Here is a 142,370-nt window from a genome sequence, read left to right as displayed (position 1 = left end):
ATGACAGGTTTGCCACAAATGTGCTGAATGTTCACTTTCCTGGAACTAGGTTCAATTGGATGAATGATTAAAACGTCAGAGTGCAGGTATTTGGGGAACTGATGATTTTTACTTGACTTTTGACCCTTTTAGAAGTTTATACATTGAGTAATTTTCAGGGTATTGAGAAAAAGTATAATTTCAGTATCAAATGGTAAAATAGCATTATCTAAACCTGGCCTTTGACCTTTGACCTCACAGTTCCAAAGAGAATCACTGTCAGGTAGAACATGCATAAATATGTAAGTTTCATGATGATACCTTGAGTTACTTTCGAGATATGGAGGAAAAAGTGCAATTAAGCACTTTCACTTGACCTTTGACCTTTTGACTTTTGACCCTTTGGCGAAAACTTCCCACAGAATATATATTTGGTAATACATGCATACATCAAGTTAAAAATCAAACCTTCAGGCATTGCATAAATATAAGTAGTGACATTTTGAGGAGTTGCCCTTGACCTTTGACCCCCCACCTGACCTTTGACCCATGACCCCCAACTTTCCTAGATAATCACTGCCCATCGGTACAAGCATATATATACTAAGTTCCATGAAGATACCTTTAGCCATTTGCGAGATATGGAGAAACACATGAAATTTCAACCTTTTTTTCACAAAATAACCTGTGACCTTTGACCTTTGACCCCATGACCCTAAAATCCAAATAAAGTATTATCCCCCAGGATATACCCTCATACCAAGTTTGATGTAAAACCACCACACGGTTCTTGAGATATCGACAAAAACAAAACGGGACGGACGTCCGGACGTACGTACGGACGGACGGACGGACGACCCGAAAACATAATGCCTCCGGCCACTTCGTTGGCGGAGGCATAAAAACATATCAGAACAATCTACTTTGAAATAATAACGATCAGCGTCACCTGAGCTACCACTTGCTATGAAAAGTTAGTTTGCAGGCACAAACTCTTGTTTGTCAAAAAAAGTCTGCGCTCACCAAGACTACTACACGCACCACTGGCACTGCTGCAGTGGTGCGTGTAGTAGTCTTGGCGCGTGCAGACTCTTTTTACGACCAACAAGGTCTTGTCACAGCTAAAGTGGAAATTTTTACATAGTAAGTTTTCAAGTTTGAGACATTATAACTCCTGAACCGCAAATGGTACTGACCCCTAATTTCCTCCAAATATTAATTATATGTTAAGCAAAATTCTTAAAAACGTTTCAAGATAATCCTTCAGTCTTTTTCTGATTTATGCTGAATCAAGCATTTTCATGATTTTCCTTTTTTCAGAAAAATATCAAAAAATGAGTGTTTTTCCTTTATATCACCATTCAGTTATCACAATTGCCCACAAAAATGGTATCAACTTGTAGGAAATTTTATTTTCTTTCATATGACATCACATTTGTTGAAATCTGATGTTTCTATCAAATTCTATCTTTCAAATAGCAAATTCAGTAAATATGGCGGCCATCTTGGACGCCATTTTGGATTTGGAGGCTTTCGCAACAAATTTTTTGAGGTAGACCAGTGGAATGTTGTTTGTTACAATAAAAATTTGAAAATATGCATGGTCTACTTAGTTTGTAGAGAGAGTGGAACTCACTTGTTAAGTAAGCAAGTTTTTAGGGTTTGGCCCTCCGGTTATTATGACATTTATCAATTTTGGGAGCTGCGTCTGGCGGCCATGTTGGATTTTCGCAATAAAAAAGAAACTGATTTTAATTTTAATTCACTGAATCTTATTCCTCTTACCATTTATCATCAAATAGAGTAAAAAAAACCCATCCCCAGACAAATCTTAACCACAGAAGGCACTTTTTTGGTCCTCTGGCGGCCATTTTGGATTTTTGGCGGCCATCTTGGATTCGGGACAGATTTCAAGATGGCGCAGAAGCTTATTTTGTTAAGTATGGTCTAAAGTACCAGAATCAAGTGAGAAAACCTTGACAGGAAAAAAAGGCAGTTTTTGCCTGGCTCTGCCCTGTCTATAAATAGGGGGCCTATGTCAGAATCGCGTTCCTTTCATATCGTGTGTGTTGTTTTTTCAGACTATCATAATTCTCTTCGTGACATTGTCTCTTGCGTTAAAAAAAAGAAGAGAATGATGGAAAAAGTGGAGAAATGACGGATGAAACCCTTTCCCCGTTTAAGGGAAAACGAAATCAGCAAATTAAAACACTGGGTGCAAATGAAAAAGGAGTATAGAGTGAAGATGGATAAACACGCAGAAGCATATACATGGAGGAAGAAAGGAATTTGAAATGAAAAGAGAAGTTGCAAACACAAAAGGAAAACGAAACACATAAAAAAATGGGTCAAACAAGAAGTTATGGACTTTGATTGTTGTAGAAATGGTCTGTTCAATTCCTCAGTAATATTATGAACAAAACTGAGGATCGACAAAGGGGTGAGGGTGGGGTTTTCGCTTTCATTCTTTGGCTGAATAATTTGCATAAGTATATTTTGTTTATTTTACACCGCTTAGGGGAATGTTCATATCTGCACCTTCCGCAAATATCATGGTCACTTCTAACCTTGTCGATGTTTATTACGGTGTTTGGTTAGGTAAGCGACAGTTTCTGCCCCAGCTTTCTATCAGCTCATCAGATGAAAATTTGTTTAATGAATCCAAGTGTTTAAAGGCAGGGGATACCTTTTACAGAACTCCCAAAATGCAGCAAAACATTAAATATGAACCTCAGGGGACTTGTTTAGGCCACTGCTTAGAAATTTGGAAGTCAACAGTTATCTACAATTTGAATAATGCACAAAACTCAACTACTCAGTAGTTTTGTGTGTCAGCCACACTTAAGCCTTTTTGTTGCAGTCTTCTGTATTTTTTATCTATAAACACAAATCTAAAAGTATAAGAGCTGATGTAATAATATATAGAGTGTGTGGCAAGAATGTATATAGAAATGTTTGTAAGTTTTGATGAACTTTATTCACAAAATATACATGATGGGCACACATGCAGTGCATGGGTCTGCAAAGATAGCCTAGAAATGTACTGGAATTTACGGTGAGCCCCGAAAAAAATTCAGTTCAAAATCTAACGGTCAATAAAAATGTACTAAATGTTACCTTCCACTTTCAATACTTTATGGGAGTTTCTAAAATGATACTCACTTCAACATACCACTGTGTTTATACAACTCTTCATTTAAGGCATGCAAATGGGACTCCCTACCTTTAAGGTGTTTTAAAATCTTTCGCAATGACGATTGCCAATAAATGAATGCAACAATATAACAATTAACAATTGACATGACGTCAAACTCCTTGAGCTCATTGACATAGTAAAGTGATTGTATTTGAAAACAGAAAACAAAATAAGGTAAGCGCCATTTTTTAAACATTTCAAAGTAAGTCCATCAACAGATAGAGCAAAATATTAAACCTTTTCAATACCTCACTTGTAACATACCAAGGAATATTCTAAAAGTTTTGATTAACAATATCCTGTATTTTCTTATTATTTTTGCTTTTTAAGCAGCTTTAATCACAAATATCTCAACTTAACCAAAATGGAGTAAGCTCGTTTTGCAATATAGCAGAATTACTCTTCAGTTATTACTTCAACTCTCTGGTATAGGCCCTATTGGTTAGCCTTTGCCACATTCCATCCGCGCGTCCGAGACTAATCCTGATACTGATGTCTTGATGTGTTTTATCTCTCTGTAGCACGTATCATATGAAAATGTTTAAATGCAAAAGAAAACAAAAAAAACCCCCCGGATTTTAATGCACCATGGTATCAATTCCAGATATTTGGGATTAAAGCTGTTGAGAAACAAAAAATATAAAAGTATGCGTGATAACTTAATGTCTTCACAATATTCTTTGTGGGATATGTAACGAGTGCTTTAGGCCCTATCATTAAAAAACATTATATTTTCTTTAATGATGATGCCCCATAAAACCAAACTTTGAAAATGGCGTTTATCTGTTTCTGCATTTATATACGAAGGGTTTGTTTGCAAAAACCGATAAGTCCATTTTTGAAGATTTTCAAGTACGATCTCTGTCATAAAGTACAAAATAATACCTTTTAAATTATATATTGGTCACTACATATACAGGTATATTTTTTAAGTTATCGTCAAAAGAAGCAAAAATTGTCTTATTATTCTCTTTATTTTTCTTGACCTTTAATCGCAAATATCTCCATTTGGCAAATATGGACTTATCGGTTTTTGCAAACAGACTCTTCATACTGTTCATATTATGAAAAAGAGCTGGAAGGTTGAACAAAACGTTATTTTCCCAGATTTTCATCCATTTCTCTTTTGTCCATCCATCTATCCATCAATATCATTAGTTTGAATGCAAAAACAGATAAACGCCGCAGTTCAAAGTTTTTAAAATGTGGTCATTGTCAAATGAAGAAAATGATGAAATCTTTTGAATGATACTGAAATGAAACTTTTGAATGATACTGCATGCACTCGTTACATAACAAGAAATATTTGCGAAGATGATATCAAGATTGCCACATTGCATATTGATAATATAGGAGTTTTAATCTCAGATATTATCTCGATAAACATGGATGTATGTCCGGGGTTTTATACATGAAAATTCCTCAGTTTATATCTCGGCAAAGACCATCTGTGTGATATATATGCACAGTCACTGCAAGAACGATCTCACATACACAATAGAAAGCACGGACGATAACAATCCGGCCGTCAGATGGTAAAACGGTCTATCTCGAAAATTGCTGTTCTGAGAAAAATGACTTTAAAGTTTAGGGGTTTGAGCTTTTTTAGGAGATGGGTATAATGCATTTTAGCAATGGGACAAGAAGAAGCATATTAAACAGTGATGGGTTTTAATTATAAAATAAATGAGATTTTTGTGCAGACTGTTTAACCACAGCACATGTATACACTCCCGCTACACATCATAAGATGGTATACATTGGTCTATCTTCTAGATAGACCACAAACACTATGTAAACTGGTCTAACTCGAAGATAGACCATTTTACCATCTGACAGCGATGATTTAAAAAATCTCAGTTAAGAAGGTTATATGGTTTATGTAAAAGATAGCTCGTTTTACCTCCAAACGATATTACCGACAATGGGCTAACTCAAAATCGGAACAATTAATTATTTTCTTTCCTTCCTTCCCTCCTGTCCTTCCCAGACAAGCGGTATCCGTATGGCTGTGGATGAACTGATGCTCCTCCTTTGGTGTAAAAATAACGGGTAAATATGAGAGAAAATAAATTTGACATATTTTGTGACTTCTCATCACACTGTATGTGTTTTGAATAACTCTCACTTCCATAGAGAACGCACATCCACACCCACATCCACTGCAACCGGCCCATAATGACCTAGTGTTGTACTGTATGTCGTGCACATTACCCATTATGAGCGACCGACAGTGTATTGTTAGCACTTGTGGTATTTGCACTCGCTCTTACATCTTTGCCTTTTCACTTCGTTGCTGCACAAAAACCAACAGAAATTGCGCTTCCCATCTGCAACACACACAACGTGCACACACGTACACTGAGTGCACTACCGCATTATTGCATACATTTTATCAAACACGTACGTGTGTGTATAGTACGTACAATTATGTACACGCAAAATTCATTCAACTGAAATCATGGCGAGCTCCACAGGAAATACCCCAGGAGCCCCTGCTGCTCCCGCCTCGGAACCTCCAACTGCCCAGCAATGGCCGAATACTAGGGAAAGCTACGAAATCAAAACAGTTTTAGGTAATGATCTGGATATTTACAGTTCTGTTTATGACTCGATTTTGCCGTTAACAATCAAAACATTGCTGCCTTGTCTCATAGCACACAGTGCGATTATTGAGCGATCACTGCTGCATGCAGCAGCAAGCCGGCTGTAGCTGTGCTACACTGCGCCACCCAGGCACGCGCTGGGTAACGTACGGCGATGACTTTTGTGTTTGGAGTGTTGAGTGCCGTTGTTGGATGTTGGTGTACACTCATGCTGGTCAGGTGGAAAGCATGTGTAGTCAAGAGCACGACTCGATGCGATGCGACGGCTGCTGCATATGCCCATATGCACACTGCACTGGTCGTGGCCGGTCATGGCCAGGGTGGTTCGGTCTGCCGTTATATGCAAAGTCGCTGTTTACTTTTCTTTGCCCCACTAAACATTAGTTTGTCATGTGTGCATCCAGTCTGGTGGTGGTAGATAATGGGGAATTGTTCTATGCGTTAAAGTAATGAAAAGTTAACATATTTCCACAGCATGTGATGAGTGTAGTGCCACGCAGCAGTGCAGTGGTACCAGCATCGCCATCGCCGGCATCGGCATCACATAAACTGCGACCGCAGCTCAAACGCGAATGGAGCACTAGGCCACTAGAAATGCATTCTACTGCTACTTAGTGCAACGCCCAACGGGGTTAGATTTAACGTTAGATCCTGTTTCATAAAGCTGTTCATAAAGTTACGTAGTTCGTAGGTCTATCATACTTATCAGAATTTCCATTTAAGTCAGCATAAGAACCGATCATCAGTAACGTTGCTTGTTCGTCGTTCGTATAACGTTACGAACAGCTTTATGATTATAAACTTCCCCCCCCCCCCCCCCCCCGGTGCCATTGCCCATGATGATACCAATCTGACACTCGCGTATATAGAATCTAGACCCTATTTCAAGTGAAAATAAAAAGAGAAAAGAAATTGTATTGAACCTGTGAGTGCTGTAGGCTTTCTAGATACATTTCTGGTATCAAACAAGAAACTGCAACATGGTCACTTTTTCCTCCGCCAAGGAAGGAGGAGGTTAGTGTATAAGCTGTTATTTTCGCGTGCAGATATTTTCGCGAATTAGAAGGTCACAGACATTTTCGTGAGATGTTGGTTTTCACGAATTGACACCAACGATATCTTACATGCATTGTTACTCTAAACCAGTGTGTGGTGACATTTTCGCGTGTTGTTAAATTCACGATCCAACCATAATTCGCGAAATTTGCGAAAATTAAACCCTCGCGAAAATAACCACTTATAATACAGTGATTGATCATCGGCATTGCTTATTCATGGTGTGTCTTTTTTTTTTTAAAGGACTGTACAGTACTGGTGATGAAGTGAGGATTCAGGTTTATAACATTCCTAAGTGAGATAATGAGAAACCTCTTATGAAATGTGAAAGAGCACGTAATTTTGAGAAGGATTCAACGTTTATTTGATGAAAAATTGGTTTTCAAATGGCTGAGAGTGAGATATCCAAAAAGGTGATAATAATAAAAGGCAACAGGCCACGCCTTTTATTAGGATCTCATTGTTTCATTTTGTTTTTGGATATCTCAGCCATTTCAGAACCGATTTTCATCAAATAAGCTTTTGATTCCCTTTAGAATTGCATGCTCTGTGACATCTCATAGAGTGGTTTCTGAATATCTCGCACAACGTTTAAAAGCTTAATCGTCACCTCAACCAGAACTTTTTGCTTTCAAGCACATTTTAATGAAACTTGCAGGAAAAGTCAATAATGACACAAGAAACAAATGATTAAATTTTAATAGTAGTGATATGGGAATTTTTATGGATTTTGAAGGATTTTTAAAAATCTTTTGGTATTTAAGGTCAATAAACTTGGGAGTTTTTATTTTTAGCTGCATGTACATGTACTGGAGGTTTACACATGCGCACTATTAAGCACATGCTCTGCTTGGTTTAGGCTGGAAGCTGATGGTGTAACAAAAGGCTTCTAAATTCATAAATTGCATTCTTGTACTGGTGGTATTCAAGGAGTTTGCTGGCTTGGCAGAGGTCTGCACTCTCCAAGTTCTTGTCTAGTTTTTATCAGCACCTAGCTTTTCTTAGCTCAAGCTTCTATTACAGAAAGAGAAAATGTTTGCGTTTAGTATTTTATGGCAGTCCAAGGCATTTGACCATAATCAGCAATTTTGATTGTGCTATTGGGACAAGATATAATCTAGAGTGCTCTAGATCATGTAGTACTAGGCACAGGTCTATGGTCTGTTTATTTTGTATTCTGTTGCAGTGTGCCTGATTGACGTGACTCTTTATAGATGGCATTGACTCAAGCACTACACGTTATATATGCTGACTTGAAATCAGTAATAATGCATGTTACACAATTGGTCGCTGTAGATGGATGCTATGTTGTGACAAAATTTTGAGAGCATTGATTACAGAATTTATACTGCAGTCTGAATGATGGTCAGCTATAATTGCATGGATGTGCAGAGATTACAAGTTGCAAAAATTTTTATGCGTGAGATTTTCATGACTCGGCGTCCTCAGCGCGGGCGCATGCGCGCGAGCAAGGGAGCGAAGCGTCCGAGCGGCAGGATCAGGAGCCAGTACGGAGCTTTTTCAATTTTTAGCTCTTAACCCTAACTACAGTGTAGGCCGGGCTATTTAGGTAGTTGATAGAGCCGGGGGGGGGGGGGGGGGGGGGGGGGGGGGAGGCCCCCCCTTCAAATCTCGGCCGTCGACTGCGCGATCGCGATGAAGATTGGCACACACATTGCCTATGATGTAATCTAAAATACCTTGCAGTTAATTTTTCACAAAATTATCATTTATACTAAATTATGCTAATTTATGCATAATGATGCATGAAATCGGACTATTTGGTATAAATCACAAAATAAAGCTCAAAACAGGCACATTTTTTTTGTAAATATTCTTTTTAGTGTCCTTAGCAAATGTAATAAAAAAATTGTGACATCAGAAAAAATTCTTAAGTATTTTATTGTTTTTTTGAATTTCATATGTATTTCCTTGTTTTTTCGACTTTATGTTTTTCATTGTTTTTTCTATGAAATTTGTCCGCAACATCGCTCCGAACAAGAAAATATGTTTTTCATTGATTTCAATCAATAAAACACCAAAATAATCATGCTTTTATGAAATTTGCCTGTGAGCACAGTTTGCATTGAAATTGTACACGAATTCACGTTTTTGAGCAACTTACATTTTTGTATGTATGCTCCTTATGCGTGAGAAAAATGGGTGCCATACGTGAGATCGTGACACGAACCCTAAATGCGTGGGTCTCACGCAGAATGCATGAGACTTGGTAGCTCTGGATGTGCATAAACTGTCATGGGACAAACTTGTATATATAAAAATTGGCAAAAGATTTTTTAAAAAGTTTAACATGTACCCCCACTAAAATTGCACCCCCTCCTTAACAAATACCTTCGATATATTATGTGGAAAACTTCATCCAGGCTTAGGATTGTGAATCCTACTCCTACTCCCAGGCTATGGTGATAAGTTTAGAGTTGGACAATAGGATAATACAGTCAGGGGAGATAGGGAGGAGGGATGTATAGAAATCTTGCCAAGATTAATTGAATCATATGCAATGTCTATTTCATCTTGCTTTGAGCATGCATTGTGTTTCAAAAGTTTGAAATGTGCATTTCTTTTACAACAGGCATTATCACTTATTTTTACATAACTATAGTTGGAGTGAGATTTAACAAGCGGAGTAACTGGTAGCAGCCACTAAAAAAATCACTTTGTTTCTTAATTTGATTTTTTTTTTTACAAAAAAGATTCAATGCCATTGCTTGATTTCCACTAGTGGTAAATTATGCTCTTCATGATCTTTCTTCAAGGTGGTGGAAATAATCAATATTGTCAGATAACTCCTTGATTGATTTCAGGCCTTTCAAGATTAAAGAGATGACATGATTAAAATAAACTGATGATATTCAGATTCATTGCACATCGTTGAATTGATGACAGATGTCATTTGGCTAAAATGTAAGTTGCAATACTTGGCATGTGATAAGAAAATCCTTTAACCTTCCATATTGATCCTTTGTATTGTAAATAATATTCAGTGAAAAGTGTTAAAACTCTACTTTACATTTTTGTCATTTCATTTGAAATCTTTAATAAACAAATTCCTGCATACTGTACATGTACCTGTGTTTTCCTATTGATTAATGCACCTGCTATTAAAAGTGACAATGAAGTTAAATACTACAAGCAAACAAATTTCACATTTTATGATTTTTATCGAAGTCATGGGAGTTGATTGCTACATTTTAGACCAAAGGAAATGCTGATCACTTTACATGCACTTGAAACAACCGTACTTGAGCGCATGCTTTCTTCATGAACCAATATAAAAACGCAGGGCTGTCCAATAGTTTTGAGAATTTTTTTTTTTTTTAATGACATAAAGCAACCTACAAACAGGGGTCAAAGTGCAATAGATCTTCAATGACTACAACATTTGCCTTGTGTTTGTTACTATATTCATCTTCTATCTGATCAAACTTTCCGTGAAATAGTTACTGTTATTTTTAGTATCCTATACTTCAGTAGCATTTAAGTGCAAACAGATTATAATTATTACAAACATTGTTGGTGTTTCTCCACTAGTGTGATCATGAAAAGTAGGATGGAGTGCATGTACATTGTACATTGTACATTGTATGTACAGCCTATACAGTAAGATCTTGGTCTGTAAAATATAGGGGCATTTCCAAGGTAATGGGACCCCCCAACGTAACATTTGGTGTTTCGGACATATCCACAGTGCTTTACATTCTAAATGAAATGCAATGGCTTTAAGTGATTCCTGAATAATATATTTTTCTTTAAATGAGTCACTTTTACATTTTTTATTTCTGCAAATTGAAGATGAAAATTTCATGTGAACGTATGTAACAGGTGGACGGACATTGGTGTACTAATGTATGACAGTCAAATTAAGTACACTGTATCTTCCATGGAAAATGATCCTTTCTTTACTAAATGAACTGATATGGATGATAAGAGATAACATCATCCAAAGAAATCAAATTACCTGTGCATTAAGGTACAAAAGTTTAGGCTGAACGTATGTAACATGGACGGACAAAAATGTAACATCCACGTCTGTCCACATGTTACATACGTTCGATTTTTCTACAAGTGTACTATAGTGCACAGTTAATTTAAATTTTGGGGGTGATATTGTATAGAATTCTTATCCATATCAGTTGTTTTAGTAAAGAAAAGCTCATTTACACAGTTGTACCATAGAAGGTATTTAATTTGACTGTCATGCATTAGTACACAAATGTCTGTCCACCTGTTAAATACGTTTTTGTGTTTTTTTTAATAAATTTTTATAGATAGCCTGCTTGGAGCAAAATCTGAACAAAGTTAGTGTATCTCTCTTAGGTGAGCTTTATACAGTGCTGAAGCGTTCGGTGGGTTATTCACATTGGAAACATAAGATTACCTTGTGTCTTTGAAATGGACCCCATTACTGTGGAAATGCCCATAGAATAAAAGTCTAGCATCTCTTCTACTTAACTGTAGTGTGCATGGGCACACCTGCAGTAGTATGGACTGATCATGGCCTTTTGCACTTGCCTAGTCATTGAGCTACATGTATGTGCTTGAAGTCACTGAGTTTGAATATTAAATACTTGAACTCTGCACAAAATGTTGCTCTAAAGTTACCAATGTACAACGTGTATTGAACAAGTGTGAGTACTGTATATGAAAACATTGTGTAGTTATGACAAGACGCAATGAAATTTGAGATGGCAATATACAATGTAAGCCTGATGTGACTTGAAAATGAGTGATTATGTGTAGTAGTGAGTGTGTTTGTGTGTGTGTGTGTGTGTGTGTGAAGCATGTAAAAGCAGCAAGTGGTGGACTTGTGGTGGGCTTGTGGTGGGTGTAGGTTGTGTGTTGTGGTGAGCTGTGTTGGGAAGGAAAGAGTGCATGCTTGCTATCCTCTGGAATGACTCACTTAGCCGGCGCTTCTCCCTTGCCTCTCTTCCTTCCTAGCTCCTTTTCACACATCCCCAGTCTTCTTCCCAGGCTGAGCTGGCTTATTGACATTCTTAAAGGACTCGTTCACCTTCATTACATGTCAGTTGAGTGAATGCAGCAATATTAATAGTAGAACACATCAGTGAAAGTTTGAGGAAAATCAGACAATTTGTTCAAAAGTCATAAAAAGTACATTATTAAAGTTTCATTGCCGCCATCGCTAGATGAGAAGACTATTTTAAAGCTTGTGGGTCACATGCGTAGAATATAGAAAATATATTTTCACTTTAATATCTTGAATGATAAAGGGCACTTGAGTTGCCTCTTTCAGGAGGCAGGGGAAATAATTTTACCCTTACAATATGCTAGTAACAAGTTGAGGGAATGTGTGTGCTTGTTTTAAAAAAAATAAAAGAATTAAAAAAATAGAAATAATTCTCTTTTAATTTTCTGTACATCATTCTATGCGTGCGACACCACAAACTGTAATACACTATAGCTTTCTCATCCAGCAGTTACTGCACAGAAACTTTAAAATTCATAACTTTTCAACAGATTGTCTGATTTTCCTCACACTTTCACTGATGTATTCTACTGATACTGCTGCATTCACTCAATCAACCTTTATATGAAGGTGAACTTGTGCTTTAATTCATTTTTTCATGTGCAGAAGCCCCATGGTGTGTTTGGTCAGTGATAACAAACCATAAGTATAATCTCTGTCATCACTCTGTTGTCACTCATTGGCTATCCATTTGCATACAAAGTCAATGATAGACTTCTACATGGAGTCCCTGAAAGACTGTTCAGACCAATATATGTATGTCTTGTTTGTTCTTGTGTTGTTTTTTCCATATTTTCTTGTTATACTCATCAAATTCCATGGCTAAAAGAAAATGCGTTGGTTTTCTAAATGAAATTGAAAAAAAAAAATCATGGAGAATGTAAAGTTAGGTAAGACAACCAAATTCCCTCAAAGGAATGACATGTTCACAATAATCAATTTAATGACAATTTCATTCAAATATAATACATGTCATTGTTTATTTATTTTTGTTTCCTTGTCATGATTTAAACTTTAAACCCTGAGTAGTAAAATTATAAGAAAGTGACTACAAAAAAAGTATACATTGGCATGTCTGTAGTTTTAGCGCCTGATGTTGTAGGCTTACCATGTGTGCAATCTGAGTTGCCGATGTGACTGATCGCACTAATCTATTCCTGCCTCTCGAGAGATTTTCATTGCTAATGCCACCTTCTCTCGATATCTGAGAACTGTTTGCTACTTCCCCGCTGAAAGTCGAAAGCAATCAGTGCACAGCAAATGTGCAGGTGTGAGACGGAATTTCAAATGAGGGTGGTGTGTTCAGATTCAGCGTCGTCGTCGAGCATCGTGGGTAAGGGTGAAAAGAGGGCAGTTTTGCACCAAGCAGATGGATATAGTATTTTAGAGAGCTTTCAGTTTTCTGCTTTCTGTTCAGGTATAGCGGAGAGTCCGCTAAATTCATTTAAAAGCTGTTGTGGTATTGCTGTGTTCAAGCATTAATGTGTGGGAAACTTTAATAGGTACTTGTGGTATTTAGTTCACTTTCCCCTCCTTAATTTGATATCGATATGGCTTTTTAGTACAATTTTTGCCCAAAGATTCTTCCATTGGTTTGGAAATTACAACAGCAGGACCAAACAATATGAGTGCTTCTAAGGAGGGTGCAGGAACATTTGATGAATTCAGCAGAGAGAATCATTTTACACTTAGTTGAATCTAGCATTTTGATTTCATGATATCACTTCTTTGCTTCAGTTGTCAGTAGGGATGAAGAGTTTATTTGCAAAAGGGGTTAGATCCACTTTTAGTACTTTAGAGAAAAATAGGTTTATTTGTGAGAATTTGTTCACAAGTGTATGGAAAATCTAAATCTAATTTTGCAATAATTTCTATTCAAATGGTTGTGTGGAGTTGAAATTTTCACTGTAGCTAACTCAACTGGAGTTCTGTGCAGTGATGCTAATAACTCAATTTTCATCAAAAATGGATCTAACCCCTTTTGCAAATGAGCTCTTCATATGTAAAATTATTAATGTATACTGCATTTGATATATTTTATTTTGATGAAGTTGTGTTTTGTGACTGCAACTCAGTGCAAGTCAAACTAATTTTTTTTTTTAAACAGTCCATATTAACATATTAATGGCATTCACAAATATGTTGAAATTTTGCATCTTGTACACTTTGCAAATATCAAGTTTAGTAAATATCAACTGAAGTAACCAGAAACAGAATTTATGGAAACAATTATCATGTTTTCCAAGGAACTACGTGGTACTTTAACCTGTTGAGGACGAGTCCCGAGTATACTCAGGCAGGTGTCTATGGGAAATGTGTGTTGTAGCAAAATCAGCCCTTCCTCAATGGGTTAATTGTGACGTTCATGTATGCCCCCTCCCCACCCCCCTCCCACCCCCATGATGTCCCCCTGAACTGAGGATTCACAGTGTTAGACTGTCATTCTGACATGGTTATGCCTTCTGGGTAGGATTGACACAGAAAGAATGTTGCAACCAAGAAATACTGCACTTCTGATACAGCAGGAGTAGATTCTACATTATTAGGACATGTGCAGTTGTAGGTCTGAATCTTATTCCTCTGCATTTTTTGTTGTTGTTGTTGTAATGTGCAGTGGTTATAGGGTATGTGAGAATGAATGCATATGATTGTGCAATGTATGGTGAGTGTGAACTGCATATCGATAATGTATCCAGTTTGTGGGTGTGTGTGCCTGTGAGAGTATGAATCAATATTTTGCCCAATCGTGCAGACTCTCTGTGTACACAACAAATCTTTGCTTGTATGTGTTGAAACATGCAGCGGCTGTAACCTTCATGCCATTGCCACTATTTTCTCTTCACAAACACAAGACAATAGTAAGATGGGGATTGAAAAAAAAAAGGACTAGATGGGGGGGGGGGATCCCCCCCTCCACCTGATACACCTCTCTCAAACATGGGCAGCCAAGGGCTCATCCTTGACCTTTAGGAGTAGTTGGAGCTGAAGTATTCCAGGGGTATTTTGAGTCAGGGTGACATGAATTGTGTGCCATTTTGCCATTTGGTGGGACATAACTCATCGCCACATTAAGAAGGGGGTGGATATATGAAATGGTTCAGTGATTCCACATTGAGGAGATTGAAATTGACGGCTTCCATTACTGCTCTGTAAAACACTGCACTTTTTGCTGTGACAGATACATGTTGTAGATTGAAGGAGCATGATGTTTATCGGCAGAAGAGGTAGATATGTAAACTGATTGAGTGATACATACTGCAATGAAGTAATTTGAATTAATGACTTTCAAGGCTTTACAGTGTATATTACAGAGGCCCTTTTTCCTTGACAGGTAGGGTTATGTACTGTAACCATGCCTGTGCATTGTTTGTCCTGCTAGGAAAAAAAAAATCTGAAAGTAAAAAGCTCCCTGACTTCCCACAACCTGAAAGTCCTTTTGCATTAGGCATACTCAACGGTTGTATGTACAAGGCTGAGTTCCCCAGTTGCTTTTATGGAGTCCTTGATATATATATTTCAGACTATTATTGGTCATAAAATAAACTGTGCATATTAAACATATTGCAGGTGAATGCTGTTTTGTGAGGGCTGTGAATAAATTGTTGACAAGTGATGTGTAAACACTACAAGGCATCTATGTTGGCAAAAACTAGCTCATATGTTGTATACATGTATAATGGGCATTTCCATAGTTTAAAGGGTACTTTTCAGGGATGTCGCTTTATTTTCTGTTTCCAATGTGCATTACCCCCTCAAAATGCTTCAAACAAGCAATCTATTAGAGTTTATGCCAGAATGAAAATATTTTGGTGAACATACCTAACATTGGACGGAAATCTACAATGTGTTGTACTAACATGTGAAGGTCAAATTATGATTGCTCATTGAACTTTGTTGTTTTTCATTTGTGACCCGCGACAACGGTTTCAGGCAAAAGTCGCAATAGCAAATTTCCTCCTAGGCGGGGTACAAAGATCTTTACCATTATTTTTTTCGATTTGGGTTTTTTGCAGAAATCGAATGTTTGATATGTTTTCTACATCTACACTAAATTTCGTAGCATAAGACTACGTTTTTCCTATCGAAAATGGAATTTTAAGCACCCTATGTTGGATCGCACTCGTCAGTTTCGAGCGTCTTTCGAACGCCGCGCCAATATCCACAGCGTTGCTACGGCGCAAGGTCTCGCATTCGATTGGCTGGTGCGTCGCGCACATTTACATAATTCGGCTTTCGGAGACACCAGTTGCAGTGTTTGGGGAATGCTTTGTCCACGCGTGCATGTGATTACATGCTCCATTGTTCTTGCTATAGTGGTTTATACGCTGTAGTGCGTGCTCTTCGTTTGGCTTTCTATCCAAACTATTCTACCGCAATGTTCGACAACGGAAGTGAAACAAATATCATGTACGTAGCACGACATAATCGTGTGAAAAGAAAAAAAAAAACCAATAGTCTACTTGTACATGTAGTAAAAATTATGACAGCAGACTGACTCAAGGGAAGGTAGATGAGAGGAAAGGAGAGGTCACATGAAACCAGTTATATTCAAATACTACACATCAAGATCGCACGAAACTAACGAGTCGTGTTTGTTTGTTTGTTTTAATAATTTGTAATTAACACCACCAAACAAGGCAACATATGCACGGCTTGTAAAAGCAAAACAAACATGAAGCGTGACCTTTGCCAGCACTGTCATTTATCTGCCTTCAAAAGGGTCGGCAATGATAAAGTCAAATCAACAACAATGAAAACGCGATTTGTAAATGTGTGGATTCGCCACCCGCTCCTGTTACATGCACATGGTCATGGCGTGTGGATGCCATTGCGTAATGCGTGCACCATACAAATGTACACCATACGTGCAATTATCGTATCCGCCATCTTGAAAGACGTAATGGTAAAACAAACCCAAGCGAACCGCATTGTTTTTCGGCTCTATACGCTGACCTGCTAGGAAGGGTGCCCGGGAAATTTGACTCTCTCAGTGAGCCAATCAGAAGGCGATGTGGTTGCTAGAGGCGGAGCTTAACATCGATTGGCACCATCGTACGGATGGGTGATTCTCACCTCGCATCGCCGCTCGGACATTGTCTTTGAGAAAGAGGTGAATCTTCAAAGCCCGTTTTCTCGCAGTTTTGTCAGGCTAACAACTTAAAAAGTGCATTTTATTTCGCTTTCCATGCCCACTTATGGTGCCGAAGAATGCAAGTGTTTTATATCAATGCAAAGCTTAGGAAATGGGCAATGTGATTCAGTGAAAAAATGAATTTTCAAAATGCCCGACTTTTGCCTGAAACCGTTGTCGCCGGTCACATTTGAATGGCCTAATTTTGATGAGAAAAGATAATAACAGAGCTCTCTAAAATTCTGTTGAACATTGTGTCTTATACCATTTGGACAGTCCATAAAATCCAGCCAAGATGGCAAGATCACTTTGAAGTCAAAACCTTGAGTGAAACAGGATGCATATTAACTGCAGCACCTGTATAGGCCTACACACTGTATTCCTTAGGTGACGAAGAAATGCCAGCTCATGGTACTGCCCTGATGAAATAATTTCATGGCACGTCAAACATGTATTTGCTGGTAGTGGTTGTACTTGTAGGGTGCCAAACTTATATTTGCTCTACTCAATGGCAGTGCTTAAAGGGATAGTATTTGAGATTGGGATTCATGTTTTAACCTTTTGTGAGATAATTAGAAACCACTGATATGAGTATATTAAAGAGCGTACAATTCAAAGAGGAATTAAAAGTTTGTTTGATAAATATTAGTTGTGAAATGGCTGAGATATCCAGAAACAAAGTGGTCCAAATGAAAAAATATATTTTACTTTGTTTTTGGATATTGGCCATTTCAAAACCAATTTTGATTTAACAAACCTTTAATTCCTCTCTGAATTGTTTCCCCTTAATATTTCTTATGTACTCTGTAAGTGGTTTCTAATTATCTCACAGAAAGCAGAAACCTGAATCCCCATCTCAGCGAGAACTATACCATCCCTTTAAATGGCTAAGTGGGTGATCTACATTTGTATATTTGCAGGCCATTCTATCTACGGTGTACCAGGTACTTGGTGAAGCCTTTGAGAGCTTATCTGCACTCATGCAAGCAATAGATACTCTGTTGAGTGCTTTGGTGCATTCAATAGTGCTTTTACCAAGGATCGTACAGTGTAATTAGTAATTTAATGGTTAACGTTATTTGTGTTTGACGTTTATTGTATTATATGTACATTGTATATTGATGGGATCACAATCTCACTGGGTGTGAACTCAATGATTATTCTTATTTTCTTATATATATCTCGAAGTCATCATGCAGGTCTTTTGTTTTTTGTATGAATACTGTGAAATTTTGTACTAGGGCTTCTAGTAAAAGCGATCTCAAATAGCTTGCTCATGGAATTGCTGTATTTCAGCTACGTGTTGCCTTTCTTAGGAAGACAAAAGGTAACAACTTCATAATATGCAACTTGTTTAAAAGCAGTGAAATGTATACAACCGCTCAGTCAGAGCATTGCTGCAAAGATCTGAAAAATAAAAAAACAAAAAAGTCCTGATGGTGTATAAAATGCACTAAAATCATGAAATAGTCATGGGGTTTTATGGTAATGACTCAGCTAAATGCTGTTATTGGAACATGCAACCCTATACTGCCTTAACTTACTATAGAGGGCAGGATCAGGACGCAGTATCACGGAGTGGAGATTTAACCCATGACATTTAAACCCATGAAAGACACACTGCAAAGCAAATTATTTCAAAATGTATCCTGACAGGGTGCCACAAATTCACTTACCAACCCCTCCTCCCCCTCCCCCCACCACCGCCTACCTGCAGCAAACATGTAGACCCATCGTGGGTGAGTAAAACCAGAATGAGCACTTGCCTGTTCTACATGTTAGTGTGGGGGATTTGCCCAAGTGGTCATGTGGAAGAATTGTTTTTTGGCAACCTGTCAAATGAGAGATATCAGTACCTAACCTATCAGGGCCTGGGAGAATTTTGCCACTGTAATCACCATCCCATCCTCGTTAACTTGGTAACTCTGGATCTTATATCATATCTTACATTGGAAAAAAGATTACATGAAACTAGTTCAATTTATTTGATCTACACAAAATAGAAATCTGACAAAAGTTTGTTAATTTGACGCAAGAACATTTACTTTGATCTCATAAGATGTTGCAGAATATAGAATAACTTTTGAATTTAGCAATTTAAAGGGTATTTATTTATGAAGAATATTCATACAACATGGTAACAAATGAGCACTTGCTTTCTTTTGAAATGCAATATTACAGACTCTGGAGTCGAAGTGAATATTACATACCCCACAGAATAGCCATTCAGTCACAAAAACAAATAATCTTCAATGAAATTCCTACAAAGTTTTTTATCATTCAATACTGCTGGAATAAAAGCTTTCAATTAAGCCCAATTTGGGTCATAGGCTATTGTCAATTTCAGATGAAGAATTATAAATACAGGGCCTGTCTCATGGTCATGAGTAATGTAAAAGGGAAAAAAAAATTGTCGGCTTGGATCTGTACTGAGTAATCTTTACTGCATCAATTGTGTATGCAGTGCAAGCCTTAGCACAACAGTTTTGAAGGAAATTGGAGAGTTGCATACTGAGGAAATAGATTGTATCTGTGCTTGTATTTTTTTTTCTTCTTTTTCCTGCTTCCTGAAGTATTGACTGAGAATGCACAAGCTATGCTAATGACTATGGGAACATTCATGTCACACACACACACACATCACTCTGATGCAGGATGTGCATTGTAATGGAAGCGACACAGCAGAACCTACGTATGTCCAATAGGACAGGAGTGTGGAGAAAATATGGTTATGCAAACGCAGGGGGAAAAGCAAATAGGTGTGAAGAAAGAGAGGTGCACCTTGAGTCCCCACTCGACAGGCAGTGTCTGGGAGTCCATGTTGAAATTCTTGCCGCTTTGGGATGCTTGACTTATTTGAGTGTGTGTTCCAGATGAGTTGGGACCCCTTGATAATCTCGATTATGCGCCCATGCAGGAGGCAGATGCTCCCAAGCAATCTGGAGTGATTGGGAACAGGGGTGAGGGTTACCGGGAAACGTGATCTTTAAAGAAAGAGGAGAAGAGGGAGGGAGGGAGGGAAGGAGGATGATGGATGGGCTAAGGAGAAAGCAAGGACTGAGGGAGGTGAAGAAAAAGAGAAGGAGAAATAGGAGAGGGACAGAGAGGATGAAAGGAATAAGGTACAGTATGTGCTGTATGTGAGAGAAAGGAAAGAGGAACGAGAAAGGACTGTGCTAGAATCGAGCCAGGCTGTATTTAACTCGGAGAGAGAGAATCAGGTTTCAAAGTGCATTTTGAATGCCATTTACAAACGTGGTTTGAGGGATATGCGATTCTCAGGGTTATTGATTAGAGAATGAAGATGTCTTCTTCAGAAAGATACCACAGTCCCATATTAATACATTAATGTTTAACTGTGAATTTCCCAAGGGGACACGCAGTGTTAACTGTAATTGAAAAGGCAGTGAGATAAATCAAGCTTTCTCCTTACAGTTTAGATCACACTGAAGGAACAAAAAAAATCTTTTGATAACAGTTGCGAGATGGCACTCATTTGAAGTTCTGTTTGAGATTTTTTTTTAAAAATGTCTTGCATGAGGAATAACTTTAAAAATTGCTCTTTTGAAGGGTTACCTGCAAAGATGCCCACTCAAAAAACACATTGGATATGATCCGTGTACTGTAAAATGGAAATTTTCCCAGAGTGGAAATTGTTGTGCATTTCGCACTACCAGAAATCATCTTACAAGTACAGGCACACAAATACATTTTCTTGTTATACAATGTGTTACTGTAACACTATTTAATGGTTTGATTTTGCAGAATTATAGACATGTGAAATTCATCACAATACCTTCCTGTCTCATATGTATTGCAGGGCATGGAGCCACAGCGACAGTTCACAAGGCGGTGTGCATCCCTCGCAATGAAGACTGCGCCATCAAGAGGATCAACCTGGAGAAGTGTAATACCACCATGGAGGAACTCACGGTGAGCGACTTGGGGACTGAACTTTGACCTCTCACCCCTCTGTAGAGGTCAAATGTTTTGGGATTCATGTAGGAGGAGATGCAAGTAGTGAAGAGGAAGAATTAAAGGGTTGAAGAAAAGATGTTAGCTATTTATAGACTAATACCTGTACGTGCAGGTTGAATAGTCTCATTGACCGTCAAATGCCTTATCACAGGCATTTTTTATTTGGCATAAATTTCTTACCATAATGCGACAAGAACACAAATCTCATGCTGGTCTACAGGAAACGTATTTTTTGTCTGTTCTTTAAACGATTTTATGTGTGCTTCTGTGTCTGTGTGTCTCATTAGTTTGTTTGCTAAAGTGATTCTGCTGAATCTGCAGTCAGTTTTTCATTTGCAAGCCATACTTGTAGAGACTGGAGGGCAAATGGCAGTATTTGACAGATTAAATATCGCACATTCTTCATATTTGGATGCAGGCAGCAATTTATCTTATTGGACCTTGACCTTTGCAAAGTTGATATTTTGTGTATGTACACAATGTAGCTATCATCCAGTTAGTAAGGTAAGGCATAGCATCCACCCACCTTACAATGAAATAATACCGTAATGAACAATTAACTGATGCAGGACTGTATGGTAGACAAATGATGCACAGGTCTAAGTGCATCCAAGTAGGAATTGCATGCACAAGGTAACTATGGATTTGTTTAACCCATGTGAAGAGCATCTGAGTGGTTTGAGGCCACACTGTAGTTTCAATAGTTGGGATCCTACAACATGCAGAATATTCCTGCTTGAGGCACAAGAATCATGTGCATCATCCATTTTCTAGAACTATTCGCAAATTTTTGCTGAAAAGTCAATTTTTTCTTTTCATCTATGAATCCGGTAATTGCCAATGCATTGCAAATTTACTGTATTTGCTAGCCCTCTCTTCTTAGTGAAACTGCTTGAACTCTTTCTACCATTGTGTCATATAGCATGTCTACAATGGTTTTCATCAGTAATTGTCATAATTATTTGATATTGAATGTCTGGCCAGTAAAAATCGACACACAATTATCAACAAATGAGATTGCCAAGTTTTCTCAACCAGTTCTATTAATGTGTATTCCTTGTGGCCCTGATGAGCGTTTGATCTACCCTCCCCCCTCCCACTTCCTCCACCACAGAAAGAGATCCAGGCGATGTGTCTTTGTAAGCACACCAACGTGGTGCAGTACTTCACCTCCTTTGTTGTCAAGGATGAGATCTGGCTGGTCATGAGGCTCCTGGAAGCTGGTAAGAGGGTTTATAGCGCTGACATCTTTCTTAAGCCACTTATTCCTGTAGTGACATTTATGCCAGTTTAGAACCAAAGGAAGGGTACATGTAGTACCATTTAGAATAGAATGTGGAGATGATGTCCTCTTGCTCACAAGAGACAATAATGCTGGCTGAAAACTTTAAAGAATATGATAGTCGTGATGAATCTCATATGGCAGTGATGTTCGTTGAGAAACTGGATAGAATTAAAGGCTGCTTGAGTTAAAGCCCTCTGCTTCTTAATTCTAACTAGGCCGGGCTATTTAGGTAGATCATAGAGAGCCGGGGGGGGGGGGGGGGGGGGGGGGGGGGGGGGCGTCGACCGCGCGATTGCGACAAAAATTGGCACACACATTGCCTATGATGTAATCTAGAGTACCACAAAGTTGATTTAAAAAAAAATAATAATTTATGCTAAATTATGCTAATTTATGCATAATGATGCATGAAATCAGACAATTTGGTATAAATCACTAAATCAAGCTCAAAATGGACACATTTTTTGTGTAAATATTCTTTTTAGTGTCCTGAGCAAATATAAGAGAAAGAAATTGTGCCGTCAGAAAAAATTTCTTAAGTATTTTAATGTTTTTTGAATTATGTATTTCTTTGTTTTTTCGACTTTATGTTTTTCATTGTTTTTTCAATGAAACTTGTCCGTGACATTGTTCCGAACGAGAAAATATGTTATTAATTAATTTTAATCAATAGAACCCCAAAATAATCATGCTTTTCTGAAATTTGCCTGTAAACACAGTTTGCATTGAAATTGTACACGAATTCACGTTTTTTAACAATTTTTGGTCTGACATGCACGTACATATTTATGTGCAACTTCAGAACCGGGCGCCCGGACATCGCAAATTTGGTGTCAAAAGATGCGTGAGACTTGAAAGAAAAAAGTCATGAAACATCACGGCGATAGCTTTTCGCGTTAGTGTCCTGAGCAGGCCTAGTTAGGGTTAAGTAATTTAATGTCATAGTGAGAACGAAGAAGATGTGCCCACTGTACTGAGTAGGTAGAATTTACCTAACATCCTTCTGCCTCTCAAGGGACAATGATATAAAAGTGATTACCAACAGGATGGGCACAATGTGTTGACTATACAAAATTAAGGTCCTTTTGCTTGTGAAGTTTTGATGCATGTTGTACTTTTTTGTGAGATAATTTGCCATCCTTATCTTCAACACTGTACCATGGAGGAAGAGATATATATAGTGTTGGAATTTGAAGGGATCAGGTTAGTGCTACTGCTGAAGTTGGCTATTTAGATTAAAAGAAAAAAATATAATTTTGAAAGAGAAATGGACAGAATTCTTTAGTCAACATGTCCAATGTGCCATATATCCAGTATTGTTTTACTGTGGAATATATAAGTGGAAATTTTCATGGCGTTGAAATTTTCATGCAGAAATAAGCATGAAAATAAAAGCACGCAAATATTCTTGCTTGCCTGAAAACAGAGTGTTTCACCAAACCTCATGCATTATGATCTCAGAATGATGTGGCACAAGGGGGGGGGGGGGGAGGGAGGGGGAAGGGAGGGGTTACAGTGTGGCACACAAAGAGTTAATTTGTTGTTTAAAGATTAAAAGATATTAAATATGAAGAGGTTGTGATTTTTTCTTGTGATTTTTTTCCCTTGCATCTCTTCCCAGGGTCCTGCCTTGATCTGATCAAGCACATGCTGAAGAGAGGGAAGGGCAAAGGTGGTCTGTTTGAGGAGGCAATCATAGCAACCATTCTGAAGGAGACACTGCAGGGGCTGGAGTATCTCCACGGACACGGCCAGATCCACAGGTCAGTTAAAGGACAAGTCCACCTTCGTATGTACATGTGGATTGAGTGAATGCAGCAATATTAGTAGATCACATGAGTGAAAGTGTGGGGAAAATCAGACAATCCATTTAAAAGTTATGAATTTTTGAAGTTACTCCAAAGTCACCGCTGGATGAGAAGACTACTACAATGTGTGATGTCACATGTGTGGAACGATATAAGGAAAATATGGAGATAATTTCACAAAATTGTGTCTTTTGAAAAAAGTGCACATTTCATTTCCTTGCCTTGTCACTGACGTATGTTACGGGTAATATTATTCTTCCCCTGCCTTCTGAAAAAGGCAAGTCAAGCATTCTTTTATTATGCTAAAAGACGTAAAAATATGTTGAATTTTCTTTATATTTTCTTATATCATTCTACAAATGTGACATCACAGTCTATGACGGTGAACTTGTCCTTTAAGCAGATGTCTATGAGCAAAGTTTATGCCTGGTCGGACTTACGAAGTAGTAGAGCATCCCTGTCAGCAAAACTCCTCTTTTTTTTTATCACAGTATATAACTGATTTAAAGCAGGAATTGACACTGTATATGCTCTGCCATGCCATGATACATCAAAAGCACAACAAAGAATTAAGAAAAGAATGGATACTAGTATTTTTTTTCCACTTACTTTCCCCACAGACTGTAATGCAAGATATTGAAGCGGCATGAAATTTTGCATGAATTGGAGCTGTCAGCCTTTTTTTTTTTTGTGGCATGAAATTTTCTCATAAACAATATAGCCATCCATCCAAATGAAACTTAGTTCAAGGAAAGTAAACACTCAGCACATTTCTGACAAACATGTCATTTAGATTTTTGCCACTTATGTGAAACTGTCGTCCCACATTATCAAAACATACTGTAAACCTATTTTGAGAATTATGCATTATGGCAGAGGCATACCAGTTGCCATGACAACATTGGTAGTTTTGTTTTTTTTTTAAACAAACTGTACACAATTTGTCATGAAGAGAGAAATGTACACCCATGTATATTGACACCCTGAATGAGATATACACCAAGTCATTGTAATGGTGACATATGAAGCCCATTCATTGTAATAATGACTTTGTCAAACCCTTTGGCCTGAATTCATGAAGGTGGTACAAATAAAACCATGGTTTAAACCATGGACAAAAACCATGGAGCGCCAAGTGTCCCATGGAATATTTTGTAACGAAATCAGTCATTTCGTCGAAGAAATGATTACTTTGTAACGAAATGACAACATTTTGTAACTAAATGAACATTTCGTCCAGGAAATGATAATTTCGTTAACGAAACGGACATCTTGTCGACGAAATGACCAATTTCGTAACGAAATATTCTGTGCGACACTTGGCGCTCCATGGTTTTTGTCCATGGTTTAAACCATGGTTTCATTTGTACCACCTTCGTGAATTCAGGTCAATAGTGTAATGACTTTATCAAATCCATTCAATGTAATGACTTTATCAAACCCATTCAATGTAATGACTTTATCAAACCTATTCAATGTAATGACTTTATCAAACACATTCAACGTAATGACTTTATCAAATCCTTTCAGTGTAGTGCATTCTTTTGAAACCCATCCAGTGTGATGATGATGTAATAAACATTGTAGTAATGACTCATTAGACCTATTCAGTGTTTAGATAATGTATGACACCCATTCAATGTAATGATGACCTGTCACACCCATTCAATGTAATGATGACCTGTCACACCCATTCTATGTATGCCATGCAGGGATGTCAAGGCAGGTAACATTCTCCTTGGCTCTGACGGAACGGTCCAGTTGGCTGACTTTGGGGTAAGCTCGTGGATTGCCACAGGTGGCGACCTCTCGCGAGACAAGGTCAGGACGACATTTGTCGGAACCCCATGCTGGATGGCGCCGGAAGTTATGGAACAGGTGACAGAGCCGAAGGGTTAAAGTTGGTTGAATTTTGATGTGACCTCTTATGGCCTTAAGGTCCTTCATTTCCTGTAAAAGTGTCGATGATTTGATTTTGAATGACAATCATAAGTGGGAAATTTAAATGCATCATTGAAGCCTTGAAAGCGCTGAAAGGTGTGGAGATGTTAGTGCGTAAGTTTTTGCCTGGGGAATTTGATATTTTCTGTCGTAGTTTTTGTTCCTTTGAGAATTACTTCATTGCTCAGGTGTGTGAGGAGCTCTGAATGATGAGAAAAGTCATTATTTTTCTGTTGAGTCTTCTCTTAATTCCAATCAGGCCAGGCTTCTGCCCTGGCCTTATTTAAGGTTAGAGAAAAGTTTTGGTTTATTTTTTTTTTTTATTACTCTTAACAGGTTGCTGGGTATAATGCCAAGGCAGACATCTGGAGCTTTGGGATCCTGGCCATTGAGCTGGCCACAGGTGCAGCACCCTACGCCAAGTTTCCTGCAATGAAGGTTCGTTGCAAGCAAACCTGCAGATTCAGAGAGAATCATGGTCATTTGTTTGTGATGTTGATCCAGGCGGCAGTGCCAAAATTTAATCAGCTTTGTTGCTGTGTCAAACATTAGCAATGCTGTTAAGACTCTCAATTTTGTTGTTTTTGAAAAAAAAGTGTCTTGTCCAACTTGGCTACGACCCATACTTTGAAGTCCTGCCTTACAGTTGTTTTAATGTGAGAATGCAAATAAAAGTGCAACTTTAACAGTACAGATCAGTTGATGTACAGCTCTTTATCCCATAGATTACTCAGATGTAATGTTGTTCAAACAAACTGCTCATTTTTTTTTCTTCTTCAGGGAATATTTCTAGACTCTGGGTAATAGAATAATTATGATTATCATGAAGGTAAAGTGTATCCAAGAGCTATTTAATAACTTGGATAGTAAGGAGTTTTTATGTTTAATGAGTAGCTGAAGATTATAACACATAAAATACTCATTAATTTGTTCACCCTCAGGCCATGATTATGTCATTAACCCGTTGAGGATGAGTCCCAAGTATACTTGGGCAAGCGTCTATGGGAAATGCGTGTTATAGCAAAATCAAATGTCAGGGAATAATTTTCCTGGTAGCGCATCACAATTTGCTATGCATTTTTACACCACTGCTACACAAACTATCTTTTGTGTAGCAGTTTTTTTCCATAGAAGTGTACAGGATATCATTTGAAATATTGTTCATCCGCTGAAATTGCTAATCAAATTTGAGTTGGAAAATTATTCCCTGAACGTCCTTAATGGGTTAAGCGTAAAAAGATGTGCACGCATATACTGTATACGCCATATATTTCACGAGTCTGAATTTTCGCGAATAGGGAATTCCTGACGATTTCGCAAGTGGTTAAATTCGTGATCGTGGAGTCCTGTAGGCACCTACTGAATGGAGAAATGTACCATACGTCACATCCACATCGCGGTCAGAGTCAATATTTTTGCGTGTCTTTAGTTTTGCGAAAAGCACCTGACTCGCGAAAAAATTAAAACCACGTGAAATATTCGGCGTATACAGTAAACTACCTTGATTACTTTATTCCTTTGCCTCTCATGCACAAAGACGTTAGGAAAGCGTTAGTCCATGTATCACAAACTTGCTGCATTTGTGAACCGTGGGCAGGACACCCTTGAAATTTATGATGGTTAAATCCTTGTGTTTCATCAAAGTTTAAACTTCTGCTATCATTTTTTTTTTTGTTAGCATCTCTTCATGTATATGACATTTTCAAACTATTGAATGATTCTTATGTTGTGGCAATGTCACTTCATTGGTCAGCTGTCATTTTTGTTGCAGAAAATTTGATAAGAAAAACCGGCTGTCCCAAACTTTTACACATGATGGTTTAATCACAAAACCCATCTGTAGACATGTGAGCTTGGAGGACTCCCATAGAGCATGAGGGCTTCTACCTTCTGCCAAAATTAATTAACTTGAAGTTTCCAGCCAGTTCATCATTAGGGGCCATGGTATTGAGATGATTTTATCAAGAGATGCCATCAAACCTCTCTCCGAGAATGTAGAGACCCTCCGTGACGGCTGAAATGCCAGCAGCCCTGCTGTGCCGTCGTGCTCGGTGGTGCCTGTCACAGCAGTAATTAGAAACTGTGACCTTCCCCCTGCCAAAGCACGGCAGGCCCATAGTGTGTGGCCGTCTGCCATAATAGCACGCATCATAGCGTTTTGTTTTCGGGTCCTTTGCTACCTTGATGTAAGACGGAACATTCAGTGACTTTTCCCAGATATGCTGCATAAGATATGGTGTAGATGGGCTGACTAGGTATTGGGAAAAATCCCAGAAGGTCAAAGGTCACTTTTCTTTTGCTAAATATCTGTTTGTTTGTTTTTTATATAGCTGTAACTTTTTCTAGAGTTTCACGAAATGAATAAAATCTGGTCAGAAGACTGGATGTAAATGAACAATGTATGAAATGATATTGGTGAGAAATCGTAAAGTTCACATCTGGATATACCATTTTCTGAGAAAAAAAAAACCTTGCCACAAGCATATATGTCTAAATTCCATCATGCCCCTATTTTTCCAATGTGAACGGGTTCAGTGCTGAGAATCAATGGAATTATGCCTTCTCACGTTGCACTTATTGCTTTACCCCACCCCTTTTTCTACCAGGTTCTGATGCTGACGCTGCAGAACGAGCCGCCAAACCTGGATTCCTGTTCAGAGAACAAGGACGAGTACAAGAAGTACAGCAAGGAATTCCGCAAGATGATCTCCAAGTGTCTGCAGAAGGACCCCACCAAAAGGTGGGTTGCCAGGAAAATGCTGCCCCTTGTGGGCGGACTTGAGATGGCAAAACAACGTATGTCGAAAATTCATGAAAAGTGACTTAGTCACATATTTCAGTTTGTTTCAGTGTAATCTACAACAGTGTAACTCTGAAACAAATCTCGAAATCAGAGTGAATCCGTTACTGAGATATGACACCCCCTCCCAGTAGAATTTTTTATAATTTTGTTGGCAAAATGACTTAAACGGCGATACGCTTGCCCCTTCTCAACAGGCGTTGTACATGAGTTTGGCAAAACAGTGTATCTACAGGTGATCTACATGTTTTTCCATACGTGTTGACACAGTAATAGCCTGCGCACAGCGCATGGACTACAGAAACACGCACAGAATGGCATTGTGTTACATGTACGCATGGCACGCACAAGACCTACATTGTTTTACTGTAGCAATAGCTTGGTTAGGTTGATGCATTAAAACAATGTATGTTTTGATTTATGCAAATTATCCTTGAAAGTAAGGGGTCTAGTGAAATCAATTTGCATGCAATGTATTGTTGATACTTTTGTTCCCTTTAGGGTAAGATGTGAAGTATTAAACAAAAACAGAAATAGTTGTACTTTTGAAGAACTGTAAATTTGATTGACTGGAATAGAGGTTGCATGTAGATACATTATTTTTGCCATCTCACGACTATGGGTTTGTTGCCCTCTGTCTCAGCAGTAATGTTGTCTTGGCAGGCCTGTCCAGACATACATGAGGAGGGGGGCACATTAACCTTTGACCCAACTTACTACAAGAACCCACCTCACCCAACACTTCTAAAAGTTTGTAGTCCTTGGAAATAATGTTCATGGAGTCAATGTATATGAAGTATGAGAGAATGCTGACTGGAAGCTAGTGCTACTTCAGTCATGAGAGCTGACTCGACCAACCACCAGAAGTCACTCCACCCTACTCTATTTAAATGGTTAGCCTCTGTAAATGTATTAATCATGTCAATGTATTCAAGTATGGGAGAGTGCTGACTAGAATCCATTGATAGTAACTAGTTCAGTAAAGGGAGCTGAATGGTGCTTCCTCATGTGTTGCTGCCCTGTATTGCTTTCTTGGGGGGAAAAATACACACACAAAAAAACAACAACGACTTGTGATGAATAACACACAAAGTTGACACACTGTGAGTCATTGTGACATCATCGCCACAGTCATGTCACCCTTCATTAGTAGGATGTGTGTTGTATGGGCTGCAACAGAAATGGTCACGCTCATAGTAGTCTATGAAACTAGACCCTCCTCAGATAGTGGGGCAGCAGTGTTTATTGAGGAGTACGGATTGCTGACATCAGACATAATTTGTTTATATTACTGGTGTGGACCCTGTAGCAGAATAAAAATTTCTATGAATGATCTGATAATGGTGAACATGCTGTGGTGAACATAGAACTTGCCTTCTGTAGCCTTTCTTCCTAACCATTTACCTAAGGGGGGTTGAGACTCAATTATGAGACTAGCAGCAGGCTAGGAAGGAAATGAGAAAAGGACCTATGCTTCCTTCCAGGCTGGGACAGAATCCTGGCAAAGTGGTCTGAGGAGCCATGATTAATGCTTTTAATGTCCGCGTTGAATGACAGGTGATAGAAAAGACAGCTCCATATCCTGCCAATCTCTTCAAACCTAGTGAATGAAAGAAACGGTTGCAGGAGTGTAGGTCATTTGTGAAGACTTTTTTTTTACAGCAAAAGACCAGGAATCATCACGTAGAGTAAACTTACTAATGTGTCTACAGTGCAGTCACTTTGTGATAGCAGCACTTGTAGACTTTTATCAAATTCTGTGTGACATTAGCGTGGTATGGTTCGTGGGTTCGAGCCCACGCCAAGCCCAACACGTTTGCCCTTCAGCAAGGCACTTTATCCGCATTGCTGCTCTCCAGCCAGGAGTATAAATGGGTATTTGGTAGGATGAGAAAGTTTATGTTGGTTGATAAGCGTGTGCGCGCCTTTAAAATGGCTGTGACTGGCTGGAATGCTCCCCAGGGAGTGGAGAGTGAGCACTGTCAATGCTGGTTGGAAATAATGTATCCAGTGACTGGGGTAATAATGGTATGTGAAGCGCATTGGGACACTTAAGAAGTATTAAATGCACTGTATAAAAACCAGCTGTTGTTATTATTATTATCATTTTTTTTTTAAGTGCAAGAAAACAATCTCTATGTTCTCTTTTCATCATCAAGGCAAGAGATGACCCAGTCATGAAGTTTTGTTGTAATGCCTTTCTGATGCCAACCACCCTCTACAGATAGAGACGTGTTAAATTGCATACTGTAAAACCAGAAATGTCTGCATACATTTTAATTTTGCGAATTTCACAAGAGTCAAGATTCGCAAAATTAAAATGCAAGTGAAAGTTCTATGCGCGTTGAATGCCAGTGGCAATTTGCATAAATTTCATGCCACGACAAAGGCTGTCGGCTCCAATTCGCAAAAAATTTAATGCCGCCAAAATATCTTGCTTTACAGTAATTTTCAAACAAAGACACTTTACAATTGTGAACTTGTTTCGTTTGATTTTCCTCTACCCCTGACTTCCTCTGCAGGCCAACTGCCGCTGATCTTCTGAAAAGCCCGTTCTTTAAGAAGGCCAAGGACAAGAAGTACCTTGTTGAAGGTCTCATCGAGGAAGGTCTCAAGATCAGGAGTGCCTCACAGCAGACGGTAAACTCTCTTTGTTGTTGGTCAGAACTCACCCAAGAATGTACACCGATATTCCTTTTTTTTAAGGACTTTTACTTGTCATCAAGACAAAACATCTATTAATCCTTCTGCCCACCAAAGTAATCAACCTTGAAACAACACATTTTGCAAGATAGTCATTAAAAAAATAAAATAAATCTGCCAAAAGCTCCTCTTGTTAGACAGATTATGTGCCAGATTCTATCATTCTGTGCAGGGTATGCATTAACACTCCAGGGCCCCGTTGCTAGAAACTTTGCGTTTAAACGCAACTTGCAACTGATTGTCACTGGCCAATCAAAATCATTGTTGCATGCATGTCTTCTTAATAGGGCAGACCCTGAGCCAATCAGAATGGTTGTTTCAAAATTAGCAATTATTTGCAATTGATTGCAACTTTCTTGCAACGGGGCCCAGATCCGCAAAACAGCTTTCAACATATGCAATCCAGCATTACAGGCTGTCGTGACATTCCAGGATTCTGGATTGATACTCCTGTCACAGGAAAACCTTGTTCTAAAGAGATTGCCAACTTAAATTTGAACAGAGTTGACAAAATTTAACTTCGTTATTACTGGTATCAAGTCGTAAACATACTGTAAAAATGGACCAGCTAAATACAGTAATGAAAAATCAGGACGACTGCATTCACCTCATTCAAAGTGGGGTCTCGTTGTAAGCCAGCTCGTTATGAAGAGGTAGGCCTGTACTGTCCCTTTGTACAGGTGAAGCGGGTACCCGGGTCCAGCGGGCGTCTCCACCGCACGGTGGACGGGGGCTGGGAGTGGTCCGACGAGGAGCTGGATGAGAACAGTGAGGAGGGTAAGGCGGCCAGCATCGGCCGCTCCCCCAGGGTTGGGGCCAACTACAAGGAGGCCCTGGATCAGGAGATGGGAAAGAAGAAAGAAGAATCAGAGGTGAGAATTAATCTCCCTGTCTTCAGTCTCCATGCTGCGGGAGTTTGTTTAAAGGGATAATTTACCATTTGCAGATGAAACAAAAACTCAGCATTAGTGCTTCAAAATGGTTCTAAGATGTGAGTTAGGGTCAGAAACAACCAGTGTGAAAATTTGAACCAGTATAATCGATATTAAGTATTGTTAAATATAGACAAATGTGAACAGTAGTTATGATAAAAATGTTTCCAGCCTAAACCATCTACAGTTATAGCTAAATGAGAAAAATAGTGATATCTCCTTTTATTTTAGGCTTTATTGCAAAAATTTTATATGGTAGGATGTTTTGTGATACAACTGACCTACACATATGCATCAAAAGTGATATCTTGAACATTTTTAAATCACTGCTCCCAAAGGTAAACAGGACCTCTAATTGTAACAGAAGGTGTTATCTCCTGTTGAGGATTTGAATTGAAATGCAAGGTGTAGAATTTCAAGTGTGTTCATATTTATGACTACTGAGCTCAAAACCCACATAAAGTGGGCCAAAATGAATGTCAACTTTTCTATATAGTTTAGAAGAGTAGGTCCAAAGCTTTATAATGATATATAACTTGTTGAAATTGGATCATCCTAATGCATTAGAAAAATGATTGAAATAAGAGAGAGTTAGGAGATATGCAGTTTCATAGAAAAGGGAGAAAAGAGGAATAAAAGATGAGGGTCCCTCAGGCGTGTTGTGCAGAAGTATCAATTTCCCATTGAAAGCAGCACCTATCGAAAAAAAAAAAAAAAAATGTGTTGCAGATAAACTACTGATATCTCATTTTCGGTTTTGTTTTTTCACCCTCAAATTTTGACAGAAGGTAGAGAAAAGATTACTCTCCCAGTTAAGAAAAACTTAAAAATGTTGAGTTGGTCAACACAAATGACATACTTTTTGGTCCATTTACAGAATATAAACGGAAGATAAACTGCTGAAAGGTATAGAAGCATACTTCAAGGCTTGATGTTAACATTTTCTCCGATGGCCTGTTCTTGCCACTAAAGTTTTTACATTTGAAATTTTGGTGGCCCAAAAAAAGAATGTAGTGGGCCAAAATAAAAGGAGACATAGAATTTCATTTTGAATTTTAGCTGCCCGATCGACCCACCAAAAGATAACCTTTTTGGAAATTTGGTGGTTCGACATCAATTTTTAGTGGCCCCAAGCCACTGGGCATGCAGGCACCATCACCCTAGCCTTTTGTTTTATTGTCTGTCTTCAGTGTTTTGTCCTTCTTGGGTTTAATTTTATACGACATAGCTGTGCCGGCAGCTTCATGCACCAGCAGTTAGATAGTCACTGCATATTTGTGATGAATGCATTCCAAGTAAATCTCTATATTTGTATATAATGGATGGATCGTGTTGACATAAACTTGTTCCTCTGTCAATCCGGAGCAGAAAATTGAAGAAGCAGCTGTGAAATCTATCGATGCGACCAGCCCAGAGCCAAACAGCAGTGGCGATGGGACTGAGGTCCCGCTTCACCTTGTTCTACGTCTGAGGTGAGATCAGGTTGTTGTAATGATTTTAATTGAAAGCTGCCCTGACCTCTATGGGGTAAAATCTGTAAATCTTAGATTGTATTGTTTTATTTATTTTTTTAGTGATTTTCTTATTTGAATGCTTGTCTGTGACTGTGTTTGCAATGAATGTAACATGTGTTGCAACCTTGAATTCCTTAAATGTGATTACCAATATGAGTTGGAGGTTGTTCTTTTCAGATCTATTTATCATGCCGTGCTATAATTGCATGTACACTACAGTTGAAACTCATTTTAGCAACATTGGGTGTAGCAGGATACCTGATATAATGCAGCATTGTCGCAGATCCCATTCCTTTCACATTCTTTTGTTTTATCCCTGGTGTAATGAGGTACCTGACATAGCGAGGAAATTTGAGTGGTCCCAAGCAGTTCGTTATAAAGAGGTTCCCTTGTAGTGCTCAGCAGTGCATGTGCCTATCCATGTAACTCCAGGAGTAAGTAGGTATTTTGTCTATTTGTCTGTCAAATGACAGGAATGCCACCAAGGAGCTGCACGACATCAGGTTCGACTTCCGCATTGACCAGGACACGCCCAACGGTCTCTCCCAAGAACTGGTCAAGGAGGGGCTGGTGGATGGCAGGGACGTCATCGTAGGTCAGTCTCAAGTCTGTCATGCCTCAGTGAAGACTAGAGCTGCAATCAACCCTGCAATTAAATCTGATTGTAGCCTTTGGTCAAGACTGGTCTCCGTATATTTTCTGTACTTTGCTTCCCCCTTCCTATTTCAAAATGTGTTGACTCATTGATTGTTGTTGTTGAGGTTTTTTTGTAAATTTTGTAAGTATGTATCAAGTAAGTAATGGCGAATATCATTTTTACAGGTAAGTCTTTTGCTTGTTTATTGAAGAGCGTTTAAACTTCAGGCTAGTCTGTGACATCCTGTCCATGAATGGATTTGTTTTTGAGACTTTTTTTTTTTGCAATTATTCACTCTTAATAGATTTGAGAAGATGTCTACATTTTGTCACTGGAATGCTTAGCATGTAACTGTGTTCAGTTATCAGCATTGTCTCCAGGGTTTATTTCATATTTGATTTACCTCATGTTTAAACAATATGTTTGTTGAAACTTGACATTTGCATAAGTTTTTTCTGAAGATAATCACCAATTGAAACTGCAAAACATCTTCCAGCAAACTGTGAATGAATTCAGAAATATTTGGCAGATTTGCCACTTCTTTGAAGTCTTATTCTGTCTTCATATTTCCTTCTTCCATCCAGTGGCAGCAAACTTGGAGAAGGTGATTCAGAACAGGGAATGCAAGTCTCTGACTTTTAGACTGGTGAGTATTCAGCTCTATGGAGGAGTTGGCTTATACAACCCTACTCCCCTCCTTCCCCGCCCCACCCCACAACAAAACAACATGACTTAACAAAAACAAAACAAAGCAAAACACTCATAACACCATACTCAAAATGATGAATGAATGAATGAATGAATGAATGAATGAATGAATGAATGAATGAGTGAGTGAGTGAGAGTGAATGAATGAATGAATGAATGAATGAACAAATGGATGGATTGATAAGTATATAGATAGATAGATACATAAATGAATAAATAAATTCATATATACATACATACATATGCACAGACATACATACGGACATACATACATACATACGTACATACATACATCCATACATACATACATTAATGCCACATTTACCTTAGTGGTTAAACCAACAGATCACTCCTTGTAACTTGTGAAATGGGGACTGAGTCCTTCTGTGGTTACTTGCTTGCAAGCACTCATTACTCCCTTTGGAACCAGGTTGAACAAATCAATTCCATCCAAGACCAGACATTCCAACTGTGAGTGAATATGCAATCTGATGGAAAAGCTCAAAGCATGTCAAGGTCACATGATTTTGATGTCACTTTATACACTTCTCTTCGTGTCCTTTGTGCCCAGACAGAGCAAAGACCCAAAGTCCCAAAGTCCCGAATTCACGAAGGTGGTACAAATGAAACCATGGTTTAAACCATGGACAAACACCGTGGAGCGCCAAGTGTCGCACGGAATATTTCATTACAAAATTGGTCATTTCGTGTACAAAATGACCATTTCGTTATCATTTCATGGACAAAATGTTCATTTTGTTACAAAATATTGTCATTTAGTTACAAAATAATCATTTTATCGACGAAATGACTGATTTCGTAACGAAATATTCCATGCGACACTTGGCGCTCCATGGTTTTTGTCCATGGTTTAAACCATGGTTTCATTTGTACCACCTTCGTGAATTCAGGCCATAATGTTACATATTCTTGAACCATGTTTGGATGGATATATACAAATTCTTTCTTGCTTACAGAATGTAAAAGACGATATATCCCTGATATATTTCCATAAAAGGTATCTCTCATAATTACAATTACCTTCCCTCCATACATCCATTGCACCATTATACACCTTATACCACTTTCTTCTGGATAGATATGATTACCATTTGAGCAAATCATATGTGGTTTGTTTGTTTGTTTGTTAGTTAGTTAGTTTGTTTGTTTGATTGTTTTGTTTGTTTGTTTGTTTGTTTGTTTGTTTGTTTGTCAAGTGAGCCAGAGATATTGTTCATTAGTCAGTTTGTTTGTTAGCTGGTCAATCATTTGGTGTTTTTGTTTGTTTCTTTGCTGTGCCAAAAGTCTTGAAGACATTGGCATCCCAGGCAAACAGTAGAGAACTTGGCTATCACCCCTCCTCTCCTAGATTATCTCTTGTCTCACTTTCTAAAGCAAAGGGGTTTGAAAATACAAGATAATTTCCTTTTTCTTTTAATGTCATTTTTCAAACATTTTTCCCCTCTCTGTCGCACATTTTTGACAGCAGCAACCAAGTTCCCACATACTCTTTATCACTGTGTGCTCTTCACCATTTCTCTGGCTGTCTTCCCCCAGAACTCTGGCTGTGGAGTGAACGAAGTGCCAGACGACAAGGCCCTCATAGGCTTCGCCAACCTTTCTGTCAGCTAGTCTCCCTTCAAGTCACTCCCAAACACCGGCCACCTGAATGTGTTGATGTACAGAGAGCTCTATAGAATCAGGAGGAGGCAGTGTGTAGCTAGTGGTGAGATATTCCTCATCTGCACTGTACCTTCAAGGACTAAAATGGTAATGGAAAGTGAAAAATAAAAAGCATTTAGGATGAAAATTACTCTTCAAAAGATAGGTATGTGTAGAAAGAGAGGATTCATACTGCATCTTTACATGCGAGAGAAGAGCACGACTTTTGACCTGTAATATAGTGGTTTGTTGTTTCTTCTTTTTTCAATACATTGATCATGAATCCGTGAAACCTGTGTGGATTATTTGCTATCCATGCACCATACTATTGTGAAAGTGCCACTATCTTATCATTTGATACCAAAAATGTTGCAGTTTGTTTAGAGGATTTCTCACATAGCTAGTGCCTAGTATTGTGGAAATTAAATGGGAGTGAAAGTCGAGTTTGCATGGCCAAGGACCGAAGCAAGTGAGGTTTATGTCCGTAAATCTAATGTCCAGTAGTATTTTGTCCCCGAGTGTGATGTCTCATACAGTCAGTGGGTGTGCTCATTTGAAACCAAACCCTACCTCACGTCAGATTCAAATCGGCACCGTTATCGAAGGAATTTTGTCACTGCAACTCATGAGGTCCTCTGTGAGGTAGAATATGTTATTACTTTGAGTTTACACACTTGTAGTCACTCTACCAAATGCAGCGAAAATTGACTGTTTGTCATCCAACTGCAGTTTCTGCTGGTTGCATCTGTCATCACTTGGCCATATTTTATCCACGTTACATGGTGATCGTCAAAGTAGATACGCTCTCGTGTAATAAGAAAGACCTGCTTTATGTTTCATACAGGGGGTTTAGGCAAGCTCATTCCCCATAGTACTTACATCAGTTACATGCATGTGTATGACTTCTACTCGATGCTAGCAATTTCAATTTCCTTTGTCATAATCAGTGAAAGAGACTAAACTCAAACGTAGACTGAGCACTTTAGCAATCACCCCAAGCACTCTTCAAATGAAGCTACTACAGCAGCTAAATTCAATATTTTGTCACTATATTATGAAAGGACATTCTGACGTTGTCCTGCAGCATTTTTCCTTACAGCCTTCTTGTAATATCATCCCATGAAGGTTAAGAAAACACAAAAACGAAAAAAAAAAAAAAATAGCCTCTGTTTGATATGATAATCCCACATCGAGCAAGGACTCTCTCGTACTCTCCCGTGGTTCGAGGTAGGCCGTGTCTAGTATCAGATTGAAATCTGATTTTAAAGTTGTAGAACGTTAAGCTACCGATTCTGGTGAGTGTACTGTGATTATGATAAAGAGACACAGCGCTAATGGCAAACATGATGTATGAAATCATATGTGTGGTAGCATAAAGAGATGTTCAAGTTCAGGCAGTCATCGATGTTATCTTGCTGTTGCTATGGAAACTGTCAATCTGCTATGCACTTGTGATTTTTATAGGCTCGTTAAGATAACAGTGGCATTATTCCCCCTTGTATACAGACCATATCTTATTCCATGCATTAAAAGGGTGTATAATCTGAACAAGTACCGGTAGTCTTTCTAATGCTAGAGCTATTGATGTTTTAACAGAGGAATGTGAAATTGGAAAGATTGTTCGTAGGGACAAATAATGGCTTAATTTTCGAGGTTTTATAGGATTGTTATAGAGCATTTTGACATGATTCTTGATCAAATTGACAATGTGATGTCAGAACACAGCAAACAAACTTTATTGAATGTTGATTTGATGAACGAAAGATTATAGTTCAGCATGTACAAATTGTATTCCTTATCAGCTCTTGAGTAAACAGTAATTGTTTAGAGTGTTAACAGGAGCACAGAAGTAAGCCAGGGGCGGATCCAGGGAGGACCGCAACTGGTGCACGCCCCTCTTTATTTTTTTTTTAAACAAAAGAAATAAAAAGAAAAAAATGGGGGGAGGGGTGCGTGCGCCCCCCCCCCCCCCCTTTAATTTTGTAAACGCGCCCCCTCTTTACGGAATTCCTGGATCCGCCCCTGGTAAGCAGTGTGCAATCAAAGAAAGATTTAGTCGTAGGTCTTTGATACAATTCATGGGCTTCAATCTATACTTCATTAGCACTATTCATTATGGCTAGTGAGGCTGTGATAAGAGTTAATTCCTAAAGCCAAAGATTTGTTGCTGGCAGGTTATGTCTGTCATGTGAAAACATGCACACGATATGCAGCAGAATTTACTTGTTTTCATTAAAATGATGATTTCTTTTTTTCAGATAGTCATAAAAAAAACTTGTTTTCATTTCGAAATACGATGATCGAACATCAGTCCTTTGCCATTCTAGCTTGATAATGTATTGCTAAACAGTGGGATGAAGAACTGTATATCATATAATTTGCAATACCATATCTTGTGCATAGACAGTTTAAGAGGACAACAATAATTAAGGTTGGGTCAGTGAATAAATAGAAAAAAATATCCCATCATCTCTATCACAATCTCTAATGTATTCTTAAGTATCCATTTATCTAATTGTGACTTGGATCATGTTGCACAGGGCTTGACATATCTATATGCTACCTGTACCTTACTCATTAATTCCCACTTTCGGATGTGCTAGTCTAAAGAGGAAGGATTTTGGGCAGAAATAAGTGAGACAAAATGTTTGCAAAATGGTAAAATTGTGACATGGATGAAGAGGCTGCTCTGCTTGTTACAATGTGTGACTGTACAGTGATTGCCGTGTCTTTGTTCTGTGCCGTGCTCGATCAATGTTGATGATCGTCTTTTACAATAATCGTCGCGTCGTGTGATTGTGGAGTGGTGTCAGTGACGTTGCCAAATTGATATAGTAACACAAGACTGATTGCTGCATTATAATAGTATGCAAAATGACTCAACAGTTGTTTTGGTGAGATTGACAGTGTACATTAGGTTTTGTTTTTGCACAAGTCGTCTTTACAAGTAGCCAGTGTACGCTGAGGCTATTATCTGATATTCAGTTTGATAAAGATATCTAGCTACTAGGGGGATTTTCATTCCCTTGCCAACTTCTCAACTTGTTAGAGTGTCATCTATTACAGCTTTTAAATATTCTTCTCTTTTTTTTTTCAACTATAAGATCGCAAACTGGCTACTTGCTCATCTGTTATTTCCACCATGTCTTGTATAATGCAGTTATCATTGTAACCTATTAACTCTTTATGTGCCAGGTTTGCACGCTCGACTCAGTCGACGGCGTGCCAAGTTCGCACATTTTGCTTGAACGCACAAACCCGCCCAAACCGATCGACAGATAGCCACATGCCACAGTGCAATGAAAGCGTTTATCGCAATTCCATTCCTGTAACTTCAGCTTGCATTTAATGCGGTGATTGACTATCAAGCCGAGTTTCCTACTGGATTTGCTTGGAAATTCTAAGTTATGGTCACTGTTTTGTATGCAAATGTCATGCCTTTACAATAATGTACATGTAGCTACTGGTCATTGGAAAGAAAAGCAATCAGATTTATCATGCAATTTATGTCGAAGCAAAGTATGGCATTTTCTCTCCATCGTCACTCATTACGTGTTGTGGGTAACAAAAATATATAGATGTTACACAGATTTTATCAACAGAATGTTTTCCAAAAGCATGATTATGCTGAAGTCTCGGAATAATGTGGCACACTGGGGGTTTACACCGTGGCACATGAAGAGTTAAACAGGGGAATAAAAGAAACTCCCTAGGTTCTGTGATATACTGTACATGTATGTATGTTTGTAATTTCTGTTAAACTGTAGTTTCATACTCTCCTTTAAATACTTTACTCAAACACAAACACGCGGGCACACACAAAACAAAAAAACAAACAAACACATACGCATACACACACACACACACACACACACACACACACACATATGCATGTATATGCACCCAAAAGCCATACCATAAGAGATTCCTGTGATCTATATACCCCAAACCTTTGTATATCATCACGTATAGAATTGTGAGATATCAAGATACAGCTGTACAACTTTGCTTTAGCGAGTACATGATGTATGAGGGGTGTCCTATATATGTCTCTATTTCTTTCCCTCTTTGTGATCTGTATGCATTATTTATCCTCTTTTTTTTTCTTTGTTAACTTCGTATATCTCCTTTAGAAAGAGCAAGATTTGTGTTCAACGATGTATTCAAACTCATTTTTGTCGGCTCCTTCTGACCACATAGTTATCCAGTAATTTCCATGTGATGATCCATCAGAAAGGTTTGCATTGTGTTCAACACACATTTGTTTCGTGAAAGGATGTGAGGGAAAGTTGTCTTTTCTTGTGATCCATTGCCATGTACAGTTATTTGTGGATATATTGTATCCATTTTGAGCAGTTCTCTCTATACATATTACATGCAAGACTCTAGGACATGAGCAGAGAGCGCAGATTCCAAACTTACACTGTATGAAGTCTCACGATTTCTAAAACAATTGTGTTTGTATTGCTGTTGGCCATATGAAAGTAATAAAGTGAAAGCAAAGCTGGGAATAAGTTCAGTGTGGTCTTGACGTGTATGGTTCTTTGTGGTGTTAGTTTTAAGGAGGTTTAAAGAGGTGGAGTCGCAACATATTCCCTTGGAGCCAGCCTTGAAGCCGCCACTTAAAAATGTTGGAAGTACAGTATGTGCCAAACTAGATTTGCCCCACAGATAGCAAGACAATTGATTCATGTTTCATTGCATAATGACCAGTCACTCTCTTAAGAAAGATATTTTTGACTCTATGATGGTAAATAGCCTACTTTCACCATCTCTGCTTCTAAAACATTAGCGATAGGCCCATGGCCGGCGGAGCCGTGGGGGCTGTGGGGGCTCGGGCCCCCACACTTTTTGTGTATCATACAAAGGAATACAAAAGGTGTCATCACTGTGGGCTCCCACACTTTTTTTAACCCGGAAGTACGTAATTGGCACTAAATAGAAATAGATGGAAATCTTGAAGTGTGAGTGCGATAAGGTTATGTTTTTCCACTGCAGACTTTTTTTTTTTTTGTCAGCTGAAAAAAGAATGGAAATGGAAAGGGAGAGATGAGCTGAGGACCTTTTTTTTTTTTTTTTTTTTTTTGCTTGTCAGCACACGAAACCCGGAAGTGGGCCCCCACACTTTTGAAAACGCTCCGCCGGCCCTGAGGCCTACATAATGGCACAGACACAGGGATATACAAACCAAAGTTTGCATAAAGGTTGATGAAATAAAGATCAAAATTACTCGACGGACAAGTCCGGACGCTATGACACATTCATTTTTAAAGAACTATGTAAGATTATATCATCAGTTTATTTGTGGAAATTAATCTGAGAAGTGCCCCAATCAGCTTTCCAGGAGGGTCTAGTTTCAAACACTTTCACAACCTACAGCTCTGATGAACACTTTAACACATATTTGTGGACGGGATTTACTTTCATTTATATGTTTTATCGTAAGGTGAATAAACGAGCAAAATATTCCTGACAGCGTGGTAGGAGTTCAAAATGAATCTTCAGATTGCTCAGAAAGATGGCGGCATCAAGCCCCTATCAAAGGCGCAAATGCACCTGTGGTATTTTGTTTAATTTTATTGATATATATATAATATATAATATATATATATATATATACATCCCTAGAAAACTGACGTCTGTTTAAATCATTAGATCCCGCTAGCTCTCGAACCTCCTTGGCTTCACTATATGGACGTAATATATAGGTGGGGTGACAACTGTAGACTTCATAATCCATGCAAACACAGGTTTGGATTCTAAAGCGTTACAATCGGATGTCTAACATTATCTTCACTTTGAAGCCATACTTGGCGCCGCTCTACTTCCAAGGTGAATTTTGGAGATCAAGAAAAAGTTTAACATTTCACTAAATTACAAGCTGTATTTTCACGTAAATTTTGAATATAATTCTAGAATTTATTTACAAAAGTTAGGGGGAGAATTCTAAGTTATTTCTGTACTCCTCGTGATATGCACATTGATATAAAATAGAAAGTAAGTCTTCTTATCATATTTCTTCACGATGCGCACATTTTCAGAAGTTAGTTTTCTATCTCTTTATCTAGCTATTCTCTCTTTCCAATAAATAATTGCACTAAAGCGTGTTCCAGCGTGTTTTTCTCATTTTTTGCTGTTTTTTTAATTGTGCGCTTTGATGTGCTGCTCTAATGCAAAGAACCGACATTGATGGTGCCAGCACATTGAAAGAGAGAGCAAACTGCAACAGGGGGAAGTCTTTCGTCGTGATTACTGAATGCCCTCTTTTGTCAAAGCACCAAAGCACCAGCTGGTGCTGTACCACATGTAAGTAAAAGAAACGAAAGCCCAAATATAGATGTGGATTGAGTGAAAACAACAATTTTAGTAAAACACATCAGTGAAAGTTTGAGGAAAATCGGACATTAGATTCAAAAGTTATGGGTTTTTAAAGTTTCGGTGCCGTTATTGCTGGATAAGGAGACTAGTACGCTTTGTGACGTCATATTAGAGAAAAATATAAAGACAATATAAAAAAATCAACATATTTCACTTTTCTAGCAAAATGAAAGAGCACTTGACTTACCTCTTTCATAAAGTAGGGGTAAAAAGAAATGTCAGTATCAACAAGTCGATGAAATGTGTACTTTTCATGTTAAATCAAATTTTGCGGAATTCTCCTAATATTTTCTTTTTATTGTTATCCTTAATTACGTCATGAAGTGTAGGAGTCCTCTTGTCCAGCAATGACGACACAGAAACTTAAAAAAAAAATCATGACTTTTGAATCGATTGTCTGATTTTCCTAAATCTTTCACTTGTGCTGACATGTGTTCTACTAACTTTGCTGCTTTCAATCAATCCACATTTGTATCTGGGTTTTGGCTTCCATCCTCGACGGTGCCTAGCGTGACTTCTAGGGAAACCAGTAGATTTCTTCATCTGTAACACCTCCACGGTTAGTTCACTCTATCTTGACAGAGATGTTAGTAGAGAAGAGGAAGAGGGGGGGGGGGGGGAAACAACCAGAGGCATACCTACCAAGTCTCACGCATCAAAGGCTGAGACTTTCTCACGCTCAAGCTCTTTCTCACGCCACACAACATAGATAAATAAGCAAAACAAACAAATAAACAAACAAACAAACAGATTTCTAAAGTAACAGCACATTTGGAACAACTTTTTTTTTTTTTAATCAGAAAAACTCAAAGAAATATCCTATTTCACATGAATCAGATCAATGCTAAAGGCTGGGGACACCTTCCCCTCCCGCACCTCGTCTATGAAAGCCACCTGAAGGGACATTGCAAGATACTTTTGCTCGTCTCGAAATTTGAGTCGAAATTCACAATTATTTCACAAGTATTCGTGAAATATTTGTGAATTCGTCGAAAAGTCACAAATAGAATTGTTAACATGCAGATAATAGTCTTGTAATTCAAGAACTACAGGCGAACAACTACAGCGAGGCAATGAAACAATAAAACACGGGGAAGGGACAGAGAAAGGGATATCAAGATCAAGAAATGGGAAAGATGGGGAAATTTTCTAAAGAGGACCTGATCACTTATAGGGGAAGTGTGGGAGAGTTGAGCCACTTTTTACATTTAGTGATATTGTTCAATAACTATACACAATTTATGGATTATTCGTTCGCTGGTATATACTACAACTATTCAGGCATGATATGATAGCCCAATAAGACACCTAGCACAAACAACTTGGGGGTGACACTTCAACAAAAATATTTTGCAAAATGGCTCAAGTCTCCCTTGATGTGGTGAGAGTTGAGCCACGGGGTTGGGAGAGTTGAGCCACTATGCTATCTATAGGCCCTACATATCATATTAAGAAGTTCAGGCTTATAAAAGAAAATGACTATGGAAACCTATCTAAGGAAAGATGGTGTAATGATAACAGAGGGGGCGGGGCATCTGTTTGACTTACGGGTCATCGGATGGATAATGTGGATGTTGTTGGGGTCCACCTACGATCACATGATCAGGATTTCTAGATGCACCCTGATTGGATTTGCGTAATAAGTTAACTGTTGGTGTTAGGAAGAAGAAACCGCCCGTAGGGCGTCACCCCTGGCGAGAACACCACATACCTTTCCAATATTCCTCACCTCATCCAATTGCAGACCCGTTTCTTTGACCAAAAAATGACACTCATTGAGCCACTTGAAGGGAGGGTTGAGCCACTTGAGGGCTGAGCCATTGGAATACAGGGTTTAGCCACGGCACAACTCTCCCTCGACACGTTGGCACAACTCTCCCCACAGTCGCCATTTAAACTAACCCTCAAAACCTATGAAAGTGACCACACCAAACATGTTGAAATTTGCTGAAAGAAACAAATGATATACAGACTATCTGCTACTCCAACTAATTCGCACTTATCCTCTACCATAGGTGTGAGAGAAAACCACATATCTGACAAGTGGACATTCACTTTTGGTGACCAAAAATGGTTTTTCTTTGACTATTTTGTCATGCTTCATCCAACGTCGCTGCCTCATACACTGGAATATAGTTAATCATAGGCATGAACAAGAAATGGCAGCAGCTGACTGCTGTCAGTCACTATGAAGATGTGAGGTGGCCTGGATCAACTCTCCCAGTGGCTCAACTCTCCCACACTTCCCCTACATTTCATTTTCATTTTCATTTATTGTTTCTGCGTGGTACAATTTATAAACGAATCACTTTCGAAAACATACACATTGATTCATCATTAATCATGGCTGACTTTGCACATGAGAGGTAAGGAAATCATTGTGATAGAAAACAGAGATATAAATTGGGGGGGGGGGGGGAGGGGGGGATCAAAGTACCCCATACCGGAAGATCCCCAGTCAGCCGGGCCTCATTAAACACACAAAGAAATCTGAACGTCTAATTCATTTAGGGAAAATGTTGAAAGAAGTCACAAAATCGAAGGAATATTTTTGGCTGTTTTTGATTATCTTTTTATAGCTTTGAAAGTTGAAACGCGAGAATGACAATGAACAGACCGGTGCGCATGTGATCAAAATATCGTACGAATCGTACACAGATCGCACATCTTTGCGTCGGCTGCATGATACGTAATGAGGGCGCCCTGTCGGACTGTCTATCCACAGGGTGGATTTGTGGCGCATTATGAACTGAGGAACTGATGATTCATACAGGTCATCGTAATTGTATACCTTGTATCTACTTTGTGCATACATTGTACATTATTTTCATATCTTCATCTCATTGCTATAGCGCCATCTGTCGGCAAACGCATTAGGCCACCTTTACAAGTCCAGCACAATCCATTCTCTCAAAACATTGCAGCCTGCAGAAAATAGTACACCTAGATCATTCAACACTTGGACTAGCTTATATGACTTTAAACAGATTTGAAATATTGATAGAGCCAGGTAAGAACAATGAAATGATGAGAGTTTCTGCATGACATTTAATCTTTCCTGAGTCTACCCTGAAGTTATAATGGTGGGATACTTCAGAGCGATCACCTGTATAATTCTGGACACTGGTCAGATATTTAAACAACAATAAAAGTTCAGGCATTTTCCTTCTGCAGTGCTACACAGGAACCATTTGTTTTGTGTTTTGTTTGTTTATTTGTTTGTTGTTTTTTTCACTTACACAAAACTCGTTAGAAGGTGGCAAAGTATAGATGCACATACTAAAAGGTTAATAAATAAAATGTTTATTTTCGATCGATTTGATTATAATTGAAAAAGTAACAACGCTGAAAATTCAAGCTCAATAATAATGACTGGGATAACTTCTGTCAAAAATTCGCAAGTTAGATGTTATAGATCAAGGGAATGCTGAAGAAAAACCTTAAAAAAACCAACAACATCACATTCTGAAATAAACACGGTGACAAATCGATCACTCCTGCAATTTCAGAAGTTGAAGACCCAAGTCCGTTGTCCCGGCGTGACGCGTCGGGCAGTCGTCTGGTCCCAGCCTCTGTCGTCCGGTGGCTTTGATGTTAAAGGGGAAATCCAGTTCAAGTTAGTCTGATAAGAAAGAGCAAAATATTACAAGTTCAACTGTAAAATTTTGATTGAAATTGGGTAAAAGATAAGGAAGTTATATGATATTTTGAAGTTTCACTAATTTTTCAGGAATCAGTTCTTGAACGGTCAATATGAACATGCAAATGGCAAAGTGAGCATGTCATCCCATCACAACTTGCCATATAGTTTGTACATAAAATTGTGAAATTTCCCGTTTTTCATTCAAACACAATTATGCCCGAGGCTCAAATCCTGGTATATCTAACTGATCACTATTCTGAAGTTATTCAACCAGGAATAAGATCATGTTTCACACTTCAATGATAGAAACATTGAATTGTTGTCATTTTTTTTATACGATCAGTGGAAAATTGGGAGGGTATACAATGACATTTTAGCTCACTTATTTGCATATTCATATCCACTGTACAAAAACTGTTTTGCAGAAATTAGCAAAACTTCAAAATGTCACAAATTCCTTATTTTTCCACGTATTTTTTCATCCGATTTCAGTCAAATTTTTACCTTCGAACACAAAAGATTTTACTCTTTTTTATCGGACAAACTTAATACATTTGGACCGGATTTCCCTTTTAAAAGGATTGTGGACAGTCAGTTGTGTATGAACGCTTTGCGTTTCCCTGTGCAGTCGGCACTCCAGGCATATAAAGGGTTGACAGCTTATATTTTATTTCCCTCGCTCTACTTTTTACATTCTTCTTCCTCTTCCAACACTCCCTCTATTTCTCTCACTTCTCTACCCCAAAAGGAACTCTCAAAGAAAGAGAGAGGAACAAAACAACAACTACAGAACGCTCCAAAAATGGCAAAATCGGATAAGAAGTAAGGAAAATATGAGATTTTGAAATTTCACATTTCTTTTAAAGACATTTCTTGACCACTTGTTATGAATATTCAAATGAGCGTGTTAATGTCATGCCCTCACAATTTTTAATGTACATTTTTAAAGAAATTCGGAAAAAATGTTATTTTTAGCTAATACAGGTAAAAGCAAATTTCCCATGCCAAAATGTATAAGAGTTAACATTTGTTCTTTTGGATGTTGGGTGGTTTTAAAGCAAGTTTTATATCAATATAGAGTTGGAATGTGAGTCTCATGGCCGGCGCAGCCGTGGGGGCCGTGGGGGCTCGGGCCCCCACACTTTTTTTTTGCACCATACAAAGGAATACATAAGGTGTCATCACTTTGGGCCCCCACACTTTTTTCAACCCGGAAGTACGTTAGTGGCACTAAAATAGAAATAGATAGAGATTCTGAAGTATGGCGGCGGAAAGGTTATGTTTTTTTCTCTGAAGACCCTTTTTTTTTTTAACACCCGGGGAGAGAATGAGCTGAGGACCCCCCCCTTTTTTTTCGCTTGTCAGCTGAAGAAACCCGGAAGTGGACGGGTAGAGATGAGCTGAGGACCCTTTTTTTCTTTGCTTGTCAGCTGAAGAAACCCGGAAGTGGACGGAGAGAGAGCTGAGGACCTTTTTTTCTTTTCTTTTTTTTTTTGCTTGTCAGGGAAGTGGAGAAGAGATGAGCCGACGTGTTTTTTTTTCTTCTTTTTTTTTGCTTGTTAGCTCATGAACCCCGGAAGTGGGCCCCCACACTTTTGAAAACGCTGCCCCGGCCCTGAGTCTTTTGCCATTTCTGTATGTATACAAAATGAATAAGAAGTTGTGAGAACATGACATCATCAACTTGCTGATTTGTTCGTAAAGACTATAGTCAAGAAGTGTTTTCCGAAAAAATGAAATTTAAGAATATCATAGTTCCCTTATTTCTTATCCGATTTTGATCATTTTTGCAGTGTTCTGCAGGATTTTTTCCTCTTTCTTGAGAAATTTAAAACATTTTCGAGTCGATCGCTTCTTTAGCAGCGTGACCTTTCACCCCCTACCACACGTACAGGTATAGTTCTTTTCACAGTTTGATCACCGAAGTTCAGTGGCGTTCGCCCTTGAAGAATTTGTCTTACATTGATCAGAGCAATATAAAATCTGAAAATGAGCTAAAACTCATGTAACATAAGAAGGGTTGGCTGACTAACGTACAAGATGAATCAAGAAAATGCAAACCATTTTCTTAAAAAAAAAAATCCTCACATATTTGGGACGTACACAGGCGGGCGTACGGACAACCGGATATCCGTTTTGTGCTGATGGCATAGGCCTAAACAAATATTTTTGGTCGATGCTATACAGTTGTATCTTCGATTTTACTCAGTTCACTAGAGTCACCATGTCCACATATTGTCACGGCGCATTCAGATGCTAACCCCTCCACTGAGGCCGATTCAAAACATAGTGCCATCTTTTTTTTTATTGTTATTTTTAGGGGGGAATTTTTATTTTTTGTCTATTTTTGTGTTTTATTAAGATGCCACTGGAAAACAAAATCACATCCGAGGAATCAAATAACAAATATTTTTGAGTCAAATATTTTGAGAGTAATCAGCTAACTGATAAATACAAATTGTACTCGTGAAGTATAGATCCTTGCATGTTTCTTCAACCGCATATTTTCTCACCTGCATTTTTATTTTTATTTTTTTTCGTAGAGCTTTGAAAAGTGCGCATAAGCTGGGGCGTATTGGGGAAAAGCACGCAGAGTTGTGCCTCATATTCTGCGGCAAGAGACGATAGAGTCCGTCAATAATATGTAAGCGCACACTTCCTTCAATCTCCAAATCCCGAGATAAAATGGTTTTAGTTTAAGAAATATGTTGAATCAATGAATGCGGTTGCCCTGTAAATATCACAATTCACATAGCAAACTTGAGTAGATTTAGAACAATTCAAGTAGTTCCAGACAATTGCTTCCTCTTATAGAACCAATGAAATTGAGGCTTCATGACGTCATAATAGTTTCTACCAGGAATTTAACGTTGTAGCCCGCTATGCGGATGAATCACAAAGGGGTTAAAAGCAGTGAACAGGCTCGTTGTTGTTTGCTTGCTGTGACGCCGAACGTGTAGTTTGACGTGGTGCTACGTAGACAATAAGGTGTCCATTCCCATCGCTTCTACGCTGTGACGAGAAATACGTAACCGGTAAGTACTTGCCAAAAACCAAAACACAAAAGCATGACATTCGCGACATGTCGAAGGGTGCATATCGTACCCCTTGTTGGGCTGCTCGATAATGTGATATTACGGACGATTGAATGATATTTGGTGTTGCATTTATGGTTGATATGTTATGTGTGAATGTTCTCAACCGTGTTGTGCATGGTGTAGTAGTTGTCGTTGTGCGTACATGTTGGAAGGACAATGGCTTCGTCATTTCTGAGGTGTTCATTTAGCGTGTAACGAGAGGGGACGGTAGTAGACGACGCATACGCGTTCATTTAGTGTGTGGCTTTGAGGCGATGCTGCTGTGAGGCCAGTGCGGCGCTTCCTGTTGTTCCTGCAACCTCTGCCCTGCCCTGGGTCGTGGATAGTGACCCCTGGGCTTACCCCATCCTCAAACCCGTTATAATTGCAGCTATCACAACTTCACTGCCTGTGTTCAGTGATGTTTAGCTCGTAAAATTAGTTATTATGCTTTCAAGCGGTAGTTGTTGTACATGACGTACACAACAACACCTACGAGTGTATGTAGAGAAACAAAAGTAAGCCCTACATAGCATTGTGTGTGTAGTAACATTTGTCATTACATTCATTGAGTGCATTCAATGAGGAACGTACACACGTTGACACAGTGAAGGTCCTACAGGACTTGGGGGGGGGGGGGGTATACCGCCTACACAGGTCATCAGAGCAAAGACGTGGTGCTGGCTCAAAGTGGCTGTCGATCAATTGTGCATCATAGACAAAAGACGGCATAGAAAAAAGTTTAAATAAAGTCTGTAAATAACCTAAAAAAAAAAATTAAAGACATTTCTGTATACTGAAAGGAGGAACTTTTTGGCAAGGGCACAGGGCTGGCTGCATGCGGGCACTTGGTCCGATGGTCCCAGGCTAGTAAAAATCACTGTCGTACCAATAACTTTTTCAGGAATTCAACGGTAAAAAATGGAAAGAATGTGTATCAACACTGGACTGATGGACAGGTTGGACCAGTAGACGAAATGGGTTAGTGTGCAGCCATGTCTTTGGTTAAAATATTTGTACAAGAGCATTTCCAAAATTGTATAATTCTGTACATTTATTGGTGGTAACTATGTGGCAATGAATGCTTGTTAGCTAGCAAGCAGACCAGCAGCTTTAAGTCCTCTCATAACTTGCATAATATATGAAGGACTAGCATTGTGATGCTGGTATTAAAATCCCTTCCCTTCCGGCACAACCAATACCATTTCCTATGGCCAGGGGATTTGGACTAGGGACCTTGTCTTACATTGTATTTGGCTATTAAAGCGGCAACAGTTCACTATAAAGAAGCCTCCTCCCTTTGGCAATCTTTGCTTGTGACCTATGAATTTTGTCAAAACAGTCCAAACACATATCACAGTGGGTAATTTCATACCATGAATTAAAGGGAATATCATGAATTAAAAGGAATGCCAGGAATTATAGGGAAATATCCACGTTGATATGTTGCTTTGTATGAAAACAGAAAATTAAGATCAAATACCTGGTACTGTTGATGGGTTACAATTTGGGGAAAATCAGCAATGCATAAAAAAGTTATTAACTTTACAAGTTTTTACATAAAGAGCAAGCCATATTGACAACTCTGTGTCGTATATGCTCTCCACTGGGTTTGTAGGCCTACACAAATTCACCATTTTTTTTTTTTTTTTCAAGAGAAAATTTTATCAGGCCTGTTCTTGGTTTACAATAAGATTATACTTTATGTGTTTGCATATCCCCTTCAGCTGATGGGTTCTGTCTGTGCTTTTGCATTTAGCGAAAACCATAAAATTGGTGAAATTTTGTGCACAAAGCTAATGGAGAGCTGCTCAGCACCTACTGTACATTTTGTAGATTGTAGAGAGTTGCCAATTTGTCTTACTCTATTAACTTTTACAAGAATTCATACCTTTTTATGTGTCAGATTTTTCTCTCAAATTTTTACTGATTTATAACTCTGATTTTTGTTTTTATACAAAATAACTTTAATATCAGGATAGAATGTCAAAAAGAGGTTCAAAAACAGTGTCATCTATTATGAATGCTGTCCCAGAAGTGTCTGTACAGCTCCAGGGCTCTGTTGCATAAAAGTTTAGATCAAACATATACAGTCAGATTGGCTGATACCTGACTTTATAAACGTTTGATTTTCTGGCTTATGTTTGATTGCATCTGTTATGCAATAGGGCCCAGGTCTGTGTCAAAATATTGCTGTCTTTACCTCCTGATATACACGCATACAATTATAATATCTCACTTTTTCTGTTAGGCCTATATTAGGGGATTAAACCCAATTTTTATAAAGTACTCTACCGGTACCGGTATACATGATTGAATGAATGCAGCATTACTTATAGTAGAACACATCAGCGAAGTTTACGGAAACTCGGACAACAATCCATTCAAAAGTTCTGAATTGGTAAAGTTTCGGTTAAATCCATGAACCATCTGGACAAGAACAGAAGATTACAAGTGTATCTGTGATTGCACATTAGGGAAATGATACAGAGAAAATGATAAAATTCCACTTATTTTGATTTTTCCAGCATATACAACGTATGTACCGATTAATTCCCCATTATAGCAGATGAAAGACATTAAAAATATAGACCCAGTCTTTTAGATTACTGTTGTGTGTGTGTGTGTGTGTGTGTGTGTGTGTGTGTGTGTGTGTGTGTGTGTGTGTGTGTTGGAGCATTTACCTTACAGTATGTTCCAGGTTAAAAGAATAATGTATTATTTTTTTTCAATTTTGTTGTCACAAAAATCCAGTTACAAATTCATCTCACGAATAGCAAGCATACAGACTTGAGCAGGGATGATATCAAAAGACACACTTGAACAGACAGGAGAAAATAGCTCTACTATGCATTGGTGATTTTTACAGAGATGTGATTGGCCAAACATATCTGCACAATTTGTACACCCATTTACTAACCATTAAGTTGAGGCAAAGTGGAACAAGGCAGAAGAATTAAAGTTTGGCCATCCCTTTTGCATTCCTTCCCAAATACGTAGCACAGAACATGATATATTCCACCAGAATGACAAGACTATTGTCAAGCTATAACATTTCTGTGATACTTGAAAGTTGTTAGCCGTTAAAATTCAAATAATGCACCAAACGCTCACCGTAACGTATTCTGAGTACTAAGCACAGCTGTATACATTAATCCTCCTGTGGTTGTAATATGATACTTATACTTAGAACAAAAGATTATTATTTATTATTATTATTTCGTTTTATTTATACAGGGTGGCCCCATCAGTAATCAAGTACTGTTTTCCAGGGGCCCCTGTAAACACATACATGCAAAGTAACAATCACAACAAATGACATTTACATAACTCAATAGGTACTACATGAAAAAAGAAAAAGAAAAAGAAAAGATAGGAAAATATAATAAAATAAATGCAAAACCTGTCACCACGGCAACTCATACCATCCTACAACTACAAAAGATATGCCTGTTAAAGCTGTCAGAAAAGAGGAATTCAGTAGCTTCTCTGACGTTATCGCTGGCAAATAACAACAGGACACTTACATGAACTACAAAAGTGCATCACACAGGTCTGTAAAACTAGCCTAGTAGTTTTTTTCGTTGTGCGAAAAAATTATTCAAATCTTAATGGTCAATTTGACTAAAAAAAATAGAGACCCTCATGAGTTCAAAATTTACAGGAGGTTTCCAAATAGTGTTTTCGTCAATACCTAAGTGTTCTCACCAATTTTTCAAAAAATTGCACGCAAAAGGGATGGCCCATCTTTAAAGGGAGGAAAAAGACAAAAATGAAGAGATTAGATGATGTTTAATTTTCTTTTGTAATTTTATTTTTCAGACTTTTTTTTTCAAATGCTAGCCGCTGCAGTGTGACAAACAACCTCTATATATTAAGACATTTCTAAGACTAAATGCACTAAACTGTACTAATACTTCGTAGCCAAGTATGCAGTTGTCACTGAGAGCACATGGGGTCTATCTGAAAATTGTGTGTATGGACTTAAAAATATGGTCATTGTGGGAAGTATTTCATTGACTGTGACTATTATGAAAAGGGAGAATGGAATTTGGACTTGATCGCGATGTTGAATATACATCAGTGAATTTTTGTTTATTTATTGGGATTGTTTTCCAATAGACCCATAACTTTGCTAATTGATATCACTGATTGCTTGATGAGGCAACCATTAGTGATATCAGAATAGAATGATAGCAGTTTAGAAAAGAGTTTCTATTGGTTTTCAGTTTTGCTTTGTGTTATAAATGTTCCACTGAAGTGCTGCTCTCAAAAGTATTAATACTTTTAACCATACACATGTACTTTACTTGTATGAACATTGTGTGCAATTCCTTCTCTATCCACTATGAATTATCATAAATTGTATGATACTGGTGTCTAAATATGGTGAACATCTGTTATATTGATTTGAGGGTCAAAATTAGAAAAAGAACAATTGAGAAAAATTTTCATTGAGAAGACCAATCACTCTAGAGTTAACTCAATTCACCATCAGAATCGACTTCAATATTTCTGTAGCTCCATTGATTTTGCAAAGATCGAAATGGAAAACCTGTTGTGGTGCATATCATACACTTGCACAACTAAAAGATTAAACTAGCCACAATAAATGTGATATACAGTAGCAGTCTAGTGAGTTTGAAATTGATACAGGGGGAGAGTTTTAGGAGACGAATGAGTAATCCCCGGTTTCTAGAAATAACCGTGGCTCAAAGGAAACCATTCATTACAAGGAAGGGAAGAGGCGCACAGGAAAACACTGGCATGGAAGTCGAACTTACTCACGCTGGTCTGCGCAACCAGTGGTATGTGGTGTGTGTTCAGACAGTATGGGCCATGAAGTTGCAGTGCACCTTAGCGAACAGCAGGCCTCCCTAGCTCAGAAATAGTACTCAATGTTCAACATTTAAAAGGTTTGTTTTAAGATGAGTAATCAAAGAGGAGCACACCTTACGCGTTAAACCAGTCTTCCATGTTAATGTAATATGCCCTTCTCCTCTTTTATGTGAATCTTAGTGTTTTATTTGAAACCCTTCTGCTCCAGCATGCAGCAATTATTTTCTGTATTGTATATCCCCATGAAACAAACTTCAGTGCAGTTCTTCATCTTGCCTGGACTAACAGATGATTTGTTAACTACTGGAGATTCTTTGAGAAGAGCAGTGTGCAGTAATGTCTGCATCACTTGTCAAATGTCAAATCTTGGAATTATCTGAAGAAAACCTACAGGTACCGAGAATTCTTATAGAGAGATGGACAGATACACGTTATGTATTTCCAGGCCAAGCACATATGTTGGCAAAATGTGAAGCATGAAAATGGAGAAGAGAGTTCTCTCCCCTCCCTCTCCCGGGGCTCCCTGCCTCTATCCTCCTGTGAACAGTATCCCAAGCTATACCTAGGACCATTCAGGGCCTGTGTGGTGACAGGAGCACTGAGTGATGTCACCGCTTTTAGAACAGACGGGCTGAGCCCGCCCAGGGTCCCAATTACGCCAGCGAGGGAGTCATTTCCAGAGCTCCATGCTGACTGGTCGGAAAAAGTGGGATTTTTTTCCCTCTCTCTCTCTCTCTCTCTCTTTTTATGTGTTCACGAAGTCAGAGTGAAGTCAAACTCCACAGCTACTTACTTTGTAATTTAGGCACTGGCGTCTTTCCAAGCAATTCCGTTCTTTTACTGCTCAGGGGTGTTGTCTCTCAGTCTGATCACAGCAGTGTTGTTCCCTTAACCCTTTTAATGTCACAGCCAGGAAATGGTTTGCCATCCTTTGTTATTTCTACCAAAAGATCTGTTTGTATTTGAAAAATAGACAAAAAACGGTGAAGAGGTCACTGACATTTATGTGTCTTTTTGTTTCATCTTCAAAAATGAGTGTTGAAACTTGGGATTATTGTGAGATAGATAGCGACTTATCAATTTTATTTCTTAAAATGCACATTCTATTTTATGGGGAAATCAGGCATAAGAAGGGTAACCATGTGTTTTAATCTATCGCATGAAATCTGTTTGAATATCGTGAAGAATTTGGCTTTGCATAAAATAGTTAATACTGTAAAGCTGGGTAAGAACCCAGCATGTTCCACCCACCTGAAGTTTTGATATGGCGTTAGTAATGCAAAGTACATATAAAATATTCACTGCATTCTGAGAAACGGAAAATCAGAGCTCCGCAGTCACTTGGTGACGAGCAATTAAAAAAAAATTGCTGTCATTTATTTTCCACATCATCGATATAGCCCCCAAGCTTTTCTAATTGGATTAAAAAGTTTTTGCTGTCATTGCTACCCTTTCCCCTTCATCGTCCCGCTGGTGTAGCTACAATGTAGTATTCTGACGTCACGAGAAGAGTAAATTGGTGTCAACTATTCCAGTATAGCCTCAGACTAGTCTTAGAATCAGACATGAAGCTAAGTGTACAGAGTATGCTTTCTGCTTTACTGCATCATTCATGCATTGAAACCAAATTCAACATTTTGTGTTGGACAGACTTTTAATGCTGATAGTCTGAGCATAAAGTACTTTAATAATCTTTTGTTTTATCATGGGATGAGATAAATTGCAAGCTTCCTTTTCATAGCACTGTACATCGGGCTTCCGGATAGCCTGACCTACAATGCATCAATGTACTTTAGAGGCTGCGCAATGTAGACTAGCCATTGTAGGTTATTCGGCAGCTGGCGTCCGATGGTGACGTCACTGCTACGTCGATTTGCTGGAGAGCCAGCCGAGGGCCGCTGCCTCATTCATGGAGAGCATCAGAGCCTTGGGGAGGGAGTTAATTTAATGGCATCATGTCTGAGAAAATGATGAAAGTAATTAATAATGCCAACTAGGGATGCTACGTGGATGTGATCATGCATTTTTGGTCGATATTACTTAAATTGATCATACTATTAAGACCAATGTGGAAAAAGATAAAGGAAAAGACATTCTGACTTCAAATGATGCTATCTCACAAAGTCTTTTATTTTTATGTTTTAATGTCTTCAATTTTAGTACTGGTCAGTTCATTTGGAATGGAAAGCACATTTTGTAATCACTCTATAAAAGATAGCCATTAAAGGTGTTATAATCATGAACATTTGTTTTGTTTGTTTGTTTTTCAAACAACACAATAGACTGATCTGTGAAGTGGCTTGAAAGACAGACAATGAGAGGAAAAATTTTGCAGGGAAACGCCAACCTAATTGGAGATAATATACAGTAGTTGTACAAAATATCGATCCTGAGTTGGACATAGTGACGTTTAGGTAGAATTTAATCTTTGCTCTTTTGAGTTATGACCTTCAATTTGTGATACTGTAAAACATGATATATTTGTGGCATGAAATTTTTGCGAATTGGAGCTGATGGCCTTTTCCGCGGCATGAAACCACCGGCATTCTGTGCATTTAGTGTAGACAAGAACTTTCGCGCTCATTTTAATTCTGTGAATCTTGGCTCTCCTGAAATTCACAAAATTAGAATGCACACAAACATTCCTTGTTTTGCAGTTTTTAGTTCTTTAAAAGAAGAGCCTAACCCTTAAATTCTCGCATCAACATAGGTAACTTGCTTACAAGTATACAATGTTTATGACGTTTGTTCAGGTGATGATCCTACATACATGTACATGAGTGAGTTGATGTCAGAGCCTCAATATGAAAGTATCTGAGGGCTTTGACTGCAGTTTTGTGACCTGCAGTTTGCCGAACAATGCTCAAGCATTCTTGTCAGCGAAGAAAATTTCAGGGCATCATGTGCAGTGACATTTACAATGGGCTTTCTCTTGAAATTGTGTGTCACATTGAATTTTCTGCCTGCGAGGGAAGCTCAGGGGGAGGTTGAGGGGAGGGGGATGGGGATGGGGATGTATCTGGGCAAGTAAAAGGAAACACATTGTCTGGTTATGTATTCTTTGTTTTTCCCCTCTACTCCTTGATGCCAAAATATGCCCTGTAACTTTTTAAAGAAGAAATCCACTCGAAAAACTGATAAACTTCAAAAGAAAGAGAAAAATATTCCAAACAGAATGATATAAAAATAACAAAAATCGGATAAGAAATAAGGAAGATTTTCAGACATTTTTTGAAATTTCACATTTTTTTTTTTGAAAACATTTCTTGACCAGTCCTTATGGATATTCAAATTTAAGCAAGTTGATGATGTCATACCCTCACAATTTTTCATGTACAATGTATGTTATAGTAATAAAGTATATAAAATGTATAAGAATTGTTATTTTTAGCTAATACTTTAAGTAAAAGTATGTTCCTTTACCAAGATATATCAGAGTTAACTTTTGCTCATTTTTATTTTGGGTGGTTTTAAGACAAATTTTATATTTATACAGCTGAAATATGAGATTTTTGTCATTCCTGTGCATGAAATAAATGGGACATTGTGAGAGCATGACATCGTCAACTTGCTGATTTGAATATTCATAAGGACTGGTCACGAAATGTTTTCCAAAAAAATGTGAAATTTCAAAATGTCATATCTTCCTTATTACTGATCCGATTTTTGTCTTTTCTGTATCGTTCTATAGGGAATATTTTTCTTTTCCTTTTTAAGTTTTATTTATTTTCGGGTTTGATTTCCTCTTTAAACTTAGATAGTCTTCTCTTTTATCCCCCATCCCATGAAATGCAGTGAGATTATTCTTCTTTGTCTACCACCTCATTCTCTTTCTCTTCTTCTTTCTTCTTCCTTCTTCATCTTGTTCTTTTTCTCATTATTTTCCTGTTTTCAATTTTTTTATAGAATTATTATTATTATTATTATTATTATTATTATTATTATTGTTATTATTATTATTATCATCATTATTATCATTGTTATCAATACTACTACTACTACTACTACTACTACTAATGTCGCTATTGTTATTGATATTATTATTGTAATCACATGCTTGTGGATGGATTGTCTTTTTTTTAATTGATTATATACTTACTGTAAGCTTAGATTGCATTAGCTGTCATCATGCTCTTTAACAATGTACATAATTACCCACTTCATCTCCAAAGTCTATGTTAAAGCGCATAATATAGACTATGACACAGTTGACATGTAGTCAATGTGTCACTACTGTTGTATCAATGATTTTCCTGGAATTGGTTGTCCACTGGAAATTAAACAAGATAAAATTTGATATGACAAAAACTTTGAACTTGATTTTCAAAAAGAAAATAGATTTGGTCCATTCATCATACCTTTGTACAGAAAGCTTGTTCATCTCCTCTGTATCAACAGCTGATATACTTAAAGTAATACAGTTGAATGCTGTAATAAAAATGCCCTCTAGGATACTGATCTATGAATATATGCATATCTCATGGGAATGTCTGTTACTAGCCATTTAAACAGAAACGCAGTGTGAAAGGGTCAGTGTGAAAGGGGTTGTGGAAATGGTGCTTTTCAGTACAACACGTACTCAGCACCAACGCATGCTGACACACGTGACTCAACAACACAGTTTGACTGCAGGGATAAAGCTTGATGTCAAATTCACAATCAAGACGGAATGCTGAGTAGCCTCTCTGCTTTGGAAACTCACAACAGAGAGTAACCCTTGGAAGTTTTGAATCATTTCGAATGAAAGCCGTTAAGATTTGGGGATGGAGACTAATAATAGCTGGCCCACAAATGGCTAAAGAAAGTTGGTCTTTGTCAGTACTGAAGATTAATGCTGTGCAAGTTAGGGAAGTCAAACACAAAATATACAGCAGTTTGAGTCATGTTTCAACTGCTGTGAGGTAAGATGATTATTTATAACAAAAAGGTTTTCTGTGACATGGACATTTTTGACATGTTGTGAAAATTGAGATCACTGTGTTTCGCCAAATTTAGGTCTACAGGCCACATGTTAAATTTCTGCTGAAAAATCTGTCTGAATAAAAAAAAAGATGAATGCATCGTAATCTTGGTTTTCCCCCAATTCTTTGATGACTTGTTACTGTGTAGTGGAACTCTCTATAATGTTAAATTTGCCTCCATTTCATGTGAGGTTTGTAATATGATACACTGAATAAGCAATAACAGCATATAAAATACTGTATTATATATTTCCAACTATAAAGCAAGGCCTTTTAAAAGCTGCATTTCACAACAGGGTGGTGACGAAAAACTGGATGAAAGATACTGCCACTGTTAGTTTAGTGACTTTTTGAAATTTAATGATATGAAGTGTGTGTCTTGCGGTCTATTATTCTTTATCATGTGGAAACCTGCGTCTTTCTGTCCTGTTGCATCAGTTTGTGGCATTTTGAGGAAATAAATTTCTTGAGATGTCTCAGCAGATATGAAGTATATTTTTCGCTTTTCTAGAAGCTCTCAATTACAACTTCCATCACATTTTTCCACCATTGTAATCTTGTTCTCAAAGATTTTTAGTGTTTAGCAAAAAGGCAAGAATTGCCTTTACACTGATACATTTTATTCACTTTTTTTTTTTTTTTTAAAGCTGACGAAGTCTAATTGAGTGGAATAGAGATGTAGGGCATCATGAAGGGAAAGAAAAACACCCTCTAAAATCGATTTGAGTATTTAAGATAAATTGTGTGTCATACCACTGTAAAGGCAAAGAGTTGTTTTTTTTTTTTTTTTGGTGACACATATTCAAAGGAAACATGTCAACTTTCAAGGTGTAGGCGTACATCATCTCATTTTCTGTTTTTGACTCATTGCTGACTAAGATATTTTAATGTCCTTTTTTCAAATACCAGGTTGAAATTGATATATGCAATTGATACCCATTTTCTTTTCTTGTAGATAGGTATAAAACAACAATCAGTACTCCTGCAATATCTTTTTTTCCCCTTCTTTTTAAAGTCTGCACAAGGAGGCACACTGTAAATATAACAGAAATACCCCTAATGACATTGAAGTGGACCACTGAAAACTATAATTGTACCTTGACATACAGCGTAAGTACCAGAGGTAATTGACAGGTATCTTACTAATCTGTACTTTGCTGTAAAAGGTAATTTATAGACTACAAGAGGGGCTGATAATTGAGATTTCATCCTTCAATGGAGGAGATAATGCATGGGTCAGAGCTCAAATGTGAGATTACTGTGGCCTAATCAGTGTGACAGTTGATATCCGCGCAGTGTACATTGTACTTTATGCCTGTGTCTCCCCTGGCCGAGCAGTCCTTGGAGGTCGGGCCACCTAACTAGCCTGACGTCACGGGACGGCGATGGTGGCCGACAGACCCCTGGCTACCGTTGCTCCCGTCACGGCTCCATTTAACGGCAGTGATGTCATCACTGACGTAGACTGTTGAATTTGATGAAGTGGATTGTCCAGTCAGCCAGAAGGGGTTAATTCATCCTCTTTTTGAGTTAATCTTCTTGCGATATTGTGACCCTCCATGGATGTTTGTCTTGGAGATAGTTGCATCTCCTGTGGCAATTCCTGGAACAAAAATTGTTTTTACCGGAGATAATCCTATCTTGTTTGATTTTAAAAAAAATTCTTTTCTAAAGACACTTGTTGCATGTATACATAATGAAGTGAAAAAAACCAACCAAACTTCCAGATACACTTTTCATAACTCTGACTGTCCATGAAAGAATATTCATAATGCTTTGATAGTTAATTAGTTTCGCCTTCTAACCATCATTACAGTATTTACCATTTTTGCAGACCTGTGTGTTATATGACCACTGCTCTGAATATCTTTTTGTCATTCATCATCACTTCTTTTTCCTCCTTAAAAACTATTGTATTAAAATCACATTTGTTGTTGTTGACATAAATCAGAATTTATTTTGTGTTCATATAATACACAGCAAATGCAATGTAGACAATATGGTTTGCAGAGTGCTGTGATGGTTTGGTGATTTATGTTCAATTTTATTTATTTTTTTTTGAAGGAGGGGGGGGGGATAACTTTTTTGAATTGCTATAGGTGAAGGAACACTGTAGGTTGTTAACATGCCTGGAATAAATACCTAGGCCCTACTGGATATTCCATCTAGATTGTGATCTCTAGAATTTCATAGGCTCTCTCGAGTGTGATAATATTTTCATTCAAATGTTGTAGCCTACAGTCTCATCCTTTTGTGCGATGAAAAAAATCTCCCCAGAATGGACGGGCAGCGAAAAAGGCAGAAACGAAGGAAGAAGAGCGCGGTGGAGAAGCTCTTGTGTGTGGCAAGGCACGATCAACATCTTGTTCGTCTTTGCGCAAATGTCATAAGGCGAAGTTAAAGGTCATTCCTGCTGGTTGATGCATTCCTCATATTGCCCCCTTCTCACTCTCTGGCAGATTTCCCCCCTCCTTTATTATTATTCTGACAAAGGAATTGGCACAGTTTTCTGATATTTAATGCTCCAGCAATTGTGAGAAATGTCGACAAAGTGTTAATCTGTTTAATGGCTTTGTTATATCTGTCTTTCTAATTTGATCACCTCCCCCAGTCTTCACATGAACCCCAAATACATTGTAGCTTCATACATTGTACGTATATAACAGTCTATGTCTCGCTGCATTTCAACATACATTGTGTTTATGTGGGCCAATGAAAGTTATAAGCAAAATATCAATTTGATGTAGGTTGAACTTTCTATGAAGTGAAATTGCCTATGAAAGGTCATGCAGACACAAAGTCATGGTTACTGCCCACTCGTGTTATAGCTTTAGCATCATCAGCAATTTGGGTATATTTGGTACTACTTTGTACATGTAGATTTAAACACAGGAAGTGTACATAAGGTCTCCATCAACCTCATTTGCAGTAAATGGTACTTTATCTCTCAGTATTTCACTTAATGCCTCTCCCGTTTTTGTTTTTTGTTTTTGTTTCACTTTAATTTCATTGCATTTGTCACCATTCAGTTGCACTGCTGTTCAGGGTCATGTGCCACCATATGCAGCTAGATGAATGGAACTGAAGATAGGAATAACAGTGGTTGAGCCCTGTAAAAGTTACGAGCACATTAGATTGTATGCACACTACGTGTACAATTCATGTCCCTTCATATCTGCTCTCTGCACTTAAAAAAAGGTACCCTGAAATACTAATTTATGCATGTTGGTTTGTGTTTATTTATGATACCCATAACATCACTTTTGCGGTGAAACAAATATCTAGAAACATTCCATATATTTTTAACTATTTTTCTTCAGATTACTTGGATATGCCCACAAAAAATCCTTCCAAACCAGTACTCCTGTTGTGACCTCATCTGTCAATCATTGCGAAAGTACTGATCTGTTTCACAAAAGACAATGGAATGCACCTTCCCCTCAACTCAGCATAACTTGCATGTTCCCTCGCCATATCTTTTGTTAGTCACATTAATATCACAGAAATCAGTACTTTTTTAGCAATGATTGACAGATGAGGTCGCAACAGGAATATTGGTTTGGAAGAATTTTTGTGGGCATATCCAAGTAATCTGAAGAAAATAGAAGAAAAATTAGTTAAAAATATATGGTATGTTTCTAGATATTCGTTTCACCGCACAAGTGATGTTGAGGGTATCATAAATCAAAACAAATCAACATGCATTAACTGTATTTCAGAGAACCTTTAACTACAGTACAATGCATTGTAGTCTTGCCATAGTGAGGTGAAACATAAGGAGAATGTGCTTTTAAAGGGGCATAGTCCCGGTAGTGTAGAGGGCGCTGTTGATGATACTGCTGATCACCGTTAGCATTGATATGAAGATAACCGAAGTTGAGCTGTCATCAAGAGCAAAGTGCATAGCTGTTGCTAAATAACGTTGCCTTCGTTGTCTTCTCTGCACATCGCGCAGTCTGTAGTAATACCAGGATGCGTGCATATATGTGCTTGTTATTATGACATCACAAAAGAAGTTTGCTAAAGCTGTCATCCCCCTCAGCCGAATGATGAGCCAAACTGTGGTCCGACCACTGACTACAGTGAATCGGACTTCTTCGGACTCAGGGAAGTGGGCCAAAGCGTAAGCGCTTAGGAGGAGTCGATAGCGTAGGTCTCTATAGGAAACTTGCGCCGTGCGCCCGTGTATGCATTTGACTAAAACACGGGGACCATGCACCTTTAATGTGGTAAAGTGTTCAGTCCTGATTTTATTCTATGTCTTAACCTTGATGGAAATTCAGAATTTCTTTCATTGTAAGAAAATTTTGAGCACAAAAAAAAGAGGAAAAAAATGATTTGTGTGGATATAAAGGGCAAAATTTACCATCACAAACCAAACAGTGGGCAAAGTTGTGTGCTGTGTCAAAACCTGCAAATTACCACTGTCTTTGTAAAAGTCTATGTGCTTGCAGTAATAAAGTGATTAAAAAAAAGTTTAACATTGTGTTTTGTGGAAAGTTCTACCATTCAGATTTCAGTAAATTTGTTAAGGTCAAGTTGATCACGATGTTGCGTTATGCTTTGATGAAGACTATAAAATGGTCGAATAGAACCGCATCAAATGAAGGTATTATGGGTTGATCATTCTTTTTTTTGGGGGGGGGGGTGGGAATGGAGGAAATGAACTTTATTGAGCATTTCTTCTTTCTTCTGTCAAACTCGTGGGAAGGATTCTTGGCAGTCGCCAACTCCATAATTTCCTGAATCGGTGTCTCAGCATCCTAAATTTAGTCGTTTCCCCGCGCTCTGCTTGTGCAGGACTCTGGGAATTTTTCTTCTTGCTTATCTCAGTCTCCTTTTGTCTGCCGCAGTTTATTTCGGTACAGCATGGGCTGGAGGTGGACTTGCACTTGTAGGTGGCAAATTGAAAAAAAGGGGATGGGATGGGGTGTGTATGAACATGGGGCTGTTTGGATTAAAAAACAAAAACAAAAACGGTTTCTCCACTCATGCCTCATTGCAGTTAATATACTTGGAAGGAAGTACAATGTATCATGGTGGCCAGATCTGAAGTAATTGCAAAATTAATAGTCAGGAGTTACAGTGCTCTGTGGCACTAATGCAGTCTGGTTGATGATTATTTGACATTTTCTCTCTTTTTTTTTTTGAGGCTGGTAGAGTTGAATTTTTCTGATTTTGTTTTTCTTTCTTCAGGTTGCTGTATAAACAGAAAATACAATGTACACACACATTGTACATCATAGACACACTCACACACGTACATTGTACACACAGACCAACATAAGCAAGCCTGTTGAGAATGGATAGAAATAATTCAATTTGTAGTTTCATGTTTGGAGCTTTCAAACAGGCAAAAATGTTCAGGATGTGTGGCATTGCTGCTAATATTGTAATGCTATTAGGTTCAATTCAGGCAAGCTGAACTGTAGATTGTTACATACCGACTGTTAAATACAGATCAAACTTCCAATAACTGCATCAGTGCAGTGTTAACATAGTACTGTACTGAGACATTTTTCTTTTTTTTTCCCCCTGTGTGTCAGGTAAATGTCCTTTCTTGAAGAAAAATGAAGATTTGATCACTACCCGTACTCAAATTTATGAAGTTTTCCGTCGAGATGTTTTCATTGCAACTGATTGACAAATTGCCCTACATCGACGTAAATAAGCGCTTAATTGATCAGTGTTTTAGTAGTAGCCATGATAAAGAAAATCATGGGCGTACATACTTGAGCAGGATTCGAACCCACGACCTCCTGATCACCGGACAGGCGTCATCTCCACTAGACCACCGAGCTTTCGCCCGACAGCAAGTGTTGGTTCTAATCCTTATAGCATGCAGCGGGTAGAGAGTATGTACGCCCATGATTTTTTATCATGGCTACTACTAAAACACTGATCAATTCAGTGCTTATTTACGTCGATGTAGGGCAATTTGTCAATCAGTTGCAATGAAAACATCTCGACGGAAAACTTTATAAATTTGAATAACAAAGCAGTACCCGCTGCATGCTATAAGGATTAGAACCAACACTTGCTGTCGGGCGAAAGCTCGGTGGTCTAGTGGAGATGACGCCTGTCCGGTGATCAGGAGGTCGTGGGTTCGAATCCTGCTCGAGTATGTACGCCCATGATTTTTTTTTTTTTATCATTGCTACTACTAAAACACTGATCAATTCAGTGCTTATTTACGTCGATGTAGGGCAATTTGTCAATCAGTTACCCTTACTCCATGAAAATAATGACTTGCAAGTGCTTGTCAAGCACCAATTCTACCTCGAGTATGATGCTATATAGAAGAGCAGCTTGAAATCATTAGCTTGTAAACAGCTCAAAAACAAATGAAAACGACTCAGGAAGAGGAGATAAATGTGTAAAAATGAGATTGATTGAATGAGCTTTCCTGAAATAAAATCTTTTAAGATTCAACAGATATGTATTTGATAAGTGTGACTTTCTAATATAGGCCCTACACACTGTACAAATTTGTTACATGCCTAATATGATAGCCATAATCTGAGAAAGAATTATTTTGATCATTTTGATTGATATGACCAACGTGTAGAGAGTGAATGTATACTGTAATGAGACAGGTTTTTTTTTCTTTTTATTCCTTTTTTTAGCAGAGACCATGACAAGAGACCATTCTTGTTTATGATCATAATTTTCCATACTTTTTGTTACATTTTGTGTTTTTATGGATTCTATTGAAGTTATTTCTTTCCTATCTTACATGTCACAAATTGTGAGTGATCGCCATTGAGACAGGAGGATTCGTTTGTCTCTCTCAAGTTCGAGAAAACTTGAACTTCTCGTTGCCTAGCATTGCCTTCCACTGGAATTGTCAGAAATCTAATATCAGGATAGCGGGTCTTGAAATTCAGTGGTACCTTCACGTTCTAGAAAGAGAACACACTGAAATTGTAGGTATACAGTTTAAAGAAAAAAAAAAGGATGAGGGAAAGAGAGAAAGAAATAGAAGACACAGCCACAAATAATTTTCCTGCTGGCATACGATTCCAGAGTAGAATCCCTGAAGTCAAACAGGGAAGATTAGAAGTGGCGATGGGATGCATTGTAATTGTGATGTTTATCACGTCACATGGACCGTGAACTAGAAACACCAACACCCTATGAACCCGGGAAAGTGGTATTCCACCGCACGTGGACTGACACCACGGCCGATCGGCACTGTTTTGACTCAGACGACGTGTCGTGCACGTGATATCTCTCTCCGGCGCACTCCACTCCCATCCCCGATCCCCCTTCATCCCGCTATAACCTGTTGTCATATTGACATCATCAGTGAGGGAGATGGAGTGTCGGGGAATTGGCATTTATGAGTGAAAGAGAGAGTGGGCTGGGAAAGGGAGAGGGAGATTGTGGATGGAGAAAGAGGGGGAGGGGGAGAGATGGATTGATAGATGGATGAAGACAGTGATGCAGTGATGACACGAGCCAGAGACTTTGATTACATTGCAGCACGTCAGCATCCAATGAGGTAGGCAGACTTTGGCTTTTTTGTGATTTGCAGTTCTGCATGTGGTATAGGGACTCGCTCTTGGGGGCTAGCTAGGTGAGCCGGTGGTCGTTCACTGCGTCCATCTCTTGCTCGGCTACATGTATCTTGACAGTGCAGTTAGGGGGTCATTTGCTGCACATCACTAAAAAATCTCATATTTTTGTCAGTTCTCATCATTTGTTACTATTTCAACGTCGTAAGCCATTTTGATTGAGTTGTAAATGCCGGATCATTGGTTCTAATCATCTACAATGATTGGTAGGCGTGTATTTAATTTCTGTTTTCTTTTCTCTGGAGTTCTGGCTTTACAGTGCTTTTTCTTTGTGTGTCTTTGTTGTGTGCACATATGTACAGATGTTTGTACATGCATTGTATGTGTGTGTGTGTGTGGTGTGTGTGTGTGTGATGTGTTGGCGTATAACACAAACTCCCACACACTAAAACTTGCTTGTACTGTATAGACCTATTTACTTGAGCAAATAATCCGTTGACTGAATTGCATTAATTAGTCATTGAATGCTCAAGAAAAATCCTTCTTCACTGTATTGGGTGAGTATAGATCATATATGTTTTGATGCTCCCTGAATATTTTTGAATTTACAGAATTGTGCTATGGAGTTTTGATGTAGTAATGTAAAAGAACATTTTAAAGAAAAAAAGTTGCTGTCTTTTTCAACACAAAATACTTGTATGTAAAAGTGAATTTGTCCATTTTTCAAACAACAGTTTACAAGATTCTTATGTGAATGAAATGTGTGCTGAGCTATGTCAAAATGATATTGTGATGTCCATTTTAAGAGGTCTGGGCATAACATTGTACATGTTGTACTAATTTGTGAAGGGATTTAATTAAGAGTACAGGTAAGTATAGAAGCTATGGCGATGGTCTTTTACACATGTGTGTATGCTGATTGTCACTTTAGGATTTTACATGTAAGGATGTGAAACAGAAGGGCATTTCCACAGTAAAAGGGCACATTCCCCCCCCCCCCCCCCCCCCGCATATAATACCAAATTAGAACACTTTATGAGTGATCATTTTGCCCCCAAATTGCTTCATAGAAGCAATCTACTGAAATGAAAAAAAAAAATGGGAGTAATTACACTGGACAGACATCTGATGCATTAACATATGGAGGTCAAATAATGAATGCTCATTGAAACTTTGTTTTTCAATTGAATGGCCTAATATTGATTAGAAAAGATAATAACAGTTCTAAAATTCTATTGGACATTGTGTTTTCTACCATGTCGTAGTGTGTAACGTACAGCTGTACGTAACGTGGACAGTCAAAACTGATTGCATTTCTGTCTGTCCATGTTACAGTACAAATACGTACTGTACCTTATACACTAATTACACAATTTTAGGCAAAGTTACCTCTCAAAACGTGTTATAAAAGATTGTATTGTATTGTATGGGGGGGGGGGGGGGTAATTGCTTATTGGAAACAGAAGATAAAGCAACATCCCTGAAATGTACCCTTTTACTGTGGAAATGCCCAGATCTTATTATGCATTATTCAAAACCACGTTGTATGGAGGATGGGGAGCTCACAAAATACAAAAGTTAATCGATTGAAAATAAGGATATGAGTTCATATTTGCTTGTTTGGAATCTGTGAAGTTTCTTGAAGGGTACGGTTAGATTTTGGTGAAAAATATAAAAGTGTGTATGAGTTGGCGCTGGCTTTTGGCAAATTTTTTGGCTGAGCTGCTTAGCACAATATTGAGGTCTCATGATTTATTCTGAACTGGAAATTTAGGAGTTTCAGACAACCCTTTATCAGTGATTCTTAGGACAGGTGTTACATAATTTTGTAATTTCACATTGATCAGAATTTCCTGTGGTCTAGGGGGCATTTACACACTGTACAAGGGTGTAGTAATCAATTTGATCATCAACCCACCTTTGTGCCCCAGCCATGCCCATATGTTGTTTAATTTTGTTGCTCCAGTATACATGTATCATGAAATATGATTGAATAATTAATTGATTCAATCTATCTGAAAAAGTAAGATATTTGTTTAAACTTAAAGGGATCGTATAGTTTTGGTTGAGACCTAATTTCAGGTTTCTAACATTTTTTGGTGAGATAATGGGAAACCTATTATGAAATATGAAAGAGCATGTAATTCTATGAGGAATTCAACGTTTATTTGATGAAAATTGGTTTTGAAATGGCTGAGATATCCAAAAATGAGCGATTCTAATAAAGTGTGGGACCCACACTTTATTACGATCACTTTGTTTTACTTTGTTTTTGGATGATTCAGTCATTCCAAACCCAATTTTCATCAAATAAACTTTGAATTCCTCTTAAAATGGTATGCTCTGTACTATATCATAAGTGTTTTCTTTGTATCTCGCAAAAAGTTAAAAGCCCAATTCTCATCTCCACCAATACTGTACCATCCCTTTAACATCAAGGTCTGAAATACATGTTATTGAAACTTGTCAAAATTGTTCAGATCAAGACTTCCAAGAAGTAAAATAAGGCATCAGTCCTCTGACTTTAAAAAGGTTTTTGAGATAGTAATACAAAGTACATAATTTGTATGCACAGTTTGATAATAACATTTAGAGCTGTTGGCACACATTTGTGCTCTTGCAAATTTATGAATTTGCTTACAAAGTTGTACCGACCTTTTAAAACCTACATCTTCAGGGAGAGCTAGTCAGTTCTTCATCATATATATATAGAATTTTAAGGTTGGAAAGTTTCATTAAAGAATGAACTTGACGTTTCCTGCGTGAAACAGGGTGTGTTTGATAGAGTGTGGGCTTCAGCATCAAAATGAGCTTTATGTGAATTGCTCTTTGATGTATTCATTGTGTAGAAACCAGAAATTAAGTTCACTGTGCTTGTACTACATGGAGCAAAATGTTGACAAAGATTTTTTTTTGTTTTCATTGTGATGTGTAATATGTCATGAAAAATCTACTCATTCCACAAGCCACCAGTTACACATTAATTAATAAACAGTGGTTACAGAAATGCATTTAGCCTGTATCTTGCCTTTTTTTTTTTGCCACAAAAGGGAAGAAAAAATAAATTGAAGGATAATCCGTTTTAACAAGCTATCCATAATTTTGAGCATTAATAATAGACAAAGAAATTTGGTATGGATTTATCAACATTTTGCAAATTTTGTGTAATCTTAGCAGTGAGCAGTCAGCTCTGTAAAAGAGTTGAAAACTTTCCCAGACCCCTTCTATTGTCTTTAACAAGGTTGGATATCTGTGAGTATAGGAAACTCCTTCCTTTGGCGAGAGATGTAGCACTGATCTATTTGTAGAAGGCACTTTTACATCAACCTGAAAACCAAAACAACATCACGAGCACCAGCCAAATAAGTTGTTGTGGAGCGCGGGTAAGGTGGCAGTGATTTGAAGAAAAAGAAAATCATTGTTACTATTTCCTTCTTTTTTTTCTCTCTCTCTCTGAGGGGGTAATTCTTTGGGCGTGACCGTCATTCACAAGCGAGTATTTCACATTGAAATTTCATTCTTTGTGTATGTGTCTTGTCTGCCTACCCCCTTCCAGGTATATCCCCCGACAGCAGCTTGGCGTCTAACATGGACGGAGTGGAGGAAGGCAAGGTAGCCGCACAGGAAGAGAATGGTGCTCAGGTAAGAGGGAGAGATCCGCTCCAGCGGGGACGGGAAGTGGGGAATGAGGAGGAATGGAGAGGGAAACCAGATTTGGATTGGGTTGAGGAGAGATAATAAAAGGTTTAGGATGAATCCACTGACACCCCCCTCTCCCACTCCACCCCTACCCCCAAACAAAACAATTTCAGGAGGTTCAAAGTGTCATTTTGTGGAGTTAACAGGAGATGCTAGATTAATGTGTCTTGAAGCACCTAGAATTACGACAACTAGAGTCAAAATTCGTTCCCATTGGGGGCTGTGTGGAGGATATCATCTGTATTTGCATGCTGTCTGGTCTTGTCCTGTCTGGAGAAAATATTCATGGTTGTCTGCCTATATTGGGCAGTTGATAACTTATTTTTAGTCTATGCCTAACCCCTTGAATAACTTAAAATGTATACATACACTCTTTCAGATATGGGATTTAAACTTTGCTATTTCTCATTTCTTTCATGTGTGTGTGGGATAAAACCAGTCACAGGTGGCACATCTCTACCAAATTAAAAAGAAGACATATGCACACAATGTCACTTTGTGAACATATGGATGCACTTCAATGCAATATCTTAAGCAGTATTAGAAATTAAACAATAACTAGTCAAGTGTTAACAGAGCAGTACTTAGTGCTATTTGGAATTTATGAACATACTATAAAAGCTGTTGATTTGGGGCTCTGTGACGGCAGAGAGTAGTATTCAACACTTACTGTTAATGTACTGAAATAATAAAACATTTGAATGGCTCATATGAAATTTCATGGAAAAATAAACTTCACAAAAAAACTTTGTAAAAGTAGGTTGTAGGTGGACTTACATCGCAAACCCAAATATTTGTCAAAATTTCTGTGTAGTACTGTGTCTGCGTTTCTCCCCATTCAAAGTAAGATACTGCTGTGTATCTGTGTTTTCACTCTTCAACTCCCCTTTTCTGGCTGTGTTTACATACGTGTGCCCACGATGCGGTTTACACTTAAAGTTGTTTTCTACCCGTGCACTTGTCTGTCTGTGTGTACCACCTACATTGATATAGCCTCGCTGTATTCAACAATGAGTTGAATCTGATCAATGACTCCATTCAAATATTTTATCTGCTTTCATCGAGGAGTTGTTTTCTCTGTACAATCCCATTTCAGTATCATATTTCATCTATGTATCTGTTATGTCCGCAGTCCATGTTCTGTTTTGATTACCTCTTCCCTAGTACTGTGCCTACAAACCAGTTGTTTTCAGTGGAAGAGTGAACCTGTTTATGTTTTTGAAGTGGTACATTCTAGATTTGCATGGACTAATAGAAGAGATTATTTCAAAACAGCTCTCTGATATTATTTTACTGTTAACAACATCGACAATCGATAACTGACCAGTAATCAACAAAGAAGCATGTTGCTTGGGACCTTAATGAATCTTAATGTTGTATTCGACCAACATGATATCATCTCCCTTTTTGCTTACGTTGACAACTACATTGGATAACATGTTTGTTTGCGGAAAGATGTTATTCAACATACAATACACAGTGAAGGGTTCATACAAATGCACACTCTGCAAAGATGAGCACACAGTGTGGTTCTAGGAAAGACACTTGTCCCAACGTTCATGCTGTATTGAAATGGCTGCCGTCTAATGTTTCCTTCTTGTTGCCATTTAGATCTAAGCATACAAACGTGTATATTCACAATGACCAACCAACAAAAACAAGTGTGATGCTCAATATTCAGATAAACAGGGCATAGCATAAATGCAATTGTGCACATGTTGTCAGTTTTCAGGCAGCCACATACACGTATGCAGTGGTCGAAATGAAGAGAAGAAAACAGTCACAATAAATTTTAAATACACTTCAAGCAGAGAAGGGTGAACTAAACCAGAATGGACTTGCCAGTGAAAGGGGATTTGCATAGCACACTGCTCTATCTCTTTAAAAGGTAGTCACATGATATGACATTGATAATGGAGTCAAAAGGACAATTTCATAGTTAAAAGTAAAATTGAAATTTAAGAATGTCACTGCATTCTGTGCAATGTCATTGAAGTTCAGCTTGAATATTATATACTTTGTGTTGATATAAATCAAATACATTCTTTAATGATTAGCACTTTTTAGACTAAAACCTTAGAGGGTTTGTATGAAAACTATAATCTGTGCATCTTCCCAAAAGGTTCTTAAATTCTTTAATCATTTGAATAATAATGGAAAATGTTTGGAAACTCTGAATGCGCGCTGTACAAATTACCGTACGTTAGAAAATGGGAATATGAGTGACAGTAAGAAAAATATTACGGAATAACAAGGCAGACTGTTTGCAAGATTATCTAAATCTGGAAGTGAAGAAATGGAGAGAAAAATCTTGCTTATTTACCATGTACTGATTGACTTTGCATCTTTAGTAAAAATGTGTGTCCTGTTGTGTGGAAATTTGATGATATATAAAATGAAAAATGTCATGCTGAAATACTGTACTTTCAGTTGCATACATTACTGTGCTTCTTGTGTTTGTAATGAATTGTTGAACATGATGGTATACATTATTATGTGCATGGTACGGTTGATGTGTGGTATCATTCCTTTTCTAACCTCCTAACAACTTTATTTACATTTATGTATGCTTCTTGTGTATACTTCTTTGATATCATATGCATCTACTAATTATTGCTAACATCCATCTCATTATGCTACACTAATACTCTGTACCCGTTCTCACCTTTTGTTTCCTTATAATCACAAATCTACTCTATGATTATGGTTGTGTGCAGTGCGGTGCATGTTCCTAACCCTACATTTTGGTGATTGACAAAACCAAACGTGCCATGCTTAGGTGGGACCCCTTAACTTATAGCTGTTATGCCAGCATCAACTTCATCAACACCTGGCAACCTCAAGCTATTGTACCACAACTGAGGCAACTTCAGCAACAGATCTAATCAAGAAACACGCCCTGCACAGCTGTAAATTTGGCATCAGAGCATAGTAAGGGAAGCGGGGATGCATCGAGACTATGATAGTGGATACAGGATAGCGTATCATGCAGATAAGTGCTTTAGCAGTCAGTCCCTTCTTGGGTGTGCAGAAATAGCTCATTCACTTCAAATTCTTGCTCGAGTGTGGAAGATGATTTTAAATGAAATGCATCAAACAGATGATATTGCACTGCCATTGTCAGTAATAGAAAGGGGGGGGGGGTGATGGTGGTGTCAAACCATTACACTGATATCTAGTAAATCATCTTACAAAACGGTGGGAAAAACTTTGGAGGAAACCTGCGAAGTGGGAGGAGGAAACGTTTGACATGACCCCATCTAGGAAGGTCGATGCTCTCCCTCAGCCAGACGCTGCAGAGTTTTGAGATCCATCCAAAATTCTGTTTGGTTTCACTCTTTGTTCCCCCTTCCCAACAGGTGAACGCCTCGTCACCTGTGCCGGTTACCGTGGTGATGGCGGCGTCGACGCCTCTCAGTCAGGCGGTGCCTGTCCAGTCTGTCATTCAAACAAACCACCAGCAGTCTGTCATTCAACCCACACCCATAGTCCAAGTTCAGGTTGGGACTGATTAAAGATAGAAAATGCCATGCAAACTATCATGCCTTTGAGCTCATTGTCATTGCGTGGGATAATTTGCCAATAGTAGATGTCACTGCAAAAGTCAGAAAAGAAAAAACCAAAACAAAAAGCAACTGCAACAAAACATGGCTAACAAAAGCTTCAGATAGAAAGGGATTTTTGTCTTTTTTGTGGAAAATTATTGTCGCTGTTCCAGTTTTAGGGAAGCCTGTACTGTGAAGTGTGATGTACATTGCACATGTAGGTGCTTCAGTTAGTCTCGTCCCCAGCCTTGAACGATGCTTCATATTGCTAAAAAGAGCTACACGTGCTGATTGCCCATACGTACCACCTTCATAGCAAGTGCTTACATCTTTATTTTTTTTTTCACACCTTGCAAGCGAGAATGGGTATGATTAGTGGATGTAGAATGTAGACTATAGCTGCTTAGTTTGCAATGATACCCGCCAACCAACCCCCCCTTTCCCATCTTTCCCCAGCCCCCCCCCCCCCATCAAATGTGTGTGATGTACTGTAGCTGCTGTGAATTGGACAGTAGACTTGTGTAGACCCGTGCACTCCCACGATATGGCAGTCCTGCTTGCATGCTGTTGCTTTGAGCAAGGAATATTACCGTGGGTAGGCGCTTTGAATCACCTAATAATGTGGTTCCATAGGTTGTAGTTTGAACCACGCACAAAGCATAATATCACCAGATAGTCGTACTGAAAGATGTGCTCTATTGTAGAACTGTCAGTGTTCATTTTCTTTACAAGCAAGAGTATGCGTATTAGTATTTTTTAAACAAGCAGAACGACCTCCCCAAAGAAAAACAGGAGAAAAACTAAAACAAAACAGAAAGATAAAATAATTGAAATGGATTTAGACCAAATATTTGATTATCTAGTAGCTAACACATATCTTTTCTGTCAAAACTGCAAATATTTCATGTTTGGAATTTATGATTATGTATTTTGTATATATGATAATAATACAAAATACTACTACTACTACTAATAATAATAATAATAATAATAACAACAGCAAGAATATTATAATAATGATAATAATAATAATTTTGTAATTCCCAGTGTTTGTATGCAGTCAGAAAATAATGAAGTGGGCATTCATTTCTAACATAAAACTAGCCATTCTTACTTGTACGTGATCTTTAGTTTTTGTACAATTGGGCTTTTGCTTTTAAATTTGTCCTTAGCCCAAACTTACCTGTATACACTGCAAGAACCACAGTAGTTTTCCGGTCATTGTAAACTCCTGCAGTGGATCTAGTGACTATTCTGTTGGTCTTGGCATTGTATAATAGAAAAAAAGACACATTTTTTTTTTTTTTTTGGGGGGGGGGGTGATAACCATGTTTATTACATCAGTGCTTTTGAACAATCCAAACCTGCTTCACATGATATGAAAATAGCTACATGAAGGGATCAGTGCACACACATTTAATGTGAAGACACTATGCTACAGACGCTTTTATCTGCTCCAGTACTTTTGCTTAAAATTCAAGTACTAAAGGGAGTAATTGTTGGACTCTTTGCTTTTTGAAAACATAATCTCATTTATATTATTCCCTCTTTTATAATTTGTATTAGAAGAAACTTAACAGTGTGTAATTGCAGTTATTGAGTGACTGAGTTTGAGAGGGTCGTTAACCTGCTCTACCTTGTATCTGGAGAACCTGGGTTGTGAATTGAAGGCACTTAAATAGGAACATTGCAAGTCTTACGCATGCATTTGTGTGCAATAGGCTGGGAGAGTTGGATTTTCCTCTTACACTTAATAGGATTATGAAATACTGTTACTGAACTGAGTCTAATGCAGTAAAAGGGTCGGTGGCCTGCAACCCACACATCTTGGATGTCACTGTGCGACACTGATGTAACATTTCTGGGAGGGTAATGCCACTCTTTAACATGGTGCATATGTACATTGTATGTAGAGTACAATGTAGGTGGCTGGTAAACTGTGCTGGTGTAATACTGTATATGCCTAATATTTCGGGAGGTTTTCATTTTCACGAATTTTGCGAGTCAGGTGCTTTTCGCGAAATTAAAGACACGCGAAAATAATGACTCTGATTCCGATATGAATGTGACGCATGTGTATCACACATTTCTCAGTTCAGTGCAGTACTCCAAGATGGCGAATTCAACCACTTGCGAAATCATCGGGAAGTCCCTGTTCACGAAAATTTAGACTCGCTAAATATAATATACAGTAGCTGTACCTGCCACAAGTTTGCATCAGTTTTCAATTTTCCCTCCTGGATAATATATCCTGTAAATAGTCATCTCAGCATATTCATGGCTGATAGCTCAAACCACAAAGGATGAAGGTGATAGTATAGTTGTACTTCTGATTAATCACCCAAATGAGTAGGGGGTATAAGTCACTTTTGATGAGGCGTCTCTTCCCCCCACTTGCTTTTTCGCCTCCCCAACTGTGAATCAGAGTTTTGGCTGGTGTTACGGTCAGTGTTTCGGATTACATATCATGTCTGGGACACTCAAGATGTGGAAAAAATGTGCAATTTTACACACACACATACAAATGTGCTACTGTATGTGTGTACTTATACAACATTCATGTCGACAGCTGAGAAGCAGAAGGGTGCTATCACATTTTTAGATTTGAGCGTAAACTTAAACGAAACAATAAATTTTTGTGAAGTAAAAAGTTTGCATATAAAAATCAAAAGTAGATTTATAGGCATTGTTTCGAATATCGGGTAAAATAGTGCCCTAGAAAATAACGTAAATTGACATAATAATGTGTTGTAGAGGAGAGCAAGCTCTACAACATGATATCAATAACTCAGTACTCCCCCAACTTGCGATAATGCCCTTATTGTTCTCAACTGACGATATATTCACACACATACATACAGTGCACTTCCCTTTAATTTATATACATTATTGTAGTGAACATGGTTTGATGAAATTGCATTGCTACATGTAGTACAAGTCCCAAAATGAAAATCAATAATATTTTGTGTACTGTATTTTCTAAAGAAATTTTGATAGAGCAAAAGAAAACTGCTGGTCCCAAGAACTACATTATAATGGTAGTTTCCTGTACATACACACATGCACACACATACACACTCACATACAGCCAGGACTGGTGTGTACACGTATGTGGTGTCAGCATGCTTGGTTCATATCTCCAGTAGATAAGACAGCACTGAGTAGAAATGTATAGCTGCAATGTGTAATGCACAGTGATGTCTAGAATGGATAAAACTCTTGGTTTTAGTCAAAGACATAATCACTGTACAAATGCCCACATGTGTTTATGCCTTAGTGATCAAGGCTTACATAATACATGTCAAAGCATATTGGGTATCCAGGAAAAAAACAACCAACAACCCTGAATAATAGTGCCACGTTGTTAAGAGGGACCTACAATAAGTTGATATCTTCACCTGTTATATTTGTCTACTTTCAATGTATTTGCAGAAGGGTAATTGTTGTTGTTTTTTTTGGCACTTTATTTACATGTATATACTGGGATAGGAAAGGTAGATAACTGTGTAAAATGGACTCTTCAAAGAACAGTACCATTTTACAAGTATGAAATGAAGACATTACGCAAATTAAGTATTACAGTTGAAACGTCTTTTATAGCTAATAGACAAATGTTTCAGTCCCGCTTGTAAGCTTGAAATCCATGCTGTGTAAAATTATGTAATTTCAGAGAGCAAATGTTTGTGCTGCATAGCCTTTTATTTGCTACTTGTTGAAGCTATGTAACCTGCACTTGCCCAGACAGATGTCGCACGCTGCATTCCTGGCACTTCTCTCAACAGAAGTGTGTGATAGAGTGGTGTGTGAAACTTATCACTCTACATTGTATTATCTGTACTGCGTATCAAGCTACTATTTAATAGGTGAGTCTTGTTTGGATAGTGGATATTCTGTAAGCGTTATGCTTTAATACAAGTACTTCATGTTCAGTACCGGTACCATAGAGTTTCTGTCATGTTTGTTCTGCATGGTAGGAAAATGCAGCCTTCTTCGGACATTTAGTAAGCCTGAAATGTTTTATGTGATGCCTAACTTTGCGAATTGTGATAAAAATGCTTACCTACAGGTGTGCAACATGTGTCTTTTGAGAGCTTAGGGGTTCATTCTGTGTTGAAGCCATGCAAGTAGTTTGGCAGTTTAGCTTGGTAGTATTTTTATCAGCTACATGTACCATGTATGTAAAGTATCCAAGGAAGTTGACAAGCTTTGAGAATAACAGGCACAGTACTCACATGTTTTCCACAAAACAAATGCTTCGAAAACAGCAGCCATATTGAGCAGAGAGGTCCATTGTAGCCATAGTTTAGTAGGTCTTTATCAAAAGTCTTAGTACTCTCAAAACAACCCTTTTATACTGTGAGCATACGCTTCTTGTACACATGTAGGTAGTTGGTATTCTAGGACATTCAGTCTGTTGAAATATGATGATTAACATCTTTAATGAGTCCTGTTCATCTTTATATACGAAGAAGGTGCAGTTGTATAAGCAACATTAAAGAATACAGGGGCATTCAGCCAAGTTTTATTTGTAATTGATACACACTTTTCATATTTTCTTTTTTTTTAAGCTGAAGTTTAGTACAATTCAACATGATATTAAGTAAGAATGTAGAGTGAATTATTAGAAGGAGATAGACCCTGTGACTTTGAAATTGAAGATTTATTAGGGAAAAAATCCACATTTTCCAGAATGTGAATACATGTGCTTTGACTGAAAAAGTTATTTCTGTCTTCAGATTTGTTTCGACAGTTATTAGCTTTGAACTCACAGTATGGGCTACATGTACATGACACTTTCCATCTATCGGTGTACTTGTCAGATTATATGAAGTAAGCATGCATGATTACAATTCTAGGAAAAGATGGATTAGATGAATAAATTCCTATTTTAAGTACAATTTGTTAGTACACATACCAAATTGAAAATTCAGATTAAGGAAGTATATTTTTCTAATTTTACTTGTAACAGTTGTCTGTTAAGATTGACTGTAGCAATGATTAAATTCAAATATTAAACTTTTTTTCAAGCATGGTTAGCAAAAAGAAAAAATCCTGAAAGGAAGGTCATTAAATTAAAGGACATTTGCAAAGACAAGCCTTGTACCCTGATCCATTTTATTGTCCTCTTAGTCTAGTCTTTGTGAAGGACACACATACACTACCCTACAGAGTTCTGGTTCAAGAAGGACAGCTCTGGGTGACTGTCTGATGTGCAATGCGGATGACTGCTCACGCATCTTTGACTTGATATTTGGACATTACTTTGTCAATGTGATAAGGCTTGTGTGTTTTATAGAACATGCCTGTGATGTTCCACTAAACTTTTTGTTTTCTAGATGTGCTGCATGAAGTCATACTGTATCCCATACTCTGCAGGAATGCCATGGACTGTGACTTGCATAAAAGCTGTTTTCTTTAATTATCTAAAGATTTGTGCTCCATTTTGCTTCATACTTATGTATACATTTGTGTGTGTGTTTTTTTTTTTCATGTTCATGTTCATGTGTTTCTTGTGTCTTGGTGGACATAGCTAACCTAGAAATTTACAGGGGCGGATCCAGGAATTCCGTAAAGGGGAGGCACCTTTGCAAAATAAGAGGAAAGGTGCGCGCACCCCACCCCTTTTTTTTTTTGGTTATTTCTTTTGTTTTTACCAAAAATAAAGAGGGGGCGCACGCCAAGTGAGCCCCCCTCTGGATCCGCCACTGATATAGAATGAATGTGCAGTATTTGATATAAATATGTGTTTGCTCTACAGAGAGCTTTTACAGTGTCTGCATGAGGAATTACATGTACACTTCTTTGATACTAGTAGCACTGATTACCAATGCAGACTTTTACTCATGGTTCCTACATGTTTTGACTGACCAAATAAAAACGATTAGGAATGCTGAAAGACTTACAGTATGTCACAGTATCTGTCAGTTGCATTGACTAAACCTTCTGTATATGATGTCAATGGCGTTCTAAGATGGCAGTCCTGAATAGGTTAAACTGTATTTTATCGTCTTCTCTACATTGATCCCTGCTTTTCTCCATCTGTTTCTATACCTACCCTGTCTCTTTCTCTCACCCTCTTTGTGTCATCCTTTCTCGCTTTCTTTCTCTCTCTCTCACTCACCTCTCACCCTGTCTCTCCTTTCTTCTCCCTCTCTCTCTCTTCCTTCTCCTCCCCCTCCCCTTCTCTTACTCTCGTCCTCTCCACCCCCTCCCCTTCTCGTGCTCTCTCTCCCCCTCTTCCCCCTCCCCTTCTCTTTCTCTCCCACCCTGTCACTGTCTCCCTCTCCCTCTCCATCTCGCTGTGCAGGTTGGTAGTAACGTGGATGAGGAGGGCATCTCCATTGATGGGGAGATCGAGCGGAGGAAGAGGCAGGAGATTCTCTCGCGGAGACCCTCCTACAGGTAAGGCATGTTGTCACATTCCTGTTGCACTGTCTCCCACTGGCAACACACTTCTTCCTTTCCTCTATTCTATAGATCTCTTTCTTTTCATGTTTTGCTCTCTTAAATCTCATTACAGTGTTCTTGCTTTTCACTTTTCTTCTTGTCACGATGACGGAACATGAAATTTGTTTATGATTTGAAAGAAATTAAGAGTCTAACAACTTCTTGCACAATAAAAGCCAGCTGAGTGCTTTTATTGATACGGATATTGACAGTGTATGCATACTAAAGGTATCAGTTCTCTACATGTGTTTCATACACGGACTTCCATGCAATCTGTCAAACTACAATGTACAACTATGTAGATTGTTTGTGTTTGCTTTTATTTATTTTAAATCATGACATCATTACAAGATAATAATAATTAAAAAATCTAAAACCACCTGTTAACCCAACTGTTTCAATTCCAGTGTAATGAATGGATGGTGTGAGTTTGGCTGTAAATCTTTGCTCTGTGTAAATGTACATTTTGCATGTCAAAGCCCACCTATACATGTGGATTGGATAAAACATACTTCTATGTGACTACAAAGTACAAGTACTTGTACATAGATAGGACCTGTGTCACCTGCAAATTTAAATGTTGAGTACACCGCAGTAGTTGATCTCAGGTTGCCCTGTATTTGGACTTTAGAGGGCGCTTGTGGCAATGCCCACCGAATTGGATGAGCCAGTTTCACAACAGAGTGGAATGTATTTAATCTCTTTAAACATATTCAAGATTGTGAATATTTTTTCAGGGAAGTTGCAAGTCTGGTCATATGCATGAGATGCACAAATTATTCAATAGTACACAGACCAATAAAATGTCTACTAGTATTTGGCCACTGTTTACTGCATGTCATTGAATAGGATGATTTTGAAATGGGTAATGATATGCACAGACTGCATGATGTACCGTTCTTGTGGTAATTGTTATCCTACTGCAGCAAAAAACAAAAAAGAAATAAGAAATTGTCCCTCAGAATGAACCAAGTTTGAAATGACAAAATGTGTCACGTGCAGTTGAAATGTTGCATAGCTCTGACTTACGGTGGAAATATATAGTCTGTAGAACATGTCATTCACTTTTAAAAATCCTTTTCATCTCCACATCTTTCCTTCAACTATTTTAAGGTCACATTCAAGTTTTTAAGCAGTCTTGGAAAAAGAAAAGTTCCATCACCAGCGATACTTTCTATGAAGTGAAACAAAATATGGTCATGATCAAGACTTAAACAGCCATAGATTCTTTGTGAATGCCCTCTCTTTTTACAAATATTAGTTTTTTAAGGAAGCCCATACATAAACTTCTAAATATTACATTACAGAGACAATCAGTCTTACCAACTTTTAAAGGGACTGTACAGTACTGGTTGAGGTGAGGTTTCAGCTTGTAACATTTTGCAGGATATTTAAAAACCACTCTATGAAATGTTAAAGAGCATACAATTCTAAGGGGATTCAAAAGTTTATTTGATGAAAATTGGTTTTGAAATGACTGAGATACATCTAAAAACAAGGTAAGACAAAGAGATCCTTATGAAAGTCATGGCCTGTCAATTTTATTAGGATCGCTTTTTTGGATATTTCAGCCATTTCAAGGCCAATTTTCATCAAACAAACATTTGATCCTTCTTGAAATTACATGCTCTTTCATATTTCATGAGAGGTTTCTCATTATCTCACCAATAAATATTATAAACTTGAATCCTCACCTCAACCAGTACTGTACAGTCCCTTTAAATGTTACACTTGATTGATAGAATGGTTCGATATAGTGACATAGTGCAATGTATAATTACCAGGAGGACAAGCTTTTAGTAAGCCTTGAATTAGCAAGCTATGAGTGTATGCTCTGTGCTTAGGGAATGTTTTACTTGTTCTTTATTTGATATGTGCATAAATTTGAATACTCTTTTTTAAAAATACACACATGATACACACACACACTTTCCTTATTGCTTAGTCTATCACAGATTCAGTAGCTCTCAATCTGCATCTGTAGGCTGTCGAGGGAAGAAGAAAAAGAAGATGAAAAAAATGGAACACTGCCATGGGAGAAAATCTTTATCTGTGTTTTTTTTTTCTTTATTTGTTTGATAGCTGCCTTTTCTCCATTGTGGGTATCTAATGGCTAGGAGTATGGTACCCTTGTGATAGGATGAATAAAAGCACGGAAAGCTCACATTCTATTCAGGGGCTGGTGTACTGTATGCTCGTTGTGTACACTGTAGGTTCTCAGGGTGCATGATTGTTCATAAATGTCAGTGATTTCAGGAGAACATGAAAAGAGAGCAGAGAGAAGTGGTCTCTTCTCCAGATGGCATAGGATTGTGATCCAATATTAAGAAATTTTATAATTTCAGTTGCTGTATGGAAAAATTATAGATTACCGTACACACTCTGCTGTATTCTAGCTTAGCTGGTGGTCTGTACGTGTTGAAACACACACAATCTGAATCGTATGAATGTTCCCTTGTGATAGCAGCCTGTATTTGACTCCAAATCTGGATGGTTTGAGAGCAGACTACCGTATGTTGGTAAGACATGGCATCTCAAGTTCTTTCCTCTGTGTGCCATACAGTTTGAAGCCTTTCTACATCTATACGTGTAGGCCTACTTAATATATTTTATAAATATATTGCATTTGAAAAATTATCTAGGTTTTTTCTCACAGGCTACACTGTACTACAACAGTGTTCTGCTTCCGTAGGAATGTGTTTGCTTTCCAAAAGTGTGAAAAAAAAAATCAGAAGTGTTTTAGAGCTTCGAGAGCTTGCCACATGATGCATGATAACGGAGTAATCCACAGCAGAGTGTGTAAGCATGTCTGTTGCCATCACCTTTATTGAAATAGTGCATCTCAGTCTTTAATGATGGAGATCTGTCTTTATGATAATTTAATAGTGTTTTAGCAATTGTTCTTGTTGCTGTACTTCTGCCTCTCTTTTTCCTTTTTTTCCAGTCATGGAAAAGTCAGGGAATTTGATTAAAAATGCCTCAAATCAGGGAAAGGTCAGGGAACTTTGATTGGCCCAAAAATTGAAAGTACGTGTACATGTAGTCAGTCTGACTGTTACATTTTGTTGCATATTTTTATATATCAAAACAACATAGATGGGAAGGGAGGCCATTACATGCCTGCACAGGGTTGTGTACTGCAAATAGTCTACTGCAACTACATAGAAAACATGTGGAACTGGAAATGAGTTGAAATAATTATCATAAAATTTTGAGGCTTCAGGGAAAAATCAAGGAAAAATCAGGGAATTTTGTTTTCTTGAAATGCTGGGAACCCCCAATAAATCTTCTTGTTTGTTTCATTTGTCTTTGTCTTATTGTTTTTTATTATTATTAGTACTTAGTAATAGTCATTGTAGAAGCATTAGTTATTTTTAAAAGATGAGGTAAGATATTGATTCATGCCAGAATTGCTTTCAAGTGGTCCTTAAAGGAATAGTTGAGTGTGTGGATAAATGCATTATGCTTGTTCAGATATATTTGAAAATTCAGAGTAATCACATGACTTTTCATATACACGTGTACAGTTAGTGTACAGTGTACTGTATACGTAGATGTGATTTAAACAGACTGTATACCACACTACTAGTTTTGATGGAATTTGTTGGGGCATACTCTTGTGATTTTTTAGTTTTGATTTGATGTTTGCCAGCTTTCACAACACAACTTGACATTAAATTGATTTGAATGGAAGGATCATTGATAAGCATAAATAGTACAAATTTGTTTTAGTTGAAGTAAAACTTTCATTTAAAAAAAAGGAAGAAAGGTGGATATTAGCTGGGATTTCTGGAGAATGAGGGTTTTGTGCTTATTCTCGAGCTATTATGTTTGTGTAATTAAATGGTGTGCATTATAAGCATAGATGTCAAGTTCCAAAATTTTTTATGAGTGAGATTTTCATGACTCAGCATCTCGGTGCGCGCTCATGTGCATGAACGAGAGAGCGAAGCGACTGAACGAGGGGAGGGTGTGGGAGGGGGGTGTCCGCCCTCCCACTGTAGGGAGCTTTTTCAATTTTTAGCTCTTAATGGTGCAAGCTGGGGCGTACTTTAATGACTATTTTTTACTTATTTCGAAAGACAAAAGGGAAATATGCCTTCGATTGCAACTCTCACTTTAATCCTTTAAGCTATGCTCCCAATGCGTGAGAAAAATGGGTGTCATGCGTGAGATCGTGAGACAGACCCTAAATGCTTGAGTCTCACTCACAATGCGTGAGACTTGGTAGCTCTGCATAAGTTACAGATCATATGTGACCGTGCACCACAAAACAAAGAAGAAGTCGCACCCCTTGATTTTAAATGAGGACTCAAAAAAGGTGAAATGGTTCAACTCAGTCAATCCTGAGTTTTTCATATTTTCTGAAAGAGCTTTCCTTTTTCTACATTATTCTTCAGTTTGGTATCATAACATGAATTGGAAAGTGTGTTTTTAGCAGTTTTTCTCCAACCCTTTTTGGGCGAAGAGCAGAATGATCAGGTTTGTCGTAGAGGCCACATTTCATGTCTTGAATTCCTCTGCACACTCTTCACTTTCAAATCTAATAACTTTTGAAAGGATGATGCTACTGCTTTGAAAGTTAAATTATTCATGGACAGAATGTGCTAATAGAACATGCTCAATTTTAGCTTAATCTGATAATCCCTTCTTGTTGTTTCTCTGGTGGTTTACATGCTGTGTTTTGTCCCTTTCATGGCACAGCTAGCACGGCTTGGTAAAGATTAAGCGCTTGAATAGACACTGTACTTCAGAGCCTCTTTTCTCAGTTCACACTTTTCCAGAGTGTTTGTTTTCTTTCCAGTATTAAGGTAGGTTAGGGGAGTCCATTTGGATTGAGTTAAAATACATTGTTTTAAAGCTTAGAGTCTGATCTTTCAGAATCTGCCCTTAACTGAAAATCCATGTCTAGGGACTTTTTGTTGGTTTTGTGGTGCAAAATGGGATGAAACCTCAAGGAGAGAGAGAGAAAAAAGAAGTACATGTGTAGTATATCAATTATCACAATTTGTTGTTCGTGCATGGACATAGTACATGGAAGAAAAGAATAGAAGAGCAAGTCAAATGGAATTTGGCAAGGTTTACATGACAGAATAAAGCTTGATCACCCCCAAAAAATTTATCTCATCTTTGTGAGCATACACTGGGCAATACATGAGGAGTCATTGACCCTCAATCAATGGAAGATTCGCTCCGAAGATGAACCTGCTTGATTATCAGCTCAAGATCAAACGAGCGCAGGGTGGGAATTCGGGAAAATTTGGTGGGAAAGTTATTAGTGAACTATTTGAGCGTGAGCTATCCGGTGAGCCATGCACAGTGTATGGACCTTGACTGAATCCGTTTTAGGTTACCTGGTGGTGTGAGTCAAAAGAATCAAAGCTCACCGGAGGAAATTCTTCAGGGAAATGGTGGATCTGAAATGTGATAACCCGCTAATCTATGTACATATTATCAAGAACCACCTATAGATAGCCACCTGTTGAAATCTGATGTGCATACACTGAGGGTTGTCATTTGTGTTTCAAAATTATGGATGTACGATTGTTTTGTTCTCCATGTTAAGAGTAGATTACAGTGCACTCCTGTTTTGATGAACGCAGTCATTACAAAATTCTGGTGACAATGGAGTAAGAATGCAGGCCGCAACATATCCACTCTAATACGATGTATTTTTATTACCTCCACCAAGGGAGGAGGTTATGTTTTCGTTAATGTTTGTTTGTTTGTCCGTGTGCAAAATAACTCAAAAAGTAGTCAACAGATTCTGATGAAACTTACAGGAAATGTTGAGAATGATACAAGTAACAAATGATTAAATTTTGGTAGTGATCCGAGAATTTTTTGGGAATTTATGAAGGATTTTTTATATTTTGACAGGTACAGTTGTAGGGTCAATGAACTTGGGAGTTCAAGCTTCACATTTTTGAGGTTTTCAAACGTGCACTAAAGTGCGTGCTCTAGTTTCTGCTACAGACGTTGTAGGGTGAGGCGTGCCGCGCAGCTGAAGGTTTATGACGTAACAAAGGCTTCTATATTGAGAAATCGGGTGATTTTTCAGCATGTATACCTATGGGTGGAAATCGCTGATCTCTATGGAAGAGCCCAGAGCTTTTCTCCAGTGGTGGAGAGGAGAAAAATCTCTTTGGGAAGAGCAAGATCATCGGTGGAAAGTAGCTGCTTGGCGGAGGTCTGCGCTCTCAGAGTGCTTTTCTAGTTGTTTATCTGTTCGGTTATATTTATAACAAAATTTTGATCTTTTAGAATGAAAGAAAACTGCGAATCTTGAGGACTTTGTTGTAACAGGAGTCCACTGTTTGTGTTCTTAAAGGACAAGTTCACCTTCATAAACATAAGGATTGAGAAAATGTAGCAATATTAGCAGAACACATCATTGAAAGTTTGAGGAAAATCGGACAACTCGTTCAAAAGTTATGAATTTTTGAAGTTTTTGTGCAGTAACCGCTGGATGAGAAGACTACTGCAGTGTACGATGTCACATGTGTACAACATTATAAGGAAAATATAGAGAGAATTTCACAAAATTTCATCTTTTGAAAAAAGTACACATTCCCTTGACTCGTTACCGACATATGTCATGGGTAATATTATTCCCCCTACCTTTAGAAAGAGGCAAGTCAAATGCTCTTTTATTATGCGAAAAAATTGAAAATGTGTTGAATTTTATTTACATTTTCTTTATACTGTTGTACTCATATGACATCACAAGCTGTAGTAGTCTCCTCTTCCAGCAGTTCCAACACAAAAATTTTAAAAATTCATAACTTTTGCATCGATTGTCCAATTTTCCTCAAACTTTCACTGATGTGTTCTACTTATTGCTGCATTTTCTCAATCCTTATGTTTATGAAGGTGAACTTGTCCTTTAAATATAATAATCTGCTCTGATAGCCACATACACGTCTATTTTTTAAAAATCTTTGTCTCCTGTTTTTACCAGGTAAGCTACTGGGTGCCTCAGCGAACAGCAACAAAAACATTGCATGATTCACATGAAAACACATGTTGGTTTCACAAGGACTGTCTGTAGGATGTACCAAACATGTGACCAGCATTTCAATTGAATGCATAAGAAGTAAATAACAAGTATATTTGTACGGTGACAAGGCGTTGTACACGTGACCACCAAGACTTGCGGGGGGGGGGGGGGGGGGGGGGGGAACAATGACACACATTCATTTTCTACAAAGAATCGCCGTGTCTTCATAGCTGGCAGAATTCATCCAAACATTTCGAAGCAAAACACCCCTGAAAGGGCAACGATGTTCAGAGGAACAGACATACTTGTATACAAAAATATCCTCACCAATGACTTTGTAGTCAGTTGATGCTGAAGGGCTTCTTGAGCAGTCAGCAGTAACCTGGGATCTAGGAGCAGTACGTCCTTGGAACTAGAGAGAGAGAGGTTGAGAGAGAGACAGAGACAAAGACAAAGAGTGAGAGAGAGAGAGAGAGATCATATATGGGAGAGATGTGGAGAACGATTGGGAGAGAAATGAGGGAGGGGGAGAGAGAGAATTTGAAAGGGAGAGATGGAACATACAAGGATGAGTGTCAGAGAGTGGAATTAGAATGTTGTGTGTGTAATTATTCTTCAGGACTTGTGGCATCCATCCATTGATGGATGACTGTGTATAGCTTCAAGCTCTGCTGCTGAAATCATTTTCTACATCAGTGTGTTCAGAAACCTTTAGGAAGAAAGAGGAGTGAGATATACACATACTATTATTCGTTACATTGCCCTCCATGCTGTATGTGCGTGATAAGGTATGGTCAAATAAACTGCGTGGTATGATGGCTTGTGCTTGTATACTTCATGTGGCTATTTTTTATTTTTTTTGAAACAGCTTTAGTGTAGGCCAACCTCTAATTCTCTCTCTTGATTGCTTTGCATCGTGAGGCCCCAACTTCAGGAGCCGCCTGCAGGAGTGCCACTCAGAGTGTAGTGAACTCTTTTGTGGGAGATTGCTGTTAACTTCCAGAACTTGAGTCCAATTGACAGTTCTGACTTCTTTGGTGGAGAAACGCAGCATACTTCCAGCATTAATGTACCGGAAAAATTCCACCTCGATCAGTTTGATTTGTCAAGTGTGAAATGATTTGTAAAAAACTGACATGATGTTGTATTTGGAAGAAAAAGGAAAAGAAAAACCCACTCAAAGTAAGATTTTCTTTGAGTGGGAATGGTTCTCCTCCATGAGCCCACTGTGCACTGCTGACCTTTGACCCTTCTATCTCGTGATGGTCTTTGCTCGGTAGGAGGATTCTCAACGACCTTTCATCAGATGTTCCAGGAGTGCCTAAGATAGAGGAGGAGCCAGCGGGGAGTGACGAATCAGAGGGGACCCAGAGCATCATTGTTTCTGGAGCGACAGCCTCGGCCATCCAGAATTTACCCACAGGTACTGTCCCCACTAGTTACGTTCACACGCAATCCTAAACGCAAGGGCTCGAATTCATGAAGGTGGTACAATCTTGTCCATGGTTTAAACCATGGATAAAGACCATGCGGCGCCAGGTGTCGCATGGTCTAATGGAATATTTTGTTGACGAAATGACCATTTCGTTTAAAAAAAAGATTATAATGTTGTCGTCAAAATGTTGTCATTTCGTTACAAAATAATAATTTCGTCAATGAATTGACTGATTTCGTAACGAAATATTCCATGCGACATTTAGCGCCCCATGGTCTTTGTCCATGGTTTAAACCATGGACAAGATAGTAGCACCTTCGTGAATTCGGGCCAAAGATTAGCTTATAGTTTAGCCCTGTGTAGGCGCACTTGAAAGGTAGCAATCTTAGAGATTCGTTGATGATTTGAATCACAAGACATCTTTGGGTTTTACGCTCCATCCACATACTACAAGGGGTCCCCACTCGTAGTCCAGCATCTTGCGGACATTATAATTAGCGATCTCAAAAGTTATCATGACTTCTCCATGAACTCTATTCCCCCTCAGGTTTCGGGTCAACCTTCAGTGCATATTGTAAACTCTTTATCATGGTAAATTATATGGTTTATCACTGGCATTGCATGTGTGTATTTCTTTGTCTAATTCTCAGGTTAAATCATTGAGTGGGAATCTTTAAGATTAGGTGTCACGTGTGCGCGCATCATAGTCTAAAACTACAAGCTAATCCATCAAAGTTTAAAACTTTGAAGATCATAATCGTTCCGTGAACATAACCACATTGTACATTGTATTTCAAGTTCACTAGAACAAGGACTTCTCTCTTTTCTTTTCTTTTTCTTCGGCCATGCATTTCATTATTAATGCATTCATCTTTAATATCATTGATTGAAGGGAGGAGTATCAAATAAAAACTGAAAACTGAAATATTCTTGCCACCACATGCCTGTAACTATAACTTTTTTTGTTTTTAAAGAAAAAGCAGCATGAACTACAACATGAACTGATCTTCAGTGGTCAAGCTTGTAATGATTTGCCCTTAAAGTCTACATGCCCCATGGTAATTGTTTGATCAACTTTGTATTGGAATTAATTAAATTAACCATTTTGAATAGAGAAAAATGAATAGATTGAAATGAATGACATCAGAACTTGTCTTAAATTGATTTTCCATCACCTTGCCTGCAAATGGACATGGATCTGCAAAATTAATAACTGGAGAATGGCAGAATTCCCCAAAGTCCAACATGGAATGCCTGGATTTGTCTGAGCTGTCCATCAGCAAGAGGGGATTAAGGGAAAAGTCAGGAGAATTGATTTTCCGAGTCACTTTTGAGTTGAGAGGCGTAGCAAGTGATGTCGTGGCAAGGGCTGATTCCTAGTGTGATAAGCTTTGATACTAAAATTGATTTGGTTTGAGAGGAGTTTTTTTTTTTTTTTTTTGGTATAGGAGAGAGATATTAGTAGATTTTCTGGCAGCTTTGACAGATCCAGGGAACAATTTAAGCATGAAACAGAAAACATTGAAATTAGTGTATAATATGTTCCTATACTTTTACTGAAATATATATTGATTAAAAACTGTGGTCAATGAACCCGCCCTCGTTCACTAGACACCAACTCTACACGTGTACGCTTTTAGATACAGGTCTGTGCATTCACAAAACTGAGGCAATCTACATATCTTCAAATGTGTGCACATGTCATGACGTACAATTGCACACTCCGTGACTAGGTGAATGATAGACTTCTTTTGCATATGTGACTACATGCCATTATGTATCATCAGTATTACCATGGCAACAGCTAGGTATTGACCAATCAGCTGTGGGCATTGTATTTGTTGCCATGGTAAATGTAAACCTCACAACTGACCTTTGTCTCCTCTTGAATCAAGGTCCAGAAATCGTTCTTTCATTCATTTTAAAATTATTTCTATGAAGGGTGTAAAAGACAATACAAAATACCATGGCAAGCCCACAGGACGAGTTGAGATAGTTTACACAGTGACAATACATCACATACGATTCGTATGTCAAAATAAGTCACATTATAAAACAAGATAATTTAACACATGATAACATGATTACATACAAATATTACAACTCAATTCACAAAATACAAGTAACATCCAAAGGCAATGTATAATTCATATTTTATATGATTTATCATTTGTGACCGTGCACCTCAAAACGAACATAAAGTCGCACACACTGATTTTGCGTGAGGACTGAAAATAAGTGAAATGGGTCAACCTAGCCGAACTTGACTTTTTCATATTTTCTGAAAGAGTGGGTCTTCTTTTACATTATGCTAAAATTTGGTATAATAAAACCGGTAGGAAAGTGTGTTTTCTTAGCAGTTTATCTTGAACATTTTTGGTAGAATAGTGTGATTAGGTGAGTCTTTAGAATCCCTTTTTCATTTCTGAAAAACCTTGTCCACACTCTTCACTTTCAACTCTAATAACTTTTGAAAGGATAGTGCTACTGCTTTGAAAGTTGGCATTAATTATGGACAGAATGTGTTAATAAGGCATGTTTAATTTCAGATTAATTTGATAATCCTTTCATTGTTGTTACTCTGGTGGTTTACTTCCTGTTTTTTGCCCCATTCATCGCACAGCCAGCACGGTTTGGTAAAGATTAAGCGCTTGAATAGACACTGTACTTCAGAGCCACTTTCCTCAGTTCACGCTTTTCCTGAGTTTGTGCTTTCTTTCCAATATTTAGATAGGTTAGGAGAGTCCATTTGATTTGAGTTATACATCATTTTAAAGCTTAAAGTCTGCTCTTTCAGAATATGACCTTAACTAAAAATTCATGTCTGGCGACTTTTTGTTTGTTTTGAGGTGCAGGGTCACATTTATACTTGGCCATGATGAATATGAGCTCCTTTCAGATGGGATTTTTTTTTTTGACTTCTTGGAACTGTCAGGGTTTCCATAGAAAGACCAACCATCTTAGTCCTTGATCCATATCTAGATATAGATCAAGTCTTTTAATTGCCACCATTTTTATTTGAGTTTTTCATTATGTCCACAAGCAATTACTGGTAGTGCATGTAATTACTAAATGTGAACCGAAAAGGACAGTTGTACTTTTGTATTGTTACATTCTGCGTTGTGATGATATGTTTATAGTTTTTATATGTAATGCATCACATGGAGACATCTTACGACACAAATTAAAAACCATAGGCCATATTCTTCAATGGAATGGATAAAGAGCACACATTTTTACTTTCTAAGTGAGGAATATTTATCAACACGAAGACTTTTCCCTCTGTCTTCTGCTATGGCATAAATGCTGAAGGGTGTATATGGTATCATCTTTTGTGATTTCCTATAATACACTGCACTGGTTATTTTCATTATATTGGTATACTTGGAGTGAATACCGAAAAGTAACATCAAAGGAGAGAGAGAGAGAGAGAGAGAGAGAGAGAGAGAGAGGAGAAAAAATGGTGCATTTGTGTGGATAATCTCTGGTTGGTGCACCCGCATTTTGTATTCATGGCATCAACACACGTGAGTTGAGAGTTAGATTGATGGACTTTTCAATGAGAGGATCAAACCCATCATATTAATAGGGAGTGATGGCTCAAAAGAAACAGGGCCATTGTCAAGGGAGGAATGTAGATGGGGGGAGTTGACAAGTAGATACAGGAGGGAGATTGAAAAGGAAAAATCAGAAACACCACGAGAATGATCAATGTGTCTTGAGGCAGTATGTATATTACAGAAGGCCTCGGAGGGTTTGAGATCGGGGAGCGGAATGGGCGGAGGTTCAAATCAAATACAAAGCTGTGAATGAATGCTACTTCTTCTCATGCCCAGAGGTATTTAAACCAGTGTAAGAGGCTATTGGAGGCTATTTGAAAAGCTCACCATTCCATTCATAGTTCACAGTGGTGGTTGAACCCCCCCTCTCTCTCTTCCCCCTCGCCCCTCCTCTCCCTCTCTTCCTCCTCCTCCTCCTCCCTCAGTGGTTTCATGGGGGATCAGACCTTTTTGGTGTGATCCTCCGGACCCTCTGGTGTGTCAGAAGGGGTTTGAAGCTGGCGAGCCGCCTGCCCCTCTTAAATGTCAGCTCCTCAATTATCCCACCAGCTGCATTACCTCCGATGCCCGCAGTGTGTATCCAGGTCGCGGCGCACGTGCTACCGGTGCATGCTGGGGGGATTTCTCAATTTTTTTTATGTTGTTTTCTCTCAGCAGATGGAGCTTGTTCCTCTTTCCACGTGCTCGTTTATTTGATTGCGGCTTTGGATTTGATAAACCTTTGATTCCTAATAAATTTGTTGTGTAGGATTTTGAGACAACCTTCCCCTCATCCTCAAAAACTTTTCTGTGCAAAGCTTTGTGCAACTGAAGAAGTGGACTTAGCATTTTTAGCAGAGTGTGATAAAATCATCTGAAAGTTGCAATCAATTCATATTCCATAAAAATGCCAGTTGACTAGGGGTGGCAAACTGTATGAATTCCTAAAGTGACAATCAGATGACTGGAGGTGATTTCAATGAAGACTTAAACTTTGAGGCATCTGTGTGTTTTTGGAACGTAAGATATAATGTTTCTCAAATTGAAAAAACAAACAAACAAAACAAACAAGAAACCCGGCCATATCAATTTTGAGTGTGTATAATTTGATGGCCTGAATTGGTTGTCAACCATTTGAATTTTCTGTCTGAACTTGATGTTTTCATATGTTGAGAAATGCTTTCTTTTTTTAGGACAGTTTTGAGGAAAGCAAAACTTTGGCTTTTATGCTAATTATATTGTTTTCCATGAACTTCCATCTGTTTGCAAACCACTGTGGTGTGACTACAAGACTTTATTTTCTAGGAAAGGTGACTCAAGTTGTTTTACTCTGGCAAACAAACAGATGGTCGTAGTGTTTGTCTCTCTTGTGTGCAGTTCAAAGCAGAAACAATGATAATTCAAAAATACTGTAGAGACCCTGTGTGCTAAAAAAATTCAAATTGTCCATAATGATTTTGACCTACATCTGTGCATATTGTACGAGGAATTTGCTTGATCTTCAATATTTTGTTCTTGAGAAAGTTTCTGTTGGTCCAAACTGTCCTTTCATTTGTTGCAATTTTTTTTTCTCTTCCAATGTTATGAAAGTGACGTTTTGATGATTCACCAAAAATACTTGCAGGAAAGATACAAGTACAGTATGATACATATTCAAAATGAATTTTTCACATACAGTAGATTCTTAAACTCATAACTCATTATACACTGTATCTGCATGGCTGATCATGTTCACTTTGTTTTGCTACATGTATTTGATGATTCCATTCGTCTTTAAGACAGATTTTGAGAAAGATTTCTTAGAAGTGGATAGCTCTAGAAATATTTCAGCTTTTCACAATCCCCAGAATCAGATGTAATGTGTATGAAGCAAGTTAGTCCCATTCAAATTCACTGATTTCCCACTTAATCCAGCAATGCCATTCATGTATTTTGAGCTCAGATGTGGCAGGTTTTCATAGTCAATGGTTTTATATTCGATTTCAATTGCATTTGATATGAACAATTTTCAGTAACCCACAACCAGCACCAGTATACTAATCTGAGTTGCTGTTGTTGTATAACCAGAGGTGTCAATAATTGCAAAATAACACATTTGTAAAATGTTAACTAGATTCATGAATAGGGAATGAGTAAATATGAAATGGTAATTTTGTGTAAAACTCAGAAGAAACAATGCCTTTTCCCCGCATGCATTTTTATTGAAAGCAGTAGCCTTGTTTGTGAAAGAGAAAATGCTGTATATGTATAGTATTGCTTGCATTTGGCAGTATCAAATGCTTGTGTAAGATCATGATGCTATTGCTCCTACAATGGTAGTAAATGAAAGCTGTTCTTGTGCCCCATATCTAGGGCAGATCAATTGTGTGTAGATTCAGTCTTTCATTCAAAGCCCACATACTGATATATGTACACACACAGTGAAGACATTGGTACTGAGTGAGGAGAAGCCCTGTAGTCTGAATAATTTTGTTACCATAGCAACTTTCATCTGTAGTTCACGTCTTTGTATACCTATTGGTTTGCACAGTGTTATTTATTCATATACATGTATATACCGGGTATATTTTTTAAATAAATATTGGTGAAATGTATCCACACTATGTATTTTAAAATGAAAACAAACTTTTGAGGGTCGTGTAAAAGGTGTTTGGTGGTAAATGTGTTGCAGCCATTTTTTAGAAGTTATCAGGGAATCCAATCAGGGGATTATGTTCAATTCCCTTTCACTGAGCTACGTGTAAATTAGCCTCAGCCAAAGGAATAGAGAGAAATTTCAGAGATATCCAAAGCCTTGTGTCATTTGTTGTTTCTGGATGACAAAGATGTTTATTTTTGAGTAGACGCATTGAAATGTAATGGTTTGTTCAAATGTTTTTTTTTTTTTTTTTTTTTCATTGTTACGACCAAAATCACTCTGAGAATGATCGCACAAAAGAAACAATCAACTGATGTTCAGGCGGTTTATTAACAGTGATATTGAGGGTACAGACTGGTAATCGGCGTCATATCAGTACAACAATGATCAATAGAAACAATTACAAATCGGTAATGGGATCACTTACATGCGTCCAAACTATCACAAAGTCGCTACAGTTCCCTGATAGTGTCCAGATACGATGTTCGATGCACAAATGAATGATCCGCGATGCACCGATGAATGATTCCTGCGACGTATTTAAAATCCAGAGGCACAGGTTACAATAGTCCGCGTTATAATTCCAGGGTACATAGATGTCCACAGTAGATCCACAGTATAATGTTCCCAGCAAAATGTGCAGAATCCAACGACCACGTCCAGTCGATGCGTTGAATGATGATTCACTTTATATTGTCCAGCTAGGAATCCAGCCCGTCACAGCTTTGCCGTAGCAATGTCCGTTGACATTAAAATATGGAGTCCAATGAAGGCACATTAATTCTCTGCAGGTAAAATGTCTCCCAGGCCAAGTATCTCCTCAAACATAACAGGTCAGCAGGTAACACAGGACTGACTATAACAAGTCGCTTCAGAGCCAGAAGTGACGTAACTCTCAGAGCAGAGGTGTTGGGTACTCTGCCTACTGCAGAATTTCTCTAGCTTATATACTATCTATTCACCCCTTCTAGCACATTCTATAACTCTCTCCAACCTACTAGCCAGTCTAAGTTCCAGGAAATCTGGATGACTCATTGCCTATCTATGTACAAAACATCATTGCCAAGAATAACTACCAATCACATTGGGCTACAGGGACAGTGCCTCACTCAGCCAAATATGTTAGCACTTCCCAGAACTTTCTGGAAATGGGTGAAATCATTCTAGATTGAGTGAGCTATAATGTATTTCCTGTTACATGCATGTACTGTGTAGTTACATTGTATACCACCTAGAAAATTCTCCACTGATCTGGTCAGCCTGTATGTACTATATCTATACCACATAGAATGTTCTCCATTAATCTGGTCAACCTGTGTACATACACATTAAAACAGCCAGGCATACAGTACATCATACATGTACGTGTACATAACTACTAGTGTGTACATTTGTGACACCATCCCCCATGGGAAAAAGAAAGCCTTGCTGTAGCAAGGGTTTCTTTTACCTTCACAATTTATCATTGTTATTTACAACGAATGTGAAATAAAGTCCAAGTCAAGCAACAATAATCACATACTATCACATGCCTTTTGGATAGCTGTATTAATTCCATGTTCTCTTTTCATGGATACCATTTACAATGATATTGCTTGGATTCTCTGAGCTTATACAATCATATCAAACTGTTTTGCACACATTAATGAATATGCTTAACACATACACTGGAAATGATATGCGGTGAAAACTTTTCACCTTTGATACTCTTTTCATGTTACACTCTTGACAGAGCGTCGGCAATTACATTGTTTTTGCCTGCCACATGTTTGATTTTGAGTGCATATGGCTGCGTCATCATGCTCCATCTGAACAACCTGTTGTTCTTCATTTTGAACCGGTCTAAAAAGACCAAGGGGTTGTGGTCAGTATAGACTGTGACCTCCCCTTTGCTATTTGTCAAGTACACTTCGTATTGCTGGAGGGCAAGGATGAGACTGAGAGCCTCCTTCTCAATTGTGGAGTACTTCTTCTGGTATGCGTTCAATTTTTTGGAGAAGTAGCTAACTGGTCGTTCAGTGCCTTCTTCATCTTCTTGGAGCAAAACCGCCCCCACTCCTACATCGCTAGCATCTATTGCCACCTTGAATGGCTTTGCGAAGTCAGGAGCTGCCAAAACAGGCTCATTAGCAAGGACTGCCTTTAGTTTCTCGAAGGCTCTTTGACACTCATCAGTCCAGGTGTACTTTGCCTTGCCCTTCAGTAGGTTTGTTAGGGGGGTGACTACAGTGCTGAAATTCGGTACAAATTTCCTGTAGAAACCCGCCATGCCCAGAAATCTGAGCAACTCCTTCTTGGATTGGGGGATGGGAAAGCCTAGTATAGCCTCTACCTTGGCTTCTCTTGGCAATACTTGTCCCTGACCGACTAAATGCCCGAGATACACCACTTTGGCCTTTGCAAATTCACTCTTTGCCAGATTAATCACCAATCCAGCCTCCTTGAGTCGATCAAAAAGTTGCCGCAAGTGTGTAATGTGCTCTTCCCACGTGTCACTATACACAAGGATGTCATCAATGTATACTACACAGTGGTCAAGTCCGGCAATGATTTGGTTTGTCAGCCGTTGGAAGGTGGCTGGAGCATTTTTCATGCCGAATGGCATTACTTTGCATTGGAACAAGCCATCTGGTGTAGCAAAGGCAGAAATCTCTCTGGCTTTGTCGGTCAAGGGCACTTGCCAGTATCCCTTTAGAAGGTCTATCTTACTGACATATGCAGAATTTCCGACCCTGTCAATGCAATCTTCTAGTCTGGGAATGGGGAAAGAGTCTGTTTTCGTCACGGCATTCACCTTTCTGTAATCTATACAGAATCTTTGAGACCCATCCGGTTTGGGCACCATGACGATTGGAGAGCTCCAACTGCTTTTACTCGGTTCTATTATGTCATTGTCTAGCATGTATTGAACCTCTTCCCTTACTTTTTGCAGTTTGCTCGGGTTTAACCTGTAAGGGTTTTGCTTGATAGGGTCAGCATCTCCTACATCAACATCATGTACAGCCAGAGGGGTGCAGCCTGGTTTGTCTTTACCCAATTCTTTGTACTCATGTAACAGACTAGTCACATCTTTCCTCTGATTATCAGGTAGGTAGTTCAGTGCCTCATCTACTTTCCCTAACATCTCTGAGTTAGACAACCTGGCACTAGAGGGCTCACTTCCATGCTCATCTTGAGCTTCTCCCTCTTCCTCTACTTCCTCTTCTACCACCTGAGCTACGCCTACCGGCTGACCAGCCTTTCTCTCATAGTACTCTTTCAGCATGTTTACATGACACACCCTCTGATCTTTGCGTCTGTCTGGCGTACTGATCACATAGTTCACATCATTGAGTTTCTTTTTGACACTGTATGGGCCACTGAACTTGGCTTTCAGTGGTTCACCTTGTATGGGCAGCAGTACAAGAACTTTGTCACCTGGGTTGAAAGTTCGGGCTTTGGCATTTTTGTCTGCCTTTCTCTTCATAGAGTCTTGTGACACTTTCAAGTGTTCCCTAGCTACCTCACAAGCCTTTGAAAGCCTTTCACGAAACTTTGACACGTAGTCAAGTAGGTGGACCTCATCATCCTCCGTCATGAATTTCTCTTTGATGAGCTTCAGTGGGCCCCTAACTTCATGACCGTACACCAACTCAAATGGGCTGAAACCCGTCGACTCATTTGGGGAGTCCCTCGTTGCGAACAGCAGGAAAGGGATGCCCTTATCCCAATCCTCGGGATACTCCTCACAGAATGCCCTAATCATTGTCTTTAGGGTCTGGTGGTAGCGCTCCAACGCACCTTGGGATTGGGGATGATAAGCTGACGACTTCAGCTGCTTCACACCCAAACGATACATCACCTCTTGAAATATGCCTGACATGAAATTTGACCCTTGGTCAGACTGCACTTCCTTGGGCAACCCATACCTAGTGAAAAACTGCACTAGAGCATCTACCACAGTCTTAGCAGTGATATTTCGCAATGGGATAGCCTCTGGAAACCGTGTAGACACATCCATGATTGTCAAGAGGTACTTGTGACCTGACCTAGTCCTAGGCAAAGGTCCAACACAGTCAACTAGAACCCGACTGAATGGTTCTTCAAACGCAGGAATCGGAATCAATGGCGCCGGTTTCACTGAATGCTGTGGTTTACCAGCCACCTGACATGTGTGACAAGTCTTACAAAACTCAGCCACATCCACATTCAACCCTGGCCAATAGAAATGCCTCATGATCCGATCCTTTGTCTTTCTGACGCCTAAATGGCCGCCAACTGGTAACTCGTGAGCAATCCTCAAGATCTCACCGCGGTAACTAGGAGGGACAACAACTTGACGGACCACCGTCCAATCCTCATCAGCTGGCCTATGGGGAGGTCTCCACTTCCTCATCAAAATGCCATCTTTGACATAATAGCACTCAGGGACCTTTTCAGCCTCAGCCTCAGAACACGCCGTCTGAGACAAGCCTTTCAACGCAGAGTCTGCCTGCTGTGCTTCAACCAAGGAAGACTTGCTAAACAGCCCATCACTGTTAGCCTTGGAGCCTAATACAGCAACCCCATCATTCAAATCCTTGAAAAAGGTTTCTGCCAACCAAACACCGGAATTCTCCTCCACATCAACAGAATCCGCATCATCTTGAACAGCTCTACGAGCCTGAGACCTAGTCACAACACAATCTGGGAAAATCCCAGGAAATTCCTCCTGCAACTGCTCAGTTTCAGTAACCACCACTGGTTTCTCCGAAACAACTGGAGACGCAACCACCTTGTCCCCAGCCAAGTCATTCCCCAACAGGAAGTCAATGCCTGCCATAGGCAACTCAGGAACAACTCCAACAGTCACAGGACCAGAAACTAGGTCACACTTCAAATCCACTCTATACAGTGGCACTGACATATAACTGCCATCAACAGTCTGAATCAAGACTTTTGCATTCACTGCACTATCTGGTGGAAAAGTCATACCACCACCCACCATCAACGACTGAGAGGCCCCCGTATCCCGTAGGATGACTACTGGCTTACCTGCCTCACCAGAAGTACATGGGGTCACCTCACCATCAAACAAAAAGCTACGATAGCTCTCATCCACCTGCTTCATCCTGTCTTTGAATTTGGGAGATTGACTTTCAATGGCCTGTGTTTCACTGAACGGGACACTGTTTTCGGGTAGGACACTTTTTGACATAACAAATCCCAAGTCCTTCTTTGTTTTGTTTTGCAACTTCCAACACTGTGACTTTACATGCCCTATCTTGTTACAGTGAAAACATTTGATGACATTTGCACTTGTACTGGACCCTTTGTCAGATTGAGGCTTTGGTGCCGATGAAGTTTCAGAACTCGTGCCTTTTTCAGAACCAGCATTCTTTGGATTGCTCGGCTGATTTTTGTCTCTCTTGTTTCCAGAGAAATTCCTGAAAGGTGGTCTGTTGTCATTTCTGTGGGTCAGCTCATACTCATCAGCCATCAAGGCTGCTTTATGCAAACTTGTCACTTTGTGATCATCCAAATGCGACCTCACACTGAAAGCAACACTCTTTTTGAATTCTTCCAAGAGAACAACCTCACGTAGGTTATCAAAGTCCTGATCCACTTTCAGGGATCTGTACCACCTATCAAACGTCATTTCTTTTTCACGAGCAAACTCAACATGTGTCTGGCCTGGTTTGCGGTACGAATTTCTGAACTTATGTCTGTACGCCTCTGGCACCAACTCATAAGCATTCAACACTGCTTTCTTGACTGTAGCATAGTCACGTGATTGCTCTTCAGAGAGAGATGAGTACACATCGGCTGCTTTGCCGACAAACACACTTTGAAGGAGCAAGGGCCAAAATTCCTGTGGCCAGTTCAAACTGTTAGCCACCTTCTCAAATGACACAAAATATGCATCAACTCTGTTTTCTTCAAACTTGGGCACCAATCGAATGTTCTTGGCCAAATCAAAATCAGAGGGAGCCCTTTCACGATTTCCAACAGTTTGTGCATGAGTCAATTCCATCTCACGCAATTTCAGTTGTTGCTCCACTTCAAGTTTCTTCATTTCCATTCTTTCCTTCACTTCCAGTTCTAATCTCATCTTCTCCTTCTCCATTTCCATTTGCAATTTAGCAAGCTCAAGCCGTGTTTGATCTGAAATTTGAGCTTGATCTGGAGTGACAATTTCTTCTTTGAGCTCCATGTGACCAGCTACTAAGTCAAGAATCTCTGCCTTTCTTGCACCTTGTGGAACATCTACACTTAAATGCTGTGCAATAGCAGTCAAATCACATTTGCGTAACCTTTGCAAATCTTTGAGGGACAAATCTGTCCTCTGAACAAATGCCTGAACATCCATTGTACTGATTGACATTGTCACAATGTATTACACACAATATACAATTGAACAATCAACTCAACCGGTATTTTGTCTGTACTAATATTCTGGATTCCGGAACGTTCCAAATTCTATATTTTGGCTTTAAATTCAATTCCCGGACAAGCCCCCAATTTTGTTACGACCAAAATCACTCTGAGAATGATCGCACAAAAGAAACAATCAACTGATGTTCAGGCGGTTTATTAACAGTGATATTGAGGGTACAGACTGGTAATCGGCGTCATATCAGTACAACAATGATCAATAGAAACAATTACAAATCGGTAATGGGATCACTTACATGCGTCCAAACTATCACAAAGTCGCTACAGTTCCCTGATAGTGTCCAGATACGATGTTCGATGCACAAATGAATGATCCGCGATGCACCGATGAATGATTCCTGCGACGTATTTAAAATCCAGAGGCACAGGTTACAATAGTCCGCGTTATAATTCCAGGGTACATAGATGTCCACAGTAGATCCACAGTATAATGTTCCCAGCAAAATGTGCAGAATCCAACGACCACGTCCAGTCGATGCGTTGAATGATGATTCACTTTATATTGTCCAGCTAGGAATCCAGCCCGTCACAGCTTTGCCGTAGCAATGTCCGTTGACATTAAAATATGGAGTCCAATGAAGGCACATTAATTCTCTGCAGGTAAAATGTCTCCCAGGCCAAGTATCTCCTCAAACATAACAGGTCAGCAGGTAACACAGGACTGACTATAACAAGTCGCTTCAGAGCCAGAAGTGACGTAACTCTCAGAGCAGAGGTGTTGGGTACTCTGCCTACTGCAGAATTTCTCTAGCTTATATACTATCTATTCACCCCTTCTAGCACATTCTATAACTCTCTCCAACCTACTAGCCAGTCTAAGTTCCAGGAAATCTGGATGACTCATTGCCTATCTATGTACAAAACATCATTGCCAAGAATAACTACCAATCACATTGGGCTACAGGGACAGTGCCTCACTCAGCCAAATATGTTAGCACTTCCCAGAACTTTCTGGAAATGGGTGAAATCATTCTAGATTGAGTGAGCTATAATGTATTTCCTGTTACATGCATGTACTGTGTAGTTACATTGTATACCACCTAGAAAATTCTCCACTGATCTGGTCAGCCTGTATGTACTATATCTATACCACATAGAATGTTCTCCATTAATCTGGTCAACCTGTGTACATACACATTAAAACAGCCAGGCATACAGTACATCATACATGTACGTGTACATAACTACTAGTGTGTACATTTGTGACATCATTCAGTATTTATTGGTAAAAAGCAAATGCCATTTACAGCAAAGAAAAAAAAATCAATCGAATTACAGAATCACATAATAAAAAAGTGCAGCAAAACAAAGTGGATACTTAAAATATCACATATCAAATATGACAAAAATACTTTGTAAAAAAAGAATACAGTTCAAATTAAATGTCAAACCTCCATTTTTGAAAATGAATACCAAGTTTGCCTTTCTTTTTAGAAATTCTATATTCTATTTCTTTATTATTATTTAAGTAAGCCTGGAAAGATTCCAAAGTAGGGGTTTTATTCTGGAATTTACAGACATATATGAAATACTTTACAGATAAAAAAATATATGATATGTAAGAGTCTCCATAGAGACCGAACATCTTCTCAAAATTAGAAAATATATAATTTTTCTTTTCCTTGTGATTTATAATATCTATTATCTTTTGCCATAAAGTTCAAATGTTGGTTGCATCCCCTCAGGATCACAATACACACGATACGTATACACTGTACTCTTCTTGATGCAGAACTGACTACTGTTCTTGTTTAAATGAGCAAATGATGCCATATATCAGTAAAAGGACAACTATATAAAAGTTGAAACTTTTTTCTTACTAGTTCATGTTAGGCCAAGTTTAGAAGATGTTGCTCGTATACATGGATGTAGGTTTGCAGATTAACAGTTTTTTTGTTGTTGAATACATACTTTCATATCCAAAGTCCAGTTATGTATCATGTATTTTCATGTTTGTGATGGTTCTGTGAAGTAAACTTCCACAATTTGTAAAGATTTCCACACTGTCTGTGGTTATCCCGCCTGTATCAGAAGGAGTGAAGATAGACCATTAAACTGCTGTACCCTGTTTCTGTGTTGCCTCGGACAGGTGCGACGATCCAGATCGCTAACCCGGGCGATGGTGTGCAGGGTATTCAGACCCTGACCATGACCAACTCTGGCGGGTCCGGCATTGTCCAGTCTATCCAGACGCAGGATGGCCAGCAGTTCTTTGTGCCAGCGGCTACTGGTAAGTTTGCGTCGTCGCAAGCAGCACAACGACAGGTGTCAATCTTCATAACTCCCTCGCTCTCTATATAACTTGCTATGCATTTGTGTCAGAAAAAAAAAAATGCTGAAAAGGGTATGGGTATGTCTTTGAGACACATGGCATTCATTATCAGCATTTAAAAAAAAGAATAAGGTGTGTTTTTCTTTCTCTTTTTTGCCATATGGTAGTTCTCTTTCAGAAAACAGGTTTTTGACCTTCAGGGAAGTAGATAAAGATTAAAATTAAGATTACTACTACAGCGTAGGCACTGTGGATGAAGTACAGTTACCATAAATCAGAATTCTTTGTTGTATTTCAGGGCAGATTATGTTTTGGTTATTTTCTGGCAAATGAAGCGAGCATTTATTGAAGATGCCATTTTAGGGTTTTATTCTTGGTATCATAACTAAATACTGAACTTCAGTGTTTGTTTTGTGAATGTGATGCCATTTATGGGTGCAAATTGGATGTGCTGTAATACGTCATGTACATCTTTTTGTCGGGTGTGCGTTTGAATGTGGGTAGATAGCACATTTGACTTTAGAGTGACAGCCTATGTCTGTAGCTCCCTGAACTGCGTTACTGCATTCAGTTTATGCGCTACTAAATGGTTATAAACTTGGAAACATAAGATGTAAGTAATTTGTGATGTAATAGGTGATCCTGCATAAGGATTTTGAATAGGCCATCTTATGCCTTTGTCGCAAGACACAACGTTACAGTTCATGAGGTTCCTACTTCATGTCTCAGACAAAAGGATTCAATCTGTGCAATCTTGTTTCTGCCCCTGACAGCGGTAAACATAGCTCGTCTAGGTGACGTCCAGGCCTACCAGATCAGGCCGGCCACATCGTTACCGCAGGGCGTCGTCATGACAGCGCCGGCCAACATCCAGCAGCAGGCTGTGCTCGCTGAGGAGGCGGGGAGGAAACGGGAGCTGAGACTGATGAAGAACAGGTTGGTTGCATGGGATGAGAAGTGAGAGAGAGAGAGAGAGTAATACAGTGCACTCCCATTATAACGGTCGCAAGTAAAACAAAATTCTCATTGGAAAGAAATAAAAATTCAGTCCCATAGTTACCACGTTTATTTCTTTTGATACTCACTATACTGTTCGGCTAGGATGAAATTTTGATATATCGAAAGTAAACTGCTGGTTCCTGAGACTTTGTTGTAAGAGGGTTGCCTGTACTGAATAATGAACTTAGGATGCAATATCACTGATGCAAGAATTGTCTTAATCGTACCCATAAGTATCAGTATGTATGTCTACATTCATATTGTGTTCATTGTATGGTGGTGTGAAGGTATCATGTTCGTGTCTGTGTATGGATTTTCTCATTATTTTTTACTGAGACTGGTGTGATTGGAATGCACTTTTAAATGGTGACGTTTATTTACTGGGTAGTAATTTTTTTTTCCTGTATGCTAGATGACATGCATGGTGGCATGGCAAGTTGAGAGGTATACTGTCAACCTTGCCTAAGTGGAATCTATTTTGACGGAAGAAATAGCTTAGACTTAGAGAAAAGTTGACTTATGAGGGATTAAAATCAGTAGAGTATAAAGAGAAGAGGACTTGAAAATACCTTTGACTTAGGCGATTATTCGACTTATGTGAGGTTGACCTAAGCAAGGTTGACTCTAATACCCCGTTCAGAGTCCCACTTAGTCTAGCACAACCTCTAGAGGTTGTGCTGTGATCACGCCAGACGATGGGGACTCTGAACGGTCTCGGCGTAAGCGTCTAGCACAAGTCTGGAGTGAGTCTGGCACGAGTCTGGCACGAGTCTGGCGTGAATGTCGTGCTAGACAGCCTAGCACGAGTCTAGCACAACCTCTGGAGGTTGTACTGTGTTCATGCCAGACGAGGGGACTCTGAACGGTCTCGACACAAACACGGCGTGAACATAGTCTGGTTTTCAGACTCTTTGCCAACTGTACTCCTTCTACAAAATGCACCCTCTGCGGATTTTGTTGCCGCCCTTATTGAAGTCACCGTTTTTGTCAAAGGATAAGGCCCATCAGCTTAACCTGCTACTTCTTTTGTTGTTAGAAGCAGTAAATATTCTGAAAAGGAAATTAGTGTGAGAAAACGGTCTGAAAACCAGATTAGCGTAAACACAGCACACACTTCCAGTGACCAGCACTGTTTGTGGTGGAAAAAAATACCCTTCCATTGATTTCCATAGAAATGTATGCGGACCTCACTCTCGACAACAAGGGGACTCTGAACGGGGGTCTCTCTTACCACCCACTCTGTTTGTATAAAAAATAGCTAGTTTTCATCTAGCATGTCCTTAGAGAATCCAACTCTCCCGTTTTCTACGGGAGATCTCCCGCTGAAAACCCATTTTTGCAAAATCTCCCGTTCTCCCGTTTGAGATTTAATTTCTACCGCCCTGGCTCAATGTCTCCCTTTGGAAAGGATTTCTTACTTATTGCTATGGTATGCTGCAAAAATAAGCCTTAGATAGCACCAGAGAGCATCTGTAACCCTAGGAACTTCGCGCTTCGCACACATAAACTTGGAGTCTCCTGTTTGCTAGGGGTTTCAGGCGGGAGAATCTCCAGATCAGAAGGGGCTTCAGGTTGGAGTCTCTGTGTCCTCCCGAGGTCCTCTAGACAGGGGGACTCTGAACGGGGTATATGTCTGTTTCAAATGCAGGATTTAACCACTTTCTGTTAACCTTTCGTTATTCCGGTTCTTGACCACAGAGAGGCAGCCAAAGAGTGCAGGAGGAAGAAGAAGGAGTACATCAAGTGTCTTGAGAACCGGGTGGCGGTCCTGGAGAACCAGAACAAGACCTTAATAGAGGAGCTGAAATCACTCAAGGAGCTCTACTGTCACAAGTCTGACTAGGCAGGTGAGTCCGACGCACACCGACGCAGTCCGGTCTGTCGTTTTGGGTGAACGCACAATGTATTCGTCATCGCTATGGGAACTGCCTGCCCTTGAAAGCCAACTAATCAGACCTCGTCCAAACATTTGGCATAGGTATACTGTAAAACACGATATTTTCGCGGCATGAAATTTTTGCGAATGGGAGCTGACGGCCAAAATTTGCAGCATGACATTTTCGCGAGTTGCCTCTAACATTCAATGCATATAGTATAGGCAAGATATTTATCATGCATTATAATTTCGCGAAACTTGGCTCTCATGAAATTTGCAAAATTAAAATGCACGCAAACATTCCTCGTTTTACAGTAATCAGTCTTCAACAGGAGTGTAATGGAATCGGGGTGCAGTTGGTTGGTTGGTTGGTCTGTTACAAATGTGAATCGAACTACTTCACTTTCAAGTGACACAAACAAAATTTACCGCACATGTTGAGGTCGCTATGAAGTTGCGCAAGACACATTTTTCGACAGTAATGGAAAGTGCAATTCCATGGTCACAGTGCATTATGGTCCCCGAAATAACATGTCAGTTACTGTCTACTATTTTGGCAGTGTGCCAGTACAGAAGTGTTGGGTGGAAGTATTATCACCTTCAGTGATATTTCTGATTTTACCTATATTTTTAACTTACATTTGCATTTATCTCAAACAAGTATCTTTGCTCCTCACAAAGTTTGCAGTAGTTTCAAGCATGCGAAAATTGCTCAGTAAAACAGTAACTAGCAGCTACTTAAGTGATTGTTCATTTTACTTCTGTGTCTCCCATCCAGGTGAATGCAGAGTGAATACCACGGAGTGTTTACTGAAGAAAGCCCATTGCAAACCAGAGAGCACAGGTTATTTTTTTGACCGAGCACCGTGTTTCTACCTTCCGCGCAGACGCCGCAGACGACTGCCAGACTCTCGCACTGTCGATGCGTCGGGAGGGGGAGTGGCTTCCGTTTGTCGTCTGGCTCGGCAGTCAGCTGGGAGAGGGCTCGAAAGGAGAGATTGAGAGAAAGAGAGCGAGTGGGAGAGAAAGAGAGAAAGGAAGTGATGGTTAAAGCTGTGTCTATGCCTTGTGCAGATATCGTATTTTACGACTATGAATATCTCTCTGTGTTGTCACACCCCGGCTTTACTGCACAGAAAATGCCCCTACCCTTTGAAAACATGACGGACAGTCACATAAACATGAACACCGCACCTAAGCGCAGCGCTTGTAAAAAGCCGGTGTGAAGGAATTCCGTCAGGATTTTAGAACATTGCTCAGCTTGCGCCAAACAGGACATGAATTGCAAAGCAAGCATATTTTATTGTGTAAATATATAAGTAATTTGATTCTGCTCATGAGCACTGAGCACATGACCGGATTTAAGTGAGAGCATTCTGCAATGACTTCGCCTTTTGAGTGAGGCTCGGTGACATGTGTCTGTTGCAACTGTATGAGGTCAAATTGTCAATATTTTTTTACGCCAATGTTGTGATTCTGCCCTTTTCGTTTGAGGAGTCAAGTTTTGCCCATTAGGGTACACTGTTGTATGGACAGTCAACCCACAGTTCTCCGCTCTGTGTGAACTCTGAACTACAGAATGATCGGTCGTGTACGGCAAATTCTGGTGAACATCTTTTGTTGTGATGTACCTCAGTATGTGAGGATGTGTGATACAGCTTTTATCCTCAAAAGCATCCAGAAATGTATCTTTATGATGAGGTTTTCATGAATCTCAAGTGGGTTAGAGCAAAATACACTCACTCACACTTACACTTTGGTTTGTCAGACTGAATTTCAAAAGGGTTTTACGAAAAAAAGAGAAGAATTTCTAAAGGGATCACATGTTTAAGAACACAGTACAGATATTTTCTTATTTGGTCGCGATTATGAAAATTCTCTACCAAGGCCGTACACCCTTCCCCTCTAAAAACATTTTACTGTTGGGGTGAAGAAAAGTGCTCATGCCTACCAATACTTGATTATGAAATACTGGGTCACTTTCATAAAGCTTGCCCAATTCTTTGCGACGGCCTTTGCGTATCATTCATGTAAGGGTATTAATGTAAAAGAAAATCTCCCCAACATTTCTGGAATTCCACCAGGTCTTCAGACACTGATTGCTGTTCACATTTGAGCCAAGGTGGTGTTGCTAGCTCTTTCTAATGACCTTTGACCTTTTATTTTTGTACTTTCCTTCTATTCATTTGCACAGTATGATACATCTAATGACAAATATTCATTTGATCTAATTTTGTGTTATCAATTCCAGCACCACGATGGTGTAAGCAAAAATTTAAAAAAAAAAGTGATGTGCATTTGATCTTTCTGTATGTTTGTCTTGCCATGAATTTTGTACTGTAACATATGCATACATATGTAACTTTGAACTTGGTATTTCTCTCAGAATTTTCTATTCCAGTTAATGTTCATGCATATCTCATGGTGTTTTCTCAGTGTTCTGTGAGCTTTTGAAGGGTACTTGGATGGATGAATCTTTAATTTAAAAGGATGATATTGTATATACTTTTGTTTTCCCTTTTTTTGTTTGTATCTGGCAGCTCATGTTTTGTAGTGAGCTTGTGATTGTACTATATTCTTTTTTGATGACCTCAGAAGGTGGTTGTAATCACGCCATTGAGGTGTAGATAGACACCTTCCGACATGAATTGTATTTGGCATAGCTACTATGAACTACAACAGAGTATCTTGTGTCATGAAATACATCTCAGACCCATCACCCATTAATTTTTACTTAACACTACTGGAATAGATTGAAATAGAGACATTCATGGTACACATATTACACTACACTTGTGGTAACGGTACATACATATATATTCTGATGCAGTTATCTTCATTTATTAAACAAAGGGACAGTTGAATGATGTTGCATTGTTTATGGGAAGCCACCTGATTTTGTATCTACCCTTCTCATTTAATGGTAGCGATGACCCCAAACCGACTCCCTGGCGCGTTTTAACAGAGAATGTTATTTTCCATTCAGCGGCTGCTACCATCTGGGCTTTCATGCCCTCCTTCATGGTTACTAACCTAATATCACCCAGCAGCATCCCTTGTAGTTGATTCAGCCTCCCTTTCCCCGCTCCTCCCTGTTCAGAGAATGCTCTTTGAAGAGCTTCGTTTAATAATGTTTGATGTCCATGTACAAATTTTTTATTGTGCCTTTTCTTTTTATGTGTTCACACTTACAAGACATGTACATATATTCTTTATAGGACCTCTCATCTAGACACTCGACTTGTATGCCCAATTTCTTGTGGTCAAGTTCAGTGTGTTTCTCTTCTTTTCTATTGCTAGGTCTACAGCAGTCAGATAAAAATCAGCATCAGAGCTTATGAAGTGGTCACAGATTTTTATAGATGTGGGACTGTTAACCAAGGAGGAAGGGTATTAACAGCTCCTCTAAAAACTGCCTGAATTAGAATTCATGGAGGGCGAATGGAGAGTGGTTCTTGATCAAGTTTCTCTTACTTGCTGCTGTACATATTTCATATTCTCACAGAGAGAAACTGCAAGACTGGTAGCTTGCTGGGCAAGCAGAGGCATATGCCGTTGAATCTGGAGTCATGCCCCCCTTACTTGGCAGACTCTCGCTGTAAAGGTGTTGATGGAGCCCTTTAAACTGATCGCTCTTACTCAGAATGAAGGAATTGAACTATATCATTGCTACACAGTTGGAAAATTCATATCTTTATAATGAGAACGTCTTTATATGCATATATGTGAAGCTTAATTAAGGAATGTACAATGTATAACTTTGAATAACACTGTTACTTTGGTGAAATATGTATTTGACGTATACAATGTGTTCTGATTTTACTCTGTGACTTTCTTTTTTGTCACTTGACAAATTTGTACTATCGTATACCTTCTAGGTCTTTTATTTGAGTTTTTATACGAGTAATTGGCAATTTTTAATTTGGAAACATTTACTGTAACTCTTGGCATATATTTTTTTCTACAGTGGATGAGATGAGCACATGTCCAGAGCTTAAGACACGAGAAATAAAAGAATTGTTGACCATGCACCTCATATTCAATCATCACTCGATGGATTTGTCATTACCATGAATCAAACTGAGCTTGCTGTAAAGTATGAACCTATGCACCTACAGTATGTCTAAATATGCTGGAAATACACTGTACCACACACACAAACACACACAAAAGAGCTTTGGAAAATGCTGTAATATACACTGCATGTTTTCATGCATTTTTCTTGGAAAATTCTAGTCATGATATGATGTTGTAATTTGTAATTTTCTAAGCTAATAGTTATATTATGAATATTCTTATACTGGGAATGAAAAGATTTAAAAAAAATATGAAAATCATGTCACTGTGTCTGTGTTTTTGTTGAAATCCTGCAGTTGAAATGTTCTCAGAGTTCATGTGCTTCAAAATGTCTTCGCCCAACTAGACACAGACCTGGTACAATGCTGTAAAAGTGGATATTTTTGCGCCGAGTAATTGTTTGCGCTCTGCCACCTCAGATAAATTTTGCATGTTTTTAATTCCGTGGAATCAAGATGTGACACAGTGGTACATGTAACAAGCAAAAATATTCACATGGCTTTATTTTTCATGTTAGTTTCTGGTAGCGCAAAATGCGCAAAAAATTCCACACCGCGAAAATTTCCTCATTTACAGTACTTTTGGAAATGTCGGTGCTAAATGAATGAGTACCAAACACATGTTCTAGAACAAATGTACAAGGGGAAGCTAGATGTATTATGAACAGGGAAAGGTACAATTAATTTCTAGTACTACTAGCGAAATCAGTTTGTTTTATTACGATTTGGTCGTACACTATCTGAGGTCGAAAAACAATTCAAGACTGAGAAACTTTGAACTCTGAACCTTTGGGCGAGAAAACTTTCAATATCAGTAATCTCTATTAATGAGTCCACTGTAGCGTCTTTGCCTGGCACAACCAAGCAATGAAAGCAGGAAACAAAACACAACCCAACAAAATTGTATCTTTCCTTGAAAAAAAAAAATGATTTCAAAATGTTGCATGACTGAAGACATAAGGCATATTATTATTGTAAATTTAGTGAGGTGTAGATGACAAAAATAATGGAAACCATGAACTACAGTTGACAGGTGTACAATTGTACAAGCAAACTTTATTTTCTCTTATGTCAGTCCCGCAAATACGGTAGTGCGCACAGGGGTTCTACAGTAGGCAGCCCTTCTGGGCCTTTGTCTCTATGACCAGGGAAAAATGCACCTTTATTATTATTATTTTTTTTTAAATTTCTTCCCGATGAAGAGATATTTGAAAACCTCTCCAACTCACAGACCAGATTGAATGATGCAAGCTGACAGAAAACATGTTGTATGGGGCCCAACTCTGTCAATTACCACAGTGGAACTTCGTTATAAAGAGTTCGGTGTAACAAAACCTCTTGGGTGATTTTGCAGGTCGCGACGCTTTGTATTTCTTTGTTTTTGTACCTTGATATAGTGAGAAACCTGATATAACAAGGTAATTGTCATTGTATCAGGGTCTCCTGTACTTCAGTTTGTGATCTTGTGTCTCCAATGGAAAGCAAGAATCTTTGAATCCCAAACTTTAATGGCACTGTATTTGTTTCTTGTTGACCTGGCTACTGGTTGGAAACTCGTGCATCATCTTTCGTTGTTATTGTTGAAACATTGTTGAATATCCCATGCAATTCATTCTTGTACAATTGCATGCAGAATGTACATATTTGGCATGCTTTCCAGTAAATGGAAAACTTCAACCACTGAACAGCGTTTCTCTACTTTGTTTTCTTGTGTCTGAGAAGGGGTAGCAAAACAGGATATGGGCTCACATGTATCCAATTACACAATAAAAGAAAGAATGCTTGCATGCATTTTAATTTCGCAAATTTCTCAAGCGCTAAGATTTAGCAAAATTAAAATGCATGCACAAGTTCATCTAAACTGAGTGCATTGAGTGCCAGTGACAATTTGTGGAAATTTCATGCCGCGAAAAAGGCTGTCTGCTCCAATTCGTGAAAATTTCATGCCACAGAAATATCATGTTTTACAGTATGTGCATGAAATACGTACCAAAGGAAAATGGGGAGTCAGTACTTTTGTACATTATATTGATACATATATGAATCCATTGAAGAATCCTATTCACACAACATTCTGTCATACGATAGAAACTCATTTTAGATTCGTCCAACTCGCCAAACAAGGAAACATGCATTTCAGCAAGTATTCACCTCAAAGTTTGTTTCTACATGAATGTTTTAGCAATGAATTCAAACCATATTGCACCATTTAACTTGGGACTATAAATCAGGGCACCGTTTCATGAAAGTTGTCAGTCTCTGACAATAGCCATAGCAACAGTCAGTGACCAGAGCATCTCGGCCAATCAAAACCAAGGATTTTGCTAAAATTGTCAGAGACTGACAACTTGTCAGCACTGACTAAATTGATGAAACACCCCCTGGTTACATTTTCTGTGGAAGATATGGTACACTGATATGGATATGGGGTAGTGTGGTGTCGTAACACATGTGGCATTCCCTACCTGTACTCTAAATGAATATTGATACTGTCTGGGTGAATATCAATAATCTTTGTGAGATTTCGCTAGTGCATGAATAAAACAAACTCAAATCATCAACATTACGGGGAACCCAAACCAAAGAGCAATGTGGATTGAGTGAAGGCAGCAACATTAGCAGAACACATCAGTGAAAGCCTGAGGAAAATCAGACAATCGATGCAACAGTTATGAAGTTTTAAAATGTTGGTGTTGGAACCACTGGATGAGGAGACTACTAGAGGTTATGACATATGTGTGGATAACAATATAGAGAAAATTCACTTTTCTAGCATAATGAAAGAGCACTTGACTAACGCCTTTCAGAAAGCAGGGGGAATAATTGCTACACTTAACATATGTCAGTATCAAGTTAAAGAAATAGATGTATGTAATTTTCATGAAAAATGAATTTTTGTGGAAATCCCTTTATATTTTCTTTAATGTTCTCCACACACGATGTCAAAACCTCTGGTAGTCTCCTCATCCAGCGGTTCCAACACCAAAACTTTTAATAAAAATTCACAACTTTTGAACGGATTGTCCAATTTTCCTCAAACTTTCACTGATGTGTCCTACTAATGTTGCTGCTTTCACTCAATCCACTTTGCTCTTTGGGTTTGGGTTCTCTTTAAAGAAAGGAACAACAACCTGTCACTGAGATACATTTTAAGCACCAAAATTCCATTTACTAGATCAGTTTGATTTTAATGTTATGTCTGAACACATAATAGCAGTGATGACGATAGAGCATTATACATTTGTATTAAAAGCATTTCTTAACTAATAAATCTCACCAAAACATACGCAAAATAATACAGGCAAACCCAGTGCTTGGGAACTGTTGTTTTTTTTGTTTCTCATTGTAGGGAAATCTGTTGGAAACAGAAAACCATGGGTTGCTACACAAATACTGTAACAAGGTTTTCAACATAGAGATAGTGACATATGCAATGCAGAAGGACACATTGTCAGATTTGGCCCTCGTATCATATATCTTAATTGATATATGTTCATCAATATTATTCAGAGCTCCATGGAGGACTACTACTTATTGGTGAATGGGCTACCTGACAAAAGATTATCAATAAATAAATGAATATAGGTGTATAAAAAAGGAAAAAAGAATGAACGAAAGAAACGAACGAATGACAGACAGACATTATGGGCACTACTACACCTGAGCATACACCCTGATGCCATTGATGTAATGTAAAGCAATGTATTATTGTTGGCCCCTGCATGCACCTGATAGCACCTTTTGCATATTCATGCCTGACAATACAGCTCGTCTATACAATTGGGGTGGTATTCTGAAATCCTTCCTAGGAAGAAATTTCTTCCTAAGTCAGGATTTTTTCCTAAGTGGTATTCTGAAAATCTTCCTAAGTTTCTTCCTAAGTAGACTTAGGAAGAAACTTAGGAAGGGGGCGGGAATATGCAAATTTCTGACTTAGGAAGAAGTTGGTATTCTAGAATGCACTTAGGAAAGAATTTTAGGAAAATATTTAGGAAAGCTCCACCCCTGTCCTAAGTACGTTGTTAAGAATAGCAAACTGCAAGCATCGTGATAGGCGCGCTTGTCAGTCATTGCGCGCACATGTACTTTGATGCGCGAAATGAGCGTGAGAAAGGGGACATGCCACGCACACGTGTATTTGACCCTACGTCATAGTAATATGCGATTGTCATTGGCAGACATCAGTTAGTTCCTTATGATACGGCATTTCGTATTGGCTTAGGAAAGGACGTGGGCGGGAATAAGGATGGCCTAATTTGCATTAAGAAGTGCCTAGGAAGAAATTTCAGAATACCAATTTTGTCTTTCCTAGGCACTTCCTAAGTTTCTGACTTAGGAAGAAACTTAGGAAGAAACTTAGGAAGATTTTCAGAATACCACCCTTGATTTATACCTATTTCATAGGTGTGCATGAGGACGAAGATTAACTGTTATCAGTACCTAATAACTCAGAACCACTAAATGTTCATGTGAATCATTACAATGCGCAAACAATTAAAACTCACATACTAGAATTAATGTACTTGATAAATCTCATGAATGCCATTAATAATTTTGTGGTTTTCTGTTAAAGGCACATAGACCCGGTGGTTTAGTCGAATGCGTACATGGGCGCACGGCGTAAGTTTCCTACAGAGACCTATGCTATCGACTCCTCTTTAGCGCTTAAATTACGCTTTGACCCATTTCCATAAGTCCGAAGAAGTCTGATCCACTGTAGTCAGTGGTCCGATCACAGTTCGGCTCATGATTTGGCTGATGATGAAAGCTTTAGCAAACTTCTTCTGTGACGTCATACTAAGAAGAATGCACCCTGGCATCACTGCAGACTGCGTGATGCGCAGAGAAGACAACAAAAGCAACGTTACCTAGCAACACCTACGCACTTTACTCTTGATGACAGCTCAACTTCGGCAATCTTCGTATCAATGTTAACGGTGATTTGCACTATCATCCAACAGCGCCCCCGCAACTTCCCGGTCTACGCACCTTTAACAAAAGTTTTAGCTGTGATACAGATATTTTTGACACAAAATAAAAAACAGATAAACAAGAGTATTTCTTAGCCTGGTGGTTTCCTTTAATTTCCAGTCTGCTACACGAGTGCAAAAAAGCTTGCAGAGAAGGAAGCTCTAGTGCTTCTCACAGACGGGAAACCGACTGGACTGATGATAACCTAGGATATTCTTAGCATCATTCAATGTCCTACTATCTGCCTTGAAGGGCTTCTCTGACGTCGATGAGCACGGGGCTGCGGTTGAGATGGGTGCCAAAAGAGAAGCAGTTTCCCCCTCCACCGATGACGAGGATGCAGCTCTCTTCCGGCCGCCAGTGACTGGTGTGATTGTGAAGCATGAGGGGGTACTCCACGTCAAGCTGTAGTGGGTGGGGCAATGAAGACAGATAACAAAGGAACATGTCGCGTAGTTACTTCCCAATGTCTACACAGGGGAGTTTCACTTCATTTCATTTTGTTTTCTTTCATTTTCAACACATAATTGATTACAACATTTGAATACACATATACTAATGACACAACAATGCAATGAAAAACAAACTATGAACAATAATACAAGTTTGTAATTTCAAGACAGTACAGAAAAAAATGGTAGGAAATGGAGGGGACTGCTGAAAAGCAGAGCTTGTAGTCTGCAGTCCCCTCATAAAAAAACTAGTTACAAAATTGATGAAACAAGGTACTTATAACTGATGTCAAATCCCAACCGACTGCTGATTTACTGTGTTCTGGACATGTCTACCCTGAACAACACCCAGTCAAAATGTGTTGCTTCTTGTAAAGCAATCAGCAATACTTTCCCACAAAGCATATCTGTTCTGAGATTATTTCTGAGAAACATTTTCTTTTTATGTTTCTTTCAAGACCTCTGCTTTTTTCAGACCCATTTTCATGGTGAGAATCTTATCTGTGAAATCAACATTTTGGTCTCTTAAAGGACAAGTTCACCTTCATAGACATATAGATTGAGAGAGCAATATTAGTAGAACACAACAGTAAAATTTTGATGAAAATCAGACAATTTGTCCAAAAGCTATGAATTTTTGAAGTTTAAGTGTGGCCATCACTGGATGAGAAGACTACTACCGTGATGTCATATGTGTAGAACAATATAAAGAAAATATAAAGAAACTTCAACATATTTGCACTTTTCTCGCATAATAAAAGAGGAACACATTTCAGTCTTCCACTGATGTGTTCTACTGATATTACTGCATTCACTCGATCCACATGTATATTAAGATGAACTTGTCCTGTTAATAAATGTGTTTCTCACAAATAAAAGATAGAATGCAGTTCAACGTTATTGACAAATATTTCAACCTAAAATCTCACAAGAGGAATAAATCATATTATGCCGCTAGTTGAGATAATACAATACACCCATCTGATACCCTATATCTCATCTACTGACCTGCAAGTCTATGGATTGCACAGAACCTGTTGTGAGATCGACAACGGTGAGTGAGGGTGGGGTGCTGTGTGTCGGATTGACCCCACCCACAAGGATAAGCTGGTCATGCACAATGTGTGCGGTGTGGGAGTACCTGCATCAGGTGAGAGTGAAAGAAAGCATCAATAAAATATCACTTGATAATATCAAGAAATAATCATACATTTCATTCAAACAGATTTCTATCAATTTTCTGCAATGACAACTTGCTTTTAGAAAACATGAACAAAACTGATGTCTCGGAATGTCCTGCAAGTCTCAAAAGTCCAGGTTAAAGAATCTACAGCAATTGGTAGTGAGAAAACAAATGATCAGAGCCAGAATACTGAAGTAAGCACAAAGAACAGATTACATTAATATCATAATACTGCAATGAAACTCGGGTGGTATACTTCTTAAAACATTGTAAATGCTCTGAAAGGGATTCATGTGGTCACTTGATATCGCTCACATAGAAGAGATGACTCTGCCAGTGCAGCTTCTGAACCTGATCAGATGTCATAGCACAGAATTCACAGGGAAATGAGACCTGGGCTCTGTTGCATGTAAGTTGAGAATAAACGCAAGTCAGAAAATCAAGCATAAGACTCTGAATACTCAATTCTGAGTGGCTGATACCTGATCTATGTTTGATTTTCTGACTCATGTTTGATTGCAGCTTTTTATGCAGCAGGGCCCTGGTTCTCACACAGATGCGTAGGTTATACATGAAGATGGAAAATGATTTAGAATCAACCAAAAGGCACTATAAGATTCTCACCTTGGGGGCAAAGCAGGACTGGTATTCAGTTTTTGTAATGACAGGCTCTGAAGGTTAATAACCACTACAGAACTGAGAGGGGTGCAGCCGTGCCCCAGACCACCAGCTACCACCACACAAGAGTCACCCCATGCGGTGGCTGTGTGGGAGTGTCTTGCCTCAAAGCTGCTCTCCTCAAAATTGAGCTGGAAGGAGAAGAGAACAAGAATTTTAAAGTTGATATTCACAGACACTACCTTAATTCTATTAGGCTATTTAGTGACAATGTACCATTTCCAATCGTTCCTGAATATTTCTTTTAATGAATAACCATTTATCAAAACAAACAGGCTTGTAGAAACTTTACAAGTAAATGTCAAGTATTGTTCAGTTCAGAAGTCATAAATAATCATTAATATCCATGAAATCAATGATCTTGTCCTATGTGTAGATACCCATTATTGTCTGAGGATGGTCAAGATAAAACACAACATCTGCAATGACTTCAAGTTTGACTTCTGATCAACAAAACACTAAATCCCCTTTCCTCTGTTCTTTGTCCATCAATACATTCAAGGTGGACTATCAAAATATGATAAACTTTTGACGATTAAGACATACATACCAGGAATTGCAACAATATCTGTATTGATAAAGTGACAGCTAGCATGAGTAAAATATACATTAGGTCCCTCTAAAGAAACTCTCATTTGCACAAGACTTTTACCTCTTTCCACATCAACGACCCAATGTCCATCAGCCAAGTGTCACCCAAGGGGGTACCATCAACGTCACGCCCCCCGATCAAACACACCCTCTCCATTCCCTCCAGCGACACTGCTGATGCTGTATGCCGCCACCTGGCACAGGGAGCAGCGTCCGCACCTGGCGGTGTCAGAGGTTGCAGGGAGTACTCTGGGGGCCATGTGGCACCAGACAGTGTCAGGAGGTAGGCGTCCGTGCAGGGCTTGGCCGGTGAAGTTCGGCCCCCAAACACAAGGAACCTGCCGTCGGGGAGAGCTGTGAGGCTGTGGTGCATTCTGGGACCTGCAGAATAATTCAACACAACTTTTGTCATCAGCTATTTGTGGATGGCAATGACATGACAGAGAAAGTATTGATCCATTCTATGTAATATCAAGTCTTCAACACAAACTGTTCTATACTAATAGATTTTCAAAATACATAAAGGTGCTGATCAAAGTGAAGTGCTCAACCATAATCAGCCTCTATTGTTACTTTCATCAAATCATATCCCCTCAAGCAGACATAAGATTTTTTTTTTTCATAAGTTATTTTTTACAGTTTGCTTAAAGTGAAATTCTGTGAAATTTTCAGTTTCACTTACCCGGGTTACCTTGACTCAATATGACCCAAATGGTAGATATATGACTGAACACGATTCCTCTATAGAATTATTTGAAATATTCTGATCCTGAGGTATTTGGAAACATGCTGTATCCATTTGTCTAAACATTGAAGGAAATTTGACATATTGCTTCCAGTTGTACTGCACACTCGTTCATCTAAATTTTGACAACAAATGCATTCAATTTTGTAAACATTGACGGGAATTAGACATATTGCTTCTGGTGTTACTACACACTAGTTGATCTAAATTTTGACCACTTATTGCCAAAATGAAGTATCAAAAAGATTTTGAAGGCAAGTAAAAGAGGGCATCAGCCTTATGACACTTTGGAAACCTGCTAGTCTTTGGGATTGGATTTGTCACAAAATCCCTTTCTCTCCCTCACCTAGTGATGCCGCACCAGACTTTGGACAAAGTGTCCCGACCTTTCTCTTTGACATATCGATCAACCTCAGCTCATCCAGTCTCCCGTGGCAACCATCATGGTCACCAAAGCCACCCACGACAAGAACATTGTCTGTGCCTGGCACCTGTGCGCTGGCATGCGAAAACTGCTTCAGACACGTTGAGGACTGCAAATCAGACCAGAGGGGGAGGAAGGATGGCGTTAGTAGCAGCTGGCTCTCCTCACTGGAATTGCTGACTTTTGTTGGACTATTGATATCTGTACATCAGTGCAAAGAAAGGCAATAGGATTAATGAAGACATTGCTGATGATGATAACAATTAAATCAGTAAAAATAATGATAATGGTACAATTTTTGGGCTAACAATTTTGAGCGCTCGGTCGCGAAAGATGACTTCTATATGCTTTTAATTTTGCAGACTGTCATGACAATTGAGCAAGCACTCAAAAACAGCTTACTGCCGCACACTGCTAAGGGATATGGCAGCACATTCTACGGTAAAAGGCAACTTGTTCCTATGATAACAGCATACTCAATCATGCTACAGGACTAGTGAATGTGTATAAAACTACAAATAACAAAGCAATTACATCCCTACAATATACCTACCTTGAAATCAATGATTTAAAATAATATTACATATAACGAGCACAAAGTTCACAATTTTATTTTCCCACTAGCTTATGTTGCACGAAGTGCATGAAAATGTCAATTTTTACAGTATTACATCATTTATATTCAAATACTCACAGATTAATGTCTACGTACTGAACACATGTCTGTCTTCTTATGAGCTATTTCTGATATGCAAAGTATGAAATTAGCAGACGTCACCACAACGCAAGTGAAAGATGACAGACCAAACGGATTATTGAGTTACATGTAAGTTCAGAAAGTACTTACCAGGGAAAAGCTTGTCTCTGGCTGCAGCACAATCTCCATTGAAGGCAGCTACCACCACGTAATGAACACACTTTAGATGCCATTCCTTCACAAAACAGGTTCACAAATAAAAACAAATTCTGCTTAACGAGATGCACCCAGCACATTGTGATACACCACAGCGATCCTCTGCAACAAAATTGTGATACTTTAATGCCACTGGACAGAGCTCTTTACTTCAAACCTATTTTTCACTGATAAAAGTCATGGAAGGTTTTAGCTTGTTTATTTGTTTGTTTTTCCTAGGGGTGCATGGGACTCGATCAAGAAAATATGGCAAACGGATATAGTGCTCTTACTTTGCAAAAGGAAACTAAAGTACATCAGAGTACAGGGAAGAACAAAATACACAAAATACACAAAAAGAAATGATGTGCACCAAAACATCTTAAAATAGAATCAAGCAGTAAATAAACATGTCTTGTCACAAGTTGGCAGAATACTTATACTTAGTACAGGCATTTGAATTTCATATGATTTTCGGTGATCCTTGTTTGCAGAAAGGTTCATTGTACAAATGAAAAAAAAAATACTGCCCTAATATTGTTCAGGTTCACATGCACACCAGCAGCAACAAAACATAGCAACAAGATATAAATTGTACCAAGCCATCAATCCTATTCTCTTGGCCTTGGAAGACAATCATAGAGCTTTCAACCCACCTCAAATTCATCAAACAGCTCGATTGCTTCGATGCGCTCCCTCTCAGCACTTGTCAGAACCTGGGAGTAATACTGGTACATATTGATTGCACTGGAGTCTTGCCATCCCTGCATGATGAAAAAAGTGAAAACAACAACAAACTTTGGAATTAGTTCACATTTTAATGTCGTATTTGATTGCATGTCCATGAACACTCTCAAGCAGGCTATATTAATCTGTTGAGGACGAGTCCCAAGTATACTCGGGCAGGTGTCTATGGGAAATGTATGTTGTAGCAAAATCAGTCTGTCCTCAACAGGTTAACATTCAAGCATTCAATGTACATCAAATTCTAGGAGATATCACACACAGAACTGTCACATGGCCTTCTTCTTCTTGCTTATGAGGCAGCAGCATCTAAGTAATGTCCTTCAGTTGTTGTAGCCAAATTACAGTCTGTAGAGTAGGGTGTGTCAGGTCCATGTTGTCAGGAGGTCGGAGATCAGGGCACTCACTCAAGATGTGTTGAGCAGTCTGTTCTGGTGCACCACACTGGCAAGCTGCTGACGGGCGTAGCCCCCAACGATGCATGGCTGCATTGAAACGCCCAACTCCTGTTCGAATCCGATTTAGAGACACCCACTCACTCCTTGGGAGGTTTGCTCCTGGGGGGACAGATGTATCGGGCGTGACAACGAGTTGGGCAGGTCGTTGGGTGTCTTCCCAGCTTGTTCTCCATGTCTGACAGATGTTGAAGTCTGATCCTCTCAGCGTTGCTGCATGGCGGGAGAAAGGGCGGCGAGACTTCAGTCGCTGATGCCGCTGACCCAGAGTCACAGAGCCCTCAACTACGTCGTGGAGGAGGTCGTCCGGGTTGCTGGAGGCCGTGGTTACCAGCCTATGTGTGTGATGTTCTCGGCGCATGGGGGCAGGAGCGATGCCTGAGAGAACAGGTAGGAATTCTGTTGGTGTAGGCCGGAGACATCCTGTTATTAATCTCATGGTGTCATTCAGAACTGAGTCAAGTTTCTTGGTGTGAGAGCTCCTGCACCACGCAGGGGAGGCGTATTCCGCGGCACTGTATACCAGTGCTAGCGCACTAGTGCGGAGAGTGGTTGCACTGGCACCCCATTTTGAGCCTGCAAGTCGGTGAAGGAGGTTGTTCCTTGAAGACACTTTTGCACTTATGGCCTTGAGTTGTTCCTTGTAGGTCAGCTGCCTATCCAACTTCACTCCAAGGTAGGTTGGTGTAGCATTGTATGGAAGAGGTGTTCCATCAAGAATGACACTGAGTTGCCGATTAGCCTCCTTGGTGTTCAGGTGGAAGGCTGTTACCGTTGTCTTGGACATGCTAATCTTGAGTCTCCAGATCCTGAAGTACTTCGCGATTTGCGACATATCTGCAGTGAGGGTATTCTCTACATTTGACCAGGCTCTGTCAGAGTGAAGAAGGGCAAGGTCATCTGCATAGCCATACTGTCGTGAGGTTGTGAAGGGGATGTCACTGATGTATATGTTGAAGAGCAAGGGGGATAGTACAGAGCCTTGAGGAACTCCATTCCGCAGTTGGCGTGGTCTGCTGGACTGTCCATCACTACAGTCTTCAGAACGAACCTCCTGTTGGCTAGAATGTTGCAGAGGAACCTCACCATGTGGCGATCAGGGATTGTCTTTAATAATTTCAGAGTCAGACCCTGGTGCCACACAGTGTCGTAGGCTGCAGTGAGGTCGACAAAGATGGCGCCAGCTTTGTGATTCTTCTCAAAGCTGTCTTCGATGTCATTGGTCAGCTTGACAATTTGGTGGACTGTACTCCGACCATGGCGGAAGCCCGCTTGTTCATCTGGTAATTGTGGGTCAATCACAGGTTCTATCCTCGCCAGAAGGAGACGTTCCAGAAGCTTGTAAGGGACACAGAGAAGGGAGATTGGTCTGTAGCTCTTGGGGTCATCAACTGGTTTGTTTGGTTTTGGGAGAGCAATTACAGTGGCTTTTCTCCATATCTTAGGGATGACTTGGTTGGTGAAACAGCAAGAATAGAAATCTGTTAACCACTTCTGACATTTGACCCCGCAATGAATAAGGAATTCCGGTGGGATGTTGTCCGGACCTTGGGCCTTTCCACTCCTAAGTAGGGCTAAAGCATTAGCTAACTCCTCCTAAGAGAAGGGGGCCGACAACCATCCATCCACTCCCGGGGCCTGCCATAGGTTGGTAGTCTCCTGTTTCACAGATCGAGTGTGGGCCTTGTCACAGTCCTTGAATCGCCCATTGCTAACAAGTTGTTCCGCGATGGAGTTGGCTGACACAGGACATGTTCTAGGTTTGGTACTGTTTCCAGTGAGGCGTTTGAGAGTCTTCCAAGCAACTCTGCTAGAGTGAGTGAAGTCTATCCCTTGCACGGTTTCTTCCCAACATTTACGACGCTTCCTGTCTAGACAATCAGTCAGTTCTGAGGCTTTGGTGGAAGCCAAGTCTCCAGGTTCAGATCGCAAGAACTGGTTGTAGATAGCATCACATTCTTCATCCCAGGTGGGGATGTAGTGTCGGCGAAAACCGCGCGGGATGGAATTCGTTGCTGCCTTGATAAGTATATTGCAGAAGTCTGAGTAGGCTTGGTCGGTGCCACGGGGAGTTGGTGGAGGGAGATTGCATACGGCTTCATCTACCAAGTTCGAGAATTTTTCCAGTCAGCCTTGCGGAAATTCAAACGCTTAACAGGCTGTCACATGGCCCATCTCATATGTGTAGTGATATAGAGACCACAAAACTATGGTTACATGGAGTGTTGGAGAACGGAACAGGTCTGTGTATTTTATGGCTGCAAAGCCCACTATAACAAGGAAAAGTAAAAATTACGCGGTGCGTAATATATGTCCCCGCCGGAAGTTTAAATCTTTGGACTGGCATCAATGAGTTTGTTGCAGCTAAAGATTATTTACTCCTGTAAGTGGTATTTTGTGATTACTGTACAGTGTCATAACAAGCAGTTGATATTTAGTTATAATAAAGTGGAAAGGTACACGTCTTCAATGGAGCTATATCCTGTAATAAAAAGAATGCTTCTTACAAGGTAAGTGAAATTATGTAATACATTGTATAATCTGTGCAGACAAATAGGAGAAAAGATGTTAATGGGATAAGATTGAAGTGTAGAAGTCTTGAAGCCCTCACCTAGTGCCATCACATAAAGCAAACGGAATCGAAATCGGGTTAGAAATGGTGAAGGAGTAGCATTTTGTAGCAAAATGTACAATATACTGTAGGTCAAAGGTCAAGGTCAAAGGTCACAACTGAAATTCTGTGTACAGTTTCAAAGCTCCCATGTAGTGCTATCATATAAAGCAAACAGAATCAAAATTGGCTCATAAATGACAGAGAAGTAGCAAATTGAACATTTTGATCACACATGGACGCACACACATACACACATACACACGGACACACACACACACGGACACACACACGTACGGAGCCTGTTTCATAGTCCCCTGCTCGAACTCAATCAGCGGGGACAATAACCACAAATTGTGACTGCCTCTTTAGCCTCTGATAAATTTTGTTATCTCACTTACAAGCTACACACATGCAGAGCTTTCAAAGACATTCAGACATGCACAAACACAAGCACATTTACACACACACACACACCCATACACACGTGCACACAAACCCATGCTCACACCGTTTATTGAACCCACTTGTGCTCTTTTACATTTAACTCTTATCCATGAACTTTTCTTCTGTAGTACATGTGTCTTTACTGAAAGATCATTTCATGTATTTTACAGTCATACAAGAGACATTCAAGTCTGCTGCAAGAACGAGGGTCAATATTTCTTGCTAACAACCTGTCCAGCAGTTTAGCCAAGCTATTAAAAAACATGAACTATTTACCTGTTGGATGTATCTGGCGCAGTGTTTCTCCATGGTGCTGTAAGTCTGGATTGCATTCAGCGGTGAGTTGAGCTTTATGAAGTGCTGCTGCCTGTAAGAAAGAAAGGAAGAAGAGGACAGAAGTAAAAGAAATTTGCTATCTATCCTTGATACTGTGACTACTTCCAATCAATTCAAAACATGACAGTGACATCTCGTGTTTTATGATAGTTCTGGGAGGAAGCAGTCTACAGTGCAGTGAATTCTGCTCACTAAGACCATGCAAGGGAAACAGAAAAATTGTCTTCAAATGAGCATGTCTTTTTGACAATGCAGATTCTTTCACACACATAAACAGTCTCACACATAAACACAAAACACAAACACACACATCGAATTCTAAGAGGAAAACAACATGAAGTGGTATACTGTAAAAGTGGATATTTTTGCGCGACTAATTTTTCGCGCTTGGCTGGGTAAGAAGAGGTTCGCGTGTTTTTAATTCCGCGGAATCAAGACATCACGCACAGGAACATATGGCAAGCTAAAATATTTGCGTGCTTTTATTTTCGCGCTGGTTTCTGGTTGTGCGAAACGCGCGAAAATTTCAACACCGCAAAAAATTTGCACTTTTACAGTACTGTATAAGCTGTTATTTTCGCGTACAGATATTTTCTTGAATTAGAGGGTCACAGACATTTTCGCGAGATGTTGTTTTCGCGAATTGACACCAATGCTATTATACATGTATTGTTACCCCAGTGCATGGTGAAATTTTCGCGTGTTGTTAAATTCGCAATCCAACTGTGATTCGCGAAATTCGCGAAAATTAAACCCTCACGAATATAACTGCTTATACAGTAAATGAGCTGCTAGGCTTTATAGACAGGTGTTTTTTATTGCTTGATCTCTCCAGTAGGCATGATTGCATAAATTCCAACATTTCCCTATTCATGAGATTTTACATCATCATGTGAAAGACTTTTGGTGTCAGCATGTTCCTTGACAAATCTGTCTCCTTGTGCGGCAGTTATGAGCTGAACTGCTCATTGACATTCTCTTTAACGCATGTACATGGTAACTTCGAGTATTACACAGAAAGAACACAGAGAAATCCTTCTCGGCAAATACAGTGGAACCTCATGTAACGAGGTTGGATATAGCAAGATACCTGCTACAAGATAATTTTGCAGGTTCCATTCCTTTTATATTCTTTTGTTTTTATCCCTCATAAAGAAAGCAAATTTCAAAGGTTCAAAGGAGTACATTATAACAAGATTCCCCGGTACAATGTGTTAAACAAAATTGAAGAAACACCTTGTCATCATGTTACTTTTCGAAGAAACTTTTCGCAAAATCTAATGAACCTTCAGGGATTCTGCATCTATAGCCCCAAAACATTTGAGAAAGAACTTGGAAAAGCAATACATTGTACGTACACAAGGAATGATTTCAGCACCCTTGACATGGAGGCATTCAGACAAAGAAATTTCACAAGCTTTCCAAAACAATACTTACATCACTATTCCAAAAGGATCATGCGGCTGCACCTGAGGCAAAAGAGAGAACAAAAGGGCATATCCTTTGATATTTAGGAGGGCATTGCACTTATATATGTTGAGAGGGAAAGGACTTCTCTAGCAAGACAATGAATATATTCCTACACAATTGGGGGGGGGGGGGGTGTTGTCGTGAGAAAGAGGAGGATAAACAAGTAGAGAAATGAAATGGGGACACAGATGAAATGATAGCAAAACTGGCTATAGCAATTGCTTCAGATTTCTCACCTGTTCATATGAAAGAAACAAGCCATTTGGGAATGTCTTCCCAGCCCAGTTGATGAGAGCATCTGAGCTGTCAAAAGAAGAAAAGGAAGGATGTACACTGCTACTCACAGTCGATTGAGGATTTCTTGTCCCTCAAGTGAGGACACTACCAGAACCAACACAATAAAGAAGGGGCTAAATAGTGGCTGATATAGTTGCTAAACTACTGATAGCTTCACAGCAAAATTTCAGATCGTCTTGTGATAAAAAAATTATCACCAACACTCTCACAAACATGACTTCACAATGACACTGACTTCCTTTGTTGATTATTTGACATTCAGAGCAATTGATACATATCATTCCACAATCATTTCCAAATAGAAATGAGAAATTTGTGATTTTTTGGTGTCTGTACTGGGCTAACAACTGCCATTTAAGATAAAGAAAGACAGAGTGAAAATGAGAAGGCTATGATGAAGAAGACACGTTCATTTAAAGGCACATGTAAACCCAGGCTGGACACTAACCCATTTTTTCTACTGATCCAACCTGTCTGGGAGACCAGTAGGCCCCAGTTTTTCCATTTCTTACTGGTCCATTCTTGAAAAAGTTACTGGTCCGACAGTGATTTTTACTGGTCCTGGACTGTCGGCCAGTGCCAGTGTGCAGCGTTGCATATACATATTAAGTGATACTTTCTACATGAGTTATCATTTGACACTACAATAATACAGAAACATGATCTTCTATCCCTTGCTGCCAGACACTTCACAGATTTTATGGCATAATCACCTGGGTGTGTCTATGTACGTTATCACACACTCTGATAAAAGTAGAGTTGGCAGGGTGAAGTCAAGTCCTATCCTATGAAGAACGTCCTCCAATGTCCGCAGGTTCTTTAGGTCCACTCCGAGCAGATGGTACTTGTTGGACGAAATGCAGAGACCTTTATATACAGAGAGAGAATATGGAGGATCATAAAAGTCACCACAAGAAAACTAGATTTCACTGGGTGAGAAAGCTAAGGGCATTAAGATGCAAATAATGCCATAGGTTATGGGAACCTTAAAGGGATCGTATGATTTTGGTTGAGACCTAACTCCGGGTTTCTAACATTTTTTGGTGAGATAATGAGAAACCTCTTTTAAAATGTGAAAGCCCATGCAATTCCAAGAGGAATTCAATGTTCATTTGATGAAAATTGGTTTTGAAATGGCTGAGATATCCAAAAACAGAGCAATCCTAATAAAAGGTGGGACCCACCTTTTATTAAGACAGCTATGTTTTATTTTGTTTTCTGATGTCTCAGCCATTCCAAAACAGATTTTCATCGAATAAACTTTGAATTCATCTTAGAATGGTATGCTCTGTAATATTTCATAAGTGGTTTCTTGGTAGCTTACAAAAAGTTGAAAGTCCAATCCTCACCTCAACCAATACTAAACCATCCCTTAAAGGCCCTTATCTTACTCAACCAATGATTTGACTTTGCCACCGAGATGAGTTAGTGCAGAGAGGCCAAGATTTGAGAGGAGCTAGGGGTGAGATTTTGTGGTGCTTTTGAGCCACCCAAGGGAGGGAAGCATCCGAGAGGGGGATGGGTGTCAGAGTGGGGTGTATATCTGAGGGTATGTTGCAGAAAATTCACCTATTATCTCACCAATATCACTGGCATGCACATCATGAAAGATGGGGTTGTGGAGTTGCGTTTGGAGCTCAGGCGTGGTGGCGATTAGAGCAGCTTTCCTCGCGACAAGTTGTGGGAAATCAACCTCGTAGAACGATGTCACGGATAGGGCGCCCTCATGGTGGAGACGGAAGTACGTGGAGTCAAAGCCAGCACCAAGGGAAATGATCTGACCAATGGATGCATATTAAAAACAGATGTGATCAAAATCAAATCTAGAGTTCACTCAATCACCATCACAATTTGAACTCCGATCTCCCTTTCTTGTCTAAAGGAGATCCTCATCATAAGCCACACAACAGCAAGATCACACATGTAGAATAATTTTCATGTTTTAACTGTCATATATTGCACATCATTCTATAAAGAACATCAAACATTAGGATTTCCAAAAAGAGAGAAAGCTGAAAGAGCTTGCTTAGAGAAATGACACAATGCTAATAGCTCAAGCTGTTGGCTTCCATGTGGTCTATTCTTTGATATGAAGTATACTGCCATGATATGAATAAACAGGGTTAAAGTTGAAGGAAATTAGTTCATATGAGCCTGATGACAACTGCAATTGTCTACATATGTGTTTTCTCCTGGTGTAACATAAGTGGAGAAGTTATGAACTGGTAGGCAAAACAAAATGAAACACCACTGCAGATAACAGATAACGGTTCAATCATTAATCATTGTGCAACTTATCACTGTTAGCATACATTATATTCATTTGAAACCACTGGAACCCAGGGATGACATTGCAGTTGACTTACCAAACAACCAAAAGAGTATCAACTCAGCTTACCGGTAAGTGTTTTTGGTGGTCTTGCTGCATTGTGTATTCATTTTCAGTTGTTTCTGATTTCAGTTTTCCTCATATATGCTGATATAACAAAATGTTTTTTGTTTTTGTTTTTTTACCATACACATACATTGACACATCAAGGAGATGGCTATACTCACTTGGTTCTTCCTGTGGAGAAAAGTCTGGAGGAACTTGTGCAGAGAGTCATCGACAGCCTTGGCACGGATGAAGTAGCCTCTGTTGATGAGGGGTGCCCGCCTCGTTGCCTTGGAGACAAAGTGCTTGAGGAAGGCATCCTGGAAGTAACCAAGAGAAGCCACGGAACATTTGCTGACGATGCTGCTGTCATTCGTTCCCTGAACCTGATGAGATGGTGGAAGAGAAATAAGGCAATATTGTGAGGCAAGTGAGGAAGTAGCACTAACAAATCTGTATGCTGCTGATTTTATATGACCTTCTATTTTCTACTTTATGTGCTACACAATTTTTCAAGCTCTATTCAACCCTATGTAGCCTAATGCAGGTGGGGGGGGGGGGCTAAATAAGCCTCTTTTTTTTGGGGGGGGGGATAATCTTATATTTCATTTCAACATATTTTGAAACAAGGAAAAGTAGAAATTACGCGGTGCATAATATATGTCCTCGCCGGAAGTAGCATTTAGTAGCAAAATGTACAATATAGGTAAAAAGATCAAGGTCAAAGGTCAAAGAAGTCAAAGGTCAAAATTCTATGTAGAAGTTTTGAAGCCCTCACCTAGTGCCATCACATAAAGCAAACGGAATCGAAATTGGGTTAGAAATGGCGAAGGAGTAGCATTTTGTAGCCAATGTATAATATAGGTAAAAAATCAAGGTCAAAGGTCAAAGAAGTCAAAGGTCAAAATTCTGTGTAGAAGTTTTGAAGCCCTCACCTAGTGCCATCACTTAAAGCAAACGGAATTGAAATCGGGTTACAAATGGCGAAGGAGTAGCATTTTGTAGCAAAATGTACAATATAGGTAAAAAATCAAGGTCAAAGGTCAAAGAAGTCAAAGGTCAAAATTCTGTGTACAAGTTTTGAAGCCCTCACCTAGTGCCATCACATAAAGCAAACGGAATCGAAATCGGGTTAGAAATGGCGAAGGAGTAGCATTTTGTAGGCAATGTACAATATAGGTCAAAAATCAAGGTCAAAGGTCAAAGAAGTCAAAGGTCAAAATTCTGTGTACAAGTTTTGAAGCCCTCACCTAGTGCCATCATATAAAGCAAACGGAATCAAAATCGGGTTAGAAATGGCGAAGGAGTAGCATTTTGAAGCAAAATGTACAATATAGGTCAAAAGTCAAGGTCAAAGGTCACAACTGAAATTCTGTATAAAAGTTTCAAAGCTCCCATGTAGTGCTATCATATAAAGCAAACAGAATCAAAATCGGGTTAGAAATGGCGAAGGAGTAGCATTTTGAACATTTTGATCACACACGGACGCACGGACGGACAGACGGACAGACGGACACACACACGTACGGAGCCCGTTTCATAGTCCCCTGCTCGAACTCGTTCGGCGGGGACAATAAATTTGATGCTTTTTTTTGCTGAAATTGAATGACTTTTTTCTTTCACATCTTGCACATAATGTTGAGATCCAATTTGCAAAAACTGGGGAGATGCTTGCCAAGATATAGCACATTTTTGTTACCATGTCACTGAAAATGGCAGTTTCTAATGACTTTTCTGTCAGATGATTTTTTTCCTGGTTTTTCTCAGATTACATCCTTTTTGGTCATCACCACCTATTCTACTCTAGATAAAAAGAAACAGTGAAAAACAAGAATAAAAAACAAAGGAATACATATAGCAGTCAATAAAAACAATAGATAAGAAATTCATTTTGATACCCAATTTTTCATGTAAATTTGTTAATAAGACTAAAGAGAATATTTCAAGACAAAAAATTTGTCAATCTAAAGCTTTCCCTATACTACCTTTTTAAAAAAACGATATTCAAATTCTGCAATATGATTTATGCAAAGTATTTAATCAACACTTACTCTATTTACTGTATAATAGTAAATTTACAAACTAATAGACCGCATATCTGCAAAGAACAACAGTTCGGCACCTACACATTAATAGAAGTTTTAACAATCTTAAAAGTGAGGCACACATAAATTGTACTTACAGCTGCATCATTCTGAGTTTTCTTAAACTTGTCTCCTTTTCCTGGCATGGTCTGGACTGTAGTGTAACGTTAGAGAGGCTAGAGCTGTAAATCTGTTCACGTCATACTGGACTGTCATCAGCCCTGATTATACAAAGGAAGAAAAAAAGTAAACATTAAAGTTTAGAAGAGTTAAGGCTTGCCTAACATTTTGTTTGGGATAGCAAGGGAAGAATCGCGATGCTTTCTTTCTGTTGTTGTTGGAGGGGAGGGGCTTGTTTGAACTTGTGAACGATAGATGTAGACCTTGTCCTATATCCTTATCACTATCAGATGATTGTTTTTTCATAATGGTGAGAAATGGGAGCTCCACCGGTCCTTTTCCTTGAAGTTACTTTTCTGGAAGATCACCATAAATGATGCCAAAGATCCTCAGATCTTTGATGATGTCGCCATCACATCGCTAGCGGCAACTCACCAGCCTCACTAGCTAGCGAGCCCACCGAGCGCCACGCGGACGGACACGGCAGGTATCCACCTTCGCTCCTGCTGCTGGGCACGCACGGGGAGCTGTGGGAGCCAGCGGTGCAGCTAGCCCAAAGGTCTCAGCGGGAACGAGGGCAGTGGTACGGCGCTGGTGCTGGCGGCGTGTGGTTGGTGCCCGATGGATTGGGCTCGGCTCTCGCTTACGCTTCGAGCTGCACAGCATGTGGGTGGCGGCTGGCGGGGAAAATACAGGTGGCGATTTGGTGAAACGAGTTCTACCAACGATTACCAAACAGTTGTGAAATGACAAAGCCTGGGAGCATTCCCTCCCCCCCCCAAAAAAAAATACAGATAATTACAAAAATTTATCATGTTTACTTACTCCAAAACCTCTACTTTGTCCTTGCTGCGAAGACGTCACTTTATTGTAGTTATACATTTTCAAAGTAACGACTGGGATTAAAATCTAACCACCATCTCCATTTGTTTATCGGTCAAACTATTCGTTTCTCCACTAAGTGTTGTTATGGAGACTTGAAGGTCATTTCACATATTTATTTTCAGATATCACTTCGCAACATTAATCACTTACAATCTTTCTGCCAATTGTTGGCCTGATAGGTTCGTGTAATGAGACTTTGAAATATTAAAGTTAAAGTAAAGGTACAATTCATGTTTGATATCCAAGGCAACCATTAGCATTGTTGGCCTATTTGATTACCTGCGCGGTAGCTGCGCACTTACATATGTGTGAAACGGAAAATCAAATCGGGGCTAGCCATCCTGTAAAGTACCCTAAAAACACTGAAGGTATGTGTTCATCGTTTATTCAAACATATTAAGACAAAAATTGTATATTTAACGACTGATAGTACATGTATTTATAGATGAAGATGTATCTGAAATTGTTCGTTTAGTACTTCCTGTGACATATTTCACTGCAATGTCCAGTTGTAACAGGCTTCTGTGTATATTCAGTCCCACTCGTTTTAATTCGTGTTACGTTTATCGTTTTGTGTTTAATTTGGCAATCTAAAGATAGACTAACGTTAGGCCCTAGGTCTATCTAGATCTAGACTATACATTTTGCTCGTTGAAGAAAATATATGAAGTGTTTCCTGTTCTCATGGGTCTTGTGCCTATCATAAAATGTAGCTTGGTTCAATTTACCCCAATTTGACGGTAGCATTTGTTGCGGTTAACCAGGCCCTATTATTCCTTTGCCCTTTGGCTTCGGTCACCTGGCATGGCTAGCCGGCCTAGGTTAGGTTACACTAATTTGTTACAGTATTACATCAGTAACGTTAGAGGTAGACAGTACCGGAATTCTATCACTTATCATTTAGACACAAGCTAGCAAGTTCTATTGTCACAACACATGCAAGTCACATCATTTCATGCACTGGCACAGTTGTTCACAACAGGAAAGTCCCTGAGCTGATCAGTCCCCTCCAAAAATCAATCCAAAATCCCAAATTTCGGCCTAAAAAATGCAGAATTGGCGCAACTTTTCTAAAGCGTGTGCGAATTAAGCCCAGTTCTAAAGATAGTTAAATTCATATAAAAATCAGATGTACACCAAGCCATGAAATGAGATCAATTATCCGTAGATTGATACGTAATATAGAATTCTACACATGAAAACTGTTGAAATCAGCCGATTTTTTCGTTTTCTTGTAAAAATCTTGCGCTTTAATAACTTTTCGCGTTTACGATTTTCCCATTATAGTAGCGAGCACCCTAGCGGCTGCTAGCAACCCTAGCGGCTTCGATTTGCCGATCATCGTAGGTAGAGAGCTGAGCCAGCGTGCGGCGTCCGCGGGCAGTCGTAAATCACACAACACCCATAGCGACTCCCGCGGCAGCAACCGCGAAGCTCTTCACGGGCTCCGATCGGGCCAGCCAATTTCACTGAAACAGGCATTGCAAGGTCCATTTCATGTACTGTTCTTGCCACATGAGCTGACAAATGAGCTCGATAAATTTTCCTTTCAAAAAATCAGAAAACACTTCAATTTTGAAAAAAAGTGAAGTTTCGATACTGCCATATTTTGCGCAATGTGGATTAAGTACAAAATACACCAAAGGTCACGACAAATAAGTGCAAAATTTCGACATAGCATGCCGAACAGATTGTCCTCCTCGGGCTACTCGCGGTAGGTAGCAGACGCAAACCCACGCACAGGATGGCAAAAGTAGTTCAGGTTTGTGATTCGAACATGTTGTTTGCAGTACGGCCATATTACTTTTGAAAAGAATGATATCAATGCACCCCTGTCATAACTGCTACAGCTAGCGAATGGGCTCAGAAACTGAGCACACTGCGTGTGTAGTAAACGATGTACATGCGCGAGAGCGCCATCTAGTGCTGAATGACGAACGCTACTAAAGAGTCGGGGTCGCCGGAAAAGCGCTAAAAATCAAGAAATAGAACCTCTATGCCATTCTCTTGCGAGATTTTTTGCCTATGGCAAGCTCAGAGTATGATACGCAAAAATGCAAAAGAAAAACAAATCTCCATATGTGCCGATTCAGTAACTAAATGTAAGTTGTACAGGGGTTGAATGCAAGTGCCAACTTGCCAGAATTCGGTCACCAACGGGTGCTGCAATGTCCCAGATGCAATTTCGCGCCAACATGGTATGGCGCTGTGCTTTTTTCAGCGGCCTTGAAGGTGCATTGACAATGAACGCGCATATCACATCACCTGACTGAATTCTGGTTGCGTTGACCGTATTCTGGGGGATTATCAAGATGATATATTTTGGGATTTTGTGAAATTAACATTAGACATTAACCTTTCATGGTTCTCTACTATGTGCAAGCGAAGCACAACATCAGACAGTTGGAGCCTCGCCATCAAAGTGGGGAATCACAAGGCAACTACAAAACTTATATCAATTTATACATTACTTATAGACATTTGTTTACTCACGTAAAGTGCATGCTTATATTACAGAAGGTACATAGGTCCACAGAGAGCCCTCACTGTAAGTCCATTAAACAAAAAAATGGCACTTTCTAGCGCAATTCCTGACCGTCGGGGTTCATCGTTGCAGAATTCAAAATAGCGCGTTGACCACTCATCAAATTATGCGTGCGCATGCGTGGCTGGAAGTGCAGCGATCTATTGCATGCGTGCGCTCTTTGGTAGCAGCACGGTTGACAGCGTGATCTTTAAAAGTGCATTCAGATCGCGTGAACTGCCGATTATCAGATGTACCATTCACACATGCTGCATAAATCTCCATTTTCGGGAAGTTGTGAAATGTGTAATGTCAATATCGATAACATATATGTGGTGTCATTAATGAAGATTACATTTAATGAGTTTGAGGTGACAAAAAATGATGTTCAGTATCAAAACTCAAAAGCGATCGCAATGCGATCGCTGAGCTCTCTTTGTGTTGTGGGTTGTGACGGTACAGCCCTGTCGCTATTTATACAGCGACTGGGCTGTGTATAGTTACTTATGAACATGTTTGAAAGGAGAACTTACAGAACATGAAACCTTTTCACCATGTCTGTACAGATCCCTGCCACCTCAGCAAGGATCATGGCAGTGGAGAGGCCCCTCAGTCAGCTAAATGCTGACCCCCTGTCACCCCTTCGCAGCAAGTCTGGCCTCAACGGAACATCTATTGTTTTGCATGAGTCCCTGGTGGCACCAGAGAAGAAGAAGACAGTTCCTAACCATTTGCTTGACACAAGTAAGTCCAACATATATGCTAATTCATAATGATCTCTAATGTTAGTGCTCCTATCATACAGGCACATTATATGTTCAGCCACAATCCATACGAATTTTGTATCTGTGTATTCAGTGTTCTTATACTATGCAAACTAAAGTTAAAGAAAAAAAATCTGCTGTATCAGTAACTTTGTGTACCTATCACCAATCAGATTGTCTTGGTTGTTTCTGTTTTCCAGTGATCAAAACTCATGTTTTTCTTACAATGTGGCATTGCCTTCCATTCAGAGATCTACCACAAGTTGTCCTTCAATGATGTGCTGCAGGTGGAGCCAGCCATCGTTCACTTTCCTGGTTTTGAACCAGGAAAGGTTCATCGACAAGTCCTGGTAAGATTCTTGAAGAGCTCTGTGAGATATACCAACGTTCTAAAAGCTTGCCAGTCCTCTTGAGCAGATCCTTACTTCCAGTGAGATTTGCTCGCTGGAACACAGTGCTGTTCAAGTAGCCACATGTAGAAGACTACCAATTTAGCTCTTGCATTTTGTAGACTGTGATCAAAGAATTTATTCAGATGTGATTTCAATTTTGCTATCACATGCCACAAAACATGCTATTTTAGTTGGATGTCATTTTAAATGCGTCATGATTTAAAACAAAGTATCTTTATCTTTAAGAAAGCCTTGCAATTTTTACATGCTGTTGAGCTGATGGTGCTCAAAATATCATGCCTTGGAAGATTCACATCGCCTGCTTTTCTTAGACTATGTCCATGAATGAATTTGTGCTCTTTATACCTACGACTTATTAACTTACTCAATACTGTATGAAGTGATGTAAATAAAGTTTCGCAGTAAACCCTTCACAGCTCTAGTTTTCTATACAAAAGTCACTACTAATTCCTTCTACCATTGATCTGATTGTACACCCTCCCTTTGCCATCTTAGAACATCATTAATGTGTCGTCAGAATGCCAACAAATGCACATCATCCCACCAGCGACTCACTACTTCAAGGCATGGTACAAGAAGCGGGACCGCCTGGTTCCTGGGCTCTCCATGGAAGTGACTGTGGAGTTCCGGCCAGATGAATGGCGGTACTTCTATGACTGCATACGTATACACTGTCAAGTAAGCAGAGTTTCTGTGCTACTCAATGGGTATCCTACTGTTTTACAGATACATGTGAACTTGGCAAGGGAAATTTGAACGCTATGTGGTTCTACTCATCTTATCTGCAGCTTATTTGACTTAAGATACAATGCTTGGTGATATAATTTGTCACTAAATGATTTTCCACTCACATTTGACAAGTAAGCTCTTATAAGAATTGTTCACAGTTCATGATTAATAATAGCTATCCGTCATAGCGCCCAGAAGTGTGTGTTGCACCCCTTCACTGTCATGTGGTTTCAGCATTCCATGATACTTGTTGAATCAAGGTGATGTGATGAAGCTGTTAAGAATGTAGGAGATTTGTTAGTTAAAACCAAAATTATACAAACTGATTTACAGTGTCTCTAAAGACAGCTATGCATTGAGATTCAAATGATGTAAATAAACAATTACTGAGTAAATATTAGCTGTAGCTGTGATAGAAATTAGAGAAAATATTTGTCTTCTGTTAGGGAAAGTGGAAATTATTGAGGTGGTTAAGATTATAGAGACATGTTTTTTCCATTCAACCAACATTGTAATAGCTTGTAAGTGAGACACATTGGCTTGAAGTGCATCAGTTAGGGTGTTGTTTTCAGTGATATCCTTTGTGAATGTGTCGCTGTCAGGAAGAACAATGCTTGTGAAGTAATTTTGTTTTAACTTGGTAGCCAACTATGCTTTGCTGCTGCATAGTAAGAATTGTGAAAGTCCAGTTTGTTTAGATTTGTTTTTTTGAATATTCCCATGTGAATCGGTCCCTTTTCCCTCACAGAGTACAGAGCATTTGGTGATTCCGGTCCATGCATATCCTGTCATGTCAACAGACTTCCCAGAAATTGTCAAGTTTCCAGCAACCCCTGTATCGCAGAGGTAGTTATTATCTCCATATTTCTTTCACTGCCAAGCCAACTTAATCCATGGAAACAAAAATCACACAAGTTACTGTAAGAAGCAGAACAACACAACACCGTAGTATGACTGTAACCTTGCAATATGCTATTGAGTTAAGTCTCAGAAAAGTTGCAGTTGGCTGTGTTGTGTAAAAGCTTTAACATTACCTTGTTGCTTTGAAATTTGTAGGTGGTATACTCATACATCACAATCTTAGATTTAAGGATTGGGTTCTTTTTTTTTTTAGCAAAATAGAAGTTTCTTTGTTAACTGCATAGCTTAACCCTGTATTAACTGGGGGTGGGGGTCAAATTCACCCCCTTCAACATTTTGCCCCAAGATTCTGCAACGTGCAAAGATTATGCCGCGTCGTTTCATGACTTTTTTGCTTGAAGTCTCCCGCATATTTTGAGACCAAATTTGCGACGTCCGGTTACACAGTTCTGAAGTTACGTAACGTTTTGCATATATGCATGTCAACCTGAAAACAGCTCAAATTTATGTTATCGTATGTAAATCCAATGCAAATTGTATTTTTTTGTTAAATTGATATAAATTCGATTATTTCAACTTCTAATCATAGAAATATCTCAATTCTAATGTAGAAAAGCTTGAAAAAGGCGTGAAAAAGAATAAAATACATAAGAAATAAACAAAACAATAAAAAACAAAAGAAATTGATCATTTGATTGCGCTATTTTTTTACAAGAAAATTGTTTGAAGTGTCTTGAGGAATTCTGACACAAAACTTTAGCAAATCTTCAGCCGTTTTTAATGGAGTTACAGGTGGAACTATGATTTTATGCATAAATTTGCATAATCAATTTACTAAAAATAGAAAGTCAATATTTTTCTATTGTCTGACCATGTAATCTTGTAGATGACATCCGGCCCTATGTTCAGGCAAAATTTTGCGGCGATTGCGCGATCGGCGGCCAAGATCTAAAGGGGGGTCAAATTGACCTCCCCCCAGTAAAAACTTGGTCTAAAATAGTCCAGCTGAAATAGGGTTAAAGTTCTCAAATCAAAATAATTCAAGACATTCAGTTTATACAAATATGGCAGTAAGTCCTAAGTTTGTGCAAGGAGGTTCGAGAGATGGAGTTACAACTGACTATAATTATTCAATCAGCTGTCTGTTTTCTATGGATGGACAAAAGAATTCCACAGGTGCATTTGTGCCTTTGATGTTCGATGCTTGAAGCCGCCATCTTTCTGACCAATCTGAAGATTCATTTTTAACGCTAACATAATATCGGGTAAATGCTGCTCGTTTATATATCAAATGCAATGAAATTTCACCTAATGATAAAGCATATAAAAGCAAAAGTCAATTCCGTTCGAAAATATGTGCAAAAGTGTAAATCTGAGCTGTATTTTTTGAAAGTGTTTGAAATTTTACTCTCATGGAAAGTCGGTTTTATCACTTTTCTCCTTATTTCCCCAAAATGAAACTAATATGGTATCATCTTCAAGTATAGTTCTTCATAAATTAATATGTCAGATTAGCGTACAATCACGCACATTGGAGTAATTTTGATATCTATTTCAGCAATATTTGAGCAATTTCTATTCGCACACCCCCGTGCCTTTACCATTGTCTACCGCCCATCGTTTGTAAATAGGGATAGCGAAAAGCAATTACCATCACAAAGACATATCTTCCTCAGAAAGTGGCTGTGATTATGCAATGAGACACAAGTCAATTGTCTTCGCATCTGAGCAGCAGATCCAGTTTGACACATACTTCAAATATTTTTTGGTGGCGGCTTCGAGCATGGGATCAAAGCGAATAAGATTGTTGTGACTCCATTTCTTTAACCTCCTTATTGGTTTTTGTCAACCTTCTCAATATGGTCATACTTTCTCACTTATGACGATTCTCTTCACAGGCAAACCAAAGTGATCCCACTCAAGTGCAATATTCCAGTGGACTTTGAGTTTCAGCTCAAATTCGTGCAGCCTCACCCGGCAATATCCATAACACCCACTACGGGAGTTGTGCCCGGCAACGGCCAGGTGGACCTGACAGCAACATACGCCCCGTCTGACTTCAGCACTGCCGTCGTGAAGATGCAACTGATCATTTCCCAGTTTAACACCAAGCCTCTCGACTGCACACTCATTGGCTACTCCAGTCCAGGACTGGCAGTGTAAGGGCACTCTCCTGTTTTTTTTTGTTTTTTTTTTCTTCATGATAGAGGGTTTGATAACCTGTTACAATAGATTCGACAATCGGTACTTCACAAAATATCTTGTTACCTATGAAGGTGTTTTATGAACCTTGATGTTTAAATCTACGTACTGCCATGCCTACATTAGGTCACCTACACCTATTTCCACTGAAGTTTTGAGGTAATTTTCCTTGTTTTACATGAAATGCTCTCACCAACAAATTACAATCCACATCAAGAAACACTAATTTTTGACAAAAGTTTTCTTATTACAAGTGATTTTATACCCATATTCTGCTTGTAATGCCAGCATTTCAAGGAGATAAGATTACTGCTTTATGAAGGCCACATTTTGTTTTGTAATAACAGACCGTATCCAAACTAAGGAATTGGCATCCCCCAAAATATGGAGAACTTCACTCTTTTGGTGTTTCCTTGAACAATTGCATATAGCCTACCATATGTCTATATTCAATTGATTTTTATTTTTTTATGTGTCTGGACCATTTACGTAGATAGAGCCATATTAGTTGTTGCTGCAGAACAAATTGATATCATTCGGTCTTTCTGCACTAAACAGTCCGCAGAAGTCAAAGACAAATCAGAGTGATGTTGGAACAGAAGGCCCCTTGTCTCCAGCTAACACTGCCATGAATGCCAGCCAGCTGGACCCCCACTCCATCTCCCCCATCTCCATGGCCAGGAGGAAACGGCAGTACAAGGGGACGGTCAAGAAGGTGACCATCAAGGAGAAGACGAAGCCAGCCAACGAGGGGGTGGAAAAGGAAGGGGTTCGCTTCCCGCAAAATCTTGACGTCCAGCACTCGGTCAATGCCGTTCTGATCCAGACGCCCGGCAAGCTGACAGTGAAAGAGTTGCGTGAGGGTAAGTTTGCGCCATAGACCCTGTGACAAGTCTTGCATTGGTAAATTTGATGCATACTGTAACTTGGCACTATCAAGTATCATTTCCCATTTGCTTATACCAGAGTAAGTGACTTAAAGTATAGTGACACTTGTTTGTGTTCAGTTTACATTGATTTAATGCAAATACCGTCTCATGTCAATGGTTATTTTTCTGTTTGTTTACAGCCGTTATGTCCAAATCTGGATCTGCACAAGCTTTGAACCCAAGACAACTAAAGGTAATTTTTTTTTTCCCTCAAGATTTCCCAAGTATCTGGTTTGACGTAAAAAAAAAGAAAGTGCACAATCTGATTTTCAGTTTGGCATGATGGCACCAGTGTGGACTAGCTGTACACACGAGATTGTTGTTGTTGTTTTCTTTTTCTATTTGTGAGAAAATAAGCAAATATTTTACATTCTTCTATTCATATGTAACAAGCATAGAGAGCTGTGAGACCCCCACACATGTGAGCCTGTCTTGAATATCTGTTTGAGTCTGAAATGCATGTAGAAAGGGGGGGAAAAAAATCAAGATTTTCTCCCAACATCAAGTAACAGAGTAACAGCAATTTTATGTAGCTGTTGTCACAGTAAAGTAAACATAATGATAAATGTTTGATTTTCAGTTGGCACTATGTCATCAACTTACACTGCAGTGACTGATATCCAAAATAAAGAGAAAAAGAGAATATACATGATCATTGTTTGTAGTAGGTAAGCAACAAACAGAGAAGTTCCAAAATGCTACTTGCTAACTCACATCTTTCTGTCTTATCCATCACTAGGAAGCCATTTTTGATCGTGAAGTGAGAGAAGATGTTCTTGCAGAGAGGAAAAACCAGCTGAGATGGTAAGTCCATGGTAGCGTGGAGGAGTAGGTTGAGCACATTATGCCATCATGTGGCCATATGATTGAAAGACAACACAAAACCATGA

At 38.9% G+C, this 142,370-nt stretch overlaps 4 protein-coding genes across 5 annotated transcripts in view; 3 read left to right on the top strand and 1 right to left on the bottom strand.

Moving 5' to 3' along the window:
- The first annotated feature begins 5,634 nt into the window (after positions 1-5,634).
- Positions 5,635-37,707, top strand: LOC139720191 (STE20/SPS1-related proline-alanine-rich protein kinase-like). The gene is made up of 13 exons (XM_071631556.1): positions 5,635-5,751; positions 20,797-20,909; positions 22,069-22,177; positions 23,861-24,002; positions 25,760-25,925; positions 26,325-26,426; positions 28,595-28,728; positions 31,311-31,428; positions 32,172-32,363; positions 33,792-33,895; positions 34,411-34,532; positions 35,159-35,220; positions 36,840-37,707. Exons 1-13 carry the CDS (start codon positions 5,637-5,639, stop codon positions 36,912-36,914), a joined length of 1,554 nt encoding a protein of 517 aa, XP_071487657.1. The 5' UTR covers positions 5,635-5,636; the 3' UTR covers positions 36,915-37,707.
- A 12,216-nt stretch (positions 37,708-49,923) lies between these two features.
- Positions 49,924-109,674, top strand: LOC139720217 (cAMP-responsive element modulator-like). Of its 2 annotated transcripts, XM_071631578.1 has the most exons (9): positions 49,947-50,000; positions 70,916-71,001; positions 74,418-74,558; positions 80,911-81,005; positions 89,331-89,473; positions 104,166-104,306; positions 105,122-105,284; positions 107,046-107,194; positions 108,002-109,674. In XM_071631578.1, exons 2-8 carry the CDS (start codon positions 70,948-70,950, stop codon positions 107,188-107,190), a joined length of 882 nt encoding a protein of 293 aa, XP_071487679.1. In that variant the 5' UTR covers positions 49,947-50,000; positions 70,916-70,947; the 3' UTR covers positions 107,191-107,194; positions 108,002-109,674. The 2 variants fall into 2 exon arrangements, with proteins under 2 accessions (XP_071487680.1, XP_071487679.1); XM_071631579.1 differs by lacking the exon at positions 74,418-74,558 and having other exon boundaries at positions 49,924-50,000.
- Positions 109,675-116,507: 6,833 nt separating this feature from the next.
- LOC139720190 (tRNA wybutosine-synthesizing protein 4-like) lies at positions 116,508-132,839 on the bottom strand. The gene is made up of 14 exons (XM_071631555.1): positions 132,669-132,839; positions 130,152-130,355; positions 129,177-129,372; positions 128,309-128,462; positions 127,535-127,601; positions 127,266-127,297; positions 125,769-125,859; positions 121,892-121,999; positions 121,191-121,275; positions 120,266-120,544; positions 119,236-119,555; positions 118,530-118,714; positions 117,723-117,863; positions 116,508-116,670 (listed from the first exon to the last, which is right to left on the bottom strand). The coding sequence occupies exons 1-14, from the start codon at positions 132,837-132,839 to the stop codon at positions 116,508-116,510; spliced, it is 2,196 nt and encodes a 731-aa protein (XP_071487656.1).
- A 3,333-nt stretch (positions 132,840-136,172) lies between these two features.
- Positions 136,173-142,370, top strand: part of LOC139720160 (cilia- and flagella-associated protein 221-like) — a 15,573-nt gene continuing 9,375 nt past the window's right edge. The window contains exons 1-8 of the mRNA XM_071631526.1: positions 136,173-136,326; positions 136,596-136,696; positions 137,255-137,437; positions 138,237-138,334; positions 140,248-140,508; positions 141,110-141,414; positions 141,621-141,673; positions 142,220-142,284. Coding sequence (XP_071487627.1) covers positions 136,173-136,326; positions 136,596-136,696; positions 137,255-137,437; positions 138,237-138,334; positions 140,248-140,508; positions 141,110-141,414; positions 141,621-141,673; positions 142,220-142,284 — 1,220 coding nt within the window. The remainder of the gene's footprint in view (positions 136,327-136,595; positions 136,697-137,254; positions 137,438-138,236; positions 138,335-140,247; positions 140,509-141,109; positions 141,415-141,620; positions 141,674-142,219; positions 142,285-142,370) is intronic.

This window comes from Diadema antillarum, unplaced genomic scaffold (assembly GCF_040938485.1).
Source record: "Diadema antillarum isolate AM-2024a unplaced genomic scaffold, OU_Dant_1.0 scf00000123, whole genome shotgun sequence".
In the NCBI taxonomy this organism is placed as follows: domain Eukaryota; kingdom Metazoa; phylum Echinodermata; class Echinoidea; order Diadematoida; family Diadematidae; genus Diadema; species Diadema antillarum.
The sequence above is the reverse complement of the archived record's forward strand: the minus strand, read 5'-3'. Positions and strand labels throughout refer to the sequence as shown.

Coding starts and splice junctions, on each gene's coding strand:
- LOC139720191 (XM_071631556.1), top strand. CDS start 5,637: ATGGCGAGCTCCACAGGAAATACCCCAGGAGCCCCTGCTGCTCCCGCC. Junction 5,752..20,796: donor CGAAATCAAAACAGTTTTAG/GTAATGATCTGG, acceptor TATGTATTGCAG/GGCATGGAGCCACAGCGACA. Junction 22,178..23,860: donor CATGAGGCTCCTGGAAGCTG/GTAAGAGGGTTT, acceptor ATCTCTTCCCAG/GGTCCTGCCTTGATCTGATC.
- LOC139720217 (XM_071631578.1), top strand. CDS start 70,948: ATGGACGGAGTGGAGGAAGGCAAGGTAGCCGCACAGGAAGAGAATGGT. Junction 74,559..80,910: donor CACCCATAGTCCAAGTTCAG/GTTGGGACTGAT, acceptor CTCGCTGTGCAG/GTTGGTAGTAACGTGGATGA. Junction 105,285..107,045: donor CTGAGACTGATGAAGAACAG/GTTGGTTGCATG, acceptor TCTTGACCACAG/AGAGGCAGCCAAAGAGTGCA.
- LOC139720190 (XM_071631555.1), bottom strand. CDS start 132,839: ATGCTGTGCAGCTCGAAGCGTAAGCGAGAGCCGAGCCCAATCCATCGG. Junction 127,298..127,534: donor TGTTTCTTTCATATGAACAG/GTGAGAAATCTG, acceptor CTTTTGCCTCAG/GTGCAGCCGCATGATCCTTT. Junction 118,715..119,235: donor GGTCGTTGATGTGGAAAGAG/GTAAAAGTCTTG, acceptor TTCTCCTTCCAG/CTCAATTTTGAGGAGAGCAG.